Source organism: Notolepis coatsorum (assembly GCF_963971535.1).
Source record: "Notolepis coatsorum genome assembly, chromosome: 1".
NCBI lineage: Eukaryota > Metazoa > Chordata > Actinopteri > Aulopiformes > Paralepididae > Notolepis > Notolepis coatsorum.
Window position 1 is genome coordinate 99,881,698 of NC_140165.1, and position 144,179 is coordinate 100,025,876.

At 43.9% G+C, this 144,179-nt stretch overlaps 1 protein-coding gene across 2 annotated transcripts; it reads right to left on the minus strand.

Moving 5' to 3' along the window:
* Positions 1-19,424: 19,424 nt before the first annotated feature.
* On the minus strand, positions 19,425-115,248 carry ehbp1l1a (EH domain binding protein 1-like 1a). Of its 2 annotated transcripts, XM_084320774.1 has the most exons (20): positions 114,905-115,248; positions 93,022-93,079; positions 88,171-88,266; positions 84,910-84,963; positions 83,170-83,348; positions 82,476-82,627; positions 81,727-81,795; positions 63,584-63,640; positions 63,229-63,334; positions 44,795-44,954; positions 44,318-44,484; positions 43,996-44,044; positions 43,218-43,748; positions 42,107-42,158; positions 40,134-40,180; positions 39,658-39,769; positions 36,675-36,774; positions 35,979-36,052; positions 24,781-24,895; positions 19,425-21,795 (listed from the first exon to the last, which is right to left on the minus strand). In XM_084320774.1, exons 1-20 carry the CDS (start codon positions 115,006-115,008, stop codon positions 21,702-21,704), a joined length of 2,376 nt encoding a protein of 791 aa, XP_084176900.1. In that variant the 5' UTR covers positions 115,009-115,248; the 3' UTR covers positions 19,425-21,701. The 2 variants fall into 2 exon arrangements, with proteins under 2 accessions (XP_084176900.1, XP_084176901.1); XM_084320775.1 differs by lacking the exon at positions 81,727-81,795.
* Positions 115,249-144,179: the final 28,931 nt, after the last annotated feature.

Below are 144,179 nucleotides of genomic sequence, written 5' to 3' on the forward strand. Positions count from 1 at the left end.
TACCACGGAATGTAATGATTACAGGTGTTACGCACGGATATTGTGGAGTAGGTGAGGGGGTATTTTCTTGTCACCTGTGATTCGTTTATTATTGTTGTGTTACTTTTTGTAGTCATATTCTATAGGGACTATGGCTGGGGTGGCTTTTACTTTGGACTTGTTTGTGGCGGATCCTACAAGGGATCAGGTTGATGACTGCACGAAAGCTGAATTGTGTGGGGTCGCCAAGCATTATGGCATTACGGTCCAAAGTTCAAAAAGTAAAGAGGAGGTGAAAGCACTTGTGCTCGCTGGGTTGGTTGATAGGGAGATATTGAGTTCGCCCATAGCCGGGGGAAATGGCTCGGAGGACGTCACGCATGACGAGGCGTCTGGTGAGTCCAGTGAGGGAACAGGTGTTGCTATACAGGAACGGAGGGGTAGCGGTGCCATGGCTGAGGAGATTGACGGTGATAATTCTGTACACTCAGGACGTGCCTCTGTTTCAGAGGAGAGACAGGTTGGAGAGGAAGAGAGAAAGGAGGAGAGAGACAGGTTGGAGAGGAAAGAGGAGAGAAGAGAGGAGAGAGACAGAGAGGAGAGAAGGGAGGAGCGAGACAGGAGAGAGAGACAGGTTGGAGAGGAAGGAGGAGAGCAGAGGAGAGAGACAGACAGAGAGAGGAGAGAGACAGAGCTGCTATGCGTGACACGGAGGAGAGAGACAGAGAGGAGAGAAGAGAGGGGAAGGAGAAGGATAGAGAGCTCCAGATTACACTAAGGAGGATGGAACTGGAGAGTGTTGGCTCTTCTTCGCCCTCATCTGAAGGTTACCAGGGCAGTTTTAATGTTGGGCAGCATATTTCTATGGTTCCTGTTTTTCGAGAGTCTGAGGTGGAAGCATTTTTTGTTAATTTTGAGCGGATATCGTGGGCTTCGCATTGGCCGGAGGATCAGTGGGCACTATTATTGCAATATAAGCTCACGGGTAGGGCTCAGGACGCATGCCAGTTATTATCGAAGGAGGACAGCATGGTATATGAGAAAGTGAAGGGTGCTGTCTTGCGCGTATATGAACTGGTGCCGGAGGCGTATAGGCAGCGGTTTAGGGGACTAAGTAAAGCTCCCTCGCAAACACATGTGGCATTTTCCCATGAACAACGGATGATGTTCACTCGTTGGTGTGAAGCATGTAAGGTGGATGGGGTCGAGGCTTTGAGCGAGTTAATCCTCATTGAACAATTTTTAAAAAAATGTGCCCGAACACATGATAGTACATTTAGAGGAGCGAAAGGTTTCTACCCTCCAGGAAGCTGCAGTTTTGTGTGACGAGTTGGCAATGATCCACAAACATGTTTCTGCATCACATGTTTCTGTACGAAATGGTGTGTATGTAGGAGGGGGCGCGTTTTCTCCGTCGGGGCCGCCGTATCGCGGAGGTGACGAGCGACCATTCCGACCTCGCTCACCGCCGTCTCGAAATGCCTTGGGTGACGAGCGAGTGTGTCATTATTGTAAAAAAGAAGGGCATTTTGTGAAGGACTGTCATGCGCTAAGGGATCGACAGGAGACCAGGGAGTCAGCCCAGGAACCGAAAGGGGTGGGGTTGATTGGTACGGTGTCATGTCCTGACCAGCATAGCTCTTTTGAGCCCTTTTTGTTTGATGGTTGTGTGTCCCTGTCGGGTAAAGTTGGGGACTACCAACGGGTGAGAATACTCCGTGATACAGGAGCCTCTCAATCATTCATCCTGGCTGATGTATTACCATTGGATGTGGACTCCTGTCGGTCGAGCGGATTGGTGAGAGGTATTGGCATGGGGTGTGTGCGCGTGCCGTTGCATAAGGTGCATGTACAGTCTGCACTGATCACAGGTTGTTTTCCGGTCGCGGTTCACCCATGTTTTCCCGTAAAGGGCATGGATTTCGTCATGGGGAATGATATCGCTGGGGGTAAGGCAGTGGCGTCCTTTCACTAAAAGGCAAGGTATGGCGAGGATGGAGGGGGGGGGGGGGGTGGTGAAGGGGGGGGTTTCCCCCCCTTGGTGGATTTTTTTTGTCAAATCAGTTGTGCAATAGTCACTTTTGGTGAGTTGTTTCTATACAATTCAGTTATATGACATTTAGGTATGACACAGGACTACACAAGCATTTTTAGTATAGAAATGTGTCAACAGACTAAAGCAGGGAACCACAATATTTTGCATACGAATTATGCAGAATGTAATATCATAACTGTCTATTACTTTTCTTGCAATTGAGCCAATTTTCCTTAGGTACGGTTTTGAGGTGTGTGTTCAACAGAATGTAGTACCAAAAACACATTCACAAAAAGTATGGGTTACTGAATGCTGAACTGCACTATTATAATCACTAAGCCAGACCATACCTGTGTCCCTGTATCACTTGTCTCTGCTGCCCTTTGATAAAAAAATGTCCCTATGTCCATTTTCCTTTTTTTTTTTGGCATATTTCAGTTAGTCACAGCAAAAGTCACCTAGTAAAAGTGAGATAATTGACAATATCAAAACATGCTAGGGCTGTACCGAATAGTTCGAAGCTTCGTTCATAATGTTGACATTCGAATTCTAAATCAACATACAAAATTGTAAATTTTTTTTTTTTTTGTACATTTTTATTTGCCAAGGTATGGCGAGTGCCATACCTTGCCATACCAAATGGACGCCCCTGGGGTAAGGTCGTCCCTGTGTTGGAGGTTGGAGACGCTCCATTTACGAACTTATTGTGTGATGCATTGATTAATAATCACCCCAATGTCCCTTCTATTTGTGCTGTCCCTAGTGCACAGGAGCGGAAGCGAGACCAAGGTCTAGCGTTGGGTGACTCGGTCTGTGGTGAGTTTTGCAAGTTGGCGGTGACGCAGCATTTTGAGGCGGGGGATGAGGTGTTGATTGTGCTGCCCACGCCTAGTACGGTGCTCACTGCCCGGTTCTCAGGACCTTATGTGGTAAGGGGAAAGGTATCTGCCACTAAGTATATGTTGCATACGCTCGGGCGGCGGAGGAGGACACGCTGGTGTCATGTGAATAGGCTAAGGAAAAGTCCTGCCCGCGTCTCGTCGGAGGTGAGATGTGACAGGACTGTTGTTTCACATGCTGTGTTGTGTTCTAATGTGCCTTACAGGACGCACAGGGTTGATGTTGGGAGTGCGAACACCATTGAGCAATTCGCGTATGGTTGACTACAGTATACCGTCATGGCCTCGGTATGAGGAATGTGCCAGCCACGTCCGGCGGCTGATGCATCTGGTATTGGGTGAGGTGGTGGTTGACCGTGTGGGCCCAACATAGGGGCATGTGGCCTATATGGAGTGTGATTTCTATTTATTTTTGTTCTGTTGGTACTAATCGGATGTTGGTTGATAATAAGTGATAATGTTTTGCTAACCCTGCGGGTTCGCTCTTATGGGGGGAGGTGTGACGTACGTGGGTTGGTCATTATCATTATTACTGTATTTGGAAGACCATGTGAACATCAGATTAGTATCGTTTGTATGTGTGTGTGTGTGTGTGTGAACATGAGAGCTAATGATATCTCTTCTTCTCTTCCTGTCAGGTGCTGCCCGTCCCTATACTGAAGGGTGCTGATTGCCTAATGAGGGACAGCTGATGGCAATCACATCAAGAGGGGCGGGTGCACAAGTAGCTGACAGCACACACACGTCGGGGGGCGTCATGGTGTCATTTTTGCAGTAGTCTCATTGTTGGAAGTCACTTGCCTTATGGTGGAGTGAGGAGGCTGCCGTCTCGCCTGTCTATGGCCTAAAGCAACACTGTGTGACACGGTGCCATTTTATCACATGGAGTGTGGGTTAAACTCCACAGCTGTGGTGTCCTAGGATGGGCCCAAGGTTGTATTGTAACTACTAAGTGTTTGTTTGTGTACCTGTATGTATTGTTTGTCCTCCCTTACCTTTTCCCCTTCTTGCCTTATGGTGGAGGTTTGAATTCCTACCACCATAAATATATACTTTACTATTTGGAAAACGTCTTGTGTTGTGTCTTCTTTCACCTACACCTGGGACCTTGATTTTGAACATATTTACTGAGAGGGGCTGCTTTTGCTCATGTGCCGCCCTCCAGTCGTTATTATCAGACCTGCGTACATGACATGCACAATGAGATGTTCTGAGAGAATTGTTGAATTTGAATAGATACAAATGTTCTAGAATGTTCTATTATGACATCATACTGTGACATCACAAATGTTCTAAAATGTGCTATTATGACATCATACTGTGACATCACAAACGGAACATGTTTGAGTCCCATTTGAATAATATAAATAATATGTATGGTAAGGCTGTCACCAAAGCCTGTTTATGGGATTCAAACTTCGTCTGGATTTTTAGTTTTTATTTAAAAAAAATTGATACAAATAAATAAATAAATAATTATAAATGTTTTATTTTTTTTATATATCCTCAAACTAAATACTCAATTTGAATAAAGTGATTCATCTGATTAAATGGATGTTCGAACCTTCGTTTTTAATAAAATTCTTTAAATACAAATTTTTAATAAAAAAAAAGATTTTATAAAAAAAATATCTTTTTTAATATCCTCAAATAAAGTGATTCATCTGATTAAATGAGTATTTTTTCTTTCAGTATTCAATATTGTCTGATTCAATATTAAAACATTCAGTATTCAATAGTGTCTGATTCAATATTAACATTCAGTATTCAAGTATAGCTAGCCGTTTGTAAGGTTTGGTTCTTTCCCCACCACGGGCTTCTTGAAGTACTGTGATGATTGGTCCACTGCTCACCCACTCGCTCTGTTCCTTTAAGCCTACTCGCTCTGTTCCTTTAGTTTTCTGTTAATCAATTGCATTCCCCTATTCACACGCTTCTTCCCGTAGACGCCGTTTGATTGGTGCTTCCCCAACCACACGCTTGTCAATCTCATCCCGCAGCTGTCACAGCTTGTCTATTAAGCATTCCTTTGATTATATATACCCCGTTTCCCCATTCAAGTTTTGTTGGATCGTTTTGATATATCATCAGCATTCGCCGTTCCTTCCTTGCCTGCTGTTTTTCCCTGTGCTTTGCCTCCCAGGATATTCAAGAAGTATTCCGCTTGGACAACCCGTTCCCCGTGGCGACGCGCTCGCCCTGTTTGATCCTGCTCTCTTTACGCACAGCGCCTGGGTGAGTTTTGCAAGACTGTCTTTGACCCTATTCGTTTTTCGTGTGTTTTAGACACTGAAGAGTTCCTGCTTTTTGTCAGACTGTCACTCACCCAGTGTCAGCTTTTTGGATTGTTCATTTGGGATAATATTTGCTTGAACATCGCTCACTGTGTGTATTCACACCGAAGATATTATCACTTGGATTATTATTGGGACTTCGCTCACTGTGTGTATTCACACCGAAGATACTGTCACTTGGATTATTATTGGGACTTCGCTCACAGTGTTTATTTGCACCGAAGATTCTATCACGTGGATTTGTGTTGGGACATTACTCACAGTGTGTATTTACACCGAAGATTCAGTCACTTGGATTACTCTGTTTTGGGACAAGTCACTTCTCCTGTCACCTGCTCTGTTCCCAACTGTACTCTGAGCTAACCCGCTCCCTCTCTCCCTCTCGGTCCCGTTTACCACCTCGGAGAGATGCCGAGAGGAATCTGCAGAGCGGCTCTGACGTCACCGTCTGCTTCCCCAGCAGGGGCGTTTTTAGGGTTAGAAAACATTGGGGGCTTCAGCCCGGGGGGGTTGAGGGGGTGGCCACCCCCCCCCCCCCCCAATTTTTATTTTTAATTTTTTTTTAAACACAGAAACACGCGATTTTAGAGTAATTAGAGATGAATACTGAATAACTAGAATCACTAGAGGTTCTCAAAGTGAGGTCCAGGTCCATGTGAGGGATCTGGGCAGTCCCCATAGAAAATTCAAAGTTAACAGGACCAAATCATCAGTTTCTTATTTATTTAACCTTTATTTAGCCAGATAAAACATTGATCTGGTCCAAGAAGCCCCAACAGGAGTACAAATATACATATACACATATATATATATATATATATATATATATATATATATATATATATATATATATATATATATATATATATATATATATACTGTACATACATACACACATATACACCAATAACAAAATAAAAACACAGTTAAGAATCATACACATAAGCAAATAAACAAACAAACAAACATATGCACAGCCTATGTACAAAAGAAATAAACAGTTCATCTCTAGTCTTTACAGTTTTCTTCAATTGCATAAACACTCAAATCAAAAGTATTACACAATTATCAAAACCTTACACTCAAGGAGCAAAATATAGGCCCAGATTTGCACCCCTACAATGTCAGCCTCACTTTTTGCAAAACAATACACAGTGATTTGCAAAACATTAACACACTTGCATTACATTAGACACAGAATGTCAAATTACCACACATATGAGCCAATAGGTTAAACACAGCCATCAGATGCACAAACACACCATTGCTTAATTGTAGATACACCAATCAGGTTTAAGCACTATAAAAATGCAGCAGGTGAGTTCACCGGTCTTCAACCAAAATGGAAGGAGAGTGAAGTACTGTACACAGAGCATGTGAAAATATACAATACATCCACCAAACACTACACAAGACAACCAATGATGCAGACTGATGAAAATAGACATTTTCTCCCATTTTCCCAAATCAGTCAACATGGAGAATCACAACAAAAAATTATCTTGCCAGATCCAGCTAGGCAAAGAGATAATGTCTAGTATTTTCTGTTTAAATTTTTTCAAAAAAATATTGTTTTACTGTAATTTTAACCTATACTGGATACAGTATTTTATGTTTGTCTGATATTTGCTGAGCTTACAGTGTTATGCACATAGTAGCATGAAAACTGGGACATGTATTGTTGTGATTCTCCATGTTGAAATGTTGACTGATTTGGTTATATGGAGAGACCATTTATATTTTCATCAGTCTGCATCATTGATTTGAGTATATGGAGAGAAAATGTAATTTTTTTCATCAGTCTGCATCATTGATTTGGGTATATGTAGATAAATAAATTATATTTTCATCACAGCATTGGTCTTGTGTAGTGTTTGGTGAATTTATTGTATATTTGCACATTCTCTGCGTACTTCACTTACAGTACTCTAATCACTGAGAAGTAGAATTGCTAAATGGTTAAGCACAGCAGTGTGTGTAACTGGTTCAAACAGAATGAAGTCATATGAAACGTGTGTTTCATATGGTAACAAAATGTAGTTTTTTATAAATTGGTGTATGGTTTTGACAAGTGTTTAATTTAGCAAAGGATCTGATGTGTTCTGATAATTGTGTGTGTGGTTGTGCTAATTGTGTGTTTTGAAACACCGGGCCCCGTTTTCAAAATCATGCTTAGGCAATCGAAAAAAACTGTATTGTGTGTTTCATTATATACATATGTTTCAGTCTTCTCATAAAAAAAATATTCGATTTTTGGGTCTTTTCCTGCCTTTGGTCCGCTTTGCATTCACATCTCAAATGAACCGCAGCAGGGTTCACTTGCAAGAGTGAATGAGCTTTCACACCACCCCAAACCAACCGGACTATCTGAGGAAATGAACCAGGGTTCGATTAAAGCTTATTATAGGACACTGGACATGGGTATGGATGGCTCCAGGTGCTGCTGCATTAAAGTGCACATCTTCAATATCTGTACTATTTAAAAGCACAGTGCAGGACACACTCAAAGGTTATCGCACCTCAGAGATGGCAGTGGACATGTATGACAGGACAAAGGCCATATGTAATGGCCTTTGGATTGAGGAACATACTACTTACTTACTTACTTACAATACTTTTCCCTCCTGGATGATGATAATAATAATAATAATAATAATAATAATAATAATAATAATAATAATAATAATAATAATAATAATAATAATAATAATAATAATAATAATAATAATAATAATAATAATGTATTTGATTTATAAGGCGCCTTTCAGGACACTAAAAAAAATTCCACAAATCGGTGAATGAAAAAATTATAGGATCAAATGAAAACTACTTACTAAAAATGGATGTTTAAAAGTACTAAAAACCAACAAAAAATACCAAACACTAACAAACATTCAGCACAGACAATGGGAATGCTGACAAAAAAAAAAAAAAAGGTAAAAAAAAAAAAAAAAAAAGAAATGTAAATTTTTTTTTTTTTTTTTTTGGATCCGGGGCTAGGAGAAAAACATCCGGGGCTAAAGCCCCGGAAGCCCAGGGCTAACGACGCCACTGTTCCCCAGACGAACCATCCCGGGAGAAGCTGCAGAGCAGCAACATTCATCTATGCTTGTATCCCAGTCTTTGTTTGTTCTCTACCAAGTTTATGTTGCTATTTAGTGAAATAAAATAAGCCCTTGTTTTTGGCAACTCTGAAACAACTCTCTTTGTGTCGTAGCATTTGGGGTCGGTGTCAAACCATAACATTACGATCCAACCAATGACGACCCCAGCCGACACAGAGAGAGTCGTCACCTTGGGCATCGAGGGGGTGGTAAGGCGTGCCCTACGCTTCCATCGCGCTCCAGGCAATGTACCGGTTAATCGTCTCTTCGTCCCCGACTCAGTCCGGTCCCGGGTCCTCCAGTGGGGCCATACCAGCCGGTTCGCCTGCCACCCGGGCGTTCATCGCACGTTCTCCTTCCTGGCTCGTCGATTCTGGTGGCCCACCATGAGGAACGACGTCAAGAGGTTCGTACTGGCCTGCGCGGTCTGCGCCCGCAAGAGAGTCAGCACAGCCGTGGCAGTCCAGAGAGAGTCAACCAAGGAACACAGCCTACAGCTTGATGCGGCTGCAGCTGCTGTACAGGAACTCCGAGAGCAGGTCCTGCTTATTCAGGGGTCCCTGGGGGCTCTGGCTAGCCAGCAGGCAGGTATTCTCCTCCACTTACAAGCGCTGAGTGAGACCATTAACACCTTGCTTATAACCCCACTTCCTTCAGGAGCCTCGGCCGGAGCATCACCCGCAGCCCTGGCAGGCCCCGCGCTTCCCGATCCCGCACCTCGGGAACCCCGTCTCTCCGAACCACGGCTGTTCGACGGCAACCCCGAGGATTGTGCCACATTCATCATGCAATGTGAGTTGGTTTTTCGTCATCAACCCAGTCGATTCACTTCAGAAGGAGCCCGAGTGGCCTATATGACAAACTTGCTCTCGGGCCGGGCTGCCCAGTGGGTCACTTCCTCCTGGGCAATGGATGCAGATTTTGTTTTCTCCTATCCAGACTTCGTGGCTGAGCTCCGCAGGGTGTTCCACCATCCAGCCCGTGGTCTGGATCCTGGAGCCCGGTTGGGTACCTTCCGACAGGGGAGCGGCGGGGTAACAGACTACGTCCTGGAGTTTCGACTGGCAGCGGTGGAGAGTGGTTGGAACGACCCAGCACTTCGCCTAACCTTCATGAGGGGGCTCAGTGACGCAGTCAGGGACCAGCTCGCGACCCGGGAGGAGCCTGACTCCCTCGAGGACCTATTCAGCCTCACCATTCGCATCGACGGACGCCTCCAGGAGAGAAGACGTGGGAGAACCCGACGGGGACCCCCAGACGTACCCCCCGAGGACCACGACCTCGAGGAGGTTTTCAGTACCCCAGACGTACCCCCCGAGGACCACGACCTCGAGGGGGTTTTCAGTACCCCAGACGTACCCCCCGAGTACCACGACCTCGAGGAGGTCTTCGTTGAGTCCAGGGCTCAGGTCTCTCCGCCTCACCGGCCTTACGACTGTGCCATCGACCTCCGCTCTGGGGCTCCCTTTCCCGGCGGCCGCCTCTACAGTGCTGACCGTCCTGCCCCCTCCGTGACTGGTGGGTTTGTTCCCTCCCGAGCCGTGACCAAGGAGGAACCCATGCAGCTGGGACGCAACCGCCTTAGCCCGGCCGAACGGGAGTCCAGGCTCAGGTCCGGCCGTTGCCTCTACTGTGGCCGGGATGGACACCGTGTCTCCAATTGCCCTACCCGGTCAAGAGGACCAGGCTCGCCGGGACCCCGGGAGATCCTGGTGAGCCGTTTTTCCTGTTCCTCCACCCGTGCACCACCTAACCGTCTGGCGGACGTCACCCTAGCCTGGGTGGACCAGCGGGCGACGGTGGGTGCACTCATGGACTCTGGTGCTGATGTTAGTTTCATGGACGTTGGGTTTGCCACCCGGGCCAACATTCCACTTGAGGACCTCGAGAGGCCCTTGGAGGTCTTCGCGCTGGATCATCGCCGCCTGGCTGACGTCACTCAACGCACCTGTCCAGTCCTTCTCACCATTGCTGGGAACCACGTTGAGAGACTCCAGTTTTTCGTCACCAGCTCTCCTCTTGTCCCTGTGGTCCTGGGCAGGCCCTGGCTCGCGCTGCACGAGCCCCACATCGCCTGGTCCTCCGGTACCATCAAGGGGTGGAGCTCCTCCTGTCGTGCCCAGTGTCTTCAGGTGCCTTCCAGCTCCCTCGCCGGTCCTCTGTCCCCGTGCCCGGCCTCCGCTGTCGGGCCCCAGTCCCCGTGCCCGGCCTCCGCTGTCGGGTCCCAGTCCCCGTCTCCGGCCTCCCTCGCCGGTCCTCTGTCCACGTCTCCGGTCCCCCTCTCCGGGCCTCTGTCTTTGTCCCCCTCTCCAGTGCCCCTGATCGCCGGCTTCCTTCGGTCCCGTCCGGGCAGGCCGGGGCCGAGTGGGTCGCCGGGTGGCTCCCGTGGAGGGGGGGGTACTGTAAGGTTTGGTTCTTTCCCCACCACGGGCTTCTTGAAGTACTGTGATGATTGGTCCACTGCTCACCCACTCGCTCTGTTCCTTTAAGCCTACTCGCTCTGTTCCTTTAGTTTTCTGTTAATCAATTGCATTCCCCTATTCACACGCTTCTTCCCGTAGACGCCGTTTGATTGGTGCTTCCCCAACCACACGCTTGTCAATCTCATCCCGTAGCTGTCACAGCTTGTCTATTAAGCATTCCTTTGATTATATATACCCCGTTTCCCCATTCATGTTTTGTTGGATCGTTTTGATATATCATCAGCATTCGCCGTTCCTTCCTTGCCTGCTGTTTTTCCCTGTGCTTTGCCTCCCAGGATATTCAAGAAAGTATTCCGCTTGGACAACCCGTTCCCCGTGGCGACGCGCTCGCCCTGTTTGATCCTGCTCTCTTTACGCACAGCGCCTGGGTGAGTTTTGCAAGTTCAAGTTCAAGTTCTTTAATAGTTGTCATACAGAAGTACAGAATACTTTCATACAAAATGCTTCTTACTGTTACGCTCCAGAGACTGTGCTAGACAAGATAGTATCAAATAACATAATAACATAATATAGCATGAATTTAGAAGAAGAAAATGAGGTCACAGTGTTCGGTATAGACATATGTACAATGTTCTGAGTTACCATATAATATACAATACACAATACTATGCAGTGTACTAATGTACGGTACTATCTAGTGCAAAGCAGAAATGGGATGAGGTACAATTTTAGGTACAATTTACAGTAAGGTGTACGAGTTGTAGTGCAATCCTTCATCCATAAATATAAAGTGTGGGGAGTGGGTGCTACAGTGTGTTTGTTTAAAGTGGGTGTGTGCTATAAAGTGTGTGGAGTGGGTGCTACAGTGTGTTTGTTTAAAGTGAGTGTGTGCGTGTGGATGTGTGTGCTATGTGCGTTTGGTGGTTGTTGTTGTGTAGTGTTCATTCATTGTTCGTTTAGCAGCCTGATGGCCTGGGGATAGAAGCTACTTCTGAGTCTTTCTGTGCTCGCCTTGAGACTCCGGTATCGCTTGCCTGACCGCAGCAGTTCAAAGAGGCAGTTGTTCGGGTGACTGGAGTCTTTAATGATTCTCTTAGCCTTGCCCTTGCAACGCTTGTAGTAAATGTTCTGGAGGGTGGGGAGCCCCCCTCCAATTGTGCGTTCGGCTGAACGTGTCACTCTTTGTAGTCTGCTTCGGTCTTGTGCAGTGCTATTCCCAAACCAGGAGGTGATGTTGCCGGTCAAGATGCTCTCTATTGTACATGAGTAGAAGTTCTTAAGGATCTTCTGGCTGACTTGGAACTTCCTTAGGCGCCTGAGGAAGTAGAGGCGTTGTCGTGCCTTCTTCACCACACTGTTAATGTGTGTGGTCCATGTCAAGTCCTCGGATATGTAGGCTCCGAGGTACTTGAAGCTGTTGACTCTCTCAACCGGTGCCCCGTCGATGCTGAGGGGGCTGTAGTCCTTGACCCCCGACCTCCTGAAGTCCACAATCATCTCCTTTGTTTTGCTGACGTTCAGGGAGAGGCTGTTTTCCTGGCACCATCCCGCCAGGACCTTGACCTCTTCCAGGTAGGCCCTCTCGTCGTTGGCAGAGATCAGGCCCACCACCACTGTGTCGTCAGCAAATTTGACGATTGTATTGCTACTCCGCTGAGCCACACAGTCGTGTGTGTACAGGGAGTAGAGGAGGGGACTCAGAACACAGCCCTGGGGGGCCCCTATGTTGAGGGTGATGGATGAGGAGGTGCAGTTGCCTGCTCTCACCACCTGGGGTCTGCCAGTCAGGAAGTCCAAGACCCACTGGCAGAGGTCATAGCCCAAGCCCAGGTCCCTGAGCTTGGCTATGAGTATGGAGGGGACTATGGTATTGAATGCCGAGCTGTAGTCGATGAATAGCATTCTCACATAGTTCCCCTGCCTCTTGTCCAGGTGTGATGCTGCTGTGTGCAGCACATGGGATATGGCGTCCTCCGTGGACCTGTTGGGGCGGTATGCAAATTGCAGGGGGTCCATGTTGATGGGGAGGGAGGAGCAGATGTAGCCCTTTACTAGCTTCTCAAAGCACTTCATGGCTATGGAGGTGAGAGCTACAGGGCGGTAGTCGTTGAGGCAAGCAGGCTTGTATTTTTTGGGTACAGGGATAATAGTGGACTAGACTGTCTTTGACCCTATTCGTTTTTCGTGTGTTTTAGACACTGAAGAGTTCCTGCTTTTTGTCAGACTGTCACTCACCCAGTGTCAGCTTTTTGGATTGTTCATTTGGGATAATATTTGCTTGAACATCGCTCACTGTGTGTATTCACACCGAAGATATTATCACTTGGATTATTATTGGGACTTCGCTCACTGTGTGTATTCACACCGAAGATACTGTCACTTGGATTATTATTGGGACTTCGCTCACAGTGTTTATTTGCACCGAAGATTCTATCACGTGGATTTGTGTTGGGACATTACTCACAGTGTGTATTTACACCGAAGATTCAGTCACTTGGATTACTCTGTTTTGGGACAAGTCACTTCTCCTGTCACCTGCTCTGTTCCCAACTGTACTCTGAGCTAACCCGCTCCCTCTCTCCCTCTCGGTCCCGTTTACCACCTCGGAGAGCTGCCGAGAGGAATCTGCAGAGCGGCTCTGACGTCACCGTCTGCTTCCCCAGACGAACCATCCCGGGAGAAGCTGCAGAGCAGCAACATTCATCTATGCTTGTATCCCAGTCTTTGTTTGTTCTCTACCAAGTTTATGCTGCTATTTAGTGAAATAAAACAAGCCCTTGTTTTTGGCAACTCTGAAACAACTCTCTTTGTGTCGTAGCGTTTGGGGTCGGTGTCAAACCATAACACCGTTGTGGACACTCACCTTTCCATAGCTAAACCAAGGCTTCTTGTTTGAGAAATGCAGGCTTCAGTCTATGTGTTCTTTAGTCTATTAGTGAGGACTGTCCTTCAGTCCTGTTTCAAGCTGCACAATGAGATGTTCTGAGAGAATTGATGAATTTGAATAGATACAAATGTTCTAGAATGTTCTATTATGACATCATACTGTGACATCACAACGGAACATGTTTGAGTCCCATTTGAATAATATAAATAATATGTATGGTAAGGGCTTGTGTCCATAGCGGACGTTTTATGAGTTGTCAGCTCCTTCCTGTCATTCATTTCTAATAATAATAATAATGGATTGGATTTATATAGCGCTCTTCGTGACACCCCAGTGACCCCAGAGCGCTTACAGAGTCCATTATTCGTTCATACACAGTCATACCGGTGGTGGTAAGCTACAATTGCAGCCAGAGCTGCCCTGAGGCAGACTCACGGAAGCGTGGCGAATAATCATCGCCTACGGCCCCTCCGACCACCACCAATATTCATTCACATGCATACACATTCATACAAGGCAAGTAGGGTAAGTGTCTTGCTCAAGGACACAACGGCAGTGGGATGGACATGGGCTTGAGCGGGATTCGAACCACCAACCCTTCGATCATTGGACGACCCGCTCTACCCCTGAGCCACGCCGCCCCACATTTCTATTCTGGAGACGCAACAGGTGCGCTCCTTTTCCCAGCCCCGCGCCTCGCGTTTATGAGCTCTCTGCGGCAGGGTTTTTGGGCAGAGCGCTCTCAGCGCATAAAGTTGAAACTAGTTCAACTTTTGGAAAGGAGCGCGCTCATCAAGGTAATCAACATCGAGGAAGGGGCGGAGCCGCGGCAGTCGCGAGACCCAGGAAATGCTCTGAGCTTTTTTTCCCTTTTTTTCAAAGCGGTCCGCCTTGAAAAAAACATCCGCTATGGACACAAGCCCTAAGGCTGTCACTGAAGCCTGTTTTGGGGATGCAAACTACGTCAGGGTTTTTCAAAAGGACGTTCGAACCTTCGTTTTTAATTTAAAAAAATAAAAATAAAAATAATAATAATAATAATTATATATATATATATTTTTTTATATCCTCAAACTAAATCCTAAATTTGAATAGTGATTACTCTGATTAAACGGACGTTCGAACCTTCGTTTTTAATTAAACAATTTAAATAAAGAATTAAAATTAAAAAAAAGATTTTTATAATTATGTTTTCTTTTTTAATATCCTCAAAAAAAGTGATTCATCTGATTAAATTAGTCTTTTTTCTTTCAGTATTCAATATTGTCTGATTCAATATTAAAACATTCAGTATTCAATAGTGTCTGATTCAATATTAACATTCAGTATTCAAGTACAGCTAGCTAGCCGTTGTGGACACTCACCTTTCCATAGCTAAACCAAGGCTTCTTGTTTGAGAAATGCAGGCTTCAGTCTATGTGTTCTTTAGTCTATTAGTGAGGACTGTCCTTCAGTCCTGTTTCAAGCTGCACAATGAGATGTTCTGAGAGAATTGATGAATTTGAATAGATACAAATGTTCTAGAATGTTCTATTATGACATCATACTGTGACATCACAACGGAACATGTTTGAGTCCCATTTGAATAATATAAATAATATGTATGGTAAGGGCTTGTGTCCATAGCGGACGTTTTATGAGTTGTCAGCTCCTTCCTGTCATTCATTTCTATGCTGGAGACGCGACAGGTGCGCTCCTTTTCCCAGCCCCGCGCCTCGCGTTTATGAGCTCTCTGCGGCAGGGTTTTTGGGCAGAGCGCTCTCAGCGCATAAAGTTGAAACTAGTTCAACTTTTGGAAAGGAGCGCGCTCATCAAGGTAATCAACATTGAGGGAGGGGCGGAGCCGCGGCAGTCGCGAGACCCAGGAAAACGCTCTGAGCTTTTTTTCCCTTTTTTTCAAAGCGGTCCGCCTTGAAAAAAACATCCGCTATGGACACAATCCCTAAGGCTGTCACTGAAGCCTGTTTTTGGGATTCAAACTTCGTCAGGGTTTTTCGAAAGGACGTTCGAACCTTCGTTTTTAATTTAAAAAAATTAAAATAATAATAATAATAATAATATACATTTTTTTTTATATCCTCAAACTAAATCCTAAATTTGAATAAAGTGATTACTCTGATTAAACGGACGTTCGAACCTTCGTTTTTAATTAAACAATTTAAATAAAGAATTACATTTAAAAAAAAGATTTGTATAATTATGTTTTCTTTTTTAATATCCTCAAAAAAAGTTATTCATCTGATTAAATGAGTCTTTTTTCATTCAGTATTCAATATTGTCTGATTCAATATTAAAACATTCAGTATTCAATAGTGCCTGAATCTTACTATTGATAAAGAGAGAACATGGTGTTAAATAGTGCCAGAGGTGGAAATGCGCCAACTCCACGTTGGGGACGATGAGTTGTTTAATTAAGAGCTTGGCATAATTCATTAGGAATATATGTTTAAAAAACCTGCTAAACTTGCCAAATCGTTTGAAATCTATGGTCGCGCCTAGGTGGGGAACGGAAATAAGCCTGTTTTAGGGGTTCTCAAAGTTATGGCTATTGAATACTCTGAATCATATACAATTATTGAATAAAAAATTTGAATCCTAGGTTAATTGGAAGATCCCGCACTGATAAACAGGTAACGATGTACAAATTATTACTATAGGAACAAATTGGAAGATCCCGTGCTGTTAAGAAGTGGACGAAGACTATTATAAGACAAAATATATGTATTCAGAGTCCCAGAAACAATGACGTTGACGGTCTGATAAGACACATTTCCAAGCTCTGAGGAATAGAGAACGAATCCATGGAAGTCTACATATATGTACTAAAGAAAGAGACGTCTTTCTAAAACGTTTGACTATTGTCATCACAATCTCTAATAGTGTGGGATCTTCCAATTAACCTATTTAATAATAACTTGTCTTCGTCCACTTTTTAACAGCACGGGATCTTCCAATTTGTTCCTATAGTAATAATTTGTACATCGTTACCTGTTAATCAGTGCGGGATCTGCCAATTAACCTATATCTAAATCCCTACTATTTGGCAATTCGCCTGACAATGAGAGAACTTAAGATAAACTTTGACTGTGCTTTTTAACCCATTAAATACACCAACCTTTTTTCCTCCATTTTCAGATTTTTCCTGATTCACGCCAACATTTCCTGTTTAACATAATTTCTTCACTTACCCTCTCAAGTCTGTGAAGAAAAAAGTTAACCAGGATCTGCTTTCTGCGTCCCTGGAATTTCGGCACCATTTTGAAGTATCATTGATGAGGGTAGGCGCAGGTTTCAAGAAGAATTCAGACTGGAGATGGTTTTCAGAGACAATGGCTCAGTTGGTGAAGAGAGTGATTTAATGCAGCATACAAGCATGGTTTCCACAGCACAGTAACAAGACGTCCATCCATGACCCAGCCTCGGCTAGACTGAGTCCCTTACAATGGTCAAACAGGGTTTTTATCTAAATTGTTGACCCCTCTTCTCATCAAAAATGAGCTGCTCCAAATCACACGTATTACAAAGGTTTCTTTGATAAACAGGTTTTTAACAACAATGCTCTTGTGATCAGGGGTGGGTCAGGGCCCCACCCTGGGTTTCTGTCTGTGTGTGTGTGTGTGTGTGTCATTCATCAATCGGTCATGGGGTGTGTTTGATCAGATTGCTAGTGTGTGTGTGTGTGTGTAGTAACAAAAGGTCATTCAGTCACATCCTAATCAACTGGTTTTCGCCTTCAGGTGGGGGCTCTCTCTCTCTGGGGAACCTGTTTTGATGAGTAAGCGTTTGGTTCCAGCCGTTTGGGGCAGATGGCTAAATCCACATTATTGTCTGGGTTCAGACTTACCAGTATGATTATGCTATAATGTCTAATAACCAATCAAAAATATACTACAACGCTCAAACGGCTGTTTCCTGGCGTCCATTGGAGGAGATGGTGTCCCCACACAGACTTCAAGATATCGTGTATACCAACATCTCAATTAAGCAATGCAAATTACGATTTGGCCCCCTGATCACACATGTGATCCAGATTTGGCGTGACACCCAGAGAACTCGCACTAACCGCCATAAATGGCACACGTACTCCCCACTGTTTAATAACAATTTGCTCCTTATTGGACAACGACCCATTCGATTCCCCAGATGGGAGGGGAAAGGTATCCATGTATTGAGGGATGTTTTCAATTACTTTGGTATCCGGTCTTTTCAGGACCTATCCAACGAATTTGATCTCCCCGGTAGTTCCTTTTTCTTTTATTTACAAATGAGGGCAGCTCTAAAGGCTCACAGTCCCATGGGACGCTCCACTAGAACGACACCGGTTTCACAAATTCTTTTATGACAGAGAGACATCGAGAGGCTTCGTCTCTGACTTTTATCAGCACTTACTTACGGCCTCATATAGAGACCTACCCTTAGATACGATTTGGAGAAAAGATATCGAGCGAATATTCATGTATGTTGATGGTTATGGTGTTTTTGTATTTAAATTTTTGTTTTGTTTTGTTTATTATTTTTCATTCAATATTGGTCCTATGTATATTTTCGGACCCCCTTCTGATCTGGGTCTGGTGATCCTGGGCTCTGGCTGGGGGGGGCCGCGGTTCGGGGTCTCTGCGGGTCGAGGCACTAAAGAGGCGTGGTGCTTTGGCTCGCGGGGGCGCCGGGCTGTGGGTCCTCCGGGACTGTGGCTTGCGGTTGCTGGACCTGGAGGGGGCTCGGTAAGCACTTTTTATAGTAAAGATTTTATTTTGTTATCCTTTTTCTTTGTGACAACTTGTATTGACTGGTTGTGTATCCGATATATAATAGGTCTAATTTATTGTCTAGTCATTGTTGTGTTAGTTTGTGTTCTTGGATGTCTGTTATGTAATATTGTCATTATTGTGCTGTGTTGTTTCTTGTTTGAAAAAAAAAGAGATTTGGTAAAAAAAAAAAAAAAAAAAATGCCAAATGATTAGGGCCTATTACAAAAAATAAGAAAAAGTAGAAAAACTGTATTTATCAATTAACAAGTCTGAGTCTGCACCTTCCGAGTCTGAATGCAGTCAATCCTCGAGTCCAAGTCCAAGTCTGAGTCATCAGTGCTCAAGTCTAAATCGAGTCATGAGTCCTGAAAATCAGTCCAGGACTGAATGACCAGAAGGTTTGATCTCAAATCTCCATAATTTCAGTTTCCTTTTTGAAATTCAAATATTGAAAATATTTTGGTATGAGAAGGATGTCCTGTCCAACCTATTTACACATATATGAGATGGAATGTTCTGCCATCAGGACGTAAACAGCTATTTCTGTTTAAAAAATGTAATTGATTGAATAGAGGCCTTGCACAGAATATTTGTATAGCTCTCTTTCTTCCAACATGGCTGCCTTTAACCAGTGGTAACCACTTTAGAAAGAAAATACCTACTTTGCGGTGAAAGAGGTAAAACATTAGAAAAGCACCATATCGCCATTTCATTTCCACTGTGACTTGTTTACAAGATCCAGTAATAAAACACCAATTTATAAACTTTTTGTTGATATATTTCTCATATATCAATACATCACAAATGTTGTTTTACACAAAGCAAACCTTTGTTTCTTTTAACATGGATGACAAATGAGCATTCTAGACATTCTGTGCAAGGCCTCTATTTAAGGAGAATGGACCCCAACCCAGGTGGGCGGGCTCTAAGAGAGGACATGAGATGCATCCAATCAACCTTCAGATTTAGGTTTAGATTTACAGCAATCTATGAAAGACCAATAACGAATGATGGGTAAAATAAAGAACCAAGCAGACAAGAAGTTCAAAGACATCCAAAATAGCTTTGTATTTTCAAACTTTACAAATAGTGCAAATGTAACAATAAAACGACAAATAAAACTTAAAGACAACAAACCCATAACAATCTACTTTCTCAAACTCACGCTCAAATGTTGCCTCAACGAACAAAATCGCATTTACGAGGGCAGACATGGGTTAGACGGGGAAAGCAACTTTTATACCAAAAATGGCCAGAATCTATGTTCTGTGGTGGGAGACCTCTTCTCACCAAATGAGATTATTTAGAATTTCACTGACGAGGCAAAAATATTTTCAGTCGAGAAGGAAGTTGATGAGTCAACGGGTTACCAACCACTGCACTTCAGGGCTAGTCGGCCTTTAGCTTCAAAGCTTCAAATCACATCGTCATAAAGACTTGTACACATGAAGTGCTTGGAATTGGATAATTGTAAGATCTGATATTTCAACTTTGGACAATAGCAGTGTAATAACCACTATGACATGCTCATATTGTATTTAGTAAAATCTTGACATCTTGAAACAGTAATTAGTATAGTCTGTGGCGCACAATGCAAATAATATAAACAGAAAACAAGTTAACAGTAGCACTACATTCATGGGTCATACAATAATATAATAGATCATGTGTTCATTGGGAAAACATGTTTTCTATAGCAGTGAAGCTAATATTGAGGTTAGAACCCCAAATAAAACAAATAAAAGATTCCTTTGAGTGGCATTTTCTCTGATCGACTCCTCTTGAATAAATAGTAAAACCTTAAATGATTTCAATAATTTTGAAGAACTGTCTTGTTTAACAGTGAGCTGTTCCATGGCTGAGAACCTCCTTTCTCCTTTGTACCACTGTGGTACTGGCAGAATATCGTTACGTAAACATTTTCTCAATTAAAACTCCAAGACCTTGTCAACAACATCAGTTCTTCAACTTGAACTCACCTCTTCATGTCAGCTCTCAAACCTCACATACTTACAGTAGCCATACCGGACAATTCCAGTTATTTTCAACCATGACCCTATTCGTCTACGATTCGGCATTATAACCGGTCGATTCCCACCGAAGTCTTCGGACCTACCATGGAATGAGTGAATGTTGTTTTCCTGGGGGCGCTCGAGTTGCCCAAAAAGCTCCCCCCGCAATTCACGGGCAGAGCTGCTTGGGAGAACTGCAAACCAACTCAAGTGCCCCGGACGTGACATACAAACGCAAAATCCGCGGCCCGATCAACGAGATCGACGATCATTCGGTACAATCCCACACAATAGAAGAAACATGATCTGGGTTGAAAATAACCAGAATTATTCTTTAACGAACAACCAGACAACAGATAGCATGCTACCTGCAAGAGTCGAATCGCCTCCTTTGGCTTTCTCAAGTCACCCTCCCTCACACCTCTCAGCTGCATTTGGCACATAAACCATAGAGCCCTTTAAATACATTTAGCTGTATGACATGACATCCAGGATGATATCTACGATATAAAAAGAATGCCTCTCAGTAACATTCTGTTAGAAAGGTTGACATTTTAACGACACTCTTATACTGTAACGTATCCTACAGTAAGGCAACTGTTATAATTGATGAATTGTAGTGTTGTCAAATTATATCTATACCCCATTCCGATAAACATCTGCACTCACACACACACACTTTAATAACCAAACTCACATTACATTCATAACAAAGAATATGTAACAAAAGTCACAAAGAAAATTTTAAATAAAATAAAAAGTCAACACACAAACTGCAAACCAAACGATTGACAACTCATCAATGGAGTTGGTGAACATTCCTTTAAAGCCGGGTACTTCCTGCGTCACCCTGCACGACAGAAGGTATCATCCGTCTAACGAGAGAGAGAGGCTCAGTGCGGCTCTAAGCCCCTGTGTCCACCAGGCACCTGGGCTTTCAGCTGGCAGCGCTAAGCAGGTGCTAGAGGGAAGTGCTTGTGGCGACTGTTGCTAAGCTACCATTAAAAACCCATTTGAAGCGCGGCGCTCTTGGCTAAACATTGATTTTTTTTTACTTGAGCGCTAAAAACACAGCCAGCTCCCAGAGCCGCTGGGAATGCGCTTTCCATTCAAATGGAACCCATCTTAAACCCTGCCCTCTTTTCTTGATTCACCTATGTGATTGGAGGATCGAGAAAAGAGGGCGGGTTTGAGATAGGTCAAATGAAACGAGAGAAAGAAGCTGGTGCTGAAAAGAGTCTCCCGTAGGACACGGGGCATTCGTCCTCGGTTCTGTCCTGATCCACGTTCCAGTCTGAGCCGGTCCGACCTGCTGAAGGATCACTGAACCACACACTTCTCCTTGGGCTGCTTGGCGTACTTCCTCCTCCGCTGCTCCAGGCCTCTCTCCAGACGCTCGTCCTCCTCCAGTGCCCTGCGGAGAGGACAGGAGAGGAGAGGACAGGAGAGGAGAGGACAGGAGAGGAGAGGACAAGAGATCAGAGGACAGGAGAGGAGAGGAGAAGACAGGAGGGGAGAGGACAGGAGAGGGGAGGACAGAACAGGAGATCAGAGGACAGGAGAGGACAGGATATCACAGGAGAGGAGAGGAGAATTAGGGTGGATGGGCACCAGAATCAATTATTGAAGTGTGTGTGTGTGTGTGTGTGTGTGTGTGTGTGTGTCGTGCGTGTGTGTGTGTGTGTGTGTGTGTGTGTGTGTGTGTGTGTGTGTGTGTGTGTGTATGTATGTATGTATTTAATGTACTTTACTTTATGTGTGTTTGTATTTCATGTACTTTACTTTGTGTGTATGTTTGTATTTCATGTACTTTACTTTGTGTGTGTTTGTATTTAATGTACTTTACTTTATGTGTGTTTATATGTCATGTACTTTACTTTATGTGTGTTTGTATTTAATGTACTTTACTGTATGTGTGTATGTATTTAATGTACTTTACTTTATGTGTGTGTGTGTATGTATTTAATGTACTTTACTGTATGTGTGTGTTTGTATGTCATGTACTTTACCTTATGTGTGTGTTTGTATTTAATGTACTTTACTGTATGTGTGTGTATGTATTTAATGTACTTTACTTTATGTGTGTGTGTGTGTATGTATTTAATGTACTTTACTTTATGTGTGTGTGTGTGTGTGTGTGTGTGTGTGTGTGTGTGTGTGTGTGTGTGTGTGTGTGTGTGTGTGTGTGTGTGTGTGTGTGTGTGTGTGTGTGTGTATGTATTTAATGTACTTTACTTTATGTGTGTATTTGTATGTTCTGTAGAGATTGGAGCTTCTGGTGAGGAGAGGAGACCGGAAGATGAATTCCAGGTCTGTTCTGATCACAGTCATCACAGTTATCACCCTCCCCATGTAGAAAGCTTATATACTGTACTGTAATATGGCCACATCTTTACAAACTTATATAAGACACATCTATGTTTGAATTGTGTACAATCCATTTACCATTTACTTGGGTCTGTGCCCCTGTCCCCCAAAATGTTATCTCACATTGGGTGTCAATCTTGTGTGTGTGTGTGTCTCTGTATGTGCGTGTGTGTCTCTCTGTGTGTGTGTGTGTGTGTGTGTGTGCGTGCGTGCGTGTGTATATGTACGTAGGGTGCCCACCTGTCCCGTCCCGATATTGGGACGTTTGTCCCGCGTCAACATAACAATGTCCCGCAATTCAAAGATTTTTTTTTCTTTTTTTTATCTTTCAAAGATTATTATTTAAAAAATGTTTTAAATGTTGTTAATTTAATGCCTCGTTCCAATACCCTCTTATATTTAAAATAAAAAAATCGGTAGTCAGAAGAAAGACCGCCAATATTACTGATACAAGTTGTTTAGCTAGCTAAAAAAAACAAGGAAATGGAGGCAAAAAAAAGAGACTTTGCTCATATAACAGAGACTGGGACAAGAAGTATACGTGGCTGAGATCCGTTTCAGATGATCCCCAAACTGGAGGAGAGAGGGACGTCACGTATAGTTGTTCAGAGGAGCGCCTCTTCAGCAAGTCTGGCGCGACTATTATTGAGAACTGAATCAGAGGGTCGGTTTGTTATAATAACAGAATACACGGGGAGTATCGCCGGGACACTGTCCAGAGGGAAGGGGGCAATAGAATCCGGAGGCTAATATCCCCAAAACCGGAGGTGAGTTTAATAAGATTAATAACAAAATGAGCTATATATAGCCTACCGTCTGCGTCGAATATGATATAAAGGCATTTAAATAATAAATACATTTCTTTAATTTTAACACTATGATCGCCGGGAACGAGTTTTCACGTCATTCAGAGCCATGCTCATTCTGCCGAAGACGCCGTAACTCGTCTTTGATGTCAATATTTAAAAAATCTGTCATCGAAATCATATTTCCTTTCCGGCGCCCTGAGACACAGTGCTGATCTCCTCTCAACTCTCTAGCGGTTCAAGAGCACCATCTGGTGGCCGATCGGCAGATCGCCAACCGGATATTAACCTTTGAACCGGTAGTACTCATCCAAATGTGGTCCGGCCACTCTCTATAGCTCCCGCGACTCCATCTTGAAACACTGGATAATAGATCGCTCGCCCTAACTCAATAAACAACGTTATTTGGACGTATATACTATTATACAACCTGGAAATGGATCGGGCATTTCTACATCCCATAATAGAAAAAAATCTGTTCCACGCTCATCTGCCAGCGGCGCGAGGAAGCCACGGTAAGATTCAGCGTTATATTCTAACATATTCTATACTAACTGATCTGATGAACATATGACCCACTCTGGATGAATCATCTAACGCTGCCCACGGAATTATAAACGATCCCCCGCCCATCCGGTCATCATCAGATGATGCGTAGAAACGTCTAGAACCACGTCCAGTTGAAACTTTTTATCTCGCACAGATTCCTACCAAACTGTATTTCATCATCAATATAATGCATTTGGAGCTATAAATCAAGTTCTGGAGAAAGCTGCAGAAAACGATGAAAACATACTTATACTTTAGACCATATTTTAGTATGAATATGTGAATGAAAAAGTTTAACGTTGCTACACCCTGAACAATACATATAGGACATTGAATGGGCCCTAATAATGGCAATGTAGCAATAGAATTTAAAAAGTTATAGCCCTGCAAAGAAGGGGAACTTCTCCATAGACAAATAGAGCTGGCGAGGGATGGTCAATTATGAATTTAACCCATGGCGATCAAAGTGTTAATTAGCAATAAAAAAAAATGTAAAAACTTTTTTTTTTTTACCCCCCCCCCCCCCCCCCTACGTGTCCCGCATTGTCCCGCAAAAGCAGTGCTGCTGTCCTGCGACTGAACCATTTTGACCTGGTCACCCTATATGTACGTGTGTGTGTGTGTGTGTGTGTGTGCGTGCGTGCGTGCGTGCGTGTGTGTGTGTGTGTGTGTCTCACCCTCTCTCCTTGGCGTCTATGTCGTGCACCAGGTCGTCTCTCTGGTTCACCAGGACCACCAGCTCCTGCAGCAGCAGCTGCTCTCTGTGTTTGTGAGCCTGGCTCTTCTGCCACTCTGCACCAGAGGAAACAACTAGTTAAAGGGATAGTTCACAGTGTTTGTGAGCCTGGCTCTTCTGCCACTCTGCACCAGAGGAAACAACTAGTTAAAGGGATAGTTCACAGTGTTTGTGAGCCTGGCTCTTCTGCCACTCTGCACCAGAGGAAACAACTAGTTAAAGGGATAGTTCACAGTGTTTGTGAGCCTGGCTCTTCTGCCACTCTGCACCAGAGGAAACAACTAGTTAAAGGGATAGTTCACAGTGTTTGTGAGCCTGGCTCTTCTGCCACTCTGCACCAGAGGAAACAACTAGTTAAAGGGATAGTTCACAGTGTTTGTGAGCCTGGCTCTTCTGCCACTCTGCACCAGAGGAAACAACTAGTTAAAGGGATAGTTCACAGTGTTTGTGAGCCTGGCTCTTCTGCCACTCTGCACCAGAGGAAACAACTAGTTAAAGGGATAGTTCACAGTGTTTGTGAGCCTGGCTCTTCTGCCACTCTGCACCAGAGGAAACAACTAGTTAAAGGCATAGTTCACAGTGTTTGTGAGCCTGGCTCTTCTGCCACTCTGCACCAGAGGAAACAACTAGTTAAAGGGATAGTTCACAGTGTTTGTGAGCCTGGCTCTTCTGCCACTCTGCACCAGAGGAAACAACTAGTTAAAGGGACAGTTCACAGTGTTTGTGAGCCTGGCTCTTCTGCCACTCTGCACCAGAGGAAACAACTAGTTAAAGGGACAGTTCACAGTGTTTGTGAGCCTGGCTCTTCTGCCACTCTGCACCAGAGGAAACAACTAGTTAAAGGGATAGTTCACAGTGTTTGTGAGCCTGGCTCTTCTGCCACTCTGCACCAGAGGAAACAACTAGTTAAAGGGATAGTTCACAGTGTTTGTGAGCCTGGCTCTTCTGCCACTCTGCACCAGAGGAAAAAACAGACATGTTAAAGGGATAGTTCACAGTTTTGAAAACGTCCACAGTGTTTATGGGCCTGGCTCTTCTGCTACTCTGCACCAGAGGGAAAACAAGTTAAAGGCATAGTTCACAGTTTTGCAAGTTTGAGTAGTCATTTTTATATTGTACACTGCATGAAAAAATAGGGGAACAGGTCCAGACACGCACTCTTGTTTCTTTCATGACGTTTCGGTGTGAACACACCTTCTTCAGAAATAGCTTGCAATTAGGCGGCCGGGTAGCACAACGGACTAAGCATCTGTCTACCACCGCAGAGACACTGGTATCGAATCCGGCTGTCAGCGGTGCCTCCGGCTTGGCCGGTCGTCATACTGGCACAATTGGCAGTGTCAGCGGGAGGGAAGCCAGTGGGTGGTAATCTGGTCGTTGTAAACAGCGACTCCTACAGGTCGGTCAGGGCGCCTGCACAGCGAGGGAGGGAAATGGTGAAGGTAGTGTGACCTCCCACGCGTTACACTTCACCAATGAGAGTCCTCGCTGCCAGGTGAAAAGAGGCTGCTGGCTGTCTCCTATGTATCGGAGGAAGCATGTGATAGACTTCAGGGCTCCCTAAACCGGCCAGTGGGGGGCACATGCGCGCAACGACCAGTAAGGGGAGGGGGGAATTGGCATAACGAATTGGGATGGGAGGAAAAATACTAAAAAATAGGAGGAGAAAAGGTGGATAAAAAAAAAGAAATTGCTTGCAATGAAGCATGGTCAGTGACCAAATTATACAAATCAAATAGGAAGTGACAACATAGGAAGTGACAACACATTCCAACAAGACTGGGTAGAGAGAGAGGGAGAGATAGACGCGAGCGCGAGTCTGACTACGGAGCACACACTGCGTCACAAATGAGATGCAAATGAGAGGATTTTGTCACGAATGACAAAAAGTATTTCAGATTGATGCCATACCTTGCCATACCAAAACGACGCCTATGTTTCAGAAGCATGAAAAACACAAAAGCACAAAGATATATCTATATATATATATATATATATATACAGAGTAGGTCTACATCTGAAACGTTGCTCGACTATGCCTCCCACTGGTCGGCTGTAGTGAGGATAGAAGCCTTGCATCACGTGTCCCCGCCGGTACACGTGGAGGCAGCCTGTCGCATCTTTTTACCAGACAGCGCGGACTCTCAGTGGCGAGGAGTAACGCGTGGGAGGCTCATGCTGCCCCTGATACTTCCTGTCTCTGCTGTACAGGCGTCACCCAACCGACCTGTAGGAGTCGCTGTCCACAACGTCCAATCCCCACCCATCGACTTTCCACCCGCTACCTCTGCCAATTGAGATAGTATGACGACTGGTCCAAGCCACAGGCAATGCTGACTCAGGGAGTCGAGACCGGAGTCTCTTGCATTGGTGACAAGCGCAATCTCCGCTACACCAACCAGCCACCCCATCATAGCAGCAGTTTCATTAAATGATAAATATAAAGGAAAATTATAAAGATAAATGAAAATATATAAGAATTAATCATTAATAAAAAAGAACAATCAAATGAAACAGGTCAAAACATTTTCCTCATTGAGGCATCTAGGCTCTAAACAAGGGGTTCTCAAAACTTTTTATACCACAACCCCATTTTATTTATGATTTTCTTTGGCGACCCCACACTTAACACTTTGTGCGCCATTCACGTTGTACGACGTGTTTCAAGTTCATGCTAATTCTGCCAATCCACGGCGTACAACGTTATTTTGATCATATTTCATATTTTTGCCATGGTATTCATATTTCACTCACGGAGCCTTGTCTGATGCTGTGGGACTCAGCACAACTCTGCAACGCTTCAATACTGCCACCTGGTGGATGATCGGCGAGTTGCCAAACCGGAAATGCCGGTTGGATGTCGGTGCGTCTCCTAAATCCGTCCGGCCACTCGCATATCATCGCAGGACTCTAGCCACACACCGTGGATATGGATCGCTGCCATAACTCAATAATCAACATGATTTGGGCGTGTATTAGTATTATACAAACCGGAAATGGATCGCCTCATCCCCATCAAATAACTGGGATCTGTTTGCTCCAGTATCATCGCCCAATGGTAAGAGGAGGCTGCCGTGACTTTCAGCATTTTTGTTTATTATTATCGATGCAAACTGCTCTGATCTATATATCACCCATACTACATAAATCATTTAACGACGATCACGGAATTATAAACACCCCCCCCCCCCCCTCCGTTCACCCGCGCATGATCAGTCATAACGTTTAGGACCATGTACAGTTGACATTTTTAATATAGCGTCGATCGGCAACAAACGGCATTTGATAATGTATATATGCATTTATGCCTATATCTCACGTTCTAGGAATTACTGCAGAAAACGATAAAAACATATTTATATTCTAGACGGTATTTTTGTATGAATGTGTGAATGAAAAAGTAAAACGTTCCTACATCCTGAACGATAGATAATCGATGTTGAATGGGCCATAGTAATGTCAATTTAGCAATACAATTTAAAAAGTTATAGCCCTGCAAAGAAGGTGAACATCTCCATAGACTTACAGTACTGGCAGAGAATGGTATAAGATGCTGAAACTCCGTGGCAGTTAATGTGTTAATGTATCGCATAATTTCAACGTGGAATTAAGGAATATCACAATAAAAGCATACGTTGTTGAACTTGATCATGTATATTTATTAGAAAATGTAATTACAGCACTATGTTATCAATACACATTTATAAAACAAGGTATATTTAGCCAAAATATGTTGCCAGAACATAAAAAATGCGACCCGTAGTTTGAGAACCGCTGCGCTAAACAATCCAGAAAATTAATATAGAAGCTTTCCCTTTGTGGCAAGAGCCTGTCTCTGTCGCCCCCTCTTGGCGGTCTCAAGACTTGCTCCAAACGCGTCTATACTTTCCACAAGCAAGTTGTCCTTCCGCGTTGCTCTGATTGGCCACTGACCTACGCTAGTTTTTTGCCCCCACACCCCCACGCCGGTATGAGAGAAATAATAATAATGAGCAGCGTAGAAATAATAATGCAAGAGTGAGCCTCGTAGAAATAATAATAATGCGAGAGCGAGCCTCGCACACACGCACGCTGAAATGGGTATCGTAACATGACATAGTCGCATGACATCTGATTTATTAGTGCCAATACTAAAGATTAGGGACAAACGCACGCAATTGGCACAAGTGTAAATCATGGATTAGTCACTCAGTTTTAACATCGGCCCGCGTAGCTCAACTCGTTCGTCAGCTGGCTGTGGAGCCTATGGTCACAAGTTCAAATCACTCTTAGTTCAATTTTTTCAATTGAAATAACGTATTGTATTGTTTTCATCTCTCTATATTAACACATTCGGGGCCATTGGGATGCGTCTAATAAATCTCTAGAGGACCAGCAAATGTAAACAGACTTGGGGCTGTTTGTAGAGCTAAATCTATACTTTATAGTATTGCTATATGTCCATTCTCATTGTCAATTGGGACCATAAACCGTCCCTTCAAAATGGCTTAAAGGGAAAAAAAATCATCAATACGTTCTCATTTTATAGCGCCGTGAATATAAGCGTTATACGGCATTTGGTCTAGTATATTTCCTGGAAGGCTAGATAAAGGGCTAATAGCTACTAACGTTATATCCAATGGCATTTCCATTATACATAAGCTACAGTTAAAACTCAAACTGCATATGATCGGCACGATCCTCAAGCATGTATGCATGAAAGGGGGGGGGGGGGGGGCGGGGGACGTTGTTTCTTATTATTGATTACCAAGAACCGTGTTCGTCTAAGTAGCCACATACGCTAATCGCCTGGTTGAGTATCATAACAAGGCCCGATCAGCATGTAATTTACGTGAAAAAGATCTTACCATGAGCCGGTTGGATCCCCCGAGCATTTCCCCGTTATCGATCGCCATCTGGTAGATCGATATGTCCATTGGCTGATGATAAATCCCCTTATTGCAGAGTGAAATCCGCGATCCAAAACGTATTCCATGCTATCGCTTCAGGTGAGTAGAAAGCTACATTAGAGATAAAAAAAAGACAACTTCGGCCACAGGGAACACTGCATTATCGCAATAGCGCCCCTAAGAGGATCTGGCCGGTAATGCACTTTCTCGAATTCAAAGAGTAGGGTACATCTGCAGTGCAGCTCGGCGACCTTGAATAGGTTATTAAAATGGAATAAAAGCCTAAACAACTTGCCACGGATATATCCGTCCTTCCATTAAGCATGGATTCGAAAGCCGGATATATCCGTGCTTGGGCGCCATTGTGTTAACGTGATTCCATCAACACAACATAAATGTTCAAAACACGACTTCATTATTGCTTATCTCTGCACATTATTGCTTATCTCTGCTCTGTTTACGTTGGGTGGACGAGCAGTGAGTTTTAATATTGAGCACGCCATAAGTAGGTAATATGCTCTTGCGCGTGACGCGACTTTGGGCTTCATTATTCAGCCACAGGCAGGAGTTTTTAGATCACAGGCTGGTCATGCATAATCTCGCCCACCAGACTCTTGTACCGAATTGACTAGGTCGCGCAAGTCAATCAATAGATTACACTTTCTGTAGGCCTAACACTCACCTACTCATTCTGTTGTGACACAACATGACATGTTAGGGTTGTCACCTTCCGTGATCATGTTTGAACCAATGTGTAAAAAATCTGTTTTAGATTAGGCTGTAAAAATCTGTTCTATAGGCTATATTTAGTCTAGTTTATTAGACAAAGCATTTAAAAATACTTTGATGAGTCTACATCAATAGCATTAACCATACATTGTCAAGGTTGACAGAATAAAGTCTATATCAACTTATTGCCATCATGGACCAATAACAGAACAGAATGAAGTCGTGTTTTGAACATTTATGTTGTGTTGATGGAATCACGTTAATATAGAGAGATGAAAACAATACAATACGTTATTTCAATTGAAAAAATTGAACTAAGAGTGATTTGAACTTGTGACCATAGGCTCCACAGCCAGCTGACGAACGAGTTGAGCTACGCGGGCCGATGTTAAAACTGAGTGACTAATCCATGATTTACACTTGTGCCAATTGCGTGCGTTTGTCCCTAATCTTTAGTATTGGCAGTTTTGGCACTAATAAATCAGATGTCATGCGACTATGTCATGTTCTACGATACCCATTTCAGCGTGCGTGTGTGCGAGGCTCGCTCTCGCATTATTATTATTTCTACGAGGCTCGCTCTTGCATTATTATTATTTCTACGCTGCTCATTATTATTATTTCTCTCATACCGGCGTGGGGGCAAAAAACTAGCGTAGGTCAGTGGCCAATCAGAGCAACGCGGAAGGACAACTTGCTTGTGGAAAGTATAGACGCGCTCCAAACCCATGTATTTTAAGCCAGAAATATCATGTTCTAACTTGTATGTTGTACACTGACCCATTGCAACTGTATGTATGTATGTATGTGGGCTGGGCACCTTGGGTGCATGACACTTGAAAAAAAACATTCAATCAGTATTATCAATCCAGCACAGTGGTTGAACAAACATGTGATAATAACCCAGTTGGCATATCTTGCTGATTGCTTGCAAAATCACCCTGAGGAGAGATTAAAATGCATGAAGAGAAGGAGACCACTTTCGACCACCGACTGACCGGCGACAGCCTTTCCTTGAAACCATTCTTAGTTCTGTATTCGTGAGAATTCCTATTGGTTGAACATCCTTGACCCCGAGAGCTTTCGCAATATCAGTCAAAGATCCACTGAAAATGGAGAAGTTATCTTTCTTCAGAGAAGAAACAGCGTTGAGACAATACCGTAACTCACACAGTTGTGTGTCATGTGTACAAAAATTAATAAAAAAAAGACACTTCCCTCGCATACTTATGAGCAGTGGTGGAAAGTAACTAAGTACTTTTACTCAAGTGCTTTACTTAAGTACAATTTCGAGCTACTTGTACTTTAGGTGAGTATTCTCATTTTAGGGAACTTTATACTTTTACTGCACTACATTTCAATGGAAATATTGTACTTTTGACTCCACTACATTTATCTGAACCCATCAGTTACTAGTTACTGGATTTTGCATAGAAACAAGATTAAGTACTTTAACATTTGAAGCGTGTCAACTTCAAGAGGACGAAATCAGAGCAGCATAACCGGACCACATACCACTTTAACATAACTTTTAAAGGCTTGAACGCTCCCAAGCACTAGAATACACAACCGTTATTTAGAATGCATACTTTTACTTTAGATACATAGTACATTCAATAGCAAATACTTCTCTACTTTTACTTAAGTAGAATTTGAATGGAGGACTTTTACTTTTACAAGAATACTCGTTTATCTGGGTATTTCTACTTTTACTTAAGTAAAGGAACTGTGTACTTCTTCCACCACTACTTATGAGAAATCGACTGAATTCGGCCATCATTTACCAAAGCAGCAGAACAAGCACTGCTGGACAGCTCAGGCCAAAAATAGACCATGCGCTGGGCTTTGCGCATTCTCTAAGGTCCCCCGCTTTAAACATTTCACGACTTTATCACAAGCACCACACCCTGGGTCGGCCGGGTGGGGTAGAGGGTGGTAGTGTGTGTGATGGATCAGGGTGGCCGATCCCTAAGGCACAATGCCATTTAATTGCAATGTCCTGGGTTGGAATTCGTCCTGTGACCTCTGTTGCACGCAGTGTTGTAGTACTTGAGTCCTGGACTGATTTTCAGGACTCGTGACTCGACTTGGACTTGAGCACTGATGACTCGGACTTGGACTCGAGCATTGACTGCATTCGGACTCGGAAGGTGCAGACAAGGACTGAACATTTTGTTTGTGATAGGCCCTAATCATTTGGCATAATATATTGATGGCTAGTGCTTTTGTTTGGCTATTGTGTCACAAAGTAAATAAACTCCCTTTGAAACCGGTGACCGCTGTGTCATTTATGTTTAACTCATTCTGTGCCATCGCTTAATCCACGAGATGGCGCTAGTACGCCACCGCTGTAAGTCTATGGGGGGACTGCGAGATTTGCGAGTCCTTAAAATATATCTTAAATTATAGCTATGGGTCTAATACACCCGTCATTTATCAGTGAGTTGCTTCCAGTCAACATGTATGAAACGGATAGTTTTTTCATTGGTACATTTCCGTTTTATAGCCTTTTGAATATGAGTATAACTTTGGGTGCTTCTGAGTAATTCCAGAGAAAGACGCGATAATAGCGTTTTAGTGGAATACACTAAACACGTTGAAATTTTTCGCCTGATTATCGAAGCCTCCTGAAATCAATGCTAGATCATCATTATTATTCTTCCTCATGCAAAAATGAAAAGAGCATTGGACCGCGGGGCTCCGCCGCCGCCTCCTCCCACTTAACGGCACACAGCCACACACACACACAGCCATGATCGCGGTAGAAAGACATATCAGATCAACGATCAAATTTATATATAGTGCTCTTACCTTGTATCTGATGTAATGCAAAAGAAATAATCCAATTATCTGATCGCCATTTGAAGTACTGGGCGCGGAAGTCCGTGCCACGTTCAACAGCATTGCATATTGAGGGAGGGGGGGGCAGCCTCGCAGATGTATCGTCGAAACAGGTTACCTCGCCTGAGTATTTAAACCACGCCCGCACGGCTTGGATCATCCCAGAAAAGAAACTACACCATTCTCAGTGGAGTGCAATACCAGCCGGAAGGCGTAGGCGGCGGTATTTGCCCTTTTGCGAGCTCAGACCCATTCCCAACGATAACATCAGGCTGGATGGATGAAAATGAATGGATATCGCTAATAAAATAAATAACGATTAAAACCTGACTATACTCGTGATTGGCGCTCAAGCGACGGTGAGTTAACCCGACTATCATCGTGACTGGCGCTGAATGAGTTAATGTAGATTTTTTTTTTTTTTTTTTTTTGTATGTCAGCTCTTTGACTGCCAGAGTGGAGTGGACTCAACCTTGATGACTTGGACTCAGACTCGGACTCAACTCTGGCTCTTCTTTGGTGACTCAGACTTGGACTCCGACTCGAACACTGGGGACTCGAGACTCGACTTGGGCTCGAGATTTAGTGACTCGACTACAACACTGCTTTGTTGCACGTCAACCCTCCCTCTCTCTCTCCCCTGTGTTTTCGATCACTCTATACCAGTGTCTCTCGGCCGTTTTAGTGTCAAGGACCCCCGCGTTGATGTAGGCTGTGAACCCCAACTCAGAGGATTGTTGTTGTTGTTGGATAGAATTTCATAACTGAGGAGATAACGGTGGAGGAAGTGAAACCAATCAAAATAGTCACTCTTATACGTAGGGCTGGGCGATATGGCCTAAATATGATATCACGATATTTTCTGACCTTTCGGCGATACACGATACACATCACGATGTTTTTCTTTTTTACCCCAAACGATTCATTATGAGGCTTACCAAGACAGTATTTGAGTTTGCAAGCTAACATTAAAGACAAAATAAAATACCCATGCATTTAGCATTTTTATATTATATATTAGATTTAGATTATTGGATTATTAGATTATAATATATTGCATATATTTAGCAATGAGATATTATATGATTTAGATATGAAATATGATGAATTGAAAATGGGGGACCCTGATGTAAACAAGACAAAAGTCTTTCTCTGGTCTGCATCCCCTTAACAATTGTATGTATTGAGCTGTACTGTACCCATTCTGCAATATGTTAATAAAGTTTTAAATCAATCAATCAATCAATAAATAGCATTTTTATGAAACTACTGTATATTTGTATGTCTCTAAATGTTTTGATGAATTGAAAATGGAGGACCCTTATGTAAAAAAGCCGAAAGTCTTTTTCTGGTCTTCATCCTCCTGTACTGTATTGTACCCATTCTGCAATATGTTTTTTTTTTTATCCACTTTTTCTCCCATTTTTCCATATTTTCTCCCATCCCAATTTCGTATCATCCAATTCAACCCTCCCCTGTCACGAACGCTGTTTCTTGCCTCCCACAAGCCGGCTGCAATGTGGACTAAGTCATACATAGCACAAGTCCCCTCCGGTACTTGAGGTAACAGCAGTCGCATCTTTTCACCTGCGCAGCTCGATCTCTCAGTGTCGAGGAGTAACGCGTGGGAGGCTCACGCTGCCCCCGACACTTCCTGATTCTACTGCGCAGGCGCACCAACCGACTTGTAGGAGTCGCTTGTTCACAACGTTCGATCCCCACCCTTCAGTTTTCCCTCCCCGTAATACGGCCAATGTGTATTACTGCGGACGACCAGCCAAACTGAAAAACAATGTGGAGAGCTGGATTCGAACACGCGAATCCTAGCGTCTCCACACTGGTGGCGAGTGCCTTGCCCACTACACCACCTAGCCGCCCTCCCATTCTGCAATATGTTAATAAAGTTTTCATTCATTCATTCTGACGGACAACAGAATAATTTTTATTGACAGTCGAGTCTGCCAATTACGTCACACCGCTTGCACCCGCCCTGCTGTTCTTAGCACCAATCGGCAAGCGCCATTAGTTTTTGACTTCCTGAATGTCCGGTGTGCTGACATCAACAAAGCTACTTACATTAGCTCCCCGCAACCGACTAGTAGGAGACCAGTGCACCACAGGATGACTAAATGAGCCATAATGATTTTACCTCAACGAATGTTATAATAAAAGCCTTTCCATACATCTGTCTGATTGAAAACTTTATTAACAGACCGCGGAATGGGCATATCTCAACACAGGCTGAGATATGAACGAGTAACGTGTGGACCAGATTGACGGAACACAATCCTATTGGGCAAAACATCACGATATCCACGATACGTTGAAAAAGTGTATGTTAATGAACTGTACCCGATATTTATATAATATCGTCATATCGCCCAGCCCTACTTATACGGTATGTTCAAAACAGCCAGGCTTAACCTCTAAGTGAAGGAAATGGTGAAATTGAACTTTAATAGTGAAATTGAACTATAATGGTGAAATTGAAGTATACTAGTGAAATTGAACTATAATGGTGAAATTGAACTATAATAGTGAAATTGATCTGTGTGTGTGTGTGTGTGTGTGTGTGTGTGTGTGTGTGTGTGTGTGTGTGTGTGTGTGTGTGTGTGTGTGTGTGTGTGTGTGTGTGTGTGTGTGTGTGTGTGTGTGTGCTGTGTGTGTGTGTGTCTCTTACCCTCAACAGCCATCAGGTCTCTCAGCTCCTTGTTCAGCAGCTCAAACCTGCTCTCCAAGTCCTGCTCCTCCAGCCTGTCAATCAAAAGAGACGCATTATAAAGGACAACAGGATTTCTGTTACAATTCTATTGAATAACTGGGCTAAAACAAATCACATTCATGTCATCACAAAGATCTTATTATCTCTTGACCGATCAAACGCTAAAGAAGACACAACCCTTGAAAATCATTATTCGCTTGTGTCTTTGGATCCGGATGTTCATTATCCAGCATTAGTCAATTGGCCAGAAGCTTATATTTCATTTATATTTGATCTTCTCTTGTATGATAATGCTGTACATCATTGTTCAGGGGACTATTTCCAATAATCTCAGGACCCTGGTGAGGCCCACAATGCCCACGAGGCCACTCTGTGTGGCTTGAATGGAAAAATAATGGTGAATGTTTGTTTTTGTTTGTTACAATTATAATAATCTTACAACCCAAAGCCCAAGGAGAACAAATATCACCTGCTTCTAGACGGCTAAACTACAGTCCTACACTGTGTTCCTTCATCTATTCTTCAAAAGGGCTTTGGCTTTATATGATACATTTCCAGAGGGAAAAAAAACTGTGGGGCCCATTTTAATCTCTCCGAGACCCACGCGTGGGCCCCCGAGCCACACGTTGAGAAGCGCGGCTGTGTGTTCCTTACAGCAGCTGCAGGTGGTCCTGCCTCCTGATCAGGGCGTTCTTCTTGTTCACCAGCGTGAACCACTCCTGGATCTGCTTTTCCTCCTCCACCCTGTCGCTGCCTGGGGACAACAACAACAGAGGGACCAAAAACAAAACCGTCATCCGGGGAATGCAGGTCAGGGTTCCTGCACATTATGAAATCAAATGAGGACATACAGTGTCATAGGTTTTATTGCCATATTATTGTATTGTAATAAAAAAAAATATTTGTATTGCACCGTAGTACTGCATCATTTCACTGTCTCTATTCTATTTTATTAACTACTTTTTTACTCTGTCTATTCTATTTTTATTATTTTTATTACTGCCTATTTTAAAACAGAATCAAACTGTAAACAGAGAGGCCTATTGGACAACAACAGAGTCTGAGTCACTAAATCTCGAGTCCGAGTCAAGTCTCGAGTCCTCAGTGTTTGAGTCCGAGTCCAAGTCCGAGTCACCAAAGAGCCCGAGTCGAGTCCCTGTTACCCTAGTCCGAGTCCGAGTCATCAAGGTTGAGTCCACTCCACTCTGGCAGTCAAAGAGCTGACATACAAATAAAAAAAAAAAGGTCTACATCAAACATAAATGACACAGCGGTCACCGTTTCAAAAGGGAGTTTATTTACTTTGTGACACAATAGCCAAACAAATGCACTAGCCATCAATATCGTATGCCAAATGATTAGGGCCTATTATAAAAATAAATACAAATAAATAAGTCTGAGTCCTCGTCTGCACCTTCCGAGTCCGAATGCAGTCAATGCTCGAGTCCAAGTCCGAGTCATCAGTGCTCAAGTCCAAGTCGAGTCACAAGTCCTGAAAATCAGTCCTGAACAGAGGTACCGAAAACAAAACCCTCATCCAGAGAATGGAGGTCAGGGTTCCTGTACATTTTCAAACAAAACAAGGACATACAGTGTCATAGGTTTTATTGCCAGATTATTGTATTGTAAATTAGGGCTATTTTATTTTAATTTTATTGAACTATTTTATTGCACTGCAGTACTGCATCATTTTACTGTCTATTCTATTTTATTAACCATTTTTATAGCACTTTTTTTTTACTCTTTACTCGAATCAAACTGTTAACAGAGAGGCCTATTGGGATGTTAGATCCTAATGTGGAAAACTGTGATTTGCCTTACTTTGCTGCTATCTTTTTCATGACTTGCTTTATCGGGGGGGGGGGGGGGGTCTTGGATGGGGATGTCGTGGGGATTGATGTGTGGGGTGTTTGGGGGACTGGCTGTTCTGGGGGGGTTCACATGCCTTCAAGCAACACTGTACTTATTGTACTTATTTTATGCCTATTCTTATGTCTGCATGTTTTACGTTGCACTACTTTTATTGTCTTTTATACCTATTCTTATGTCTGCACTTTATGCATTGCTTTTATTCTGTCAACTGTATACTAATTTTATGCCTATGTTTATTTTGTGCTACTTGCTGTGCGGCACTTTGGGCTGTGGTCCATGTGTGAAGGGTGCTATAGATAGAGTTATTACTATTATTATTATATTGTAAAAAACTATGCATTGAAATGTCTGTAAGTCTCGACGACATTGAAAATTAGGGTGACCTCAATTGTCCCTTTCGAGAATAAATAAAGGTTTGAATGAATAATGCAATGTGATTTTTTGTTTCCATGACAACAACGGGACAACAACGTAACTGTCCTACTGCACAGTACAGTAGGTTCTAGAAGCACAGTGTAGCTAGTAGGGTTAGTAGTTTCTGTCTGATTGTGTAGAACTGAGGGATTTCTGAACCTGTGACCCTGTGGCATTCCAGTGACAGGACGGTCCCTCTAATCACCACGGCTAGACTGCCCCCTACTGGCCAAGCCTGGCAGTGCTGTGTATGTCTGCATTGCTATGAATTAATTCAGTGTTTTAATCTTTCCAACATTGTATAATATGGAACAAAATTATGAATTAATTAATTAATTAGATTTTGTGGTTCCTCTCATTCCCTCATCCTTCCATCTCTTACATTCCCTCATCCCTCTATTTCTTCCCCTCCTCTCATCTCTCTATTTCTTCCCCTCCTCTCATCTCTCTATATCTTCCCCTCCTCTCATCCCTCTATGTCTTCCCCTCCTCTCATCCCTCTATCTCTTCCCCTCCTCTCATCCCTCTATCTCGTCCCCTCCTCTCATCCCTCTATCTCTTCCCCTCCTCTCATCCCTCTATCTCTTCCCTTCCTCTCATCCCTCTATCTCTTCCCCTCCATCTCTTCCCCTCCTCTCAACCCTCCATCTCATCCTCTCATCCCCCCATCGCTTCCCCTCCTCTTATCCCTCTATCTCTTCCCCTCCTCTCATCTGTCCATCTCATCCCTCCATCTCTTCCCTCCATCTCTTCCCCTCCTCTCATCCCTCTATCTCTTCCCATCCTTTCATCCCTCTATCTCTTCCCCTCATCTCGCTCTCTATCTCATCCTCTCAATCTCTATATCTTCCTCTCATCTCGTCCCCTCCTCTCATCCCTCCATCTCTTCCCCTCATCTTTCTATCTCTTCTCATCCTCTCATCCCTCTATCTCTTCCCCTCCTCTCATCCCTCCATCTCTTCACCTCCTCTCATCCCTCTATCTCTTCCCCTCCTCCCACTCTCTATCTCCCCCTCCTCTCATCCCTCTATCTCTTCCCCTCCTCTCATTCCTCTATCTCTTCCCCTCCTATCATCCCTCTATCTCATCCCTCTCTCTCTTCCCCTCCTCTCATCCCTATCTCTCTTCCCCTCCTCTCATCCCTCTCTCTCTTCCCCTCCTCTCTTCCCCTCCTCTCATCCCTCTCTCTCTTCCCCTCCTCTCATCCCTCTCTCTCTTCCCCTCCTCTCATCCCTCTCTCTCGTCCCCTCCTCTCTTCCCCTCCTCTCATCCCTCTCTCTCTTCCCCTCCTCTCATCCCTCTCTCTCTTCCCCTCTCTCTCTTCCCCTCCTCTCATCCCTCTCTCTCTCACCTGTCTCCATCAGTCTCCTGAGTTTCTTCTCCACCACATCAGCTCTGTTGTCGATGTGTTTCTGCTCCGCCTCCAGCGCCTCCATCTCACTCAGCACGTACTGGCTGGAGTCCTGGACACAGACACACAGACACACAGACACACACACACACACACACACACACACACACACACACACACAGACACACACAGACACACAGACACACAGACACACAGACACACAGACACACACACAGACACACAGACACACAGACACACACACACACACACACACACACACACACACACACAAGAATGACACACAATGTGAGACAACATTTTTGGGGACAGGGGCACAGACCCAAGTAAATGGTAAATGGATTGTACACAATTCAAACATAGATGTGTCTTATATAAGCTTGTAAAGATGTGACCATATTATATAAGCTTTCTACATGGGGAGGGTGATAACTGTGATGACTGTGATCAGAACAGACCTGGAATTCATCTTCCGGTCTCCTCTCCTCACCAGAAGCTCCAATCTCTACAGAACATACAAATAAACACATAAAGTAAAGTACATGAAATACACACACACACACACACACACACACACACACACACACACACACACACACACACACACACACACACAGTAAAGTACATTAAATACATACACACACAAGTAAAGTACATTAAATGCACACACACATACAGTAAAGTACAATAAATACAAACACACATACAGTAAAGTATATGAAATATAAACACAGTAACACACAAAGTAAAGTACGTGAAATATAAACACCCATACAGTAAAGTACATTAAATACACACACATAAAGTAAAGTACACAAAATATAAACACACATAAAGTAAAGTACACAAAATATAAACACACATGAAGTAAAGTACATTAAATACAAACACACACATACAGTAAAGTACATTAAATACAAACACACACATACAGTAAAGTACATTAAATATAAACACACACATAAAGTAAAGTACATTAAATACAAACATACACACAAAGTAAAGTAGGCCTACATGAAACATAAACACGACATTAACATCTTAACCCTGAGCGGCTATGGAAGCAGCAGTCAACGTGTATATTTTCAGCACTACGTTTGTTTACCAATGATTTTAAGTGTTATTAGCTAAATATGAGCTTATAAAAATCTGGGCGCATTGCATCGGAAAGAGGACAGGAAAGCTGTCGTGAAATCGTTGTAGTAGAAGAACGAGGAGACCCAGGGCTTTCGATGGATGTCTAAATTTCATAAAACTAGACTACCCAGCTCACACTAGCCGCTTACAAACTTAGGCCAACCATTTTTCTCTTGACATGGAAATCGTGATTATATCTCACGTCACGGGTCAAACAAACCTCAACATTATTGCCATAATTTTTTTCTGTGAACGTCTAGGGAAAAAAACTTCACGATCCGGTAAAAAATGGCGGAGCTATGGACATTATACAAAAGTAACTGTACTTACAGTAGATTTCCATCACTGTCTTTGCTGCCCTGTAACGGGTGCCTGGTGGTACTAAATCTAGATCTAACTCTGCCATTGGAATGTATGCCATAAGGTAATTTATAGGCCTGATATTCTATATTCTATATTCATATTTCAAAATGTGTCCAGATGTTGTAGTGGTTAACACTGTCGCCTCACAGCTAGAAGGTCCTGGGTTCGATTCCCATTTGGGGACCAGGTTGCCGTGTTGCCAGGTACCCAGGTGGGGTATCTCCCGGGCCTTTCACCACTCTCAGCACTGTCACTTTTTTTTAATCATTATTATGCTGGTTTTTATTGTGTTTTCTTTCGTATGTATTCTATTGTGTATTTTATTGACTGCTGTAGGTCGAGGGGGCAAGACCTAAGAATTTAGCGCTTTTTGTATGTAAATGTGACAAGATACAACAATAAAACTGAATCTGAACTGAATCTGAATCTTTCTGTGTGGAGTTTGCATGTTCTCCCCGTGCTCGCAAGGGTTTCCCCTCCAAATAAGATAAACCCAATGAAAAAACATGCAGAACAGATCGCTAACGCTGTCGCGTCCCTGACGAAGATGGAAAGGAGCACTTGGATTGGTCCCTCCCCGGGCATGGCATGCAGAGAGACATTTCGGTGCATGTGTGTGTGTGTTCCTGTGTGTTGCCCATCTCACATGTGTGTGTTAATCTGCATGACAAATAAAGACTTCTTCTTATGCCTCAATTTGGTGAATGAGTGTAATGTTGCCTTGTGGTGGAATTTCCCTTATAAGTATTATTTGAATTGTTAAAACACAATAGTTATGGGGGCATGACAAGCTCATGACTTCAGTTAAAATAGGAGGGAAACACTGTCATCAAAGAGGATGATGTCATTGCCCATGGGGGCGGGCACAGATAATAAACAAGCTGTGACCAGCAGAACAATAAGTTCTTGACCGCTGCCAGTGCCAACCAACCTGTTTCTGATGCCCTTCTGGCTGCTCCTCTCTCATCCTGGCCCGCAGCTGCCTGGAGACACAGAGAGAGAGAGACACAGAGAGAGAGAGAGAGAGAGAGAGAGAGAGAGAGAGAGAGAGAGAGAGAGAGAGAGAGAGAGAGAGAGAGAGAGAGAGAGAGCGAGAGAGAGAGGCAGACAGAAATTATTTATACATCACACAGAGAGAGAGAAAGAGAGCGAGAGAGAAAAGAAAGGCAGATAGAAATTATTTATACATCACATACATAGAGAAAAGAAAGAAGGGAAAGATGGAAAAGAGCTGGTGGTTCAGTGGTAAAAAATAGATAAATATAAAAAAAAAGATTAGCGAATTAGATAATATATACACATCTACAGTGGGTGCTGCTGGGTTAAGTGCAGTAGGTGCTGGGTTAAGTACAGTAGGTTAAGTGCAGTGGGTGCTGGGTTAAGTACAGTAGGTTAAGTGCAGTGGGTGCTGGGTTAAGTGCAGAACATGACTAAAGGCCAATTTCCTACATGTCTCGCGCCAGTTTACAAAATGTTTCCCACGCTGTTCAACTTCTGTCATGTCGTCGTCATCCGATGTCAAAATAAAGAGTATGTTATCTCCGTTTCCAATATTTTGAAATAAAACTGGCAGTTTTACACACTTCATTTAGAAAAACCATTCAAACATCTCAAGCCCTACTCTCACTTGGCACGGAGCGAGTGGTCAGAGTAAAATGCAGATCGGCGTCACATTAAAATATGCAGGTCGATGTCAACCAAAACGCAGAGCAGCCTTTTATGTGACACCAAGTGAGCGGCGCGGACGTCCGCGCATTAGAAAATTGGAGCTTCGCACTTTGAGTTCGCTTTGGGTCTGCTTTGAGTTCGCTTTGGGTCTGCTTTGAGTCCGCTTTGGGTCTGCTTTGAGTCCGCTTTGGGTCTGCTTTGAGTCCGCGCGAGTCCGCTCTGTGTACGGTCCGCTCGACTATGGGAGCACCTTTAGAAGTAGAACCTGCACACTGTGCTATAATTTACACTTCTTTATTGATCAAATATGACCTGTGGAAGATCCACTATGGATGGTTGTCATGGTTTCAAGGTAAGGTCAATAGGCCACTTACAGCTAATATTCCAGCCTCCTCTATTGAGCCGCTCCTCCTCTGTGACCTCCGCTTCTTCACCAGATCTGCGTCTTTGACCCCTTTGAACCCAGCCTTGGACAAGAAGTGGGTCCTAGGCGGCGCTACCGGCGCCTGAGCCCCGCCTGCCCCTGCACCCTGCGACCGCTTGGTCCTGGGAGGGGGGGCCACGTCCCCGCTGGCTGTCGCGTCCCTATCGCCCTCCTTCTCCGCCGTAGCCGCGCTCCCATTGGTCTCGAGAGTGATGCCCTCTTCCTGGAGCCGCTGGGCGCAGTAGCGGGCGGCCGCCTCGGGGTCTGCGCTCTCGCGGCTCTCCCGCTCCCCGGCCACGGCGTAGCTGGACTCGCTGCTGTTCTTCTCGATCTGTAGAACGCTGAGGTCCTGGCCCGTGAAGTGGGTTCGGATCTGGTTGAGGTAGGTCATGACGATGAGGCGGTCGGGCACGGCGAGCAGGACCATGTCCGCGGGCTCCATCAGCCTCAAGACGCCCAGCTCTGCGAAGGAGTCGAAGGCCTGGTTGGTGGAGAGAAAATAGAGATGTTGTTTTGTTTTATTTGAGCAGATCTCATCATACATACAAAAATGTTTATTTAACAATTCTTTCCATAAAAAGTGTAACTCTAAATAATGTCACTACAACATCAACATCAAAGAAAAAGGCTACAAAACGGGTACGAGAAATAATACAATTATATATTTTCTTAATATCTTTTTAATATTCAAGGCAGCCTGTAATGTTAATAACCATGATGGCAATTACCTTTCTGTTGTTGCGTTTGATGTCATAAGGGTCCAGCATCTCATAATCACTATATAGAGGGAGAAAAGACGACATAATCAATACACAACAAATACAATATAGCATAAGTGTTGGAAAATAACATTTCAGTCTATGGGACAAATAATAAACAAACATATTTGGTAATATATTCATCCAGTCTATTCATAGTATTCCATCGCATAATATCTTGGTTGGCAAACAGCAGATGATTGTAATGATTATCACTAAATGACAACCGTGGCCAATGAGCAGTGGCATGGCACCATATTAGTTGGTGAGAATACTATGAATATGTTCTTACATCTTTTCTGGGTAGAAGTGATGGAGGATAGCGCAAAAGGCCAGGCCGTTCCTCCAGGAGGTGCTGAAGTTGGTGATCTTGAGCCCCTTGTGACCTTGTGTGACCTCCTGACACCAGTCCAGTAAAGACAGACTGGATGTTACCAGGTCTGGGCTCGCCAACAGGTTCTGAGATACAAGAGAGAGAGAGAGAGAGAGAGAGAGAGAGAGAGAGAGAGAGAGAGAGAGAGAGAGAGAGAGAGAGAGAGAGAGAGAGAGAGAGAGAGAGAGAGAGAGAGAGAGAGAGAGAGATAGTATTATATATAATCTTTTCTACAGTCTATGGTCATGGTACTTTTATGCCACACCTTTCTAAAGCTTCTTTTTTTAATGTTTACTCTACATAAAAATCGTATCTATAGGACCTTTACCATATAGGACCATGACTCAGAGCTTGTATTCAGTGACTCATCAACTAAACAGACTATAAATAGCATACCTCTGGGGACACAGCACTATCTTGACCCATTTCCTGGGCATCTGCGGGTATTTTCTGAGGCGTTGTTTGCTCACTGGCTGACTGGACACCGGCAGCTTGTGATTGGCTGTTGTCAGGGTAACACGTCTTACCACGAGCCACTGAACCAGGCCCCTGTTGACTGAAGAAGAGAAAACACAACAAACTGATTAGTAAATCTTCTAAATGTCTTTGACGAAATGCATAAGTACAGTATGTAAGGAACTGTGTGTAATGTGTATACTTATGAGAGTTATGCGGAAAGACAAATTGTAATCGCATTGTATTAATTGACAATAAAGTAAATATTCTTCATCATCTTTTTCAGTTGCTTGGGAAAATAATAGAATGTCAAATCATTCATTATGTATGAAAGGTTTTCCATCCGAGAAATGGATACACAGACTTCATATATAACTAGCAATTTAATGGAAACAAGAAATACTAGGGCATGTATGCAGGTATGTTATCCCCTTGTAAGGCATGTGTACCAACAACTGAACTTACCTCTCCACCTCTAAACCACCACCAGCTAACATTACATCTACTGACACAAAGCCGAAATCCACTTCTTCAACAGCCATCTCTTTATTTAAGTTGATCTCCATGAACTCTGTGTCTTTGGTGCCCTCTACATGGAGCCAGTCGTCCTGAGTAGGTGTGTCAATGGAAGTAGAGATATTTTCAGGCTCCGCTTCCGACGCCATTTCAGAGTCCGTCTGGTCAGGTACTGCTTCTGTAGCTTTCTCAACATAATCTGTAACCATAGCTTCATCTGTAAAGGTCCAGCCTTCGATGATCTCCTCAACAGCCTTCTCGCAGACACTAGCTTCAACAGAAACTGATTGTGAAAGACCTGCGTCATCTGCCAGCGCTGTGAGGACTTCTTCCAAATCAGATATGACATCATCAGCTCCATGGATTGTGACAAAGCCTCCTTCAGAGATCATACTCGATTCGAGTGAAGTTGAGCCTTCCTCTGCTTCCTGACTGGTGGGAGGTGTAACCTCTCGAGTCGGTGACTGGCTAGCCTCAGATAATTCCATCTCCATGGGGAATAAAATCTCTACTGGTGGGGTGCTATCTGGGAAGCTGGCACTGAGGCGTTTTTTGGGGCGCGGCATTGGAACAGGCACACTTGCCTGTTCACTCTGTTGCCCTGTTTCATGAACAATGACGTCCACTGCCATTCCTGGTGGACACAGAGACAGTGGGCCAGGGGCTGTGAGGTCATCAAGGAATGATCCACTCAGACGTTTCTTCGCCCTTGGTCTTGGAACAGGCAAGCCTGCAGGCCCGGCCGTTTGATCTGAAGCATCACCGCCCTCTCCTTTATCTTTGCTCTCAATGTTAAGCTTGCTTCTCCTTCTACGCAGAGGGGCCACCCTCTCTGCAGATGTGGCAGGTTGATCATCGGGAGGCGGGGGCGGCAGGCTACAGCTCCTCGTGCCACGCGGAGGTGCCACCGGATCTCCGGAGGAGGCGATGGGTGATCGTCCTCTCTGCCTGGCGGGCGAGGCCTCCTTCCCCTGGGAGTCCCTGAGGACATCCGACTGTGGAAGAGAGGTTCCTTCTGGAGTTGTAGAGTCATCTGGGCAGGAGCCACTGAGACTTTTCCTTCCACGAGGCATTGGGACAGGTATGGACACCTCTGTCTCTAGTGTTGAGTCGTCCGCCTTCCGAGAAGATTCAATTTCAACCACTTCAACAGATATTTCAGTGACTATTTTTGCCTGCTCCTCTCCACCCTTCTCAACTAAATCCTTCAATATGTTATCCGTCTGGGAAACTGGAGCTGCAGACCCCTTGTTTGCGGCATTCAAATCCTCTATTGTAGCTGCTTCATTGTTGGTTCTACCAGACTTTCTTGAAAGCACTTTCTTGCTGTGTCTTGGTGCGGCTATCTTTCTGATGATCGAGAGAGGGGCAGTCTTCCCAATACCAAAGTCAGTGAATGATTCAGATTTTGACTCTGGGTGGAAGGTGTCCTTGTCTTCTGTCTTCAGGAGAGGTATCACCTCAGTAGGGGCCTGGAGAGACATATTTTCATCAGAGTCTTTCTGTGGACGTTCAGGGGTACAAGAGGTTCTTCTTGTGCGCTTTGGCGGGACCAGTTCTGAGGTCAATTGAGCAGGTCCACTCTCAGTGACATCAGATTTCGTCAGAGGGGTGAGTTCAGTGGCTCGACTGGGTTCATCACTTATTTGTGGAGGTTCAAGAGTGCTGGAGACATTGGAGCTCCTCCTAGAACGTGGAGGAGGGACAGCAGTTACTGAGGCAGCCTGGGTAATGTAGTCATCCGTTGTTGAAACAGATGTCTCTTGCATGAGGCTGTCCTTCTTCCTGAGAGGCCTGTGTGGACAGAGGTCAGAGGTCAGCAGGGAAACATCATCTGTTTTCTGTGGAGCTTCTGGTGGTTGACTACCATCTCTTCTTTTCACACGGCGAGGAGGGACAAGGTCTGTGGGTGTCTGCACAGATTCAATGTCACCTTTCTGTATATTTTCAGATGTCTGTGTCTGTTCAGAGGGGAGACTACTGTCTCTTTTCCTTGTAGGGCGTGTGGGAACCAGCTGTATGGATACATTGGCAGGCAAAGTTATTTGGGAATCGATCTCCCGAGGAGTGCCTGAGGGAAGGCTACCCTCTCTTTTCTTCACTCTACGTGGAGGGACTATTTCAGTGGATGGTTGTGTCAGGAGAGTCTCATCGGTGGCATCAGCTTTGACATCAACTTCCTGTGGACTTTCAGGAGAGAGGCTGCTGTCCCTCTTTTTGCCACGTCGGGGTGGGATAACTTCAGTGAGGTCCTTGACGGATACTTCCTCTGCTGTGTTTTTGCGGTCTGGGGTTAGACTATCCTTCCTCCTCAGTGGTCGTAGTGGAACAACCTGTGCAGTGTCTTTCTTTTGATCACTGGTGTTCTGCGGAGGTTCTAGAGGAGCTTCTCGCTTGGGCTTTCTGCCTCGCTTAGGGCGGACCACTTCTAATTGCAGCTCAAGTGAGATGATGTTCTGACCATCTGATGGTCTATCCAGGACGGCCTCTCTATGTTCTTGCGATTCCACCACAATCTTGTCAGAGGTCGGCTGTGTAGCGGTAGCAGAGGTTTCTTCTGTGCTTGTGTGTTGGGGGCTTAAGGGCAAGAAAAGGGACACACCTCAGAATTGCTATTCTTCATTGTGACATACAGTGAATTCACACTGCTTTTTCAAATGATAATATTAAGCAATGCATCACTCGTGAAAGCACATTCCACATGCTGTCAAGCATCACAATTTAAATGTTGTTACACGTCATAGACACTACAGAGGACCCTGGCGAACTGTTGTCGACGGCCTATGCTCCCCCAAAAGGAGCGATAGGCGTAAGTAAGTAAGTACACGTCATAGAGATGTAAAGTGTGCGCACTTCTGAAATATCCTGTATCCGATACCATTTGAGTCAGATTATCTTCTTCTACAAGATGTGCAGGGAGGATTTACTGTTCTCATGTGTATACTGCCACCTACAGACTCTTATTTGTTCTGTAATGAGGTTACTGATTTCCATCACTCTTTCCACTAAGTGGCAGTAATGTGGAAAAGTCCACCTTACCACCACTGAATCTCAAATGAGGCAGTGTTGTCAGTGTTGTCTTCTAGATAGTCAAGTCAAGTCAAGAGTTTTATTTGTCACGGCATACAAGTATACAGTGAAATGTGGGAGATAGAAAACAAGTGGACAAATGCCTCTAATGGCGCAGTAGCAGTAGGAAGGCGTTGACTGTACTGTGTAGATAGGAAGTGCACACTCTAGCTTAACCTGTTTGATACGGGTACATACCCAATTGCACTGAAGAGAAATAGCCCAGCAAGAGACCAACACATTTTTGGAACCAATCATAACTCACCAAATTCGTCCATGGTTTTCAAGTCGCTGCTTCACTTTACCAGCATGCTCTTTGTTATAACAACAACAACAACAACAACACAGCAGAAAAAACACAAAGACACTTAGTTGACAACACCTGTGCCACAAACACCACAAAGCATATTTTACTATTACTGTATATATTTTTAGGGCCATTACACATTACATGGACTTTTCCAACAAAGCTTTCCGAGAAGCAGACATTGATACGCAGAACAGGAGACGCTGTTATGACTGCAAATCCAACACGTTTTTATTTTCACACCGTGCAACTACACACTAACAAATGGCGTGCGGTCCCCCCAACACTCACCCTTTATCCAGTAGTACAGAAGTCGACACGGTTGTTTTAACCTCCTGGCCCCATGCTAACAAACCTCCAACATAACCTGATGTCTGGGCTGAATCCCGCTCCCTCATCGAGCTATCCTCTATATGCCATGAATCAAGGGAGGTCCTCTCTTCCTCTGCTCCCCTGAGATCTCCCTTCGAGATTTCAGTGATGTCTGCCTTGGTTAACGGAGGCCATTTCTTCATAATGCTTGGGCCCACAACTCCCAAATACCCATCGTCGCTGTCTGTAGTAGTCGGTGATGAAGACACCGATCGTTCGTCTCCCATGCTCCACATGTAGGGCTCAGCACTCGTTGGGAGTCCAATGTCGTGTTTGCTTTGAACTTTGAACTCAAATGTAGGCTGTTCTATGGGAAATTCTTTCTTGGCAAGGGCAGTGTCATCTGGGAGGAGTGCAAGGGATCCATCTGAAGGGACCACAGTGTTGTACTCTGGGTCCACTGAGGAGGAGGGAGCCACGGTCCGGTGAACAACCTCAGCTGGGGTGGAGCCAGATGGACCCAAAATGGATGTCACTGTTTCATAACTGTAAGAGAGGAATACTTTTAGTGAGAGATTGAAACCTGGGGCCATGCTAAAGCATGCTAAGCCAGAAATTGGTTTCAATACACATGGAGGCAATTATACAAACCATTAGCCAATAGAGATACTCCAATACATATGGAGGCAATCAAACAAACCATTAGCCAATTAGAGATACTGAAATGTATTTGTGTTACTTTGTCCATTTATTAACAGCTCAGTAAATAAATTTTTAAAAAAACTGCCTCAATCCGTCTGTGGCAATATAATTCTATTTTATTTTATATTCTGTTTTTATTATTTTATTATTTCTATTTATTGTCATTATTATTGCTGTTATTGTCCTGTGAAGTCTTGTTATTATTATTATTATTATTATTATTATTATTATTATTATTATTACTGTATTGTGTTTTGTCTTGTTTCATGTGAAGAAAAAATATAAAATTATTATTTGATCACACAAAATAAAAACTGCCTCAATCCAAAGAAATATATCTTAAAATATAGAAAAACAGATATAAACAGAGCAAGTAGTGGAGTCGCCACAGCAAGCCTTACACTCCAGACAAGGCCTATAAAACAGATGCATGTAAAATTATATTTCCTTCAATTAGTTACCAGTAAATCACTGCACACTATAGACAACACCATGCTATCTAGTAGCTTCACAGCAATCTCCCACTTACCCTCTGTGGAAAACACCCACAAGAGCCTGTACTATTCCTGAGGGCTCTTGTGCCTTTGCTGACAAAGAGAACTCAGCCTCCTTCTCTGACACTGCCTCCAAGACTTCCCAGCCTAGGACTAGCTCTGGCTCTGGAGGGTCCAAACGCTTCTCTGGCGTTTTGACCATCTCCACTGCTGGCCCCTGTGTCTGTGGGTCACTGAGGACCCAGACATAATGGGGTTTAGGACATCATCCCCACAGAACTCACACCACAACACCACAAAGAATAGGCTTCACAAAGAAGTACTGAGATACCATGCATTCGTTTTAAGATATGTTAGCAGAGCTCATTTAGATTAGCCACTGCAAACCTTGGGAGACAACCCATATTTCACTTTCACAGCAAACCATGCACAGAGCACTAGGCTCGTACTCTTACCCAACATCTCGGGTGAGCTCTGCTCTTTGTTGTACAGCCCCTTTCAGTTTATCCTCTGTTATAACAATTATAACATGTATACTGTTATAACATGTATATAATTGAACAAGTATGTTGAATTACAAAAAGAGTATGGCACCACTGACTGTAATTAGGACACTGAATGCTTACCATGTACAAGTGCAGTGGCTGGATTGCCAGAGGGGAAACTTGCAGGAACGCTTGCTTCCTTGGGATGTGATGGCACCAGCGACAACTCTTCACCTAGATACGGAGCTGAATGGGTTGACTCTCCATAGGATAATTCTTTTGGTTTAGATCCCTTAGGAGTAGATGATGTAGCAGTCATCATTTGTTCCTTCACTGGCTTGGGTTGTAGAATGGACGGGAACCCAGGAATTCGAGTTACATGTGGACAGGATGGAGCCATCGCCGACATATCTTTCATTTTCGCTCTGTCCTCTGCTGACCTTTCTTCAATGACAGTTTTCTTCTCATTCCGTGGCTTCTTAAAGATGGGCTTTGTGTGTGTTGTCCCATCCAGTATATCTGTAGCCGCGGAACTAAGCATCCTTAATGATGGGAAACCAGGGACTCTTGAAATGCATGGGGAAGACGCACATAAACTGACCATGTTTGGTGTTCTGTTCCCAGCATGAGCAGAGGGGAAGCCGGGGGTGCGAGCCTCTTTCGGGCAGGATGTCACTAATGACAACATACTTCTCACGTTGTAACTGTATGGCCGGTCCTTCCCGGCAAGTGGAATGATCATCTCTAACCTTTTCTTCTGTGGTTTGACCCACAGGGGCTTTGGTTCGATTAGCCAACCGGTGCTTGGGACCTCAGTCATGGATGGGAAACCATTAAAAATGGAAGCTTTGGGGCAGTAAGGCACAAGACTCATCATGTCCACCTTGGGTTTGGGTCGAGGTGCAGAGGGTAACCCGAGAATCTTTGATGCTTCTGGGCAAGATGGCGCCATGGCATACATTTCTTTGATTATTTCTCTGTCATGTTTTGGACTTTCTATTGCAAAAACTGTCTTATGTTGGAGTCTATCCCAAAAAGGCTTGGGATCAACAAGCCACTCTAGCTTTGTAGCCTCCTCAGTGGACGCACAACCAGGGAAACTGGACACTTTGGGAGAAACAGGTACTAGACTAAGCATATTGCATCGAGGGGTAGATGGGAAGCCTGGAATCCTTGTAGATCCTGGGCAAAATGGAGCCAAGGCAAACATGTTCTCTGTTCCGTCTCTGTCAACAGATGATCTGCTAATCATAACCTCACTCTTCTTCTGTGGTCTTTTCATCAACGGTTCCTGTTTGGCAACCCACTGTGCTGACTTCTTCACGTCAACTGATGGGAATCCAGGTACATTTGACATTTGTGGACACAAAGGGAGAAGGTTGACTATGTTGAACCCATGATACACATCTTTGGGATTTGAAAGATCTACCATATTTGGTTCATGACAAACTACACTGGGCTGTGACACAGATGGGAACCCGGGAATACTGGCCACTTTAGGACAGGATGGTACTTGGGGACACAGTGGGAGGAGCTTGACCATATCTGGTGCATAACACAAAGCTTCTGGACTTTGAACAGATGGGAAGCCTGGGATACGAGCCTGTTTTGGACAAGTTGGGACAAGAGCTGTCATTGCTTTCATTTCATCTCTATCAAGTGTATCTTCAATCATGACTCTCGTATTTTTTCTCTGCTTTTCCCATAAGGGCTTGTAATCTATTGTCCAGTTTTTGCTACAAGGCTCCACTGACGATGGAAAACCTAAGATACAGGAGTCTTTTGGACAAGAAGGTAAAAGGCTCACCATACTTTGCCAACACACTACTTTAGTTTGTGGAGCTGAAGGGAAGCCTGGTATGCGAGAGTCTTTTGGGCAAGATGGGACCAAAGCTACCATTTGCTTCATTTCATCTTTTTCTTTTTGTGACAAGTCTGTCATGAGAGCTGGTTTCGTCTTCATGCTCTTCTCCCATAGCGGCTCCTGATCTAACGCCCATGATCTATAACTGGCTTCATCACTAGATGGTAAACCAGGAATATTGGACACCCTCGGGAATGAGGGTGAAAGATCTACCATATTTGGTTCATGACAAACTACACTGGGCTGTGACACAGATGGGAACCCGGGAATACTGGCCACTTTAGGACAGGATGGTACCAGGGGAACCATATTCCTTATGCTCTTCTTATTGACTTTTGATCTGTCGATTACAATATCTTTCTTTTTCAATGGTTTCTCCATTAGTGACCCCTTCTCAGCAGTCCACTCTACTCCTGTATGCCCGTTGAGCGATGGGAACCCAGGTATACTGGAGGCTTGGGGACACAGTGGGAGGAGCTTGACCATATCTGGTGCATAACACAAAGCTTCTGGACTTTGAACAGATGGGAAGCCTGGGATGCCTGCCTGTTTTGGACAGGATAGAACCAGAGAAACTATTGGTTCCATCGTCTTCTTATCCTTTTCAGAGCTGTCAACCAAAGAGACTTGCTTCTCTGTAGTTTTGCCCTCCCAAAATGGCTCCTTGTTTATCCCCCACTCTTTGCTCTTAGCATCATGCAACAAGCTTGAAACATTCACCATACTTGGCATATTTCCAAAATAAACCACTCTGGGTAGTGGTACTGTGGGGAACCCGGGGGTCCAGGTTTCTTTTGGACAACTTGGGACCATGGAAGCCATTCCTTTAATCTCTTTCATGTCTATTTCAAGGCTGTCAACTAATAACACATACTTCTTCTGCCTCTCCCATAAAGGCTGAGTATCTATGTTCCAGTCTTTGCTATCAGCTTTTTGAATTGATGGCAAACCAGCCATGAAGGAGATTTTAGGGCAAGATGGAAGAAGGTTGAGTATATTTGGGTCATGATAGATTAATTTAGGTTGAGACACAGAGGGCAATCCTGGGATACCAGCCTCTTTTGGACAAGTTGGGGCAAGAGCTGCCATTGCTTTCATTTCATCTCTATCAAGTCTATCTTCAATCATGACTCTCGTATTTTTTCTCTGCTTTTCCCATAAGGGCTTGTAATCTATTGTCCAGTTTTTGCTACAAGGCTCCACTGATGATGGAAAACCTAAGATACGGGAGTCTTTTGGACAAGAAGGTAAAAGGCTCACCATACTTTGCCAACAGACTACTTTAGTTTGTGGAGCTGAAGGGAAGCCTGGTATGCGAGAGTCTTTTGGGCAAGATGGGACCAAAGCTACCATTTGCTTCATTTCATCTTTTTCTTTTTGTGACAAGTCTGTCATGAGAGCTGGTTTCGTCTTCATGCTCTTCTCCCATAGCGGCTCCTGATCTAATGCCCATGATCTATAACTGGCTTCATCACTAGATGGTAAACCAGGAATATTGGACACCCTCGGGAATGAGGGTGAAAGATCTACCATATTTGGTTCATGACAAACTACACTGGGCTGTGACACAGATGGGAACCCGGGAATACTGGCCACTTTAGGACAGGATGGTACCAGGGGAACCATATTCCTCATGCTCTTCTTATTGACTTTTGATCCGTCGATTACAATATCTTTCTTTTTCAATGGTTTCTCCATTAGTGACCCCTTCTCAGCAGTCCACTCTACTCCTGTATGCCCCTTGACCGATGGGAACCCAGGTATACTGGAGGCTTGGGGACACAGTGGGAGGAGCTTGACCATATCTGGTGCATAACACAAAGCTTCTGGACTTTGAACAGATGGGAAGCCTGGGATACGAGCCTGTTTTGGACAAGTTGGGACAAGAGCTGTCATTGCTTTCATTTCATCTCTATCAAGTGTATCTTCAATCATGACTCTCGTATTTTTTCTCTGCTTTTCCCATAAGGGCTTGTAATCTATTGTCCAGTTTTTGCTACAAGGCTCCACTGACGATGGAAAACCTAAGATACGGGAGTCTTTTGGACAAGAAGGTAAAAGGCTCACCATACTTTGCCAACACACTACTTTAGTTTGTGGAGCTGAAGGGAAGCCTGGTATGCGAGAGTCTTTTGGGCAAGATGGGACCAAAGCTACCATTTGCTTCATTTCATCTTTTTCTTTTTGTGACAAGTCTGTCATGAGAGCTGGTTTCGTCTTCATGCTCTTCTCCCATAGCGGCTCCTGATCTAATGCCCATGATCTATAACTGGCTTCATCACTAGATGGTAAACCAGGAATATTGGACACCCTCGGGAATGAGGGTGAAAGATCTACCATATTTGGTTCATGACAAACTACACTGGGCTGTGACACAGATGGGAACCCGGGAATACTGGCCACTTTAGGACAGGATGGTACCAGGGGAACCATATTCCTCATGCTCTTCTTATTGACTTTTGATCTGTCGATTACAATATCTTTCTTTTTCAATGGTTTCTCCATTAGTGACCCCTTCTCAGCAGTCCACTCTACTCCTGTATGCCCGTTGAGCGATGGGAACCCAGGTATACTGGAGGCTTGGGGACACAGTGGGAGTAGCTTGACCATATCTGATGCATAATGCAAAGCTTCTGGACTTTGAATGGATGGGAAGCCTGGGATGCCTGCCTGTTTTGGACAGGATGGCAACAACAACATCATTTTTTTCCTTTCCTTTTTGTTTGTCTTTGGTCCGTCCGTTAGTAATTCTTTCCTCTCTTTTGTTGGTTTCTCCCACAGAGGCAGCTGATCCATGGGCCAATATTTCCCTGCTTTGATGGACAGTCTTGAGGGCATGCCAGCAATGTTTGATACATCAGGACAAGTGTGTAACATCATGGTCTCTCTCAGCTCTATTTCAGGTCTCTTTAACGGTGGAACACCTGGTGCCGCCGCCACCGTAGGACGGGATGGCTCCATAGTCACCACATCTTTCCTTAGATCTATATCCCCTTTTAGTCTGTCCGAGTGAGTAGTGGACTCAGTGGTTACCATCTCTTTCTCTTTTCGTGGCTTCTGCCAGATTGCTTCAGTGGTGACGAGAGATTCTTCTGTCAGTTTTTCAACAGAAGGGAATTCAAGTGTCCCAGCAACCCCTGGGCAGGTTGTCTTTAGATCTCCCACAGCCGGTTCCGTCTCCACCTTCATTGCCTCCACTGCCATGCCTGGGGTGGTGGCAGCACTGCGACATGATGGGGCCCTATTAGCCACTCCTCTCATCCGCTCCCTTTCTTCTTCTGAAGTGTACATGGACAGATCTGTGGTCTCCTTCGGTGGCTTCTTCCATAGAACGCTCTTGTCTGTGGAACATTCTTGTAACTGTTGCTCTGCGGTAAGCATCTGAGTTGATGGGAGCCCTGGGGCACTGGCAATAACTGGGCACGACGGTAGCAGTGAAACCATGTCCGCATGTCTAAGGAAAGGGTAAATTACAGTCTCAGTGAAAGGTGACTGGGAGCAGACACCAAATAACTAGGAACAGACATTAGAGCAATAACAGCTATAATACAGTGCAATTGCAGTGCAATGCAGTCTAGTAGCAAGTAATCTAATAAATACTTCACTTAGAGTAGACTAGATTCATTGCCTCATTTCCCAATTGGGAGTTGTTATTTGACCAGCAATTGCAATTGCTCCAAGCTATTCTAGAACACCACAACAACCATCAATGTTTTGATAACAGCATTATATTGCTGTCATAAGAACATTGATGGATGTCTAGGCAAAAGCCATTTTGGTTAGATCAACTGAACAGAAACGTCATCTCGAGCCCATGTGTAATAGCCATTAGTACAGCGATTACCCTGAGAAGCTCAATATAAAATGCAACGTAAACAATAGTACATATTTTTAAAGGAATAAATTGCATTTAACTATCCAAACAGATCCTTTAAATATATCCTATGAGCTGCGATAAAGATGCAACGCCATGCAAGTCAACACAACTAACTATACCTAAATCACACTGACAAGCGGTGGGGGCAAGTGCGGCATTCTCTCACACTTACCCACTCTCAGAGTGTCTCATAACACTCTCTGGGTCCACTGTGTCGGTATACATCTCCGTCTGTCTAGCTGCAGTAACCTCAGCCATTCTGGTGTCTAATTCTATGACTCTCTCTACTCCGACTTCTTCATGTGACTTCTTTAAGGGTGCTAAATCATAATCTGTGGCAATAGTTATGACTTTATTACTCTCTGCTTCTTTTTCAACAGCTGCCTCCGTGTCAAATAGTGATGCCTGTGTTTCCTGGGTGGGGGACTGGCACGAGGTCCTGAAAGACAGGGATATGACAAAGGACAAAATGGGACAGGAGAAAATAAACTGCGAAAAAAACGTGATGAACCACAAAACAGGCATCAAGCCACACAAGGAATACAGAAATAACCACTACAGTCAGTGAGATGATGGTGAGATGATGCAAAAGCATTACTACATGGAGCAAACCGGCCCAATGACTTCATTCTATGTGCAAACCAACACAACCCACCTCTGTCTGACACTCAAGAGCAATGGCAAATCAGGAATGCAGTGCCACATTCTGCAATGCAAGTGTCTGGAAACAGAATTGAAAGGGGGGGGTGTTTCAAGCAGTATCCCACTGACCTCAGAGAGTGAAATGCAACTAGGGTCAGGCACTAATTCAGCATTCCTTCAATTCTCCCACTCACTCACTCACCCTTTTCCTAGAATGGCCACTTCTTGAGCCTCATTTTGTGTCCAACAGCCTCCAGATTCTTCCTCTTTCTTATCAAGGATTAATTTGATTTGACCGGCACTGGTCTCTGCCTCTTTGTCTCCACTGGACTGACGATTCACTTGGACTTTTGGACATGATGAGGAAACGCCGGGGACAATGGCCTCTTTAGGACAAGTTGGCGACAACATCATCATTCTTTCTCTTTCATTCACCGGTACATCTCTGGTCTTAGTTGGACAATTTGGTTCTAGAGCCATCATATGCCTATCAATATCTTCATCATCTACTGATGTGGACACAATTGCAGTCATTCTCTCCTTTGGTGACTTCACCAACAGTGGGTCTTTATCAGTTGGCCAGTCATGCTCGGAATGATGCACATTTGTGGATGGAACCCCTAGAACAGATGATTTATTTGAAAAAGATGGCACAATATTCACCATGCTAGGACGACTCTCTACTTTATTCTGTGGGGCCGAAGGAAATCCTGGACTAAGAGCAATACGTGGACAAGATGGTACAAGAGAAACCATTGCCTTTATCACAACTTTGTCTATGGAACTATAATTCCCCTGGATTGGACTGCATTCTACAGTCTTGGTGCCTGTGTTTAGTGGCTTATCCCATATCACAGTCTCTACCATTGGCCAGCTCGATACTTTGATATCAGAAACAACGGACTGCCTTGAGGGGAAACCAATAATTCTAGTCTCTCTTGGACAAGATGGCAGCAGATGTGACATGCTTGCCTCTTTTCCTACCTTAACATTAATCGCTTGGGGTCGCGGTGCAGATGGAAAGCCCAGAATGGTGGCTTGTCTAGGACACGATGGCAGCATACTGAGCATTATCTCCCTGTCTCTCAATGTCATCTCCTTAACTGTAGAATCTTGGTGAGCAACTTCCTGCCTTCTAATCAATGGTTTCTCCCAAATTGGTTTCCTGTCAACATGCCAGCTATGACATCCTGTCATGGGATGTATTGCTGGTAGACCTGGAACTTGTGTGTGCTTTGGGAAAGTAGGAAATGTCTTGAGCATGCTCGGGGCAATAGCTTTCACTGGTCTGCTTCGTATTTTGGAGGGAAATCCAGGAATAGTTGCTTTTTGGGGACAGGGTGGCAACATAGATACCATAATTCTAACCATTGCTTTTTCTTTAAAGGACATTCTTTGGCCATGTAGAATGGGAAGTCTTTCTCTGTTTGTTGATGGCTTCTCCCACAGAGGCCTTTTATCCACATTCCATTTAATCTTCTTTGACTCAATGGGAATTCTAGAGGGTATTCCAGAAACGCTAGAATGTCTTGGACAAGTGTGTAGAAGACTGGTCATGCATGATGAATCTGTCAATATCTCATGTGCTGCAGATGCAAAGCCTGGTAGACTAGCCTTCCTAGGGCAAGATGGTAATATGGATACCATATTTGCAGCTGTTTCATAATCAAGGTAGACTGAGTCGACATCCTTTATGTGTAGCATAACTCCAGACCTCTCTCTGGGCAGCATCAGTGACTCTCTATCCAGTGGCCACTTGGCTGCTTTGGTATGGTTTATGACTGGCATTCCAGGAATTCTAGATACCCTTGAACAGGTAGGCAATAAATTGACCATACTTGGCCCTTCGTCTATCTGCCTGGAAGCAGAGGGGAAGCCTGGTATAGTGCCATTCTCTGGGCAAGATGGCAACATTGATACCATATTTTCAGCAGTGCTCCTATCAAGAGAATAAGGCACATTCAATATCTGCACCTTCCTATTCTTAATTGGCCTCTCCCAAAGTGAACATTTACCTACAAACCATGCTTTGTCTTGGGATAATTCAAGCATTTTGGAAGGTAGCCCAGGCACCCTGCTATGTGTAGGGCATGACGGCGTAACATTAACCATACTGGGGTATTGTCTCAGAGCAGAGGGGAGGCCACAAATACTAGCTTGTTGTGGGCAAGATGGCAACATGTCCACCATATCTTTCAGGATTTCTATGCCTTCTTTTGGAATCCACTGCCTTATATAAGCTGTTCTTTTCCTCATTGGTATTACTTGAATTGGTCTCCTCAGTGCATGCCACTCTTGATTCTCTGATGTAACTGGACTTCTAGATGGCATGCCACAAGCCTTGGCCTGTTTGGGGCATGCAGGTATGAGGCTGATCATACTCGGTGCTAGCTTCTGGGGTGCAGTGGGGGAACCTGGAACCCTGTCTTTACCCTCAACACCACCTGGGAAAGCATCTTGAATCGCCATTTCACCTTTCTTTGGGGGCTTTTTCAATAAAAGATGAGTGCAAATGAGTTCTTTGGACGGTTTATCAAATACTCCGGTTTGTTTTGGGTAAATAGGCAAAACATTGACCATAATTGGATCATGCCTTGGTGCAGAGGGGAAACCTGGAATACTGGCCTTTCTGGGGCACGATGGCATCATGGTTGCCATGACTTTCATCATACCAGGATCCTTGCAGACAATGTCCACATGATCAGCAATGTGTGAATACAGTCCCTCTCTATTGTTCAATGGCTTCTGCCACAAAGGACCTCTATTAATATGCCAGTCCTCTTCTCTAAATGGGACAGACTCTCTTGAGGGTAAACCGGAAATGCTTGATGCTTTGGGGCATGTTGGCAGAAGGTTAGCCATACTGGGCTCCAGTCTTGGTGCAGAGGGGAAACCAGGAATGGCTGCCTCCCTTGGACAAGATGGCAACATATCAACCATATGTTCTTTGTCTTCATATGACCTTTCCTGAACAAGAAGGGGTGTTATTTCCAATGGTCTATCTATAAGTCGTTTCCTATCTGCATTCCAGTTGTCATTATCTATCTTCAGTACTTGTGTAGATGGTATACCCGTGGCCTTGGACTGTTTCGGGCATGTTGGGAGAAGACTGGTCATATATGGATAATCGACCGCATGCCGAGGTGCAGAAGGAAACCCTGGTATGGTGGCCTTTCTAGGACAAGTTGGTAACATGGCCACCATGATTTTCATCATTTCAGTATCAGCGCCAGCATGTTCCTCAACACTAGACACATGTGAAACAAATCCCCCTCTTATCTGCAATGGTTTCTCCCATAGAGAACATCTGTCCACAATCCAGCTCTTGTATGGAGTACCTGACCCTCCAGAAGGTAAGCCTGGAACTCTGGCAACTCTGGGACATGTCGGTCGCAGGTTAGCCATGTTGGGCTCCGGTCGAGGGACAGAAGGAAATCCAGGAATAGTAGCAGATCTGGGGCATGATGGTGACATGTCCATCGACTTTACAATCACTGCACTCTTGACATTAAGTGTGTTATAATTTTCTGAATGTAGGATTAATTTCTTCAATCTTTCACTGGGTGACTTTTCCAACACCAGACTCCAATCAACAGGCCAGTCAACCTCTTGTGATTGATCTAAAGATGCCAACCCAGGGATGTTGGAAAGTTGTGGGCAAGTTGATAGTAGCTTTGTCATACTTGGTTCTCTCACTATCACATCAACCTCAGCCTTATGGGTTGGAGCAGATGGGAAAACAGGAATAGACCTCTCACTTGGACATGATGGGACATGTTCCGCCTTAGTTTCATATCCATGCTTGTCTTCTACATTAATTGTGGAGCCTGGTTTCAAAACTGCCAGGTTGTTCTTCTTATCTGGTCTTTGAATATTCACAGTCAAAGTCACAGTTTCAATTACTTCTAGCTCCACAAAATCTGATGAGGTCAGTCCAGGTGCACTGTATGTTCTTGTGCCAGAGGGTGCAAGGCTTATTATAGATTGTTCCCTTTTTATGTCCAGTGTGTCTGTTTTGGGCTGTGGTACTGAAGGAGGCCCAAGATCAGCGGCCATTATTGGAAAGCTTGGTACAGTGGGGGCCATCATTTCTGTGGGCTTTTCATCCTCAACTGATCTCTGAGTAGCAGAGGCCATTTCTAGGTCCTGTCTTTTAGGCTTGTGGCCCAGTGAGTTCTTATCAATGGACCATTCTTCAGATTGAGCTTCAGATGTTTTGCTCATCAATGATGACTGGAAACCAGAATTGACCTCTCTGGGACAAGAGGATACCATCGTAGCCACTCTTTCATTTCTAAAGGGACAAAGGACATCAAGATATGATGTCAGAGCAAAATTACCAAGATGCTCTAAAATGTGTATTGTTTGTAACAATCAAAATCATCTATGATTACAATTCTCGGGTCTTCAGCAGTTAGAACCCATCAAGGCCATGCGATAATAGACTTTCACAGTAGAGGGTTTCAGTTATCGAGCACCATGCCATACTTACCCCAAATCCTTAGGTACCGCCTCAGACCCCTGTTTGACCCTTTGAGCATCTTTCTTGCGATTCCCTCTCTTCTTCTGCTTTGAGTCATTTTTAACTGCCTGAGCTCTTTGCGGCACATGTGGCAAGGTGGTCTGGAGTGACGTGGAAGTCAGTTGGGTGTCTGTGAGAGAAAGGGGCTGTCGCTTGCCGTCTGTCACGGTACTCTGACCATGCTCCGGTTGGGCTAGCGGAGTCCCTAATTGAATGGACATCTTGGTCGAGTGACTCTTTGGTCTGACCAAAGGCTCCTTGACTGAGGAGAAAACAGGCTCCGGGAACACAGGCCTTTTCTCAGACGCAGAGGGGAGAGGAGGGGATGTCGGCTGGCCTTTTGGGAGAGCCCTTGTTGGCCTCGCCTCTGGCATCTCAAAATATTGGAGCCCCGGGACTGAAGGTGCCAGGCTGAGAGAGGTCACGCTCTCAGGTCTGAGAGACAAACAAGTGTAGGTCAGAGTTCAGAGATCAGCGAGGAGACTGTATCTCCATTGAATGCAGTCAAACAACGGCCATGTCCCTCATCTCTCAAGCCTTAGCAATGAGGCCATTTCACGTGACTCCACAGTATGACCCACGTGCAAATATGTGGCGTAGCCAAAGATCTCACATAAACTATGTAACTATAGTTCTATGACTATGACTAACTACTGCAAGAAGCTCATTCCAAACAAAGTTGCCAACCAAACAAGCATTACGTCATGTAACACATCACCCGGCCTAAGCAGCAGCAGTCCTTTAATAGGCTACATTGCAACAGCATTGCAATGTGAGGCACTTTGCCATTATCAACAATCAGACCACAACATTCATTCAGTCATGTCCCTTACATTTTGAACATACACGGTTTCTACTGTAGAAATGCGATATTCCCAAACAAGCAAAGGCTGCTTATAAAGAAACCATGCAAGCAAGTGTTACCACATCTTTACCCATAGTCGCAAATTAATACTACTATGAATAGCCTGTCATGCTCCCAATAGAATACAAGAAATAGAGATGCATTGTTAATATAAACAGCTTTGCCAAAGCAACAGCCTTGCCAACATAAGCTATGCAATTAAATATTTATATTTTCAAAGTGTTAAAACAAATAGACCTGCCATCTCTCAACAAACCTACTAATCGATCAGGGTATTGCCTGTCTAGCCTATAATGATATTACAGCACACAGGCCTTCCTCTTTTTAGATCACTAACAAAAATGATGGAAGAAACTACACATATTAATAAACAATGCATCATGTTGTATGTAATAATAAACGAGTTTCTTAGGCAACTTGCAAATACTTGATTCATTTATTTACTACCACGTTAACGATATTGCGCTTCAGATCAACATACATACATGTAGAAGCACTCAGACTGAGACATTTATTCACAAAAGCTTTTAATGATATCATGAATCTTTGACCGTGATTAAATGCACCGAACATCGACAATGTAAGTGATTAATATGTAATGGAGACGATCAGGTTAAAACACGGCAACCACTCCAAGCATCAATCATGACCACCCCCCCCCCCCCCCCCCCCCATGCCCCCCGCCGCTGGTAGCCATGCACCCTTTTAAATTCACTCACCCTGTCGTTGCCCTGGCAGCCTCCGTGAAGGTTGTCTCTGTCTCCCGCCTCCTTTGATTGGTCAGGCTGACCGTTCCAACTCCATGAGGGAATGTAGGGTCAGTAGCTGGTCAATGGGACACAAACAGACACACACTGTCCAACTGTCTTGAACACACAGTGTAAGCCTCTGTGATTATAGTGCTGGGAGAGGACATTTTGTTTTATGCTTATTCCAGGGTTAAGGCTAATTCACATTTAGTTTCACTCAATTCAAAATACAAATACAACATTTACTTCGAGCACTTATTCTCAATGATTTCTTCATAGAACCTTTTTGTAAAGCGAATCAAATCGTTCCCTGACCAGTACTCACATGTAGGTGCAGTACCGGGACCCTCCTCCGCCAGTGTGCTCAATTGTCTCTGGAGTTCTGGGAAGAGGGGAAAGTGTAATTAGACACAGCAGACTGAGAACCCCACAGGCAACGCAGGAAACTGCAATCCTGCGTGTCCACTGTCAACAGCATGTTCCGCCGTCAAACTGCTTTAATGAGACCGGCCAGCTGGGGGAGCCATTTAGTTTGCAGTGGAGAAGCAGCATAATGTCTGGATTCAACCATCCATTCTCCCGTCCAAACTGAAACCAAGGTTTGGAGACTGAGGAGTGAGGATTGTGGGTAATGATGACACGTGCGCAATCAAACAGTAACTGCCGGTGAAGTGTGGTGGTGGTGGTGCCAGATCAAATGGGTAAGATAAGACTTGATTTTCTTTGGTTTGTTTTCTAGATATTTCCTTATGTCTGCCTAATCCGACGGGACAGTGAATTGCAGGGAAACCAGGGGGAGAGAGAGAAAGGGGACGACATGCAACAAAGGTCCGAGGCCCATCCTGAACCAAGGACGCCTCGGGCTGTGTTCTATCCTGTTGTATCCTCCAAGCCCTCACAGGATATGATGACTTTCACTTCTCCTCCATCCTCTATACAGGACCGCACGGTCCCGTACCTCAATGGGTTGAGTATGGCACTAACTATAGCAGGTCCTGTACATCAATGGGTTGAGTATGGCACTAACTCTAGCACGGTCCTGTACATCAATGGGTTGAGTATGGCACTAACTCTAGCACGGTCCTGTACATCAATGGGGTGAGTATGGCACTAACTCTAGCACGGTCCTGTACCTTAATGGGGTGAGTATGGCACTAACTCTAGCACGGTCCTGTACCTCAATGGGTGAGTATGGCACTAACTCTAGCACGGTCCTGTACATCAATGGGGTGAGTATGGCACTAACTCTAGCACGGTCCTGTACCTTAATGGGGTGAGTATGGCACTAACTCTAGCACGGTCCTGTACCTCAATGGGTGAGTATGGCACTAACTCTAGCACGGTCCTGTACCTCAATGGGTGAGTATGGCACTAACTCTAGCAGGTCCTGTACATCAATGGGGTGAGTATGGCACTAACTCTAGCACGGTCCTGTACATCAATGGGTTGAGTATGGCACTAACTCTAGCACGGTCCTGTACATCAATGGGGTGAGTTAGCTCTAGCAGGTCCTGTACATCAATGGGTTGAGTATGGCACTAACTCTAGCACGGTCCTGTACATCAATGGGTTGAGTATGGCACTAACTATAGCAGGTCCTGTACATCAATGGGTTGAGTATGGCACTAACTATAGCACGGTCCTGTACATCAATGGGGTGAGTATGGCACTAACTCTAGCAGGTCCTGTACATCAATGGGGTGAGTATGGCACTAACTGTAGCACGGTCCTGTACATCAATGGGTTGAGTATGGCACTAACTCTAGCACGGTCCTGTACATCAATGGGTTGAGTATGGCACTAACTCTAGCACGGTCCTGTACATCAATGGGGTGAGTATGGCACTAACTCTAGCACGGTCCTGTACCTTAATGGGGTGAGTATGGCACTAACTCTAGCACGGTCCTGTACCTCAATGGGTGAGTATGGCACTAACTCTAGCACGGTCCTGTACATCAATGGGGTGAGTATGGCACTAACTCTAGCACGGTCCTGTACCTTAATGGGGTGAGTATGGCACTAACTCTAGCACGGTCCTGTACCTCAATGGGTGAGTATGGCACTAACTCTAGCACGGTCCTGTACCTCAATGGGTGAGTATGGCACTAACTCTAGCAGGTCCTGTACATCAATGGGGTGAGTATGGCACTAACTCTAGCACGGTCCTGTACATCAATGGGTTGAGTATGGCACTAACTCTAGCACGGTCCTGTACATCAATGGGGTGAGTTAGCTCTAGCAGGTCCTGTACATCAATGGGTTGAGTATGGCACTAACTCTAGCACGGTCCTGTACATCAATGGGTTGAGTATGGCACTAACTATAGCAGGTCCTGTACATCAATGGGTTGAGTATGGCACTAACTATAGCACGGTCCTGTACATCAATGGGGTGAGTATGGCACTAACTCTAGCACGGTCCTGTACATCAATGGGTTGAGTATGGCACTAACTATAGCACGGTCCTGTACATCAATGGGTTGAGTATGGCACTAACTATAGCACGGTCCTGTACATCAATGGGGTGAGTATGGCACTAACTCTAGCACGGTCCTGTACATCAATGGGGTGAGTATGGCACTAACTCTAGCACGGTCCTGTACATCAATGGGGTGAGTATGGCACTAACTCTAGCACGGTCCTGTACATCAATGGGGTGAGTATGGCACTAACTCTAGCACGGTCCTGTACATCAATGGGGTGAGTATGGCACTAACTCTAGCACGGTCCTGTACATCAATGGGGTGAGTATGGCACTAACTCTAGCACGGTCCCGTACCTTAATGGGGTGAGTATGGCACTAACTCTAGCACGGTCCCGTACCTTAATGGGGTGAGTATGGCACTAACTATAGCACGGTCCTGTACATCAATGGGGTGAGTATGGCACTAACTCTAGCACGGTCCTGTACATCAATGGGGTGAGTATGGCACTAACTCTAGCACGGTCCTGTACATCAATGGGGTGAGTATGGCACTAACTCTAGCAGGTCCTGTACATCAATGGGGTGAGTATGGCACTAACTCTAGCACGGTCCCGTACCTCAATGGGGTGAGTATGGCACTAACTCTAGCACGGTCCCGTACCTTAATGGGGTGAGTATGGCACTAACTCTAGCAGGTCCTGTACATCAATGGGGTGAGTATGGCACTAACTCTAGCACGGTCCCGTACCTCAATGGGGTGAGTATGGCACTAACTCTAGCACGGTCCCGTACCTTAATGGGGTGAGTATGGCAGCTCTCTAGCAGGTCCTGTACATCAATGGGGTGAGTATGGCACTAACTCTAGCACGGTCCCATACCTTAATGGGTTGAGTATGGCACTAACTCTAGCAGGTCCTGTACATCAATGGGTGAGTATGGCACTAACTCTAGCACGGTCCTGTACATCAATGGGTTGAGTATGGCACTAACTCTAGCACGGTCCCGTACCTCAATGGGTTGAGTATGGCACTAACTCTAGCAGGTCCTGTACATCAATGGGGTGAGTATGGCAGCTCTAGCAGGTCCTGTACATCAATGGGTTGAGTATGGCACTAACTCTAGCACGGTCCCGTACCTTAATGGGGTGAGTATGGCACTAACTCTAGCACGGTCCTGTACATCAATGGGTGAGTATGGCACTAACTCTAGCAGGTCCTGTACATCAATGGGGTGAGTATGGCACTAACTCTAGCACGGTCCCGTACCTTAATGGGGTGAGTATGGCACTAACTCTAGCACGGTCCTGTACATCAATGGGTGAGTATGGCACTAACTCTAGCACGGTCCTGTACATCAATGGGTTGAGTATGGCACTAACTCTAGCACGGTCCTGTACATCAATGGGGTGAGTATGGCACTAACTCTAGCACGGTCCTGTACCTTAATGGGGTGAGTATGGCACTAACTCTAGCACGGTCCTGTACATCAATGGGGTGAGTATGGCACTAACTCTAGCACGGTCCTGTACCTCAATGGGGTGAGTATGGCACTAACTCTAGCACGGTCCTGTACATCAATGGGGTGAGTATGGCACTAACTCTAGCACGGTCCTGTACCTTAATGGGGTGAGTATGGCACTAACTCTAGCACGGTCCTGTACCTCAATGGGTGAGTATGGCACTAACTCTAGCACGGTCCTGTACCTCAATGGGTGAGTATGGCACTAACCTAGCAGGTCCTGTACATCAATGGGGTGAGTATGGCACTAACTCTAGCACGGTCCTGTACATCAATGGGTTGAGTATGGCACTAACTCTAGCACGGTCCTGTACATCAATGGGGTGAGTATGGCACTAACTCTAGCAGGTCCTGTACATCAATGGGTTGAGTATGGCACTAACTCTAGCACGGTCCTGTACATCAATGGGTTGAGTATGGCACTAACTATAGCAGGTCCTGTACATCAATGGGTTGAGTATGGCACTAACTATAGCACGGTCCTGTACATCAATGGGGTGAGTATGGCACTAACTCTAGCACGGTCCTGTACATCAATGGGTTGAGTATGGCACTAACTATAGCACGGTCCTGTACATCAATGGGTTGAGTATGGCACTAATTATAGCACGGTCCTGTACATCAATGGGGTGAGTATGGCACTAACTATAGCAGGTCCTGTACATCAATGGGTTGAGTATGGCACTAACTATAGCAGGTCCCGTACCTCAATGGGGTGAGTATGGCACTAACTATAGCAGGTCCTGTACATCAATGGGGTGAGTATGGCACTAACTCTAGCACGGTCCCGTACCTCAATGGGTTGAGTATGGCACTAACTCTAGCACGGTCCCGTACCTCAATGGGGTGAGTATGGCATTAACTATAGCAGGTCCTGTACATCAATGGGTTGAGTATGGCACTAACTCTAGCACGGTCCCGTACCTCAATGGGGTGAGTATGGCACTAACTCTAGCACGGTCCCGTACCTTAATGGGGTGAGTATGGCAGCTCTCTAGCAGGTCCTGTACATCAATGGGGTGAGTATGGCACTAACTCTAGCACGGTCCCATACCTTAATGGGTTGAGTATGGCACTAACTCTAGCAGGTCCTGTACATCAATGGGTGAGTATGGCACTAACTCTAGCACGGTCCTGTACATCAATGGGTTGAGTATGGCACTAACTCTAGCACGGTCCCGTACCTCAATGGGTTGAGTATGGCACTAACTCTAGCAGGTCCTGTACATCAATGGGGTGAGTATGGCACTAACTCTAGCACGGTCCCATACCTTAATGGGTTGAGTATGGCACTAACTCTAGCAGGTCCTGTACATCAATGGGTGAGTATGGCACTAACTCTAGCACGGTCCTGTACATCAATGGGTTGAGTATGGCACTAACTCTAGCACGGTCCCGTACCTCAATGGGTTGAGTATGGCACTAACTCTAGCAGGTCCTGTACATCAATGGGGTGAGTATGGCAGCTCTAGCAGGTCCTGTACATCAATGGGTTGAGTATGGCACTAACTCTAGCACGGTCCCGTACCTTAATGGGGTGAGTATGGCACTAACTCTAGCACGGTCCTGTACATCAATGGGTGAGTATGGCACTAACTCTAGCAGGTCCTGTACATCAATGGGGTGAGTATGGCACTAACTCTAGCACGGTCCCGTACCTTAATGGGGTGAGTATGGCACTAACTCTAGCACGGTCCTGTACATCAATGGGTGAGTATGGCACTAACTCTAGCACGGTCCTGTACATCAATGGGTTGAGTATGGCACTAACTCTAGCACGGTCCTGTACATCAATGGGGTGAGTATGGCACTAACTCTAGCACGGTCCTGTACCTTAATGGGGTGAGTATGGCACTAACTCTAGCACGGTCCTGTACATCAATGGGGTGAGTATGGCACTAACTCTAGCACGGTCCTGTACCTCAATGGGGTGAGTATGGCACTAACTCTAGCACGGTCCTGTACATCAATGGGGTGAGTATGGCACTAACTCTAGCACGGTCCTGTACCTTAATGGGGTGAGTATGGCACTAACTCTAGCACGGTCCTGTACCTCAATGGGTGAGTATGGCACTAACTCTAGCACGGTCCTGTACCTCAATGGGTGAGTATGGCACTAACCTAGCAGGTCCTGTACATCAATGGGGTGAGTATGGCACTAACTCTAGCACGGTCCTGTACATCAATGGGTTGAGTATGGCACTAACTCTAGCACGGTCCTGTACATCAATGGGGTGAGTATGGCACTAACTCTAGCAGGTCCTGTACATCAATGGGTTGAGTATGGCACTAACTCTAGCACGGTCCTGTACATCAATGGGTTGAGTATGGCACTAACTATAGCAGGTCCTGTACATCAATGGGTTGAGTATGGCACTAACTATAGCACGGTCCTGTACATCAATGGGGTGAGTATGGCACTAACTCTAGCACGGTCCTGTACATCAATGGGTTGAGTATGGCACTAACTATAGCACGGTCCTGTACATCAATGGGTTGAGTATGGCACTAATTATAGCACGGTCCTGTACATCAATGGGGTGAGTATGGCACTAACTATAGCAGGTCCTGTACATCAATGGGTTGAGTATGGCACTAACTATAGCAGGTCCCGTACCTCAATGGGGTGAGTATGGCACTAACTATAGCAGGTCCTGTACATCAATGGGGTGAGTATGGCACTAACTCTAGCACGGTCCCGTACCTCAATGGGTTGAGTATGGCACTAACTCTAGCACGGTCCCGTACCTCAATGGGGTGAGTATGGCATTAACTATAGCAGGTCCTGTACATCAATGGGTTGAGTATGGCACTAACTCTAGCACGGTCCTGTACATCAATGGGGTGAGTATGGCACTAACTCTAGCACGGTCCCGTACCTCAATGGGGTGAGTATGGCACTAACTATAGCACGGTCCTGTACATCAATGGGGTGAGTATGGCACTAACTCTAGCACGGTCCTGTACATCAATGGGGTGAGTATGGCACTAACTCTAGCACGGTCCTGTACATCAATGGGGTGAGTATGGCACTAACTCTAGCACGGTCCTGTACATCAATGGGGTGAGTATGGCACTAACTCTAGCACGGTCCTGTACATCAATGGGGTGAGTATGGCACTAACTCTAGCACGGTCCTGTACATCAATGGGGTGAGTATGGCACTAACTCTAGCACGGTCCCGTACCTTAATGGGGTGAGTATGGCACTAACTCTAGCACGGTCCCGTACCTTAATGGGGTGAGTATGGCACTAACTATAGCACGGTCCTGTACATCAATGGGGTGAGTATGGCACTAACTCTAGCACGGTCCTGTACATCAATGGGGTGAGTATGGCACTAACTCTAGCACGGTCCTGTACATCAATGGGGTGAGTATGGCACTCTAGCAGGTCCTGTACATCAATGGGGTGAGTATGGCACTAACTCTAGCACGGTCCCGTACCTCAATGGGGTGAGTATGGCACTAACTCTAGCACGGTCCCGTACCTTAATGGGGTGAGTATGGCAGGTCCTGTACATCAATGGGGTGAGTATGGCACTAACTCTAGCACGGTCCCGTACCTCAATGGGGTGAGTATGGCACTAACTCTAGCACGGTCCCGTACCTTAATGGGGTGAGTATGGCATTAGTGCCATACTCACCCATTGATGTACAGGACCGTGCTAGAGTTAGTGCCATACTCACCCCATTAAGGTACGGGACCGTGCTAGAGTTAGTGCCATACTCAACCCATTGATGTACAGGACCTGCTACTCACCCATTGAGGTACGGGACCGTGCTAGAGTTAGTGCCATACTCAACCCATTGATGTACAGGACCGTGCTAGAGTTAGTGCCATACTCACCCATTGATGTACAGGACCTGCTAGAGTTAGTGCCATACTCAACCCATTAAGGTATGGGACCGTGCTAGAGTTAGTGCCATACTCACCCCATTGATGTACAGGACCTGCTAGAGCTAACTCTAGCAGGTCCTGTACATCAATGGGGTGAGTATGGCACTAACTCTAGCACGGTCCCGTACCTTAATGGGGTGAGTATGGCACTAACTCTAGCACGGTCCTGTACATCAATGGGTGAGTATGGCACTAACTCTAGCACGGTCCTGTACATCAATGGGTTGAGTATGGCACTAACTCTAGCACGGTCCCGTACCTCAATGGGTTGAGTATGGCACTAACTATAGCAGGTCCTGTACATCAATGGGTTGAGTATGGCACTAACTCTAGCAGGTCCTGTACATCAATGGGGTGAGTATGGCACTAACTCTAGCAGGTCCTGTACATCAATGGGTTGAGTATGGCACTAACTATAGCAGGTCCTGTACATCAATGGGGTGAGTATGGCACTAACTATAGCAGGGTTAGGGGTTAACTTCCCATCTAACCCCCTTGACTTAAACAAGGAACGAGACAGATGTCGTTCCCTTCCAACATTATTCTGGTACCTGTGTCTTGGTCATTGGGGGAAGCAATGGCGGACGCTTGGAGGGAAACCCGGGGGGGGATTGGGGCTTTCTTTTTTTTTTGAGGCTGAGCGGGGGAGGGAGTAGAGCAGGGGGCGAGAGAAGCAGCTGGGGGGGTCTCCGCTGGAGAGGTGGCCGTGGGCCTCCGGGAGGGGAGAAATCCAGAGACCCCCTTTCTGCTGTCCAGATCCAGAGACGGGTCAGTGGGAAGAGAGGCTGAGGCAGACCGGAAGAGACGTTGGACAAAGGAAGGGAAAGACACAAAAAAAGAGAAGAGAAGAGGAGAGAAGGAAGATGGAGGAGGGAGGGATTGAGATGATGAGGATGATGACGAACACATTAAACCGAGGCTAAAGTATCATTTAAAAATCAGTTCAGCAAAGCATGTTCTCCAATTTAAAAAATGCTTGAGATCACTCTGTACCTGACTGGGAGACAGCAGGGAGGAGAGCGGGGAGTTCAGTGCAGGGAGTTGGACCAGTAGCAGCAGTGGAGGTGGTGGCAGAAGAGAAGTCAGAGACAGAGGCAGAACACAGGATAGGAGCGGTGGAGGAGGCAGGCGGAGGAGAGGATGGGGTGAGGTCCGAGGGAGGAGAGCAAGACAATGATGATGGAGGAGCAGTGGTGGGCAGCGGAGCGAGGGCTGGGTCATGGCTAGTGAGGGCTGGGTCATGGCTAGTGAGAGGTGGGTCATGGCTGGGGAGAGGTGGGTCATGGCTGGGGAGAGGTGGGTCATGGCTGGGGAGAGGTGGATCATGGCTGGGGAGAGGTGGGTCATGGCTGGGGAGAGGTGCTGTTGACACGGTGGACGGGACAAAATCAGGGGTGACAGATGTTAGTATATCAGACATGGGAGCGAAAGCAGGAGCATCAGGTGAAAAGGAATGAAGGGAAGGAGACAAGAGAGCACAGTAAGGAGGCTCAGACGCGTCAGAGGGCTGGAAGGCCATGCTTGGGTTGGACTGAGGCAAAGCAGCATTGCACGGTGCGTCCACACTTCGCTTTGTCTGCAGGGCCGCGGGCTGCCCCCTATCAGTGGGAGAGGGTTGCCATGGTTCAGTGGGGAAGGGGCACCATGGGTCAGTGGGAGAGGGGTGCAGGAATTTAGGGGAGAGGCCTGGGTGGTTTAGAGGGGCCTGGAATTTAGGAGGCCTCCATTCACTCTGCCAGGAAGCTGGGATAGAGTGAGGAGAGGAGAGGAGAGGAGAGGAGAGGAGAGGAGAGGAGAGGAGAGGAGAGGAGAGGAGAGGAGAGGAGAGGAGAGGAGAGGAGAGGAGAGGAGAGGAGAGGAGAGGAGAGGATATGAGAGAATATGGGGAGGAAAGGATAGGAGAGATGAAAGGAGAGTAGAGGAGATAAATTGGAGAAGAGAGGGGAGATTAAAGGAGAGAAGCAGAGATTAAAGGAGAAAAGTAGAGATTAAAGGAGAGAAATGGAGATTAAAGGAGAGAAATTGAGAGGATAGGAGAGAAGAAGAGATTAAAGTAGAGAAGTGAAGAGGAAAGGAGAGAAACGGAAATTAAAGGACAGGAGACGAAAGGGCGAAGAGGAGTAGGAAGAGAAGAGATAGAATGGAAGGATAGAGGAAGAGAGAATAAATAGAATATAAGTATATAAAAGGGACGAGGGCAAGATGGGCAAGATAGAGAGGGTAAATATTGAGGGAAAGGGGTCAAATGCATAGGGGATTAGAACAGACCATAGTTAGTATGTTAGTAAGGGACAAACAGAGGATAGGAGAGGAGAAAAAGGAAAGATAATGTCAACATAACAGTTCCAGAGAAGAATAAACATCAAGAGGTAAAGTAGAAAAACAAATAATTACCTCTTTAATGGAAAAGAAGAACACGATTGTGTTCCAAGTTGCTATGATTTAACGTCATTCCTTCAGAACTAAATTCTTATCTCAATGTTATTAGAATATCTTGATAAATCTCTATCTTGTCCTGCTAAACACATCCTGGGTCCCATTAGTGCTGGACAATATAAAGTGCCTGAGGTAACCAGTCTAGCTGGACCATGTGGACGATGACACACACGAGCAGGCATCTCCTTCCTCACATGCCATGGTCATAACAGAGAATAGTTCCTTTAGTCATTTCCGCAAAACAAAAATCAAGAGTAATATATTTTCCTTATATAGCCTGATATGTTTGAAACAACGGCTGTTGATTACTGATTTTTTTTAATTTATACTTCAACATAATATTTCCAGGGTCCAATCAGGTTGGGTTTTAGTACCTGTGCCCTGTGCTGTAGTACCTGTGTCTGGGGCAGAGGGCAGGCTGGTGGGCCTAGTGAGGGCAGTGCCCGCCTCTGCCAGAGAGGTGACGTAAGGTTTGGGCCGGCGGGGGACGGGCGGGGGCTGGGATGAGGGGGGAGGGGAGGTGCTGAGCGAGGAGGAGGAGGTGGAGGAGGAGAGGGCAGAGAAGGAGGGAACACTTTGGGGTCTCCGGGCGCTGGAGCGGGAGGCCGTGAAAGTAGCTGAGAGGAGGAATAAGAGGAGATGAGAGAGGAGGAGTGAGAGGAAAGAGGAGGAATAAGAGGAGATGAGAGAGGAGGAGTGAGAGGAGAGGAAAGAGGAGGAATAAGAGGAGAGGAAAGAGGAGTGAGAGGAAAGGAAAGAGGAGGAGTAAGAGATGAGAGAGGTGTAAGAGGAGAGAAAAGAGGAGGAATAAGAGGAGGGGAAAGAGGAGTGAGAGGAAAGGAAAGAGGAGGAGTAAGAGGAGATGAGAGAGGAGTAAGAGAGGAAAGAGGAGGAATAAGAGGAGATGAGAGAGGAGTAAGAGGAGAGGAAAGAGGAGGAATAAGAGAGGAAAGATGAGTGAGAGGAAAGGAAAGAGGAGCAGTAAGAGATGAGAGAGGAGGGGTAAGAGGAGAGGAAATATGAGGAATAAGAGAGGAGGAGTGAGAGAAGAGGAAAGAGGAGGAATAAGAGGAAAGGAAAGAGGAGGAGTGAGGAGAGGAAAGAGGAATAAGAGAGGAAAGAGGAGGAGTGAGAGGAGAGAAAAGAGGAATACGAGGAGAGGAAAGAGGAGGAATAAGAGGAGATGAGAGAGGAATACGAGGAGAGGAAAGAGGAGGAATAAGAGGAGATGAGAGAGGAATACGAGGAGAGGAAAGAGGAGGAATAAGAGGAGATGAGAGAGGAATACGAGGAGAGGAAAGAGGAATAAGAGGAGATGAGAGAGGAATACGAGGAGAGGAAAGAGAAGGAATAAGAGGAGATGAGAGAGGAATACGAGGAGATGAGAGAGGACAGGGAGGAAAGATGAGTAACGAGGTGAAGACTGGAGGGATATACTATGAAAACAACTTAAATCCACTTCATAATAGGCATAATTACTTATTCCAGGTTCTATGGATTTTAGTTTTTGTTCGTTTTGTGAAGCACTTGACAAACTAGATAATTGCTACTGTATATAACGGTCTTATCGTTATTGTTGTTATTATTATCATTATTATCATCATCATTGTTATTATCAATATCATCATCATTATAATCATCATTGCTATCATTATCCTTATCTTTATAAATTATGTTGTTGTTGTTGTTGTTGTTAGACACAGGCAAAGCTTCCACCTGAGTAAGGCACAAAAACGTTTCAAATGGACCCCCAAGTACCTGTTTGTGGGACATCAGAGAGATTGCGAGGAGGGACAGGAGGGGCAAAGGATGAGGAGGAGAGGGGAGTGAAGGAGCTGGGGAGGCCCTTAGGAGGGAGGAAGGAGGGGAGAGCAGGGGCCTCCATGCCCTCGGCCGGAGAGGAGAGCCCAGCGAAGGAGCTGGGGAGGCCCTTAGGAGGGAGGAAGAAGGGGAGAGCAGGGGCTTCCAGGCCCTCGGCCAGAGAGGAGAGCCCAGCGAAGGAGCTGGAGAGGCCCTTAGGAGGGAGGAAGGAGGGGAGAGCAGGGGCTTCCAGGCCCTCGGCCAGAGAGGAGAGCCCAGCGAAGGAGCTGGAGAGGCCCTTAGGAGGGAGGAAGGAGGGGAGAGCAGGGGCTTCCAGGACCTCGGCCGGAGAAGAGCCACTGTGGTAGCTGTGGGGTCTCCGAGAGCCAGAGCCGCACACTGGGGAGGCAGAGGAAAGGGCAGAAAGAGAGGGGGAAGAGAGAGGAGGACAGAGAGGTGACCGAGGAGAAGAGGAAGGAAGAGGGAGAGGCAGGCGCTCGTGGCTCGGAGGAGGTATTTGCTTTGAGGATCACGCATGAAAATAAATGGTCATCTCTATTTTAGGTGGAACGTGATGTCTCCAGTGAGGTCAAGGTTAGGGTTAAGGTAAGGGATAGGTTTATAAACTACTTTTAAGGTGAACAATCAACGAAATGTGGATACTTTCCTGCCATGACCGATGCAGACAGAGGAAGGACACTACATATCTAAAGTGTTGATACTCAACCAAACGCACACATATACCGGTATATACAGGAAATGACTCACTATCGCTACATAGGCTAGGCATTGTCCAACTACTGTAACACCTCTCCCGAAGGCTAACCGGCACTGTCCACTTCCATTCATTGTGCTAAGCTAGGCTAACGTGCAGCCAGATAGCTTTCTACTGAACGCACAGAGAGGAAACTGGTATCTATCTTCTTGTCTCTCTCTGGAAAAGATAGTAAGCTAATTTCCCCAAATGTTGGTGTGTTCCTTTACAAATCACTTAAACTGCTTCAAACACAGCATCTTGCCAACAGCCCAGTGCCCTGCGTGTGCACCTCCACTCTCTCAGTACAGTCTGCTCAGTATGACCTCACTTCCCTAGCAACGGCTCCACACAGGATGTGGATGGACAAAAGCCAGAAGCCATGAAATACGTCACTGCGCTGATGAACGAATTCACCCGGGAGGTCGGGCCGCTGCTATGGAAACGTGGCAATTTCTCCCAGAAACTTGGCAATAAATGTCGACTGGATATGGCGTTTCAGCCAGTGGAGAAAACGATTATTCTGGGCCACTATTAAGGCTCAAGAGAGTTCATTCCTCTCTGCACTCATGTGCATATTTCTCTTTCTCTTCACGTGGATATTCTTATCCCAAGAGCTTCAGACCCATAAAAGATGCATATGGTATATTACATAACTGAATAATTAGTTTTCAGGGCGTGAGCCTTGCTCTGTTCACACAGTCTGAGACAGCACATTTCTTTTATAATTACATTGGGCCTCATTCAACAATACTCTCTTATTATTTTTCTTATATTCTTGCTTACCTGTCTGTTAAGAGAACAATAAGAAAAGCCACCGCCACATTCATCAAGCTGTTCTTAACGTCCAAATCTGTTCTTAACCAGGTCGGTTGCATCATGCATCCCACTCATTCTTAAACTCAAATGCGCATTCACGCTCACTTCATTTGCATAGAGTCACGCCCGCATAAGGCAGGTGAGGTGTATGCAAAACAGCTTGAGAGTTTCTGGTATTGCATGCTGATCCATTCAACAGGAAGCGGTTTGCGAGTTGCGACTGATCTCAAAATGAGATTAGATTAAAATTAGGGATGCTCGATATTGGCTTTTTTACCGATACCGATATACCGATATTGTCCAACTCTTAATTTCCGATACCGATATCAACCGATACTGATATATGCAGGGTTTCCCCCCCCAAAAAATGGAATAATTTCAGGTAATTAACATTACATATCTCTTGTTGTGGAATTAACACAACATTATGCATACTTTTGACAATAAATAAAATCAGAATGTGTTCCTACTTGCTTGCCTGGGTAAATAAAGGTTATAGAAATGTTAAAAAAAAAATCAAAAAAAAATCCGATATCACATTTTAACACTTTAATCGCCGGAAACGCCGAAACTCGTCATTGCCCGCCATGCTCATTCTGCCGAAGACGCCGTAACACGTCTTTGATATCAATATTTCAAAAATCTGTGATCGAAATCATATTTCTCTCCCGGGGACCTGAGATATACTGCTGAGTTCCACTCAACTCTCTAACGGTTCAAGAGCGCCATCTGGTGGCCGATCGGCAGATCGGCCAACAGGAAGTCATGTGGATGAAGTGGTGCTCACCCATATTTCGTCCGGGCACTCGCTATCATTAGCAGGACTCCATCTTGACACAGTGAACACCGATCGGTGCACATAACTCGATAAACAACATGATTTGGACGTATATACTATTATACAACCTGGAAATGGATCGGATATTTCGACATCCCATAATAGAAAAAATTCTATTCCACGCTCATGCCCCAACGGCGCGAGGAAGATACGGTGAGTTTCAGCGTTATTTTCTAATGTCTGCTATACTAACTGCTCTGATGATCATATGACCCACACTAGATGAATGATATAACGTTGCCCACGGAATTATAAACGACCCCCCGCCCATCCGGTCAACATCAGATCATACGTAGTAACTTCTAGAAGTACCTCCAGTTGAAATTTTTTATCTGGCACCGATCGCTACCAAACTCTATTTGATCATCAATATAATGCATTTGGGGCTATAAATCAAGTTCTGGAGAAAGCTGCAGAAAACGATAAAAACATACTTATACTTTAGACCGTATTTTAGTATGAATATGTGAATGAAAAAGTATAACGTTGCTACACCCTGAACAATAGATATAGGACATTGAATGGGCCATAATAATGTCAATTTAGCAATACAATTTAAAAAGTTATAGCCCTGCAAAGAAGGGGAACTTCTCCATAGACAAATAGAGCTGGCTAGGGATGGTAAATTATGAATTTAACCATGGCGATCAAAGTGTTAATGCCGATATCGGCCGATAATATCGGTAGGCCGATAATATCGGACATCCCTAATTAAAATGTATTGTTATTATACAGCACAATATAAGTACAATACACCATCCAACAGAGAGGATAAATGCATTAATGCTCCAGAAATAAATAAATAAATAAATAAATAAATAAATAAATAAATAAATAAATAAATAAATAAATAAATAAATAAATAAATAAATAAATAAATAAATAAATAAATAAATAAATAAATAAATAAATAAATAAATAAATAAATAAATAAATAAATAAATAAATAAATAAATAAATAAATACGGCTTAGCGAGGCAGCCTTAGCGCACGTCCGAGCACACACACACGAACACACATTTGAATAATTTATTTGGTTCCACAAATTATATTACATAAACAGGGAATCAAATATCAGGGCGGGATCGATTGCCTTTGATTTGCGGTGTTGCCAGAGGTATGCCAGACGTGCGTTTCGTTGCATCGCGGAGAATATTCCATTATTGAAAAAACGCTGATCAGAATTGACACTCAGTGTGTCCCCCTGTACGCTCTATCATGTCTCTGGAAAGTAATCCACTCGCAATCTGACATTGGTTGCACACACACACACGCGCGCGCGCATCTCACGACTCACGACTCAGTGCATGTGTGATGTGTGTGTGTGCGACCAATGTCAGATTGCGAGTGGATTACTTTCCAGAGACATGATAGAGCGTACAGGGGGACACACTGAACACAAAACTGCTCCAGGTAAGACCTAACTTTGCTGTTACTCCCGGAGGCGCAGAGAAGTGGGGCAGACTGGTGTCAATTCTGATCAGCGTTTTTTCAATAATGGAATATTCTCCGCGAAGACTTATACTTATTGTATATGTGTGAAATGAATCGTTCCAGCAATAGGCTTTGTCAATACTGAACGAACGACTGCGGCATGTGTTGTGTCTGAGTTGATGCTCCAGAGTATTGCATACATCTCAATCAGAAACGGTTAAGCAGCCACTCGTCTGGCTCTGCAAATAGATCTAGAAGATATGCGTTCTATGCGTACGGCCTGGGCGGCCAGAGCATCTAACTGTTCTAACAGCAATATATAATCCATTTCAGAAGCATAACACACGCAATAAGTTATAATAATTATTATTATTATTATTTTTGACAAGTTCTGGGATTTTAAAGTCGTATTTGGAAGCAATTGACCAATGGTAGGCTTTTTTTTTCTTTTTTTTTGGGGGTAAGAATTTCTTATTTTGGTAAGAGTGCTCTCGACCACTCTTATAATTTGTTCTTGCCTGAGAAAAAAAGCAACAATAAGAAAACTTTGCTGAATCCCAGGTAAGAACAAAGTAAGAGGAAATGCTAGTTAAGAACGAAATCTGTTCTTATATCGCTTCATGCATGAGGCCCATTGACCTTTTTGGAAAAATGTCAACTCTTCAAAAGAACCAAATCAGCAACTGATCTCGCATTATGAGATCAGAACGAAACATTCTAATTAAATCACTGGAAGCTACGGAGTGGTAGAACTCGGGAGATAGAATTTACCTATCTCAAGAACCCGCCCTCTTTTCTTGATCCTCCTATCACAACTAGTCTGAAGGAAGTAACAGTTGTGATTGGAGGATCAATGAAAAGAGGGAGGGGCTTGAGACAGGTAAATTGTGAGATTTCCAAAAAGACAAAAATCTGATCAGGAAGTGTGCCGAGTAAGACGGATCATCATAACGTACCTAAACCCTAAGCCACATACAGTACAATATTTCAAACAAGGCTTGTAGAAGCACAGAGCACATCCCTCACAGGCAGTACTAGGATTGGCTAATACCTGAGCAGTACTGGGAGCACATTGGCTAATACCTGAGCAGTACTAGGAGCACATTGGCTAATACCTGAGCAGTACTAGGAGCACATTGGCTAATACCTGAGCAGTACTAGGAGCACATTGGCTAATACCTGAGCCAGCGCCAGGCTGGAAGATTTTGGGCAGAGCAGGTGGGTGAGCGCGGGTAAAGGCCGGCACCGAGTAGGCATAGGGAGAGGGCCGCGTCTGTTGGGTGCCGCCCGTGAGTCGGGAATGGGAGAGGGAGGTGGATGGGGCCGAGGGGTCTGGGGGTACGGGCAGAGGAGGGCGGGACATGAAGGAGATGGCGGAGGCAGTGCCCCCGGAGCTACTGCATTCCATCTCCGTGGCGACTGAGTGACAGATTTTAGAGAGGGGGATGGGATGACGGGGTGAGGACGGCAGAGAAAGGATAGAGCAGAAGCGAGTCCCGGGGAAAGGAGAGAGAGAGAGAGAGAGAGAGAGAGAGAGAGAGAGAGAGAGAGAGAGAGAGAGAGAGAGAGAGAGAGAGAGAGAGAGAGAGAGAGAGAGAGAGAGAGAAGAGAGGAGAGGAGAAAGGAGAGAAGAGAGAGAAAAAGAGGAGAGGGGTGAGGAGAGAAGGTGAGAGAGAGAAAGCGGGAGGAAAGTAAAAGTGATAGAAATGTAAAGGGATAGAGACAAAGTATTAGAGATGTAGATGAAAGTGAAATGAAAAGTTGTGTAGTTGAGTTCCAGAGAGGAGAGAGGAGAGAAGAGAGAGGAGAAGAGAGAGGAGAGAAGAGAGGAGAGGAGAAAGGAGAGAAGAGAGAGAAGAGAGAGAAGAGAGAAAAAGAGGAGAGGAGAGGAGAGGGGAGGGGAGAGGAGGTGAAAAAAGAAAGGAAAGGGAATGAAAATATGTTGGAATGGAAGTAACAGAACTCAGATACTCATCCAAAACAATAAAACTATGAATCTTATTTTATAAATTAAAAGAGAAAGTGATAAAGGAGAAGACAACACCCTGAGTCATCTTTCTCTCTCTGTTTAAATATAGCCTAGTTTAACCCATAGCCTACTGTACATAGGAAGAATCTACAAGTTAGCATTTACATGTTATTAATACTCCCGATAGCTTGTATATATATCTGATTCCCCACTTCAGGTGGTAATTAATACAACTGTTTAAATAGTTTATTCTATTTGGCTCAAAGGAGAGTATCTGATACAATATGGAAGATGTAAACAACTTGATTTGAAACCACAAAGATTAATATTCACTATGTTTAACCAAATATTTTTCATCAAACTATACCTCTTTTCATTGTCAGGGTGCAAAGAGTGGTAGTTGAGTTTGATGATCTATATTTAGAAAACGTATTGTAGATGAATATAATCGTTTCAAATTAATGACATGACTGAATGAATGGTGCAGATGGAATGCTATGCAGCGCGGCAGGTCTTTGGGTAAGGACCAATCACGGTTCAGAAGAAAGGAGTGTGGGACAGGAAACAGGAAGTTACCTGTGGGGCCCGGGTCAACTATAGGCCTCCAAGCTATGTCGTATATCCTTTTGGCGAGGGAGACAGGAGCTTTCAGAAGATACAGAGAGGGAATGAGAACGAGGAAAATGAAACAAGAGGGAGTAGTTCTATTCAAAATAGCAACCGATAGACAGTAGAAAAGAGGAATGGACAGTTTGGAAACACTGCAGCTTAATAAAGGAGAAAGGAGAAGGTGAAAGGCGACACCCTTTCCTCTGGCTCCATAGCTGAGAACAGGGTAAGACAAGCAAGAGGGCAGCAACACAACCTGCCACATGGCTGTGTTGCACAACCTCTTCCTCAATCAAACACTTTAAATAAACTGGCACGCATTGGGGTAAGTTGAAATCATATATATATATATATATATATATATATATATGTGTATGTGTGTGTGTGTGTGTGAGTGTGTGTGTGTGCGTGTGTGTGTGTGTGTGTGTGTGCGTGTGTGTGTGTGTGCGTGCGTGTGTGTGTGTGTGAGTGTGTGCGTGTGTGTGTGTGCGTGTGTGTGTGTGCGTGTGTGTGTGTGTGTGTGTGTGTGTCCCATATATGCAGCTGTCACCACATCACATGACACATGATTTATACCTTTATGAACTGTGTCACTCTTGAGTTTCAGTATGTTGTGTTGCGCCTGTGTTCCGCTTATGGTCGTTTACTAAGGTGGTATTTTCTGTGCGTGTGTGAAATGTGACACGACGCCGGACGACGTGTCTTCAGATGTTTACCGGTGAAAGCAGCAGCAGCCTGACCCGCTCCCACGCTGGTCCTCCTGCCCCCCTCGCCACTCTCGTCGTCGCTGTCGTTGAAGTCGTCCAGGTTGCCGATGTCACGCGACGTCAAGCTCATCAGACTGGCCAGACTCTGCATGTCCTCGTCTCTGAGGAGGACGATTAGGAAAGAATAAAAAAGGGAAGATATGTTGCCGGTTAAACTACTGTCAACCCTGGCCATGTATGTACAGCACTATAGTGTGATCACAGCTACCTTGCTGAGTTTAAAAGAACACGGCAACATGATGGGAAATGGGCTTACTGTCTTCTCCAGAGCCAGACAAGAAGATAAATAACAAATGTCCTCTCTGTGTGTTCAGTAGAAAGCTATCCGGCTGCAAGCTAGCCTACTGTAGCTTAGCACAAATTAATGGAAGCGGATACGGACCAGCTAGCCTAGCTGTTGGCCAAAAACACCTCTCTGTATGGTCCGTATCCGCTTCCATTAATTTGTGCTAAGCTGGGCTAGCTTGCGGTAGCTTTCTTGTCCGACTCTGGAGACGGTGAGTATGTTTCCCGTAACGTTGGCATGTTCCTAGATACATTTGCGACGTTTCACCCACAGATGACCACTGCTCAGCTACCGCACTACTATGACTTGAACACATTGCGTTTGTTAATCTGGTGTGGTGGTGGGATTATAACTTACGTGGCCTTGCCCTCTTTGAGGAAGACACAAGATAGGCTCAGTCTGAGTGTGGCCTCCACCACCTTCACCGACAGGGGTTTGAGTTTCAAAATGAGGTCGTATTGGGCCGGCGTGCCACTAGCGTACTTCTTCATATTTACGTCGACCGATGCCAGTACCTTCCTATGGCCCTTTGACTCCTGCAAAGAACAGTGGTTGAATCAGCTGATGTTCCCTTCAAACCTTGTAACAGTCACAAATGTGCCCATTGTATTTCTGTGTTGTTATAGTTGCAGTGGCGCTCCATTGTTTGTACCTGGTTTAATTTGATTTGACCTGAGCCCACCTGAGCCAGTGACTTCTTCACTTCCTGTTCCACCTGACGTTCGACAGCAGCGTCAACCTGTTATCTTAGTTCTCTAGTAACGATGTGGGTTCGAACCAAATCCCAAAGGGACAAAGTCTGTTAACACTTTCAGTGCCCAGCAGGGGGCGCACATTTAGTGCTTGAATGCCCACCATCCACTGCAATGTTAGCATTAATATCGCCTAATCTATGTTTTAAATTATGGCTATGTGTCTAATCTGCCCGTTGCATTATCAATGACCCATTTCCAGTCAACATTGTCGAAGCGGATTGTTTTTTTATCGGTTCATTTCCGTTTTATAGCATTTTGAAAACCCCTTGTTTTCACGGAAAAAAGAAGAGATTCCATGATAATCGCCCTGTACTGTAATATTCTAGAACGTTGTCATTTTTCGGCCTATTTATGAATCGCTTTCAAATAAACGCTAGATTATCGATAGTATATGTGTACGTGTGCACGCTGGTGCCGCGCGCTGAAAATCGATTCTCTCAGTTCCTGATCGCTCTTACAGTCAAACAGCCATATCACATTATAGGGGAAAAGCTTATATCTCCGTGAAAACGGGTCTGATTATCCTAAGACTGGTAAAATAGATTCCTTACCTGAGATCAGATGGTATCCAAATGGATTATTCCAATTCCTGATAGCCATTCCAAAAATCGATCCTTTTATTGATCCCACGCGTATACTGTAAAACACAGTAACCACGCTGTGCTGAGGGTCCAGCATGAAGCTGATCGGCTCCGGTTACATGCGTGAGAAGTAAAATGTGGAGTCCGGGTTTTTTTTTCTCATGCATTTTCATTGAGTCCAATCCAAAAGGGTGAATTACCATCTGGGAGACGATAGGGGGCGCTTTTTTCACATATGAGCGCCTGGGGTGGCTGATTTACCAACGGTAGACTCGGTTGATGAAATATGAATTCAGATCGCTAATAAAAAAAAAGAGAGAGAAAAAACGAATATTCTCGTTATGGGCATTCAACCCGCGGAGGGTAAACCCGAAATATCTCGGTTTGGGCATTCAAAGTGTTAAGCTATTTTGCTAAGCTATCCCGGTGCTGTTACTTTCATGCTGATAAGTTGACGTCACACAGCCAGACACGCTAATACCTCCTTGATGCACACGAGAAGGAAGTGGATGTTTCTGTACTGAATATCACTTCCTCCGTGACAGTTTACTGATAACAACTATTGAGGTCACATGATCAAGAGATCGAGATTCACTTTTGTCAATTTACACCAGACAATTTGAACTGTCTTTCTGCACGTCCCTCCTTGTTACACGTGCACACAGTCCTCCATACACAATACTGTATGCATTTCAGAAGGTTCTAGAACAAAATCCTAACTAGAATGGAGACCGTTGACAATTACAAAACAGAAAACTCACATTTTCTATGACAAATGTCCAGTCCTTGTCTTCAAACTCCTCGGCTGTTGGGTCCTGTTGTAGGGTGTATAATAAAAAAGGAGGATTAATTAAACTCATGGCCAACTCAGATCACTCCATCGTCGAATGTATAGTTTTGTTGTTGTCATCATTTTGACATCCGAACAACAATAAACATACTTGAAGGCACTTCACAAAAAAACAACACTGATTTATTTTGAACATGTCACACACATCCAAAAACTCTAAACATTTTGTACACGTTAATTTAGTTTGACAGTTATGAGTCAATTGGTTTGAATATGGCCATCAGTGATGTCATCTGTGAGGTCATCAGTGAGGTCATCTGGGACATCCTTGTGTTGTGTTAACCCTTTCACTACCACACCATCTGTAGTGTGACCGTAAAGGGTTAACCTCCTGTGTAGTGTGGTAGTGAAAGGGTTAACCCTTTGTCGTGTGGCAGTGAAAGGGTTAACCTTCTGTGTTTTCACATGTAGTGTGGCAGTGAAAGGGTTAATTACAGCTCAATGCAATGATAAGCAGTCCCTATAAGACGAGGCATTGCTATGTATTCATTCATTGACATCATGATCAACATCATTTAGCATTTCATTTAGCATTTCATGCTAAAGTATTGTATTGTTTTTTGGTGAAATGCCCCTTTAACTCATTGACTGCTATTAGACTGGGCCTGTCGTAGCAATGCCACGCTTTAAAAAATAGGACTGAGTCACCTTGTTTGTAGAGCTATAACTGTATTCTATATTATAGCTATGGATACAATACTATGGCCCATTTGACATCAACTATCTATCGTTCAGTATGTGAAAAAGAATAAATGTTTTCATCCATACGTTCCCGTGTTATACCGTGGTGAATATAAGTATGGTTTTAGAGTGGTCTGGGGTAATTCCCGAAAGGCTGTGTTATAGCCTCATACATGAATCATACTATAACCTTTGCCGTTTCTTGCCTGGACACGCTATTATTCCCAAATCAAATCTATATCATAGGTATTATGTTCCATCATGAATGCATGAAAGGGGGGGTCGTTTCTGATTATTTGATTGCCAGTAACGGCATTCGTACACTAAAAACACTTATCAGCCCGATCGGTATAAAAGCATTGCACGATCAAGCTAAAATTGACGTCAGATAGTCCTTACCTGTCATCGGGAGTATTCCAAAAATAATATTCCAATTGTTTGATCGCCATCTGGTACATCCGATGTCCATTTGGTCCACGGCATAACCCACCACAACATATGGATCGGGGATATTTGACACGCGTCAATGGAACCGGGAGAACCGCTCGACTGGCCCGACCGAGAAAACTGCACCCGGAGACATTTGACCGTTGCACAGGCCAAGATATAAGGTTTCAAAGGGTGCTCGATACCGCCGTCTAGCTGGATGCGGCCGGTATTGCACTTTGGCGATCTCAGACTCATTCCCTATGGTAACACCAAGGTCCCTGGATGAATAATGAATAAAAATATAGAATAAAAGAATAAACAACCAAAACCCGAGATGTCTCGGGTCTGGCAGCCAACACATGTCGAGTTAACCCGACTTATCTCGGGTTTGGCAATTAAAGAGTTAAGCAACGAGAGGGGGTGTGTTCAAGTAAATAACATCATGTCTGCGGTCACTGTCATCGGTCATCTAAGCCCCTAATGTTATTCACTGTAACACATGACCTCAATCTTTAATACAACTTATCTCATATTGTGAATAAAACACTGAGATATCACGTCTTGACAAACAGTTAATTCAGCTCTGTATGAAATGTTAAAAAAATCCTAGCTGTGATGTTATAGCAAATAACACCCAGCTCTCAGCCAATCAGACTGCTTGATTAGATCCAACTGTTGGATTGAGGATAACCTCGTTCCTAGTTTTATCTCCTCCGTGAGATAAAGCCTGGTAAAGAACTACGGACGAAAGTGTGTAGGCTATGGGGTAGAATTTCCGGTGTATGTACTTCCCCTGGAAGCCGCCTCCGAACGGACCAAACTTTTCCCGAATCCTGTCGGCAAACAAGCTAGAACGTCCCGTCATGTAGTAAATTCTTCAGGCAAAGCCGTTGCAGTGGCTTGCCTTAAACGAGGAAATATTGTGCACTTCACACGATTCTATAATTGTTTTTTGTCGAAACTGGAAAGCCTGTAGCCTGTACTTCCTGTACTTCCGTTTAGACATTTTAGGAGGCATATCTTTACCAGCCTAGATTGAGGACCTCAGACAAAGAATCATATAACTCTGTTTGACGTTTTCAGAGGAACAATGTTTTCAAACGTTATTATCTAACGATGTTAAACACAAGCCTATAAACAGTATAGGCTGAGTACTTTCTGGTAATATATCACATTCACACTCTCCATCCTCTCCATTCTCCTATCCAAGACATTTCAAAACGGATTTATATGGTTCTTCAATGCAAGGGTTCAATTGGCCAAACACAACTGTTGTGTCCCTCGGAAGCAACAGTTGTGATTGGAGGATCTAGAAAAAAGGGCAGGGTTTGAGCTAGAAACCCAATTAATTTCACTGACATTGTGTAACTGTTTACAATTGAATGTTAGTGAAGAGATTGGTAGGTTATGCTTCTGAATAACCAGTTTAATCTGACACTCTTATTCATGATGACATCGCCATGACGATGACATGATGTCATGCCTTGTGCTTAAATGAGGCATTGGAACCCCAAATGGCACAGGTCTTTGGAAATTGTTGTGGCTAGTCAGCTAGCTTGGAGCTAAACTGTTTCTTTATAGAGTTTCTATGCTAAAATATCGCCAAACCGCATGACAACCCTGTGTTTACCAACATTTTAAAGTACTCAGCCTATACTGTCTATAGGCTTGTGTTCAACTATGATTGAACACAATACTCTAACTTATTATCGTTTGAAAACATTGTTCCTCTGAAAACGTCAAACAGACTTATATGATTCTTTGTCTGAGGTACTCAAGTATAACAGTTGGATCTGATCAAGCAGTCTGATTGGCTGAGAGATGTGTGTTATTTACTATAACATCACAGCTAGGAGTTCTTTAACATTGCATACAGAGCTAAATTAACTGTTTGTCAAAACGTGATATCTCAGTGTTTTATTCACAATACGAGATAAGTATTAAAGACTTGAGGTCATGTGTTACAGTGAATAACATTAGGAGCTTAGATGACATACTGTATGGCAGTGACCACAGACAACATGTTTGTCCTATAGGCATAACAAAGCAGAAGATATCATACCTTGAAGAGTGTGACAGAGATGTCCACGGTCTCCGGCACCTGCCACATCACCAGGCCCCGGTAGGGGTTCTTAATGCCCGGCTGCCAGCCATGGAGCTGGAGGACGAGATGGTAAAAACAGGGGTTGAGGGGGTGGGGGGCGATTTCAAAACTCTTTCCTAAATGAACGCATTGTTGTCTTTAAACTCCCCAGAACAGATCTCAGGACAGCTTTCTCCTCCCAAAATAAACATTAAATCACAATGTGAGTGAAAGAATGTCAAAAATCTCGGGAATATTAGATAGTGTTTTGAATTGACCTAATAATAAGTCAGTTAAAACGATAACGATAACTATTGCGATAAATTATTTCCTCGAAATAAACATGAAACGTGGTCGCAAAGTTTCGATATATCGATTTTCCAAGCTTGGATATGAGCACACGCACTAACAACCAATCAGTGAAGGAGATGGCCGATAGCGGAAGGAGACCCGCGCTGCACCTCTGGGTAGAGAGGTAGCACTCAAGTAGTAAACAAGGCTGGCTAGGATAATTAGCTTGCACGGCGCTATTTTATAGTTTACGTGCCGAGTGGGTGTGTGGCGTGAATTCTGAGGGCACGGTTATAGTAGTGTGGAGTATACGGTGGACGTCGTTGCAATGTATTGGGGCGGAACAGAGTATTTTAGGGTTATATTGAGTGCATTGGAAACAAGGCTGGCTAGGATAATTAGCTTGCACGGCGCTATTTTATAGTTTACGTGCCGAGTGGGTGTGTGGCGTGAATTCTGAGGCCACGGTTATAGTAGTGTGGGGTATACGGTGGACATCGTTCCAATGTATTGGGGCGAAACGGAGTATTTTAGGGTCATATTTAGTACATTGTCATGGGATACACGGCTTGCTCTGGCTAACTGCTAACGTGCGTGGACTGATGACGACATCAACTCGAGACATTCGCAGCAGCAAAACAAGTCTATTAATAGCCCGTCCATCGGCGCCGGGCATAATAAGTTAATTAAACTTGACAGACATTATATCGACGATAATTATCGATATCGAGTTATATGAAAATAATTTTATAATTTTATCGCAATAACGTCTTTGGCCATATCGCCCAGCCCTAAGTCAGTCTTTAGCTATGCCTCATATCCTGACATGTCAGAGATGATCACACGTCAGCTTGACATGTTCCAACCTGGATACATTTGGAAATAATTCACAATGTTTGTTTTAGCCTGCTTGGAGCCAGATGGGTGGGGATTACAGCATTCTTGGACAGTATTGTTATTCTGATCACTAAATACCACATATATTTACACAAATAACACATATCTCTTTGATAACAGGTGTAGTCTCCAATGGCTGGAAAATGGCCCATATAACCCCCTTGCATAAAGATGTAGATAAAAGTGACCTAAATAACTATCAACCCAATCTCAAAGGTATCCTGCCTAGCAAGAATCCTGGAATCATTGATAACCAATTTAAAGCATTTCTCTCAAAGTATTCTATATTAAGCCCACACCAATCAGGCTTTAGAGAAAAGCACAGCGCGATTTCAACCACTTGGCTTTGATACAAATGCTTGCAGTTGGTTCAAAAGCCACTTATCTGAGAGACTTCAATGTGTGAAAACGGGAATTGTTTCTACCTATTACGAAAGGTGTCCCGTAAGGATCAATCCTGGGCCCTGTCTTATTACCATCTATATCAATAATATTGTCTCATCTCTGTGCGGTTGTCAAGTTCATCTCTATGCGAATGACACTATTGTCTATTGTATCGCTGATTCTGTGAAACTGGCCACTGAGAATCTGCAACTCTCTTAACACATTGGTTGCCAACAACGGGATTTCTCGTTATTGGCCGCCATGCGTTGGTTGCTAATAACGAGATTTCTCGTTATTTAATCGTTATTTCTTTCATTAGCGATATCCATACATTTTTCATCTGTCCAGCCTGACGTTATCATTGGGAATGGCTCTGAGCTCGAAAAGGGCAAATACCGCCCCCTATCATCTCCCGGATGGTAATGCACATCATTGGATTGGATTGAGTGAAAAAGTGCATCAGAGAAAAACTCCGGTCCAGGGTTTTACCATCTCTGGCAAGCAGTGTCTGTTACCAGATTCACTGGCGAGGCTCGGAGCAGCTTTTGATTATGCGTTTCGGACTATAACGTTGGATCAATAAACGCGATCAATATTTGGAATGGCGATCAGGAATTGGATTCATCTTTTTGCAGAACATCTGATCTGAGGTAAGGAATCTATGTTACCAGTTTTGGGTTAATCAGAGTTGTTTTTCACAGCGTTTACAACGTGTGTGTGTGTGTGTGTGTGTGTGTGTGTGTGTGTGTGTGTGTGTGTGTGTGTGTGTGTGTATGTGTATGTGTGTGTGTGTGTGTGTGTGTGGCGTTAGGCGCTGAGTCCGGCACGAATAAATTATTTTTCAGCCTGCTTTTGTATCGTGCATAAGAACACAAATACTCTCGATAATCTAGCGTTTATTTGAAAACGATTCATAAATCAGCCGGAAAATGACAACGTGTTTTGTGTATTCCAGTAAATGGCTATTTTCGTGGAATTTCTCTGAAATTACTAGAACTCTCCGAAACTATACTCATATTCAAAACGGTATAAAACGGAAATGTACAGATGAAAAAACAATCCGTTTCATACATGTTGACTGCAAGCAAGTCATTGATAAGCGACGGGTGTATTAGACACATAGCCATAATTTAAGATATAGTTTAATCGCTCGCAAATGTGCTCGTCCTCCCATTGATTAATGTGCTGGCATCCAAGCGATAAATCGTCATATCCGGCTGGCAACCAATGTGTTAATGCTTTGCAAGATGTACTACTTAATGCTAGTAAGACTAAATGTATGTTGTTTTCTAAAGCCAAAGATGTTGTTCACAATGGTTTGCACATATCTACTGTGAATGGGTCTGACATTGGGAGAGTCTCAGGACCATGGTATCTGGCTTGATGAAAGATTTACATTTAAATATCATGTGGGCATTCTTGCCAGTAAACTGTGGCAAAAGATTGGCTTCTTGTATAGGAATAGAGCCATTGTTAGCAGAAAAAGAGTTGTTGAAGCAGTATTCCTGTCTGTGTTGGACTACAGAGATGTAATTTACAGATGCGGTGGCTTCCACTCTTAAGCTTTTAGACTCCATATATCATTCAGCCATTAGATTTATCAACGGTGATGGTTATGGTGCTCACCATTCTGTCCTGAATAGGGTTGAAAGGTCCTCCATAGCAGCGAACATAGAGGCGAAAGACGCATTGGCATCTGTTTCTATATAAAGCCATAATTGGAGATTGCCCAATTTATCTTGCTTCTCTGTTGGAGTGGACGTCGTTAGGACCTAGAGTTTGTACTGAACTTGGGAAGTCTGCTTTTAGCTTCTGTGCTCCTGACACATGGAACATCATACAACAAACTCTAAAACTCAACACTTTGGTATCCTTTGGTCAATTTAAATCCTTAATCACCAACCATTCCACCATAATCTGAGGTTGTTTTAATTGATTGTACAAATGATTGCCATTTTCTATTGTATATTTATTTAATTCATCATGTATTTATTATGTCTGTATGCTTGACGTCATTGAAAAGGAGGGCCTGCCCTCGATGCATCTTTAAGTTAAAATAAAGATTGAATGAATTAATGACTGTATTGTCCCCACCTAACCCCACCCACCTGGTACTCCAAGCAGGTTAAAATAAAAAATACCCACTGCTTTAAAATACTGATGCATGTGACCCATGCCTGGGTGCGTGAATACTTTCGGCAGCCAACATGCCCTTCCGCGTTGCTCTGATTGACCGAGCGCGCGCATGCGCATGAGCCGCGACAAGCTCCTCAGCCGCTTAACGCAATTTATACAAATGGAAGTATTGATTACGCCGTAACGAATCATTAAAAAAAAGATACCGTTAACTGGAATATGTTGTTTCTTTAAGCATATGTTGGATTATGTAATTGGTTTGTCATGACAAACCAATAACAAAATCGCGAATTAACCGGTGGCTACAACAACAGCCCCACCGTTCATTGTAAACAATGATGCATGTAGTTACTGTGTGTTGTTGTAGCCACCGGTTAATTCGCGATTTTCTTATTGGTTTGTCATGACAAACCAATTACATAATCCAACATATGTGTAAAGAAACAACATATTCCAGTTAACAGTATATTTTTTTAAAGGGGAACTATTTTACTATTTCTTTCACTATTTGGGCACTTTTACACAATTCCTGTGAGTTTATGGAACACCTCTGTAATTAAAAAAAAATTAATTCATTGTTTTGTATTTCTAATCAAGTACTCAAAAACAGCATTTTTCTACCTCAAGATCTTAAGCCGTTTTGAGCTGATGTGGCATGGGGTGCATGGGCCTGGTGCCACACAGCCACATTATCATGCAGCTGAGTCTCTCTGACATCACAGATCAGCACATTTTCAGATGACTCAGTTCAGTGAGGGTGAATATTGTGAGAGGAGAATTGGAAGAATGCGCCAATATGAGAATTAGAGACATAGATCATATTAATATAAGTCCACATAGCTAGGAAACAATGCTAAACACTGAAAAAGGCCATTTATAAGATAGTTCCCCTTTAATGATTCGTTACGGCGTAATCAATACTTCCATTTGTATAAATTGCGTTAAGCGGCTGAGGAGGCTGAGGAGCTTGTCGCGGCTCATGCGCATGCGCGCGCTCGGCCAATCAGAGCAACGCGGAAGGGCATGTTGGCTGCCGAAAGTATTCATGCTGCCTGGGTCCATTATATACCATTTCCATTCTACCGTGATCTTATCAGCCAGCATTTTCCTTTAACACGGTACCTTTGAGCAGTGCCGCCTGTTCCTCCGGATCCACACCACCCTCAGTTTGTCTGGCTGCCTGGAATCAGAGAAGAGAACAACAATCACACTAAGTTAAATGGATAAAAAAAAAAATCTGGGTGGCGTAGCGGAGATTGCGCTCGTCACCAATGCAAGAGACTCCGGTCTCAACTCCCGGAGTCAGCATTGCCTGCGGCTTGGGCCAGTCGTCATACTATCTCAATTGGCAGGATTGGACGTTGTGGACAGCGACTCCTACAGGTCGGTTGGGTGACGCCTGTACAGCAGAGTCAGGAAGTATCGGGGGCAGCGTGAGCCTCCCACGCGTTACTCCTCGCCACTGAGAGACCGTGCTGTCTGGTGAAAAGATGCGACAGGCTGGCAGGCTGCCTCCTCGTGTACCGGAGGGGACACTTGATGCAAGGCTTCTATCCTCACTACAGCCGACCAGTGGGAGGCATAGTCTAGCAACGTTCAAGACAGGGGAGGGGAGAATTGAAAGGAAGAATTGGCAATGTGAAATTGGGATGGGAGAAAAAATAGAAAATAAGGAGAAAAAGTGGATACAAATTATTATTTATATTTTTTAAACAATCACACTAAGTTCATAGAAATGGCACATTTATATGGCAGCTTTTATCCAAAGCGCTTTACAATTTGCTCCTCACATTCTACCCATTCACACACTCACACATTCACACACCGACGGCAGAGGTGCAAGGTGCCGACCTGCTCATCGGGAGCAGTTAGGGGTTTAGTGTCTTGCTCAAGGACACTTCATCACGCTGCCCGGGAGGAGGGGGAATCGAACCGGGAACCTCCGGATTACCAGATGACTGCTCTACCTCCCGAGCCACTGTCGCCGCATAATAGCCCCCTCATATCTAACCTCACAGTAGCCCAGTGTTGTACCACTCGAGTCCTGGACTGATTTTCAGGACTCGTGACTCGACTTGGACTTGAGCGCTGATGACTCGGGACTTGGACTTGGACTTGGACTTGGACTCAAGCATTGACTGCATTCAGACTCAGAAAGGTGCAGACGAAGACTTTTGAATTTTGTGCAAGGGCAGACACGTGTGTTCCACCTAGGGATGGGTACCTTTCACATTTTAACCGATACCGGTACCGGTACCTGTGAATCGATACCGGTACCAAACTGTACCTTTTTTCTGTACTTTAGTCTTAAGATTTTTTTTTTACCTACCTCAGTCGTGAAAAAAAAATCCAAACTTCAAATAACTACAATTTCGACAGTTTTCGGCTTGCCATTGCCCCGACTGCTTTGTTGTTGAATCAAGTCAAATCCTAGGTAAGCATATATTGCGCGTGTGAACGTTGACATGAAAAGAAAAAAGTAAAAAAAAAAATCTGTATCTCACTTGATTCGATACTCGGTAGTACCGACGTGTTTCGCTTCGGTACCTCAAAAGTACCGAATTCTGTACCCATCCCTAGTTCCACCTACATGCGGATTCACGCCGATACCCTCATCTTTAGTACTTAAGATGCCTAAAGAGACGCCCCAAATCGTGCGCTTTGCTTACACGGATTTTACATCAAATTCCAGCAAGAGCACTGCAAGATGTTCCATAATAAACACAAACTGTTGAAGAGAGGACCGGGACTAGAACTAAGGTAAATGGGGACTCGACTCGGACTCGACTCAGGCTCTTCTTTGGTGACTCGGACTTGGACTCAGACTCAAACACTGGGGACTCGAGGTTTAGTGACTCGACCACAACACTGCAGTAGCCTATGATTATCTCATAACAAAACACAGCGGGTTGCAAGGAAGGTTGGGGATTGTTGCGTCTCCTGCCGGAAGACCAGAGCAAAGATGTGCCAGCAGGTTATGGCTGACCTTCCCTCTGAGCGGACTGAGCCGGCTGCCCCATTTGAGTTTACAACTCTGGATCTGTTTGACCCATACATGGTCAGGGACGTATGGACTACCCCATGAGAAAGTTGATCCGAAGATTCCACCGCCAAAGAAGAGCGGTTATTTGTTTGTGGTCTCCTTGGGTCTAGAGTCCAGGATACCAAGTGGGAGGTGTGCAGCTTTCTATTGTGGTGGTGGAGTTTAGGTGCACTTTAGTTCTGTGTGTTGTAAATAACTAAGTAATGTTAAGTGTTGTTTTTATGCTGTGCGTTTATGTGAATGTTGATTAGTGGTAGTTGAGCTATGGTTATATTATGTTTTCATTTCGGATGTATGGAGGCACTGTATGCTTGGTTGAAGTTGTGAATGGAGGTGTATTTTTAATTCACATGTGATCCAGGGACGTAGCGGAGAGTGGGCTGTAATTGGTCGAGATACGTCACGTGGTGTCAGGGAAAGTAGTAAACAGGAAGTTGCGGGGAATTTGACAGGAGAGAAGGGAGACGAGTGGGAACTGGTGAGTGGATGTGTGTAAGCGATTTGTTTTAAGAATGATGGTAGTGGTTATTGATTGAATGTATGTTTTGTTTCAAGGTTTGTAACCTGTTGGAGAAGGAATTAAAAGCTTTTTACAACTGAGTGGCATCCTGTCCATCCCTTCACCCCAGCAGCGGGAGTAAAGCTGCACACTCATGAAGGGGATTATTACATCAGTGTCAATCGAGAGGGAAAGCATGGCGATAGTGCACTCTCCCAAAACCTTTATCAGCTCACAGTAGAGCTGCCGCGATAACCGCATTACCGCGGTATCGCTGTTGCATCACGCTCACCGCAGAGTTAGGCTGAATACCGCGTCACCGCTGTTTTTTATCATAATAATAAAGTTGGCTTGCGGCTCTGCAGATATACCCTACTCGGTTCCAAGCGACCCTATTGGTCCAGCCTGGCTCTGCGGCTCTGCAGATACCCCCTACTCGACGCCTCTGAACGAAAACAGAACGCCGCCATCTTTACTGCCTCGCTAAGGATGCATTTCATTCAGGATTTGTTTGCGACAGAACCAAGTGCAATAAACAAAAAAGAATGGATTCACTGTGTATTCTGCCTTATTTATTTATGAAACAAAACCGACATCAACCCAATTTACCACCGAGCGGAGAGTTTAGTGTCACAACAAGATCGCTGATGTGTTAAGTTTGTTGTTGTTATCCGATATACACGAGAGGTAACGTTAAACCCGGGTTTGCTTGGTAGAATACACAATGAGAGGTAACGTTAGCTTTGGCAGAATAGACGCAACGAGAGTCTGGTTAATGTTGTTATTGATTGATTGATTGAAACTGTGTTAAACTCTGGCTTGCTGCAAGCCCTCGGACATCTATGCCCACGGAGCTTTCAGTGTACACAAGCGAGCGGCGGCGGCCCCGCCTGCATCCCCATTCCCCAAACGGAGTAGTACCTGGCTGCAGTGGAAAAGGAACGAAGTACCAGGTGCCTAAAGCGGGTCGAGTCGAGTAGGTAATATGCAGTGGAAAAGCGCCATTAGACTAGAGGCAGGCTATAAGAGTAGACTACTAAAAAAAAAAAAATGCATTCAAACTTTTTTTTTTTTTTTGTGCGCACTGTGCGGTAATTACCGCGGCGGTAGGAAATATTGCGCAAATTCGTGCGGTAAGGAAAATATCAATACCGCGGCAGCTCTAGCTCACAGTGTAACTATGTAACCAGAGCCTGGGCCATTGGAACAGCTCGGAAAAAAGCCACATTACAAGATGCCTGGTGGTGGTGAGGCATGACTGACAGCGTCCTGTTCCCTCCGGCTACACCTTGTCATGGAAACACAATAAGACTGTGAATATTATCCATGCATGACAGTCTACCGTGGTTCTCAATGCGTGGTCCAAGGACCCCCAGGAATCCTTCAGAGGGTTCCAGGGGGTCCCCGGAAGAATTGGGAAGTTTCCTTTCACAATAAGATAAGATAAGATAAGATATTCCTTTATTGATCCCCTTGGGGAAATTCAGGTATCATAGCAGCCTGGGGGGGGGGGGGGGAGGTACAGGTAGTAGAAGACATACAGGTACAGGTCATAGAATTATAGTACAGTGGAGAAGTAAACATTTAAATAGAATAAAAAGGCAGTGTAAACAATATAACAATATAATTAACTCTGGACATGCGCATAATGAACAACAAGGTGCAAGATGAGGGTATGTACAGTATGCCCTCTCAGACACACTCAGTGATGGAGATTCCTAGTAGTTGGATGTCTGGCAGCAGTCCCTGCCCACTGTTGTGGAGCCTGATGGCCGCTGGTATGAAGGAATAACAATGAGAGAATATATCAGAGTGGCTACTCTAATCATACAGTAGGGTTCACTCTCTCTCTCACTGATATCTCTTCAACTACATCATAGAACTCTCATGACTCAGGCCACAGCTCATTAGCCACGTTTATCATCGAATGATAATCACCTGCTATTTGATTACAATCACCTGTTGTTTGCTAACAAGATGTCTGTGATCGAAATACCATGAATAGATCATCTGATACTCGATACAGAGTTTCCAGTGAGAGCATAACTGGGTTTCTCAGAGTGCTATAGTATAGTTATGGAATTTTGGACTTAATCGTATATGGAACGACAAAAACACTTCTCAGTTGGGGGTGTCCCTGAGACAGAATCTTATCAAGTGGGGGTCTGCGGCTTTAAGTGCATCAGCTTGAGGGCGGCTTGGTGGCGCAGCGGACTAAGCGCTCGTCACCAACGCAAGAGACACTGGTATCGAATCCGGCTGTCAGCGTTGCCTCCGGCTTGGCCGGCCGTCATACTGGCTCGATTGGCAGAGTCAGCGGGAGAGAAGCCGGTGGGTGGGTCCGGGTCGTTGTAAACAGCGACTCCTACAGTTCGGTCGGGGCGCCTGCACAGCGAGGGAAGGATCTGGAGGGAGGTAGTGTGACCTTCCACACGTTACACTCCCCCAGTGAGAGTCCGCGCTGCCAGGTGAAAAGAAGCGGTGGGCTGGGTACACATGTGTTGGAGGAAGCATGTGATAGTCTCCGCCCTCCCAGACCGACGGTAGGGGGTAGAGTGCGCAACAACCAGGAAGGGGATTGGGAATTGGCATAACGACTAACATTGGGAGGGGAGAAAACCGGAAAAAGAAGGGGGGAAAAAGATAATAAAAAAAAAAGCTTGAAGGTTCTTGACACGAAAATCTTCCATGTTTTCACTATAGTGTCTGCCTTATGTCTCTGATCTTGTTTTGAGTTTATTTTCTAGACCATGTTTACATGTATTTCGTTCATATATGTTTATGGACAATGGGATGGGAGTGGAACTTTGTACTTTGGGCTTCGTTCCCTCCTAGCACTGTTTTTTCTTTTTAAATAATGTGCTAAATAAATAAACTAAACTAAAAGGGCTGAGAACCACTGGTCTGGATAGAAACACAGCATGAGAACCACTGGTCTAAATAGAAACACAGCATGAGAACCACTGGTCTAAATAGAAACACAGCATGAGAACCACTGGTCTAAATAGAAACACAGCATGAGAACCACTGGTCTAAATAGAAACACAGCATGAGAACCACTGGTCTAAATAGAAACACAGCATGAGAACCACTGGTCTAAATAGAAACACAGCATGAGAACCACTGGTCTAAATAGAAACACAGCATGAGAACCACTGGTCTAAATAGAAACACAGCATGAGAACCACTGGTATAAATAGAAACACAGCATGAGAACCACTGGTCTAAATAGAAACACAGCATGAGAACCACTGGTCTGGATAGAAACACAGCATGAGAACCACTGGTCTCGATAGAAACACAGCATGAGAACCACTGGTCTGGATAGAAACACAGCATGAGAACCACTGGTCTAGATAGAAACACAGCATGAGAACCACTGGTCTAAATAGAAACACAGCATGAGAACCACTGGTCTAGATAGAAACACAGCATGAGAACCACTGGTCTAAATAGAAACACAGCATGAGAACCACTGGTCTAAATAGAAACACAGCATGAGAACCACTGGTCTAAATAGAAACACAGCATGAGAACCACTGGTCTAAATAGAAACACAGCATGAGAACCACTGGTCTGGATAGAAACACAGCATGAGAACCACTGGTCTAAATAGAAACACAGCATGAGAACCACTGGTCTAAATAGAAACACAGCATGAGAACCACTGGTCTGGATAGAAACACAGCATGAGAACCACTGGTCTAAATAGAAACACAGCATGAGAACCACTGGTCTAAATAGAAACACAGCATGAGAACCACTGGTCTAAATAGAAACACAGCATGAGAACCACTGGTCTAAATAGAAACACAGCATGAGAACCACTGGTCTAAATAGAAACACAGCATGAGAACCACTGGTATAAATAGAAACACAGCATGAGAACCACTGGTCTGGATAGAAACACATAGTCAGTGCAGCAGCATGAGAGCTGAACAAAGGATACTCTGTCAAATATAAGCTGAAAAACAAGCAGACACGCAAACATCTGTCTGCTGTCAAAACACCCCAGAGAGACTGGGAGCAGGAGGTGAGGCCTGGGAGGAGAAGGGGAGGAGGGGAGGCCTGGAGGCAGGAAGAGAGGAAGAGAGAGAGACTGTGAGCAGGAGGGGAGGCCTGGGAGGAGAAGGGGAGGAGGGGAGGCCTGGGAGCAGGAGGGGCGGAGGGGAGGCCTGGGAGGAGAAGGGGAGATGGGGAGGCCTGGAGGCAGGAGGGGAGGAAGAGAGAGAGACTGGGAGCAGGAGGGGAGGCCTGGGAGGAGAAGGGGAGAAGGGGAGGGGAGGCTTGGGAGGAGAAGGGGAGGAGGGGAGTGTGAGTGTGTGTGTGTGTGTGTGTGTGTGTGTGTGTGTGTGTGTGTGTGTGTGTGTGTGTGTGTGTGTGTGTGTGTGTGCGTGCGTGCGTGCGTGCGTGCGTGCGTGCGTGCGTGCATGCGTGCGTGCGTGTGTTATGAACATCAACATTGAACTAGTGCATTCACTGCCCGCAGGGCCTCGTCATTGGAGGGCATGGCTCCCTTAGCAACCGACAACAATCACACAACGATCACACCTCGCTCTAGTCACAACCTGTACCTGTGATGTCACACTACAGAGGAAGGGGGGGGGGGGGGGGGGGGGGGGCGGGACCTATCCCTTATCCTGTCAATCTGTCCGACGTGCTGCTGCTCAGCAGGTTGGCTCGGTGAATAATCTCATCGCCGTTTCAAGATCTCCAGGAATGGAGTCATCGTCCTACTTTGCTTAACATTTCCAAACACTTCCACTCAACAGCATGAAAGCCTAAGAGCTTTGCATGAACATTTTTTGAGACAAAAGGAATCCAAAGGTTCTGATCCAAAGGCCACTGGGCCCGAACGTTAGCATGTTTTTTATACAAAATAAGTGTAGGCTTGTATTATCACACTAGCGCTCGTCTCCATATGCTTTCTCTCTTGTTGTTGCTGTTCTTAGCTCTATATTCTAAAAATCTTTCAAAATGTTCTTATGCACCCCAGTTGCTATTGCATGTACATATTTGTGTTTTATTACACGTATATGTACATACATACCAACTATTTCGCCTGTTTTATTCTCCACCCATCATCCTTAGCAACACTACTATCACCGACATCCAAGAAGCGTCTATACTTTCCGCAGCCGCATTTCTGGCAAGACGCTCTCTGATTGGTCGACACCTGTTTCTACACTGGTTAAGCTTAGGCACTCTTTCGAAGTTGGTTAAGGTTAGAGTTTGTCTTAGAGCGTGACGGCAAGTTCTTTCGACGGTTAGGCTTAGGCACTCTTTCGAAGTTGGTTAAGGTTAGAGTTTGTCTTAGAGCATGGCGATAGAACGCCAGGTAGTTTGCAAGCTGTTCGACGCGAAAATGGGCAAAGACACAGCTCGTCACGCGATTGGGCAACAGTGGCCAATCAGAGAGCGTCTGCCAGAAATGCGGCTACGGAAAGTATAGACGCATCCAAGAAGGCCCTTCTAAGGTTTCTCTCCTCCACATTGCCTGTGGTGCTTTTTTCCTATTGCTAGGTTTTTTGTGAGTTTTTCCTTACGCTGGGTATGTCTGGGAGTGTTGTTTTGGATTTCATGATGGGTTTATTTTGTTCTTGATTTATTGTGATGTTTCTTCTTGACTTGTTTAAAGAAGCCTTGTCTGGCCCATGGGGACATTAACCTGTGATTGTGGGCTTTACAAATACATTTGATTTGATTTGATTACCTTTGGGCACTCGGCTGACCTCAAGAATTCAACTGGATTTGATTACTTCCTTTGAAAGTTGGCAGGTTTGAGTTTTTAAAGTGCATCAATTTCATCAACTTATCTTAGGGTTCAAACTAAATAGGGTTCAGATAAATGTGTGAAAAGTAGACTATTTTTTTTTTTTGATTTGAAGTCTTTATTTCGAACATGCAATGAATACAACAAACAATAACAAAAAGCAAAACAACTCAATCTGCATGTTCGAAAAGGAGTAGGAAGAAGTATACACTTATTTAATCCTACCCCTTTTCCACTACTCAAATGAGTGTACTATTTTAAACATAAAAAAGAAAAGAAAAATATATATATATATATGCAAAACAAAAAACAAAAACTATATATGTATAAAATAAAATAAAATAGAAAACAAAATAAAAATGTAAACACCCGTGAATATCAAGTCCCTTCCTCATCCCTGTACCTTGTGAACATAATTTCCTTATACATCAGTTTGAATTGTCTCATGTTTGGACATTGCTTTAGCACCACATTTAGACTGTTCCACAGTTTCACTCCACATATCGAGATGCAGTGTTTTCTCATGGTAGTGCGTACGTTTAGCACCTTTAAATTGTGTTCTCCCCTCAGATTATAACCCCCCTCCCTATCAAAGAACAATTCTTGAATGTTTCTTGGAAGTGCATGACTTTTTGCTTTATACATTAATTGTGCCGTTTTAAATTCCACAAGATCATTTAACTTCAATGTCTTTGACTCCAAAAACAATATGTTAGTGTGATCACGATAACCTGCAATGTGAACTATCCTTATGGCCCTTTTTTGGAGTATAAAAAGTGGTTGTAGTGTAGACTTATAATTGTTTCCCCAGACTTCAGCACAGTAATTTAAATATGGTAAAACTAGTGAATAGTAGAGAATGTAGAGTGATTTTCTATCCAGAATGTGCTTTACTTTACTCATGACTGGTCTGAAATGCTTCGTGAGAGTTTAGATTGGACATGTTTTATGTGAGGTTTCCAACAGATTTTATGGTCTATTATTACACCTCTAGGAATTTATTTTCATAAACTCTTTCAATAATCACATAATTTATTTTAACTTGTACCTGAGTATCCAATCTACAGTTTCCAAACAACATAATTTTAGTTTTGCTCAAGTTCAATGATAATTTGTTTCTATCAAACCATTCCTTCAATTTCTTCATTTCAGATGTGATGACCTCTAAAAGCTGCTGGACATTCTCACCAGAAAAAAAAAGATTAGTGTCATCCGCAAATAAAATACATTTAAATATATTGGATACTTTACATATCTCGTTAATGTACAAGATGAACAGTTTTGGACCCAACACTGACCCCTGGGGGACACCACAAGCAATGTCCAAACATTCAGATTTATAATCTCTCATTGTCACAAATTGTTGTCTTTTATTTAGATAGCTTCTCACCCAGTCCAATACTACCCCCCTGATCCCATATCTCTCCAATTTCTTGATTAATATATCATGATTAATAGTATCAAATGCTTTTTTTAGGTCAATGAATACTCCAGCTACATGTTTTTTTTTATCTATGGAATTTGTGATTTTTTCAATGAGTTCTATTAACGCTAGTGATGTTGACCGGTGTGTTCTGAATCCATACTGGCTATCGGTGAGTAAATTATGTTTATCAATGAATTTATCTAATCTGTTGTTGAAGAGTTTTTCTAATATTTTTGAAAACTGAGGAAGTAGAGAAACAGGCCTATAATTTGTGAAGTGGTGTTTATCTCCAGTCTTGAACAGAGGTATGACTTTTGCTATTTTCATTTTATTCGGAAATCGACCAGTTTTGAATGATAAATTGCAGATGTGCGTGAGTGGTTTTGAAATCCCACTAATGACATTTTTTACTATTTTCATATCTATTTCATTACTGTCTGTAGATGTCTTGTTTTTACATTTATTAGTAGTTTCTATAATTTCATTTTCATCTACCGCTTCCAGAAACATTGAACTAGGATTTCTTTCAATGTAATTGTCTTTTATGTCTTCAGGAGTCACTGGATCTGGGATTTTTCCCGCTAATTCTGGTCCAATATTTACAAAAGATTTATTAAAGTTGTTAACCACATCATCCATATTGCTAATAGTTTGATCCTTTTCCATAAAATACTGAGGATAGTTTATTTGTCTTGATCCATTCCTGATAATACCATTTAATATCTTCCAAACACCTTTAATATTATATTTGTTGTTATCTAATATTCTACTATAATGATCCTTCTTACATCTTCTCATAATATTAGTCAACTTATTTTTATATTTCTTATATTTATTTTCTGCCTCTTTAGTTCTATGTTTTATAAATTCTCTATATAGTGTATTTTTCTTTTTACATGCATTCTGTAATCCCCTTGTGATCCATGGGCTGTCTGAGTGTTTATGTTTACTGCTATATTCTTTTATTGGACATTGTTTGTGATATAGTAAGTTAAATATAGATAAGAATGTTTCATATGCTTTATCAGTGTCATCCTCTTTATATACTATCTCCCAATTTTGTAGTAGCAAATCATTTTTGAAAGCGTTCATTGATTCTTCAGTCCTTACTCGTTTAAATTGTAGTTTATTGTCCTGCTTGTTTTCTATTGAGATGTAGTGGAGTAAAAGTAAAAGTCCTCCAAGAAATGAAATACCGAAGTAAACGACGAGTACCCTACATCAAAATGTATTTAGGTACAGTACTTGAGAGAAGGCACTGAAGTTGCTTTGCAAAACCGTGGCAGCGGATCGTAAAATCGGATTGTAAATAGAATTTATTTTTTCTGCGGGACAGTGGAGAGAGACTAAGGGCCGGGTGTTAACAGTGTGACTGGCCAGCGTGCACTTTCTCATGTTGCATGGTGCTTATAGCAGCTGTGTGGATCAGGGAGAAAGGGCAGAGAGAGAGAGAGAGAAACTGAGAGACAGAGAGAGAGAGAGAGAGAGAGAGAGAGAGAGAGAGAGAGAGAGAGAGAGAGAGAGAGAGAGAGAGAGAGAGAGAGAGAGAGAGAGAGGGGGGGGGGGGGGAAGGGGAGAGAGAGTAACTGAGAGGGAAAGAGAGAGTCAGAGTGAGAGGAGAGATAGAGAGAGAGAAAGAGAGAGAGAGATAGATAGATAGATAGATAGATAGATAGATAGATAGATAGATAGATAGATAGATAGATAGATAGATAGATAGATAGATAGATAGATAGATAGATAGATAGATAGATAGATAGATAGATAGATAGATAGATAGATAGATAGATAGATAGATAGATAGATAGATAGATAGATAGATAGAACGAGAGAAAGAAACAGAGAGGGAGAATCAGAGAGAGAGAGAGGGGGGGGGGATGACGATGACACAGAAATAGACATGGCCAATGGAAGACTCAGGGAACCATTAGCCCACCATTCACCAGGAGCTTAATGCTGGTCCCGCACCTGCCCCACGATCAGTCATAAAGACATTATGTCACAGAGATGTTATTTACATTATGAAGTCGTGGTACATGCCAGCAGTAAGTTGGCCTACAGTTGGGATCTTGTTGTTCAGTCCCAGTAATCGACTTTGTATGTGTATAACCTATTGCACACAAGTTTCAAGTTTCAAGTTTGTTTTTATTCGTCAGGTATAAAGTACATGTACATTACAGTGAAATGCTTGGTTCTGTATGAGCCCCTGAGAATGTGCTTCATACAGTAAAAAGAAAGTAAGTAAAAGAGGAATAAAGAACCCAACACTATACACATATACAAGATACAATATACAAACTAAAGTACAACCTAAGTACAATGAAAGTACAATGTAGAGATGCAGACAATGAGGTACAAAAATGCAAATGCTTTTTATAAAAAAAATGCTGAATGCAAAAATGAGGTATGGATGTAGTGCAAATCTCTTTTAATAAATATATTTAGTGTTAAAGTGATTAAAGGGTCTAAAGTGAGTGTTAAGGTGAGTGTTTGTCTGGCCATCCGTGTCGGTGGGGGGATCTCTCAATCAATTGCCTTTCTGAAGTTTCTTCTCTTTTTTTCCTTGAGGTTTTGTGGACGTTTTTCCTCATCTTCGTTGAGGGTTAAAGGTCAGGGAGCTGTTGTTACATTGTGGGTTTGTAGGGCTGACCTTTGAATTTTTTTTTTGGAATTCGAAGCTTCGGGGCCGAGATTCAATTTTAATTCGAAGCTTCAAGATAAAAAATAAATAAAATTATAATATATATATTTTTTATTATTATAAAAAAAATATTATGTTGTGGGACTTGTACAGCACTTTGTTCAACTTTGTCAGTGCTGTAAAGTTTAAACCTTTTTAAATCTTAGACAAACAAAACACTTTGCTTTCATGAAATATTGTAAGCCGTCATTTGAGGCTTTATAAAAGCAGCACAATGAACACAAATCTGTCAGTGCCGAGTCCGACCTCATCTTAAATAACAAACAGCATTGCTTGTTGTAGTTAACAAAGAGAGGCAGAGTTGATTTCTCACACACACAAAAAAAAATAATAATAATAATAATCATATATATTATATATATATATATATATATATATATATATTATTATTTTTATCAATTTTTTTTTCATATTCGAATCCCATGCCCATCGAACGAAGCTTCGAAGCTTCGAAGTATTTAAGACAGCCCTATGGGTTTGTGAACCCTGTTGAAACAGACATGTAATGTGATTTGGGGCAATACACATGAACCTGACTTGACATGACTTGTGAAGACTAGGGCTGACGACCTCTCCATCGCTTAATCGGTTGGTTTGGTCTTGGTCAGCCAAGTATTTATCGGGGGGTTGTCTTGGATGTGGATGTGGTGGGGATTGATGTGTGGGATGTGTGGGGTGTTTGGGGAACTGGCTGTTTCGGGGGGGTTCACATGCCTTCGAGCAACATTGTACTTATTGTAGGCTACTTGTTTTATGCCCATTCTTATGTCTGCATGTTTACGTTGCACTACTTTTATTGTCTTTTATACCTATTCTTATGTCTGCCATTTATGCATTGTTTTTTATTCTGTCAACTATATGCTGATTTTATGCCTATGTTCACTTTATACTAAATGCTGTGGGGCACTCTGGACTGTGCTCCATGTGTGAAAAGTGCTATATAGATAGTTATTAATATTTATTATTATTATATTGTAGAAAATGTATGCATTTATTTGAAATGTCTGTAAGTCTCGATGACATTGAAAATGAGGGTGACCTCAATTGTCCTTTCGAGAATAAATAAAGGTTTGAATTTAATTTAATTTGTTAGTCAGTTATGTAACTTTTTTGGTTTTCCATGCTGAATGGGTTTTTTTATCCTGGGAAATGAGAGCACTAGATTCATAGAGGTCTTTCTGCATGACTGCATGCTGGGAAATACAGTTTCTACAAATGTGTAATGACAGTGCCACAGGTTTACCGAATATGAAGGTATACCGTCATGGAAAGATATGGATTTTTCAATATACCGTTGCGCATGATATACACAAATTGTAATAAATATACCATACCGTATATTTTTAAGTTAATAAAAATAATCTTTGCAGCAGTACAATTGTTTTTTGGAAAATAGACCATTTTGAAGGAAATAGCACCATGACAACTGTATTACATGATAATAACAAAATGTCATATCACATTGTAATTGCTACTGGAAAACGAATCAAAATATTGAGATGTGATATTTTGACTATATCACCCAGCCTTTACAGTCATACATGAGGATAATTATGAAGGCCTCTATGACATACAATGCAGAACAAACTGCTTTCAACTTTCAACCATCTCTGGCATATAGTGGTAGTATTTGTACAGGCATACCAGTGGTAGTATTTGTACAGGAATACCAGTGGTAGTATGTGTACAGGCATACCAGTAGTAGTATTTGTACAGGGATATCAGTACTATTTGTACAGACATACCAGTGGTAGTATGTGTACAGGGATATCAGTAGTAGTATTTGTACAGGCATACCAGTAGTAGTATTTGTACAGGCATACCAGTAGTATTTGTACAGGCATACCAGTACTATTTGTACAGACATATCAGTGGTAGTATGTGTACAGGGATATCAGTAGTAGTATTTGTACAGGCATACCAGTAGTAGTATTTGAGGCATACCAGTAGTATTTGTACAGGCATACCAGTAGTATGTGTACAGACATACCAGTGGTAGTATGTGTACAGGCATACCAGTAGTAGTATTTGTACAGGCATACCAGTAGTATTTACAGGCATACCAGTAGTATTTACAGGCATACCAGTAGTAGTATTTGTACAGGCATACCAGTAGTATTTGTACAGGCATACCAGTAGTATTTGTACAGACATACCAGTGGTAGTATGTGTACAGGGATATCAGTAGTATTTGTACAGGCATACCAGTATTGTATTGGTACAGACCAGTGGTAGTATTTATCAGTGGTAAGTCCAGGGGAGATATCCTAACAACCTACCTGATCGCCATAAAGCTGCAGAAAGTGTTTCAAACACTGTTAACGGAACGCGGTCGGATGGCGTAGTGGAGATTGCGCTCGTCACCAATGGAAGAGGCTGCGGTCTCAACTCCCGGAGTCAGCATTGCCTGCGGCTTGGGCCGGTCGTCATACTAACTCGTTTGGCTGAGTTAGCGGGAGGGAAGTCGAGGGTGGTAATCTGGCGTTGTGGACAGTGACGCCTACAGGTCAGGTCTGGGCGCCTGCTCAGCGAAAGGCAGGAAATGGTGAAGGCAGCGTGACCTCCCACGCGTTACGCTTCACCAAGGAGAGTCCTCGCTGCCAGGTAAAAAGAGAGCCACTGGCTGTCTCCACATGTGTTGGAGGAAGCGTGTGGTAGACTTCAGGGTTCCCTTGTACCGACCAGTAGGAGGAACATGCGCACAACAACCAGGTAGGGGAGGGGAGGAATTGGCATAACGACTAAATTGGGATGGGGAGAAAAAATTGAAAAATCAGGCGGAGAAAAAGAGGATTAAAAAAATAAACACTGTTAACGGGAATTGCAAACTTAAAGTAAAACTAGACTTTATAAAACTATCTTATAGGGGCTGCTGGGTGGCATAGCGGAGATTGCGCTCGTCACCAATGCAAGAGGCTGCGGTCTCGACTCCCGGAGTCAGCATTGCCTGCGGCTTGGGCCAGTCGTCATACTATCTCAATTGGCAGAGGTAGCGGGTGGAAAGTCGATGGGTGGGGATTGGACGTTGTGGACAGCGCCTCCTACAGGTCGGTTGGGTGACGCCTGTACAGCAGAGTCAGGAAGTATCGGGGGCAGCGTGAGCCTCCCACGCGTTACTCCTCGCCACTGAGAGACCGCGCTGTCTGGTGAAAAAATGCGACAGGCTGCCTCGTGTACCGGAGGGGACACGTGATGCAAGGCTTCTATCCTCACTACAGCCGACCAGTGGGAGGCATAGTCTAGCAACGTTCAAGACAGGGGAGGGGAGGATTGAAAGGGAGAATTGGCGATACGAAATTGGGATGGGAGAAAAATTGAAAAATAAGGAGAAAAAGTGGATTAAAAAAGAAAACTATCTTATATACATAGTTTTACATATTGTTAAATATGAGCTATAGCACTACGTATGGTATATGGTCCATATGGTCTACCATCTGACCATTAGGTGCAGTTCTAGCTGATCCACATTTCATACATTCTTCTAGGCTGGAAACAAAAACAAGCGCACCCAAACACTGTGCACGATGACATGAAACATGAGTGACTGAAACGTTGTGGACAGTTTCAGTGGATTTCCTGTTGCTACGTGTTTGCAAATATCAATAATTGACAGGAATTCAAATGTACTGTAGTCTGTTCTGAAACGTTTTTGTTGTCAAGTTGAAACTGTCTCTATAGGAATGCTTATAGTCTCTACTCTATAGCCACAAAACTAGGCCATAGTCTAACTATTCCATAACTGGTCTACATGTACAGCTGTTTTTTTGGACAGGGTTGACGCTGTGTCGGTCTGTGCAAGGTTTGTGTCCATTTGTGATGGACAGAAAAGTTGAAAGGGGGAACTTTAGGAACTGACAGATCACGTTAGGTTCTAGTTTTAAAATAAACTTAACTGACAGTAATACCTTCCGTCAATTTTATATTTGCTCATCGACGGATCAATGTAGCTGCAGCCTAATACACATTTAGAATCTTTATTCATGTTCACATAAATACAATGTCTAAAGGACACAAATAGTATCAGTGCAAATGGACATTGTGGGTTATTCTGTTACAGTCGTGCCCAAATTGGCAATGGCAACCAAAGTTACACACACACATAGGATGATGAACCAGACAAGTAGCATACAGCTCATGGGTACAGATAGCAGCGTCTTCTCCAAATTGCGCGGCTGCCAATAATAGCTGACACTGAGCAATATCTTGCTAACTGTTTGGCTCTTCCCTTCGGAAGACCGGCCATCTGAAGGCCTCTAACAATACAAAATGTCATATCACATTGTAATTGAACATGACCCAGGCTTCCAAATATGAAAACTAAAAGTTTACAGTTGTAGCCCAGTTGTAATATGGTATGCGCTCCAACAGTTGATACTTCAACATTTAGGTTGTAAACAGATTGAACATACATGGCTTCACACTGGTGTGCTTATACAGCACTGTTGCAGGTGACCTGAATGTGGAAATGACACTGTCTGCAATCAGATCCACGATCCACGTCACACACACACACACACACACACACACACACACACACACACACACACACACACACACACACACACACACACACCAGGGTTTCCGTTAGAATTTTTTTTTGCAGGTCTGAGTGTCCGGTAGATTTCAATCTACCGGACAAATGGGATAAATTCCGGTCAGAGTTTATTGAGCTTAAAAACAATTGATATGCCTATATAAAGAATGACATCATCAAGGCATTTATAATATTTTAACTTAAAACTAGGCTACTTTTGCGTATATACAGTCATTAATATATTCCAAATAAAATAAGTCCCTCGAGACTTCGTGCTGCTGCCGACTTGAGGTGTCGGTGGGCAGTCTGCCCGACCTTAATAAACAGCAGTCTGTTATAATCACATTTTTATGAGCTAACGAATTCCGTTATATTGGACATTTATATTAATTATATCAAGCGAAGAACTGAACATTATCGTGGGTTTGCGTGATTTATATCTCCACCTCCCAACGACTTGGTGCTGGTCATAATGTCCGGTGAAAATAATTCCCTCTAAACACAATTTGATTATTTGAATTGTATTAAAATAGGCTAAAATTAAATAGCCTATGCATGAACGAAACAATCATTTGTTTCATCGTTGCTTCACCAAGCAGCCGGTCTAATAATGACATTCTGTTGTCAGCGCGAGCTGGCTGCTGATATATTTACGTGAAGCATGGAGCAGCAGTGTTTTTAGGTCCGGTCTGGAAACCGCTCAGCAGCGCCCCCACCCAACAGCTGAATTTCCAATGGCTGAATTGGAGTACTGCACCCTGCCGGCCGGCAGATGGATGCTTCTCGCAAATATATCAGCAGCCAGCTCGCGCTGACAAGACAATGTCATTATTAGACCGGCTGCTTAATGATTGTTTGTTTCGTTCATCGCATAGGCTATTTAATTTTAGCCTATTTTAATACAATTCAAATAATCTAATTGTGTTTAGAGGGAATTATTTTCACCGGACATTATGACCGGAGAGATTAAATATGTCGGACTTCAACAGATTTTGCCGGTCAAAAACCGGTAATTACCGGCTAACGGAAACGCTGACACACACACACACACACACACACACGCACACACACACGGCCCACTTCCTTCACAGTCTTGAGCTCAGCTGTGCGAGGCAGATGTGTGTGTTCAGTGGTTTCAGTGCGTCATGTATTATTATTATGTAATAAAAAGATATTAGAATAAATGTGAACATGCACAGGCCTAGAACTAGACCTACAAGCAAGTCACTGTAAGGTTTGGCTCTTTCCCCACCACGGGCTTCTTGAAGTACTGTGATGATTGGTCCGCTGCTCTCCCACTCGCTCTGTCCCTTTAAGTTTTCTGTTAATCATTTCATTCCCCTATTCACACGCTTCTTCCCAGAGACGTCGTTGATTGGTTCTCTCCCGTCCACACGCTTTTCAATCACATTCCCCAGCTGTCACTGCTTGTCAATCAATCAATCCCGTATTATTTATACCCCGTTTCCCCACTCAAGTTTGTTGGATCGTTTTGATATTTCTCTGTTTGCATTCTCCGTTCCTGCTGCTGCTGCTGTTGCTCTCTGTGCTTTACCTCCAGGATATTCCAAGAAGCCTTCCTCTTGGACACCTTTCCCCCGTGGCGACGCGCTCGCTCCGCTGCTGTTCCAGCACTCATTACGCACTACGTCTGGGTGAGTTTTTTACTGACTGTCTTGATCAAATTCCGTTTTCGTGTGTTTCTATAACACTGAAGATTACCACCTTTTTTATCAGACAGTCACTCACCCAGCGATCGCCTTTTTGTGTTTTCACTGGGATAATATTTTTGGACTTTACATCTCCCACTGTGTGTTTGTTCACACCGAAGATATTATTCACATTTGATTGTTTTTTGGACTTCATTCTCAGTGTCTATTTTTTGCACCGAAGATATTTCACTTGGGATTGTGTTTTGGAACTTTGCTCACTGTGTGTATTTACACGAAGATTAGTTCACTTGGATAACTTTTGTATTTGGGTACAAGTCACCTCTCCCGTTCTCCTGCTCGTTCTACCTGCACCCTGTGTTGACTCGCTCCCTCTCTCTCTCTCTCGGTCCCGCATCACCTCGGAGATTCTGCCGAGAGAAGTCTGCAGAGCGGCTCAGACGTCAGCATCTGCTACCCCCTACTACCACCACGGGAGAAGCTGCAGAGCAGCAGAACATTTTCACCCTTGCTTGTGTTCCTGTCTTGTTAGACTTGCCTATTCTGTGCTCATTAATTAGTCTCAATAAACAAGCCCTTGTTTTTGGCAACTCTGAATTCCTACTCTCTTGTGTCGTGCGTTTGGGGTCGGTGTCAAACCATAACAGTCACTCTGCCAAAGACTGATAAGCAGAAGTGCACACACTACGCCTGGCAGAGCAAGTATCAGAGATAGAGGGGACAGCCTACACAAATGTGCCATGTAAGGAATGCTGGAAATGTCAAAACACACTGTAATAAATTATCCAAAATAATATGCTACTAATGTAACCTACTACCTACTTATGATCCAACTTTCCCAGAGATTGCACACAGAGCTCTCTTTTTAATGTATTCGCTGTACTCATAGGCGGCGGGTGAGCTGGACATTAGGGTAGGCTATAGATGGGTTAGGACTCGCACGGAGCGCGCACATTTTTTCCTTTTTCTTTTTTGCTTGCAAACAGTGCATGCAAACGGTGCTGTCCAGGTTCTGATTTCATACAATACACACACCCACTAGGCTACTACAGCGAGCCCCACTCATTTCATATAGTGCAAATTAATTGTTCAAATGAAGGCATCCAATATGATTAACCATTGTCTTACCTTAACACTTTCAGAGCCCAAGCTTAATTCATTTTTACCTCCTTGAATGCCCAGCACCACTTCAATGTTAACGTTAATATCGCCTAATCTATGTTTTAAATTATGGCTATGTGTCTAATCTGCCCGTCGCTTATCAAAGACTCATTTTTCACATCTGAACGCCTGGAGTGGCTGAATTTCCAACGGTAGACTCGGTTGATGAAATTATGATTTCAGATCGCTAATAAAAAAAAATACGAGAAAATACGAGAATTCTCGTGAGTGGGCATTCAAACCGCGGGGGGGTAAACCCGAGAAAACTCGGGTTGGGCAATCAAAGTGTTAATGCAACAAAATAAAAATGCGACGTTTCGCGCATCAATGATCTTTTCTGCTTTAAGTTTGTCTGTGAGATCACTTTCAATGTGAAGCGGACTCAGAGTTGACTGTCTCTCTGTCCTGGCGCATATTGTTGTTCTTCTTAGCCAGTTTCGGATGCGCGCGCCCCATTGGGAAAGACCGTTCACAATGACGGAATGAAGGAAACGTTTTCCGTAATTTGGATCTCATCATGCTTTGAAAACAATGTACATAGTAGCTCTAAAAAGTTTCCACGGTTTGATTAACTCAGTCTCTCATCATGCCCTCGTAGAGCAAGCCCTTGGCCTCAGGTGATCCAGTGTTATGCTGCCCAGGCGGCGTGTAACTTGGAATGGAGTTCCAGGTCTTGGCAGCTCTCACGGAGAGAGGGCTGATTTGCTAAATGTACTTGTCCTTAATGGAACAGCCAAGTCACCCGGTACAACAGTTCTGGTGAACCTGGAGGTGAAAAAAATCGGAAAGTGGGGGTGGGGCTGCTAGACCATGGAGGATTTAGAAGACCTGGCGTCGGTTAGTTTGATGATGCGGCGTGATTGGTTACTGCCTGCAGTCTGGAATGTTAAACGGCCACCACACCTACTGCCATTGACACCTTGGTTGGCCGATCCTTGCATATTGTCACCACCGGGCTGCAGCAGCCCACACACACACACACACACAATATCGTCGCACTAGGCTGCCTATAATAATGCGCAGACTGGGGCTGCTGGTTTGGGTCGGCATAGCCTAGCCTGCAGGCCTTACATACCCGCCGCCTATGGCTGTACTTTGAGTCTGTGGAAGGTTTGTTTAAAAGTCTACATTCTGCATTGTGACTGGATAATAAACATAGTTTAACTTCCCATCTACAGATCAACTTCTTCAAGAACACTAAAATCCCCCACATGGTAAAATAAAAAATTACGGATTGTGGCTTTAACTTAACCACACACACACAAAAAAATAAACATTGGTACTGGTTGGTTTATAATACATCACAGAGCGTAGATAAACAGAATGGCAGGTAAGTGGCTCTGGCTCAGAGTGGAAATATGGCCCTAGCGGAACTCCTGCCGTGCCAAAGCGGGCCAAACAAGTGGGCCAAAACAATAGCTGAAAGAGCCGAGTTACATACAATATAGGCTACATAGTATACCATAAGTGCATGGGGGTTGACGTCATGTGATGACATTATGTCAAGTGTGTGTGTGTGTGTCCTTGTTTTCCTTGTTTTGTGGGGACCAACTGTCGCCATGAGTGATGAAATGTACAAATGAATCTCAATATTACGCAATGCACATAAAGAGCAAACCTCTGCTCACATGTGGTCAGATTTACTGTCTTATACTAATGACGTGCATAATGAGCAGATGTTGGCTATAGATGATGCTGCTGATGATGATGATGGTGGTGATGATGATGATGATGATGACATATAACACCTGTTGCTGCAGAGAGTTATTATTAATCGGGCTATAAATCCGCCCTGGGTCCATTCTCTGAGTCTTACCCCCCCGGCCAAAGCCATTCCCTTGAGTTGTTATTAGCATGGATGCCTCATGACAATAATTACATCGGAGAAAGCAGGAGACAGGCATAGCCGGAAGTGTTGTTGTGGAATAATAAAGCTATAGTATACGACTCTTGTTAAAATTGTGGAACTACAGTTGCATCACGAAGATCTTCATAACGTGAAGACGGACTATTCTTCGACTGTTGATGCAACAAGCGTGCAGCATATAGCTCTGTGCTGTCGACCAGAAAGACAGTTGCCCTGTCACTTCGAAAGAGGACAGGGAGGGACGGGTATCATTACTGTCTAAAGATAAACATTCACCTCTACTCTAAAGATCAACACTGTGTGTTCAGGGCTGTGTTGTTCATCTACTTACCATTTATTAGTGCATTCTACCAGGAGCTCTTGATAGGACGCTGCGAACTGAAACTTCGACGCTTTCTTGCCGACCCGCTGGAGTCTTTTCCAAACCGAAGTCATGTTTGAGGCTGTCAAGTTATATTCTCAAGGATATAGGACAGACATTGATACAAAAAAATATATATATATATATTACACACTAAAAAAGTTAAATCCTTGCCGCTGTGCGTTTCCCCGCTGGCCCTGTATCACTTGCAGCAGGGGGTAGAAGAGAAGACGAGACTCCCCTCCGGTAGTTAGTGACACTGTGGGACAGCCGTCACCGCGCCGCGCCACACTCGATATGTCTGCGCTGCTGCCGCGTCCACATGTCCCAGAGGGGCGCGGTGAGCAGCGAGGAAGAGGAGAGGCGGTCTGTCTGAGCAGCGAGGAAGAGGAGAGACGCACCTCCTCAACTGACATCACCGTGAAGTCACTATAGGCGTGTTGGCCGCCCTCAGCCCTCAGGCGCACGACGAGCCCCAAAGCGGTGTCATCAACATCATCTTCAACAACAGTGTGTAATCATTTGGATGGTGTTCCTACACAGGGCTATTGGGTTCAAGTACAGATTTGAAGATGTTATGGATTATTATAGGCTTATCAACACTGAATCAGAAAGAAGTTGGTATTGGTTTGTTAGGTGTCAACGAACGGGGTAGAACACTTACATAATTGATATTTTAATATTAAGCTAACACAAACAACACTCACTTAAACGTAAGGTTATCCTATAACCCTAGTTATATCAATACTGGCTGAGCATCTCGCTCTGCCTACTGAGATATATCATTATCTCCAGCACCTAGTGTGCTCTGGGAAACAAAACAAATGCACCCACTTGCACGTGACCACACCACTCCCCGGCGTGTCTCTATATTACGCCGGAAGTGGTCACGCCTCACCCTTCCCAGTTTGAATTCCATATGCGGAAAACATCCAAGGGACCTCAGGGCGCTGAAGAGTGAGACGCTCAGCCAGTATTCATATAACTAGGGTTATAGGATAACCTTACGTTATATTATCATACTGGCAATCGCGTCTCGCTCTGCCTACTGAGATAAAGGGCAGAGCGGACGCGTGGCCACGTCAAATGCACCCCCTGAGGGCCCTTAAGCCCCAGCCAGGGAGAAGGGGAGTCCCGTCCACCCGCCCGTCCTAACGAAGGGGGGGAGGCAGTCAACCCCAGTCATGTCGATGAGGTAAAACCTAACAAAAGGACTCGGCTGGACCAGGAGGCCGCAGCACAGATGTCCTCCACCGAGGCCCCCCCTAACAGGGCAGCAGAGGCCGCCACACCACGAGTGGAGTGCGCCCTGATGCCCCCAGGGGGAACCTGTCCAGCCAACGTGTAGCAAAGGGCAATGCCCTCGCACAACCAATGTGACAGGCACTGCTTGGACAGCGCCTCACCCGCGCGAGGGCCACCGTAACAAACAAACAGTTGATCGGAAGCCCTGAGATCCTGTGTCCGACTAAGGTAAACCCCCAGTGCACGGACAGGACACGACAGGTGAAGGCTCGACTCCAACCCACTAGCGTGAGGAGGAGGATGAAACGCCTGAATCACAATATCCCTGGAGCGAAAAGAGCTCCGGATATTCTTTGGCACGAAGACCGGATTAGGCCTCAGAGTCACACCGCTATTGGCCCGAATAGACAGGCACTCAGGCCGCACCGAGAGAGCACACAGCTCACCCACGCGCTTAGCGGAGGTGATGGCCAAAAGGAACGCAGTCTTAAAAGACAGCCGATCCAACGGCGCCTGCTCAAGAGGCTCAAACGGGGCCTCCGACAACCGACCCAGGACCAGTTGGCGGTCCCAACTCGGAGACAGAGAACGCTCCACAGGCTTGAGACGCCGAGCGCCAAGCAGGAAACGTTTCATGAGAGAGTGGCTGAACAGCGTACCGCCCTCAAAGCCCATGTGACAAGAGGATATAGCCGCGGCGTATACCCTCACCGTCGAGGCCGACAGCCTATCCAGGATAGACTGGAGGAAGGAAAGAACCGAGTCCAGGGGGCAAGACACTGGGTCCAGGCCCCCAACCTCACACCACTCCTGAAAAATATGCCACTTCCCAGCGTAAACCGCAGTAGTGGACGGAGCGTGCGCGTTCTGGATGGTGTTAACCACAGTAGGGTTCAGACACATCTCCTCCAGATTCACCCTTTCAGCAGCCAAACCATCAATGGCTGCCTCAGAACATGACGCAGAAACAGCATCCCGTGTGCCTGAGAGAGGGCCCGTGACGACCTCGGAACAGGCCACGGCGGGGCCACCAAGAGCTGAATCAGGGCTGGGAACCACACAGCCGTGCCCCGGTCCGGCGCGACCAGGATCAAAGTCCTGCGCTCCCGACGTACCCGCTCCAACAGCTGAGCTATCAGGTGTATGGGGGGGAACGCGTACAGAATCCCGGGCGGCCACGGATACATCGAGAAGGCATCCACCCCCAGAGAGGAGTTGTCCTTCCGACTGACCGAGAACGACAAGGGGCACTGGTGGGACTGTCTGCTCGCAAACAGGTCCACCACGGCCTCCCCGAATCGGTCCCAGACCCGTCTGACTATGTCTGGACGTAGTCCCCACTCGTCGGGTGAGGACCGCCCCACGACATCACACCTGCACCCACATTCTCCCTGCCGGGGATGTGGAGAGCCCTCAGGCTGCGCAGATTGAGAGACGCCCATAGCAAGAGCTCGACCGCCGCCCGGTGCAGACGGGGGGAGCGTACTCCCCCCTGTCTGTTGATATACGACACTGACGTTGTGTTGTCCGTCCTGATCAAAACATGCTCGCCCACCACAAGTGGCCGAGCCGCTTGAGGACCAGAAGGACTGCCTTCAATTCCAACACATTGATATGTAGTGCAGACCGGGCAGCATGGTCCTGCCAGCTGCCCCCTACTGCGTTGGCCGACACGTACCCCCCCCATCCCGTGAGGGAGGCGTCGGTGCCTGCTGCCCATGGGGACCCCGCTGGTGAGGGCCCCAGGCCCCCCCCAGTGGTTGAGATCCCCCAGTACTGACACGGGAACCTTCAGCCGCTTCCACTTGTCTCTCACCGGGTCTATTTTCATACTGGAAAACCACCTCTGTATCCTCCTCATGAAGAGGAGGCCAAGAGGGACCACAGAGTGAGCAGATTCCATCCAGGACGGAACCTCCTGAGCACGCAGAGAATATCCTCCCGCCGCTGCTCTGAGAGGGTTGCCCTCATGGGCCTTGAGCTTAGAACCAAGCCCAAGTACTCGACCTGTTGACTGGGAAGAGGAGTACTCTTCTGCCAGTTCACAGCAAAACCCAGACTGGCGAGGAATTCCACCACCAGCCTGGTATGAAACCTGGCGATCTCCTCTGACCAGCTGAGGACCAGAATGTCGTCGAGGTAGAATAAAATTCGTATCCCCTGACGACGCAGATGGTCCAGCGCGGTCTCCACGCACTTGGTGAATGTGCGAGGAGCCAGAGAGTAGCCGAACGGCAGCCTCTGGTACTCGTACGCTATGCCCTGAAACAGGAAGCGTAGGAATTTCCTGTGAGGAGGGAAGATCGGGATGTGAAAATACGCATCCTTCAGGTCTATGGAGGTGAACCAGTCTCCCACTCTGACAGCGCTTAACAGGTGTTTGACGGTCAACATTCTGAACCTTCTCGCCACAATCAGTCGATTGAACGCAGACAGGTCCAGTATGAGTCTATTCGAAAGGCAACCGGTTTATGCTTCCACGTTCGCGTTTTGCGCTCTGATTGGCCACTGCTGTTTCTGGTCGCACCAATCGTGTGACGGCAAGTTCTTTCACTGGTTAAGCTTAGGCACTCTTTCGAAGTGTTAGAGTTTGTCTTAGAGCATGGCGATAGAACGCCAGCCCTGATTCCAAACTCTAACCGTAACCAACTTTGAAAGAGTCGCCTAAGCTTAACCAGTGATAAACTAGGCGTTAGGTAGTTTGCTGCTGGTCGAGGCGGAAATGGGCGCGTCACGCGATTGGGCGCACATGTCACATGACCAGAAACGTCAGTGGCCAATCAGATTAGCAAAACGCATAAACCGGTTGCCTTTCGAATAGACGCGTCCAGTATAGGTCTGACACCTCCCGATTTCTTGGGCACCAGAAAATACCTCCCTTGGGACTACAACGATGGCCTGCTTCGCCAACAGAGATTGGATCTCGTCGGCCAGAGCTGTCACTGCTGCGGACCCTGACAAAAGTGTCTGTACCAAACCCAAAAACGGAGGGTGTGGTTGTGCCTAAACTGTAACACAAGCCCCTCCCTCAGCGTTCTCTCCATCCACCTCGACATATTGCACTCCTGTAACCATACGTGATGATAATCCCAAAGCGCACCCGCAGCCAACTGGCGCTGGTCCGCCAGGAACCGTGGATAGGTGGCCCAGTCCCTCCCGCTGTGTGTTGCCAACCCTGGACTCGCCAACCGCGCTAGCAGGGTGTCTCGCGGAGCCGGGATATCGCACCCTGACTCTACCAACGAGGCAATCGCACCCAAGGGGGGACCCCAACAGAAAGGGCCGGCCTGATACGGGGGAGCGGCCATCACCCCTGGTGACATAGGCTCCCCCGCTGAGCATCTTCCTGGCATAGACTGCTGAGGACAGCCTGCTCTGCAGCTGGACATGCAAGGTGTGTGGTCCCCACGCTGCCCGATAGGGTGAGTCCCTACACACCGTAGCCCTGTAGTGATATTACTACCACCCAAATCACACATGCCTGACTGACCACCGCCGGTCTTCTGGTCGGGGGAGGCACTAACGTAATACCCGGCCTGGCGAGGGCGGGGCTGGGGGAACCCACGCTGCGACCTCCTGGACCTAGAGTTCCTCATCTGACAAAACATTTTTGATACAGGGAACCCTGCTCCGTCGACAGACACAACACCAGGCTCACCAAACACAGACGCAGGACGTGTGGTGTGGGAGCCGCTTGACAGCACAGCATTCTCATAGACAGACCCAGGCCTAGCTAGCAACTGGGTGTCAGCCCCTGTCTCCATGAGAAGCGAAATGTGGGGCCGCTTGCGCTTCACTGGAAGAACGCGGCCCGCAGCCAAAGGGGACAAATCCAAATAGCAACCGGAGAGCGTGCTAGACACAGCTAGATGGCAACGTTTTTTTAGGGCGTGCCCATCTAATGTAGCCGATCCCTCGGCCGCCCAGGGTATCTCAGGCGGGGGAAACATGGCCGGGGGCCTCGCCGCAGCCACTGGTGAGGCCGTGCTCTCACCTCTGGCTGCGCGGTGTGGGGCGGTGTGGAGCCCAGGTCAAATACCGCCCGCGCCCCTGCGGACAGACCAAAAAGTCCATCTGCGGAGAGGGGAGCCCTGAGGAGGGGAAGTCTCCTCTCCTCAATGGGCGATTGCTCAAACCAAAGATGCCTGTGAACAAGCGTTGACAGCATCCTAGCCCTCCCTGCGGTTATAGCTTGCGGCTGGGTCAAAAGCTGTATAACCTCAAAAATCCATATCAAAAACGCAAGCTGAATATTCGTATAGTCGGTCTGGACGAGTCAGTGAGATGTGCTCACCCTGAAGAGTTTGCCACAGAATTACAGAAAATCTTGGGAACAGAGATCCTTCCTAAAGTACCAGAGGTGGAACAGTGCTACAGATTGGGGACCCGTTCCATTGGCAATAACGCTAAGCCCAGAGTGATATTGGTTATCCTGCGCCAAGTCAGAATAAAAGAAATGATTATTCGTGAAACTCGCAGGATGAAAGGCAATCTGAAATACATGGATGTACCAATATACTGCTTTGAAGATTATTGTCGTGATGTAGTGGACCTGCGTGCCAAGTTCAAGACGGTGATGTCTCAACTATATCTGGAGAAATACAGACCCCTATTAACATACCCTGCAATACTTCGCATTGTCGATAAAAAAGGAGCAAGGGTTTTCCTCAACTCGCCTGAAGATGCAGCCAAATACTTGTCTGCACAACACGCAGAATAGTGTATAAATGGCCTTTTAATCTCTGTTATGCAAGGTCACCATATAGTACAATCTTTAATGAACCGAGGATTTGGGACAGAGAGACCTACGTGCTCAGAGTTATTGAATGCTTTCCCCGTCGGGTTTCTATTATTGCGGACATATTGGATTCAAGATTGGAACACTCCAGAACATACTGGAACATTCAAACAATGTAAAAACGACATATTGGAATAATCTAGAACATCTAAAGCATTCTTTGATATAGGGAACATTCTGGAATAACAGCAATACGTGGTCAGTCACTCTACCAGAAGCCCCTCGGGGGAATAATCAACAGCATCTAGATGCAGAACCACAGAACCATCATAGCAGCGGCCGGCTGAAAGATCATTCTACACAACGGATCATCGCCCACCCCGGTCAGGGGAAATGCTGCATATACGTATTTAAAAACTGTTTTTTATTAATTGGAAATATTTCCACTACTTCTCCAATTTATACTTTAGATGTTTAAGCATAGCAATGCTCTTTTAAGATCTAAGTTAATGTTCTCTTCCTTTTACTTGTTTTTTTTCATCCGTTTTCTCTGATTTATTGAGGCTCTCTCTTCAGTTCAATACCTCCATATTATTCATGGGTTACTATAAATTACACAAGTTCATATAAAATGTAAGTGATTAGGGCATGACAATTGAAGCTTATTTTTGGTCTTTATTTTTATTTTTATCTTATTTAAATTTTTATTTTACGGGAAAGTGGCCAAGCCACAGTCGACATTCTACTTATGGTAGAATTTAGAGTGTTAGATCCTATGGTATACATAGGAATGTTAAGGATAATTGGATCATTCTGGGATATCCGGTGGTGCAAGGGAGGGAGTCATACGCAAAGGTTGTGTTCATGGAACACAATCCTGTACGACTCTCGGTGGGAGGGAAGGGTAGGGGATTTGTATTTGTTTTTAAGCTCGGCTCTCAACGGGACCTCACTAGTGGGATGTATATCTATTATTGCCTCGCACTCTAGAGGCATTACCAAAAATTACAATACAACATGTATAGATTATGGCTAGTTTGAATATAATGATATGGAACACCGGGGGAATAAATAACCAACTCAAACGCAAAAGCGTGCTCACACTGATGAAAAAAGAACATGTGGACATTGCTCTGCTAAGCGAAACGCACATTCTAGAGAAAGACATAGATAAATTAGCGGACAACACATACCATAATATTAGTCACTCTTCTATTGGTACGAGAACTCGGGGTGTAGCCATATCGTTAAACGTAAGTTGAATATTGTACTAAAGGGAGTATGGTCTGATGTAGAAGGTCGGATAACTATAGCTAAGATTGAACATAAGAACAGGAAAATAGCGTTGGTAGCGGTATACGCCCCAAATTTGTACGAAGAAGATTTCTTCACTACACTAACCAATGCAATGTTAGACATTCCCGATTACTCATTTATGATAGGTGCGGATTTTAATGCCATCTGGAACCCAAGGATGGACAAATCTTACCTCGCCTTTTCCAGCGAACAAAAGAATTCATCGAAGGCATTAAAGGATTGGTCGAAGATTACAGGTGTAAATGACTTATGGCGGTTACTTAATCCCACGACCCGAAAGTACTCTTGTCGATCTGCGAGACATAATACACTATCCAGAATAGATTATGTCTTTGCATCACAGAGACTATTTGATAATTATGAAGTGGAAATGATACCCATCGCACTATCAGATCACTGTTATTTACTCCTTAAAGGTACATTTGGTATACTATCCTCCCGAGCCCCAAGATGGCGATTTAACTCGTTGCTGCTTAATAACAAGGAATTCATTACACAACTCAAAGAAGCTCTTATAGTATTCCAACGGGAGAATGCAAACTCAGTGCAAGACCCCAGAATAATATGGATGTCGGTAAAGGGAATGATCAAAGATTTCACGGATAGCTTTTCCTCCAAAATGCGTAAGAATCAATGCACAAAACTGGCTGAGCTGGAAACGCTTTACTCAACGTTATTTAATTCTCTAAAATACAACAACTCAACTCGACTAGAGAATCAAGTTAACGTACTAAAAATAGAGATCAATGCCATATACAGACAACAATCGGAAATACAAATACGCAGCACAAGACAACAGCAGTACTCCCATGGTTCCAAACCCAGCCACCTATTAGCCATGCGATTAAGAATTAATGCAAAATTTGCAGATATAACTACCATTAGAGCACAACAAGTACTTGTAACAGATCCTGTAAAAATAAACGATACATTCAAAGAATTCTACTCCGACTTATATAAATCAGAAACGACCTTCGATCAAAACAAAATGGACACATTTCTTAATCAAATTATTCTCCCTAAACTTTCAGAGGATGACGCTAAACAGTTAGAAACACCGATCACACTAGAGGAACTCAAGAAGGCCATAACCGCAATGCAAAGTGGTAAGGCTCCTGGAAGAGACGGTTTCCCATCAGAAATGTACCTTTCTTGTTGGGACATAATTGGCCCCTTATTACTAAATATGATCTTATACTCAGTCAAGGAGGGGAACTTCCATAAGAATGACAATATTGCACTCATAACAGTCCTCCTTAAAAAAGACAAAGACCCCAACGAGTGCGGTAGTTATAGACCTTTAAGCCTCCTCGGAACCGATATCAAACTGTACTCTAAGGTATTAGCCATCAGATTACAAAAGCATATGACGTCTTTAGTTCACCCGGACCAAACTGGCTTCATAGGAGGCCGCCTGATCACTGAAAACATAAGACGAATACTGCACGTACTTGATGCCGACAAGGAGGACACCATACCTAAGGCGATGCTGTCCCTGGATGCTATGAAAGCCTTTGACAGGCTGGAATGGTCGTATCTATGGGCAGTACTAGAAAGGATGGGGTTAGGAAAAGGATTCATCGATATGATTAAAGTATTATACAAAGACCCATCGGCCATGATTACAACAGGCACAATCATCTCCAAAATCTTTCCGGTATCACGCTCTGCCAGACAGGGTTGTCCTCTTAGTCCCGGACTGTTCAATCTATCATTAGAGCCTTTAGCACAATATATAAGACAATCCCAATCCATAGAACCAATCGTAATCAAGGGCACACAACAAAAAATTCGTTTATATGCGGACGACGTAATATTGTTCATGCAAAACCCCAACACCACATTGCCTCATCTGATCAAGTTGATTGAGGACTTTGGTGATTTATCGGGATTTAAGATAAATTGGCCGAAGTCGGCTTTCCTTCCACTTAACACCCCTGCAAAAAAAGATACAACCCTCCCAGGAGAGATACCGATGGTAAAACATTTCAGATGCTTGGGAGTGGAAATATTCCCCACCATAAGACAAACGGTGAAGCACAACTACACAAAAATCCAAAACAAAATCAAAGACGACCTTGATAGATGGGCAAAACTTAAAAACACAGTACAAGCACGGATATCAATAGTTAAGATGGATGTACTACCTAGAATCAACTTCTTCAGTTCAATGCTACCGTTACCCCCTCCAGAGGGTTACTGGAAAAGATTACACTCCTCCACATACAAATTTATTTGGAATAACAAACCACCACGTATAAAAAGATCCACCGCACAGAGAAATAAAGCAGATGGTGGCATGGCATTTCCAGATTTTTTCCTATATTTTAAGGCGTACACATTAAGTCCATTGACAACATGGTTTGACCCCCAAGCATTAGTATCCTGGAGAAAATTAGAAGAAAACATAGTAGCCCCACATAGACTGAAGGACATAGCATACACTAAACTACCAATCAAGCACTGTGAACGAAAATTTGGCCCCATAATTACTCATGCGATCCGGATATGGCGTGAATCACAAAAAAAAATCCTAACCCACAAAAATGACACAATCATACTCCCTTATTCAATAACAATGCACTCTTAATTGGAAAACGACCTATAAGATTCCCTATATGGGAAGAGCAAGGCATACACTCATTAGGGGATGTTTTTAACAAACAGGGTTTTTGTAGTGATAAAGAAATACGCAAAAAATTTAATCTCACCAAGTCCACATGGCTTTTTTACAAACAGTTACAGCTATGTTTGAAGTCTCACGGTGTTCCATTAGACAGACCAATTGAACACCACAGATACCACAAATTCTTCTACGAAAGAGAGACATCGAGAGGTTTTGTTTCAGAATTGTATCATCAATTACTAACGTCCTCGTATGAAACCCTCCAACTAGACTCTGTCTGGAGGAGGGATATACCAGACCTGGAAAATGACTTTGATTGGCAAGGAGCCTGGGCAAATGTCCGACTTACATCAAGGAACCCGGATCATCAACAAATCAATCTTAACTATATTCACAGGACATACTTGACTCCTATAAGACTGTGCCGAATGGGGCTTAAACAAGACTCCAAATGCTCCCAATGTACAAATGGGGACGAAGGGACATTTATGCACATGTATTGGGACTGCTCACCAGTTAAGGCATTCTGGAAAGATGTGACCCAACAAATATCAAAACTCGTATCTTGGAATATACCTGTACACCCCTCGGTATTACTATTGAATGATGTTTTTGAGTTTGCAGTGAATCCACAGCTAAAGAGATTGGTTTTATCGGGTATCACAGTAGCTAAAAAGCTGATCGCATCACGCTGGTTTCAACCGGAAAAAATGTGCCGTAAAGTTTGGTTTCTTACATATCTCGATGTAATTTACCAAGAAATATCTACAGCAAGAATTCTGGGTCTCAATGAATCCAAAATGTCAATGTGGTTAGAAGTGGTGGAGAGAATAAAAGCTACAGATACAGCACTCAAAACTCAAACCTCTCATGCCTCTCTACCACTCTCTACCACTCCTCTATTGTTCTTGACCGGGCCAGATTTCACACCTCCACTTCCTCCCACAGGCTGGGCAGATTTTCATCTTAAATTTTTATTCGTCCCAAATGTCCCAGCCCCATCAGATTTCTTAGCTTTTTTCACTGTTTACTTATCATGCATTGCAACACTAATATATGGTCAGTACCCCAAGTCAGACTGCCCATATAAAAATTATTTTGGGGGTCTGAGGGCAGTAGCCCCCGACCCCCTCCCTGGGGAAGCACTTAAGTTAACTACCCTCCCTTTGTTCCCCCAGCCAACACCCCCGGAAAATTAACACCTGAGTAGACTTAAGTGGCACACAAGCAGCAACAAGCAGCAGACAAGCAGCAGAATTGGTTTGATTTTTGAGCGCTGCGTCTGTAGCTTATAATGGTAGTGTCTGGTTAGGTGCGAGGGATAGTGGAGGTACTATCCAAGGAGGGGTCCGGGAGGGGGGGGTTCGAGCTGGAGCATATGTGTGTAGGTTTTTAGATAACAGGTATTAGGGGTATATCTTATATAAGACAACTAACTAAAATGTGATCTCATTGGATGTGCCCTGACAATTAATGCTTGTATATCTTATTGTGTGTTGTCATGTTTGTTTATATGTTTGTTTAAAAAATAATAAAAAAATAAAATACAAAAAAAAATCCATGCAATGTTTTTGACGTCGGCTGGTCCTAAGGCCCCACCACCCGTCACCATTTTGGACAGAAAAGCAGCCAATTGAGCAATGTTATTGGTTGCTGCTAAATTCCGTCCCGCGGCGGTATAAGCTTCATCAGCCCACTCAGCCACCTGTCGGGCCGATTCGCCCTCCGGCGTCGGCTTCCGGGTGGGATACTGTTCAACCATGCCAGGGCAAAGGACCGAAGCTACCTGCTCCTCTAAGCACGGCACACCTGTCCTGAGCCCTGTCGTCAGCCCATCCACCCGTGTAAAGGGTAAAAAAGCCTCAGCAAAACCCTCAACATTAGACACCGATTGACCTTCAGCAATGAAAACGGTTAAGAGGAGGGAAGAGTGGTGACCACCCCCGGCGGGGCACATGGGAACGGCGCCCCCAAACATCTTAGCATTAGCATTAGCTGTGCGCTAGGATACTTGGAAAAACATCCAAAAGTGAGTCATGATGACCACATTTATCCAAATATCCCGCCCCCGTGCCAATACATCACTCTGTCGTCTCACGAGACAACGAGCAGTATTACACATGCCAGTACCAATGCCTGCTAGCGCAGGTCCTACCTGGGCGCGACGTGGCTCGACTGCCAACCGTCGCGCGAAGTCCCTCGGTCCACTGTCATGCGACAAGGAAAAAACAGGACAGGACCGCCGCGCTGTTAGGACGTGCCGAGAAGGTTCCGGGGGCTGGCGAACTTCTGGCGAATTCCCAACATTGTGTAATTTCTCCTTACGCGCTTCATAACAATTTCCAGTTCAAGAAGTGCATCTGAGCTGCTTCCGCGTCTGGAAACGAATGAGGAAGGGTGAGGCGTGACCACTTCCGGCGTAATATAGAGGCACGCATGGGAGTGGCATGGTCACGTGCAAGTGGGTGCATTTGTTTTGTTTCCCAGAGCACACTAGGTGCTGGAGATAATGATATATCTCTGTAGGCAGAGCGAGACGCGATTGCCAGTATGATAATATAACCAGAGGATTAAAGACTTTGAACCTATGTGACATCATCAAGATGTAAACTGCTTCATATACGCAATGAAGTACCTTGTGGGCCCATAGACGGTTTGAGCTTTAATACCCAGAGGAGCTTCACACCTGTTATCAGTCCGTTGCCACTAACTGTAAACTACGATTATCTCCAGAAAATCCCCTTGGATGCTTGTTCAGTGACACAACAGGTTCAAGCCTTCATTCATTGATTTCTGGCAAAGATAAAGAGTTGTCACAATCACAGATATTTGGACTGTCATATACCCCAGAAATATTAATTATTAAATTGAGTGGCATTGTCCTTTTTAAAGAAAGACGTTTAATCTTACTCCTTTATTGCACAATGCCAATACAGTGGGATGGCAGGCTATTGGCGAGGATGTACTATTAGGCCTATATGCAAATAATCAACAGACCAGGTAAATAATGATTATTGCAGGTGAGAGGCCTTCATTTAAGGGCTAATTTAACAGGCAAATACAAAATAGACATTACCAACAGGGGAAATATACCACATCTCTAGGGAACAGAGTTCATTTTACACCTTAACAAACCCTTAAAATATTATTATTATTATTATTATTATTATTATTATTATTATTATTATTATTATTATTATTATTATTATTATTATTATTATTATTATTATTATTATTATTATATAATTATTGTTATTATTATATTATTATTATTATTATTATTATTATTATTATTAATAGTAATAAATAAGAAAGTAAGTTGAATTGTACATGGACTAAAAGTAAGGGTTAAAATTGTACCCTTAAAAACCAATTACAACCCCTTCATTTAAATGAAACTCCTTCATTGACCCGGACATTACTGATGGTGTTTAACCCCTAACTGAAATAGTCATGTTTAAGGGGTCTTCGATTAAGTACCCCTTGATTTTTTATTAAGAGGTGTGTGCATAGATCAAGGCATTTATAAGCATTTTGCAAGTGACCTTTAAGGCATTTCAAGGGACAATTGTTCCCTATAGTGCACCGTCCTCGTCTCTGGTTATCAACATGCCCCTTCTTTTCAAGACAACACAGTGCATCGTTGCAGGGGCTTTTTCAGTCTATTTATACCGGTTATTTAGAGTTCAGAACTGGCAGCTGAGGAGTGAGCCGGCTCTCGAGAACACAGAAATAAATACCAGTTCATATCTTTGTGGTGGGTCAGATTTTGTTCAACATTACTAGTTGCATTAGAGGTGGAAGTAAACACAAATCATGTTTCATGCATTTAAGAACTGACGATGGTGTAAACTGCAGGCCTGTCTGCTCTGTAATGCTATCACGTTCTAGATCATTGCTCAAAACCTTTCTCCTGTCAAGGATCCCCAATTTGATACACATTAGGCAGTGGACTCGCATTTGAGCAAAGAGTTTGTCCCACGGTCCCATAGCTATAGTCAGAGAGATAACTGTGGAAGGGTTGAAACCCCTTGATTATAATTAAGCACATAATCTCATAGAATACATTATATAATCTCTCATTGGGCAAATTTCTAGTGAATGAAATGGTGAAATAAAATTATTCCCCATTTTTCTCAGGACCCCATGGAAGCCTAATAAGAGAGGCCCTGGGGGTGCCCCGGACCACACGTTGACAACCACCGCTCTAGATGTTGTTGTGATGGGTTCAGTTACTAGGGGTCAGAGAGTGCAGGGCAATGGGTCGGGGTACAGACATTTGGAGAATCTTCAGGATAAGGCCTGTAACCTGTTTGCCACTTCAAAAACATAACTGTATGTTACTATAGGATAGTTTAGTATACATAGTACAACTGTATATTGTATAGGATATTGTATAGTAGTGTACATAGGACCCATTACCTTTTAATTAGTAAGTTTAGCATTGTATTGTATTTTATCTTACTACTTTTTATCATGTCTATTTTATTATCTATTCTATTTTATTCTATTATCATATTGTATTTTTTGCACAATCGAAGGCGGGCATGGCCACCTTCATTTCACTATTATGTCTTGTGTATGCGAGGATTAAACCTCTTGAATCTTGAAATGAGGGTGAATGGATTTCGGTCAATGTTTTTGTTAACATATTTTTATTACATCGTTACTGTACTTAAACAATATAAGAACAACATAATGTCAACACAAAAACTCATCAATAGGGATGTGTGTGTGTGTGTGTGTGTGTGTGTGTGTGTGTGTGTGTGTGTGTGTGTGTGTGTGTGTGTGTGTGTGTGTGTGTGTGTGTGTGTGTGTGTGTGTGTGTGTGTGTGTGTGTGTGTGTGTGTGTGTGTGTGTGTGTGTGTGTGTGTGTGTGTGTGTGTGTGTGTGTGTGTGTGTGTGTGTGTGTGTGTGTGTGTGTGTGTGTGTGTGTGTGTGTGTGTGTGTGTGTGTGTGTGTGTGTGTGTGTGTGTGTGTGTGTGTGTGTGTGTGTGTGTGTGTGTGTGTGTGCGTGTGTGTGTGTGTGTGTCTCAGTGTGTCTATGGAGGGACTAGGGCTGCCAGTACTGCACAGTAATTTTATATGTTGAGATATTTGTGTTTCTTTTGGGACTTTTGGCAGCAAAACTCGACTCAAGCTGGTAGGAATGCATTCCATACCTCAACATATGACCCAGGGAGTGTATAAAGTACTCAATGTGCCGGAGTCTTTAGTGAATGATGCGTCCGACTCCAGCTCCCAGCCCATTCCTCAGAGTCCCCCGTCCGTGTGGACATAACCTCCCGTGTCTATATGGACGTCCTCCCTCTCCGTCCAGGCAGTCCGCTCAGCGGGCACTTTGGGAAGCAGCTGGATTTGGGTGGACAAAATATAAGTCAGGAATAAGTGAGGAATGGAAGGGGAGGGAGGGGGGGGCAGTACACATGGGGGGGGGGGGGTCAGTACACATGGGGATAATGGACCCTTTTTTAGCCTTTTTAGGTCTATTATGATGAGGTTGTGTTTATCTGGGAAACTATTCTGGGAATTGCATTTCCTGGTCCCCTGCAGGCCGTACCCACTCGTCCATGGATGCAGTGGATCATATCAGAGTGAGGATCTGGTAGGGAAATGACCAGCGCACGATAAAAAAAAAATTTGGACTACTTACTTACATCTTAAACTTAAAACATTCATTTATTTGTCACACGTTGCCATATTTCGGCACTTTACAAGGCTATAACATGTTTTGTGTGAACTCTTGTTAGTTTGAGCCTAAAATAGTTTCCTTCTTCAGACCATCTATAGCAATATTAGAATATAAACCTCATTTGGGTGTAAAGAGCTCACACAAACAGTTTAGAGCCTCATGAAGTCAGAGCTCCATTCATTGTCTGTGGAGCAGCCCCAGATTTTACATAATAATAATAATAATAATAATAATAATAATAATAATAATAATAATAATAATAATAATAATAATAATAATAATAATAATAATAATAATAATAATAATAATAATAATAATAATAATAATAATAATAATAATAATAATAATAATAATAATAATAATAATAATAATAATAATAATAATAATAACTTTATTTATATAGCACCTTTCATGGATTGCAGCTCAAATTGCTTCACAGCAAATAACATAAAATTAGTACAGTTGACAGAATAAAAGCAATGCATAAAGTGCAGGTGTAACCCAGGGTCCAGATTCATAACTAGCATAGGAACATAAATAGTTAATGTTAGTAGGTAAGAACTTTCTAGAAAGTAAAACATTCTAGGACCAGACTCCCCAGAACCCCATAGGATTGTGATAATGTAGTCCTGGGATAATATGCACAGGGACGTGCATTAGGATAGAAGGGGAGAATGTAACCCAGGGTTCAGATTCATAATGATCAAAGGAACATAAATAGTTCCTGTTTATCTCTGAGCTACCACTTCCTGTATATAGAATGTAAACCAGCGTATGATGTCATGATAGAAGGTTCTGGAACCTTTGTGATGTCATCCTATGATGTCATATGCTGGTTTACATTCTGTATATTTATAGAAAACCAAGATGTTCCGGAACGTTCTATATGACATCATAGGATGACATCACAAAGGTTCCAGAACCTTCTATCATGACATCATATGCTGGTTTACATTCTATATACAGGAAGTGGTAGCTCAGAGATAAACAGGAACTATTTATGTTCCTTTGATAATTATGAATCTGAACCCTGGGTTACATTCTCCCCTTCTATCCTAATGCACGTCCCTGTGCATATATCATCCCAGGACTACATTATCACAATCCTATGGGGTTCTGGGGAGTCTGGTCCTAGAATGTTTTACTTTCTAGAAAGTTCTTACCTACTAACATTAACTATTTATGTTCCTATGCTAGTTATGAATCTGGACCCTGGGTTACACAGGCATAAAACATAAGAGGTATAAAAGACCATAAAAGTAGTGCAATGTAGAAAGTGCAGACATAAGAATAGGCATAAAATAAGTAGTGTAAATCCTAGTTATTGCAAATTGGTGGTTCTCTCTATAATATGTTTAGGAGAGAGCGGTGTGTGTTCACAAATACAGACTGAACTGTCCCAGGGCACAACATATGGGAATTCTTCAAATAAATTTTTGATACTTGAATCGATTTAACGTTTGTTACTTTAATGCTTTTATTTTTGTAAAAATTCAATTAAGCACTTTTACATTTTTACGAGAGTACTGTTTGATCACAGCCACTAACGAGGACTCAGACTTTTTAATTGATAAATACCGGGTTTTTGTTTTATATTTATTTTGTAATAGACCCTAATTGGCATTTGTTTGGCTATTGTGTCACAAAGTAAATAAACTCCCTTTGAAATGGTGACCGCTGTGTGTGTAGACCTTTTTTTTTTGGTAGGTTAGCTCAGACTCAACCTTGATGACTTGGACTCGGACTCGGGTAATGGGGACTCGACTCAGGCTCTTCTTTGGTGACTCGGACTTGGACTCAGACTCGAACACTGGGGACTCGAGACTCGAGATTTAGTGACTCGACTACAACACTGATCCCAGCGGTCATACTTTCACTTCAGGAGGAACATCAGCCCATGATAAGAATTCAAATATGTTATTAAACTGTTAAGCTGTAGCCCTATTTTCAGAAATCTCGCCTAAAGGTACATGCCTAAGTAAATGGAAGTTTGCTCCACTTCTACAAGGCAATTTGCATGTTCTTGGTATCTAGGAACATCTAGGGACCTGGGGGCAGTGTTCGAATTATGAGGGGACCAATGGGGGCTCAGCCCCCATAGCTATAGTCTGAGCCCCCATAGTCAAGACCCCCTGTGGGGGTCTCTCAAAAAAATTATATAATCTTCTTTTTTTTTTTTTTTTTTTTATGTACGAATTAATATTATTTATGCTACCTAAATAAATTGTTAATAGATCATATTTTTCTTTTCAGTTTTTAAAAGAAGAGTAATTAATGTTGTGGAATAGGCTGCATTTCACCTCCAAGCCGCTATGTGTCGCCCCATAAGTTTAACGCTACTCCAACCTAGTGAAGAAGAAGCAGCTGATGTAAACAGAAGGCTGCCGGTCCGTCTGTGTCCTGCAGGCTGCAACTGAAAACATAAACACTAAACAGTACGCCACATGCCGCCAAAAAAAAGGCTCAACCCGCCGCAAGGCTGTACAAAGCTGGACAGCTTTGTTTTTATAAAAAGGCCAAAGTCTGACGCTGTTAGTGCAGCAGCTAGCAGCGCTACTGTCACTGAAGTTGACACTGCTAGTGCTAGTATTAGTGTTAGCTCTGCTGCTCCTGTGCGCAGTGCACCTGTTATTGTTACCGCGCTGTTTGCCACTGCCAGACCCGAGTCTCCACCACTAGACCTGGACTGCGCTGCTACTCAACCACCACAATGCTGGGGTCCGAGTCAGTGGATCTTTTGGAAAAATAAATATAGCTGGTTATTTGCCAAGGAGGGATGCATTGGCTGCCTTCCATGTAAAAACGCCAAGATATTGTTAAATAAATCATTTGGAGCCCATTTGGCAGAGCAGTGGATGAATGGGACTGTGACTAGCTCTCAGAGCAAGAAGTTGAGGAAGAAAATATACTTGCACAGTGATAGCGTTGCTCATAAGCAAGCTATAGAATGTCAAACCCAGAAGGAAGTGCTTCCAAGAAAAGTGAGCGAAATCACATCTGCTTTGCTCAAGGAGACAGCCAGTTCATTCAGGGCAGCATATACTGTCGCTAAAGAAAGGTTGCCTTATACCAAATTGAACCCCCTTATGACACTTAATGAGTTGAACGGTGCGACAGTCGGGCCAGCTCACCAATCCGATCATTCTTGTGCACAGATCATAGAGCACATTGCCACACAAAAAAATTGTTTCTCATGTCAAATCGCAGGATTCACATATCAGTATAACACTGGATGAAAGCACAATTCATGGAAAAGCTTACATGATAATTTATGTCAGATGTGATGTCACTGGGGATTGAGATGTGGACAATGTTTTTCTTGACCTTGTTGAACTTGATAAGGGCACAGATGCAGAGTTGCTTGATTACCTGTGCAAATTTTTTATAACATTATTTATTTGTATGAAGAGTTTATCACCGGCCACTAGAGGGCAGCTTTTATGTTCATTTTATTATCAGATGATAATGTTACTTACTGTATCCTGATGAATGCTGCTGTTTTTTACCATTCGATTATTTTGTTAGTTTTTGATTTAGTGCAGAGACAAATACATGTTAATTCAAGTTCATACATTTTGTCTCATTTTTCAAATTAAATTGTTGTATTTTATCAGATGCAAAATGCAAATAAGTAAATATGGCATTATATATCAGAGGTGAGTAAGAAAATGAACAAATATTGATGGTTAAGAATGAGACTGAATAATGACATCACACAATAGTCTAATGATTAGACTGTTGTGTGATGTCATTATTACTTAGTATTAGACAAATTCTAATGAGATATTCCTCTAAATATGACTTCGAAAACAGCCACAATTTCAGGAAAATAATAGTAAAAAAAAAAGAAATTCAGGGGGCCCCCATAGCTCTCAGATGATAATTCGAACCCTGCCTGGGGGTATGTATTTCCAGTGTCAGAAATATTGTGTCTGTTACTAGGCTTGAGTAAATTGTAATGACAAAAGGGAGAATATAAATTATGATTTATTTTTGCATCTGTGCCAGTGAATAACACCATGTTACAATTGTGAGCAAACCGAGCTTGCTCACTGAGCTCATTCACCACCTTATTGAGATCAAGTGTAAAAAAAATCTAAGCAAATGAATAAAGGGAAGATGATTATTGTAGATACAGTAATAAATGATAATCGATTTTAATTATAAATTCATATTTGACCTTGAACTTGACCTTATTATGGCCAAATCATACATCTATGGATAGGGGAAAGGCTCCTCTTTCCAATGGCAGGGTTGAATCTGGATTTAGTCATTTCCTTGCGGTTTTACAATAAAAGAGATATAATTAGCATTTTTCCGATAAATTTGTATTTTTGGTAAATCGTATAAAACATCGGTAAAAATGAAAATATACACTTTGACTACTGTTTTGATAGGGTTATAGTCTTTACTATAGCCAAGAGTCTTTACTTTTGGCTACAAAAAAAACTATAAAAAAAACATTAAACCTCTTGATTGATTGATTGAAAACTTTATTAACAGATTGCAGAATGGGTACAGTACAGAACAGCTCAATACATACAATTGTTAAGGGGATGCAGACCTGAGAAAGACTTTCGTCTTGTTTACACCAGGGTCCCCCATTTTCAATTCATCGTAACATATATGACATATGACATACAGATAGACAGTAGGCTACTGCTACATCTATACATTTATGACATACCAGATTTTGCAAATACAGTACTGTTTGTGATACGAAAAGAGTCCAGAAAAAGTATATACATTTGACGTAGAAACTGTACATTGGAGGAGGTTGGGTAGGTGGGGGGGGGTACTGTACATTGGAGGTGCCCACATGTGGGCCCTCATGAGGACGATTCGCGATGCCACTTTGCCGACCTCTAGCGGCTCGGGTGTGCATTTCTTTTAATACAATATAGATAGAATTAAAGCCCTATTTGTTGCCTGTCGATTGCCCTTTCAGGTGACAAAGTCTGTTCAGCGGTTCTCGAGTTACATGCTGATATGTGAGGCGTGCGCCAAAGTACACATTACCACCCGACCTCCGGGGGCTCTAGCTCCGTCAATCATTTGGCGATCTCGAAAATCTTTCGACAGGGCCAATGAGTGTGGCTTTCCAATGATACCCCATGATATGACAATATTGGCAATCTAATACGTCTCTATTGATCGATTTATGATAAAGAAAAGCAGGGTCTTAAGGACCTACAGGCTTAACAGGTTTTTAAATAATAAAAATCTAATCTAATCTAATTCCTATGATCTAGGAAAGTTCAATCAATATCTGTACCATCTTTCCCAATTCACCGTCTACAGAGCAGCACCAGACATTATACCTGACAGCATTACGAGTTTGGGGTTCAGAGACTTCTTTAATTGAGTGGCGTCCCCCTTTAAGTAAAGAACTGGGTGTACCCTGTCCACCACTGTCTTCTTCCTCCGACGAGTCAGCGGCACTCTGGGAAATCTTGAGGTCAGGAAGTTTGTTTATTGTTATTCGCACTTACAAACATACATTCTGGGATAAAATAAGTAAATAGCAGAACAGTTAAAATGTACAGGAAAGGTAAAAAAAACCCAAGGGCTTATAAGCGACCTCCCCTCTTAAACCTATATAACTACACAAAAAAATTAATGCACAAACACATGCGCATATCCCTCTCACATACACACAGATACATACAATAATACAGCATTATACAACTATTATAATGTTGGGAATAAAAATTAAAAAAATACTTTACACAAATACACATGGATACTAGACTACAGGATCTGTAGTTCTTTTTTAAGCTTACCTTTAAATATATTTAAAGTGGAACATGTTTCTATTAGATTTCATCATCAATCATTTCACTATCATTCCACATCACTGCACCTTGATAAACAAATGAGAATTTGGCAACAGAGGTCCTACAGAAAGGAATGCGTAAGTCTTTATTTCTTCTTGTGAGATGTGCATGATAATGAGAATTAAACTCAAAATAAGTTTGAAAAAAATTAGGCAAAGATAAAGGAAGAACAATTACTTTGTACATAAGAATCCCTGTTTGATACTTGTTGACCTCATAAATTGTGAGTAGTTGCAGTTGTTTAAATAATGGTTTGGTTGGGGCTAAATAAGAAGAGTTGGTTGCAATTCTTACAAAGGATTTCTGAGCTCTATGGAGTTTGTAAGTAAGATGGGTAAGTGCTGGCCCAAATTATATTGCAGTAAAAGATGTGAGGATAAATTAAACTGTAATACAAAGTTAGTAATGTACTATTTTTTAATTGTTTTTTAACCCTTTTTATAATGCCCAACGATTTTGAAACCTTCTTGCAAACAATTTCACAATGATTCTTAAAGCAGAGTTTCTCATCGATATTGACACCTAAGAATTTCACTGATGAAACTTGTGCAAGTTCATTGTTATTGATACAAATCTTGGTTCCGTCCAAAATGTTTTTGTTCTTATTTCTAAAAATAATGAAGTTAGATTTTTTTGACATTGAGTGCTAGCTTGTTTAACTGAAACCAATAGGAAAAATGGATGAGTCCAGAATTTGCTTTATGAATAAGGGAATCAAAATTCTTGTCAGTGACGAAGAGATTTGTGTCATCAGCAAATAATATAGGTGACAATAAACTGGAAGCATTCACAAGATCATTCACATAAATCAAAAACAACAAGGGTCCTAGGATGGACCCTTGTGGAACACCACATTTTAGTACAGCCAGCTGTGATCGATTACCATTGAAAACTACAAATTGCTCTCTGTTGTTTAAGTAATTCTCAACCCATTGTATAACCTGTTTTTTAAGACCATAACATGCCATTTTTTATAGTAAAATTTCGTGATTCACTGTGTCGAAAGCCTTTGATAAATCTAAGAAAATGCCTAAAGTATATTCATTTTTCTCCAGTGCAGCTGTAATCTTTTCTCTAAGGTGCAAAAGAGCCATAATGTAGTGTTATGGTTTGAAACCGACCCCAACAGCACGGCACAGACAGGTAGTTCAGAGTTAGCCAAAGACTAGGGCGTATTTATTTCTGAAACAGGAATGAGCGAAATAACAATAAGAACAACAAAGGGGAGAATGTTCTTGGCAGAGTTGTCTGCGGCTCTGCAGATCGTCCCGGTATTGAGATGGTGAAGCGGCGTAGCGCCACTGCCTCTGCGGCTCTGCAGCTACTCCAGGATCCAACTCGGGGAGGAACGGAGAGAGAGAGAGTGGTCAATAAACAAGCCAACGGAATACAGAGGCAGTCCAGTCCTCCTTAGCTGAGTCCAGTATAATCACACGTGACTTAATCTTCAGTGTTACCAACACACAAGTTTAGCTGAGTCCAGTACAATCACACGTGACTTAATCTTCAGTGTTACCAACACACAAGTTTAGCTGAGTCCAGTACAAAACAAAAACGGCAAATCTTCAGTGTTATCCAAACACACAGAAAACAGAGAATCCAAAAGGTTCGTTCCAAAAACTCACCAAAGCGCAAATGCGCAAAGCGGGCAACGAGGCACAGCTCCAACGGATGATAGAGAAACACAACAGCGGCGACTTCCATAGACGTCCTGAGGAAAAACAGACGAGGTACAACAACGGGGGGAACAGGCAGTAGCAGTGGTAATCCAAAACGACCCGACAACGATTGACAGAAAGCCCCGAGTATATGAAGGGCTCTGGAGCGCTGATTACAAACAAACGACAGGTGCGTGACGGCAATTGGTAATTGACCTAGAAGCGTGTGGCGGCAATGAGCCAATCCTCCTCACAGTACCTTGAAGCGTGTGGCGGGAATGGGCCAATCCTCACATGTAGAGTATTTTTTGGCATTGTGACCCGCTGTGGCGTCAGAAGATCAAGACAGATAAGATGAACTGGATGGAAGGTCGGAAGGGATGACCTGCCAGATATCAACACACAACAAATATGTGCCCAGAGATGGTGTGGTGGCTGGGACCTCTGGCTCTGGGACAACAAGAAAACATAAATAAATAAATATGTGACAGATAAATATGTACATGACAGATAAATATGTACAGTACATGGCAGATAAATATGTACAGTACATGTGATAAATATGTACAGTACATGACAGATAAATATGTACATGACAGATAAATATGTACAGTATAGATAAATATGTACATGACAGATAAATATGTACAGTACATGACAGATAAATATGTACAGTACATGACAGATAAATATGTACATGACAGATAAATATGTACAGTACAGATAAATATGTACATGACAGATAAATATGTACATGACAGATAAATATGTACAGTACAGATACATATGTACATGACAGATAAATATGTACAGTACAGATAAATATGTACATGACAGATAAATATGTACAGTACAGATAAATATGTACATGACAGATAAATATGTACAGTACATGACAGATAAATATGTACCTGGCAGATAAATATGTACATGACAGATAAATATGTACAGTACATGACAGATAAATATGTACATGACAGATAAATATGTACATCACAGATAAATATGTACAGTACATGACAGATACATATGTACATGACAGATAAATATGTACATGACAGATAAATATGTACAGTACATGACAGATAAACATGTACAGTACATGACAGATAAATATGTACAGTACATGATAGATAAATATGTACATGACAGATAAATATGTACATGACAGATAAATATGTACAGTACATGACAGATAAATATGTACAGTACAGATAAATATGTACATGACAGATAAATATGTACAGTACAGATAAACATAGGCGCCTGGCCAATAGAGCATGCAGAGCATCTGCTCCACCAGTATTGAACTTGGGGGTGCAAACGTGTGCTTTTGCACCCCCACTTTTTGATCATATGAAAAATATGATATACCCCCCCCCCCCCAATATATAAATCTAACCATAACTACGTAATTTCAATCAAATTAATAATACGCAATGACACTTAATAGCACGTCAGTTTCCAAAGATTGTGTGACCCCCCACATTTAATGGTTTGATCCAGTGCCTCCCACGGTCCCTCGGCATGAGCGTATTCGACGTGTTGGAATGGGGGAGGCGGCTGTTTTGAATGCCTCGTTTCAATGAAGAAAAGTTCACCTGGATATTGGATAACATTCACTTTGTGAGGATTATTCTTCGGCGTTTTACACCAAAATGGAGCAAATCATTACGTAAGTCGAACACTGTGACTGTATACTAAATGCGCAAACAGATTGAAACTGAATATTCATCGTATGGTGATGCGAGCCGCCGTGCTCTACTGGGGCTATTGATAGCGTCAATATTGCAGCTATCGCGTTAGCGTTACCTAACCATTAGCTAGTGCTGGCTTTAAAGTCCATGTTAGCTAGCTTGGTATCCAACGCTAGCTCGGCAGACAGTGAAGTGATGCTACTGTAATGTATAGCTACGTGCCTAGCTAGCGTTAGCCAAAAGAGCCCTCGCAGTGAATCTTTCATGTTGACGTGGTCATGATTTAAGAATGGTTGTTGTTGCTACTGCTGCTGGGGATGTGAACGGAGGGGCTTCGGGAGGATCGGGAAAGTTATTATTATTATTATTATTATTATTATTATTATTATTATTATTATTATTATTATTATTATTATTATTATTATTATTATTATTATAGTAATTGGCTATCATACTGCAATATAAACTGAGTTTTATAGTGAAAAGAGCAGCTTTATTGGTCAAGATTGAAGGCTCTATATTGCAGGAAATTGCACATACAGGTGTTCATTAAATAAAATTGCACCCCCACTTTCAACTATAACTAGGCGGCCATGCAGATAAATATGTACATGACAGATAAATATGTACCTGCAAAGGACATGCGCCTCAAACAATGACCAGTAATTCCTATCAGGGGAACTGATTCGTTCCAGTTCCCCAACATGGCTATAACTCAGTGTTTCCCCTCGAGGACAACAACTACTTCATTAACTACTTTGTGGGGGGTTACTGCGAGGTAAACGACTTCCTAAACAATCTACTTCCTGTCGGTGGCCACCCACAAATTGGTATGCATCCTGTTTTTCAGTCGCAGGGCCCCTCTCTCTGGATGACAGAGCACCACCTGCGTAGAAAGATACGCAGGAGGAAATCACACTTAGGGCAACCGTGTGCTTTAGACAGCTGGGCCCATATTATACCCACCCTGCCAACCCCCCCGTTCTCCCCTTGGTTGAGAAAACGTACTTAAGGAGGCATTTTGATGATTTCTTACTTGAATCCTATTGTTCTTTTGTGAGGAGGACATGTGATAATTACTTAAACATTTTCTTCACAAACATAGCCACAACACTGGTAAATAAACTACCCACCCACTCAGGGCATTTTGGGGTAGAACACATCATAGCCTACTACAATAACCTAGGGTCCGCAAAGACGATTTCAAACTAGTAATGGTAACAAGAGCTGAGGTACTCAAAAAACTGAGCGCCCTCCAACCTAACAAGGCCACTGGCCATGACAATATCCCCTCCAAATTCCTCAGAGACTCAGCAGCCGCCATCACCCCAGTCATCACACACATAATAAACCTCTCCATAAAACAGGGACATGTACCCAAAGACTTCAAAATTGCGAGTAACCGGGCGGCCAAGTGGCGCAGTGGGCAAGGCGCTTGCCACTAATGCAGGAGATGCTGGGTTCGAGCCCAGCTCTCGGCATTGCTACCAGCTTGGCTGGTCGTTCATACTAACACAATTGGCAGTGTTAGGGGTGGGAAGCTGGTGGGTGGGGATCGGACATTGTGGACAGCGACTCCTACAGGTCGGTTGGTGCACCTGCGCAGCAGAATCAGGAAGCAACGGGGGCGGCGTGTCCCTCCCACGCAGACCCTCGCCGCTGAGAGATCACGCTGTGCAGGTGAAAAGATGCGATGGCTGCCTCCTCGTGTACCGGAGGGGACACGTGATGCAAGGCTTCGTCCACATTGCAGCCGGCCAGTGGGAGGCATGGCCTAACAGCGTTCGAGACAGGGGAGGGGAGAATTGGACAATACGAAATTGGGATGGGAGAAAAATTGAAAATGGGTAGATCAAGTAGATAAAAAAAGTTTAATTGCGAGTAACCCCCCTGCACAAAAAGGGCAGCAAATTAGACCCAGGCAACTACCACCCTGTTTCTATACTTACCTCCATCTCGAAAGTCATGGAAAAAATAGTATAAGAACAGGTCGAAAAGTACCTTGCGGAAAAAAATCGAATCTTCGAATTCCAATCTGGCTTCAGAACATCCCACTCCACTGACACATGCCTTCTCTATTTGAACCACCACATCAAACAAGAGGTGGACGCGGGCAAGTACTGCGGCATGGTGGTCATGCTGGACCTACAAAAGGCCTTCGACACTGTCAATCACTCCATTCTGATTGACAAGCTAAAAGCAATTGGTTTTGATAGTCTATCAGTGAGCTGGATGCAATCCAGGGGACAGAACAGATGGTGGAGGTAAACGGCAGTACCCTACCCCCCCCCCCCCCCCCAGTGAGCTGTGGTGTTCCACAAGGAAGCATACTAGGACAGCTACTGTTCCTAATTTATGCAAATGACATGTCGTCAGCTTGTGACTGCAACTTGTTCCTGTTCACAAACGACTCAGCCCTGCTGGTCTCTGACAAAAACAAGTTACAGGTTGAAAAAACCCTCAGCTCGGAACTAAGCAAAATCTGCACCTGGCTCGCTGACAACAAACTATCATTACACCTGGGTAAAACAGAGTCCATTCTCTTTGGTTCAAATAACAAACTCAGCAAGGCCGACGGCTTCTCAGTTACAGTGGGTGACAATATTGTCACAAGGAAAGATGAAATTACATACCTAGGTTCCATCCTAGAGGCTAATCTTTCCTGTGACAAAATGGCATCCAATGTAATAAAAAAAAGTCAACCAACGAACTAGATTCTTGTACCGGATCTCCTCTCTGGTAAACAAGAATACCCTGAAGACTCTGGCAGGAGCACTCATTCAAGGGTACTACGACTATGCTTGCACCTCATGGTACCAAAGCACCTCAAAGGCGCTAAAAACAAAATTACAAACATCACAAAACAAACTGGTCAGACTACTGCTTGACCTTACTCCTAGAACCCACCTCACCCCTGCCCACTTTGACAACCTAGGATGGCTTAGAGTAGACGACAGAGTACAGCAACTTGCAATGGGCCTGGTCTACAAGATACACTACACGACTAAGATACCCATGTACATGTCAAAACACTTCCCAAAGGTCAGTGAATACCACGACCACAACACCAGAGGGAGCTCCACAAATCATGTTAAACCCAGATTCGGCTCAAACAAGGGACTAAACACGTTTCGCAATTATGCCACATCAATGTGGAACGCCCTACCCACAGCTGTAAAGGAATGTGAATCACTACCCACTTTTAAAACCACTCTCAAGGAGCACCTTCGGGAGACTGAAATTCGAAACTAGCCCCTGTAAATATCCTAACCCAACCCCCTCCAATGTACAGTAAATGTCCTAACCCAATAATACACGAGACCCTCTTCTTGGGACCAAGTAAGGTTGTCGATAATCCAATGTACAGTTACCCCCCCCCCCCCTCATCCAATGTACAGTTTCTTCGTCAAATGTATATACTCTATTTTTAAACTCTTTTGGTATCACAAACAGTACTGTATTTGTAAATCTGGTATTTCATAAATGTATAGATGTAGCAGTACTGTCTATCTGTATGTCATATATATGTTATGATGAATTGAAAATGGGGGACCCTGATGTAAACAAGATGAAAGTCTTTCTCTGGTCTGCATCTCCTTAACAATTGTGTGTATTGAGCTGTACTGTATTGTACCCATTCTGCAATCTGTTAATAAAGTTTTCAATCAATCAATCAATCAATCAATCAATAATCTGACATAAAATGTACCAATGTGTTCTACAGCAAACCTCTAGTGAACTGCAGATGCTATTTCTTTGAGTTTGGGCTCTACTACTACAGTTGACAATAGTTGAGGAAATAGTGTCTGTAGTTCACTAGAGGTCTGCTCTCCTCTGGGTGACATCAGTTCACTAGAGGTCTGCTCTCCTCTGGGTGACATCAGTTCTCTAGAGCAGGGGTTCCCAAACTTTTCAGGCCGGGGCCCAGAAAATAAGGCGTCAGAGAGCCGCGGCCCAATGCACATCGTCTGGCTTTTTTTTTTTTTTTTTTTGCCAGGCGACCGATTTTTTAAGCCAAATATCACTTCAATCCTATTAAGTTAGTTCAAGTTAGTTATTCATTTATATGTGCTATTTATGAGAGGGCTAACTTGTTGCAAAATAATAATGATAATAATAATAGCCTCATTAAAATACTATTGTTGCTTCGGTTGTTTTCAGGGTTTTATGTGCATAATCTGTTATTTAGTTTGAAATGTTCGTTGAAATAAGTCGATTTTTCGTTTTTGTTTATGTATTAAGTTAATATAAAACCATATAGTCACATTTTAGAATACAATATAATAGAATTTTAGAATACAACTAGAAACACTGTCCTGGCCTGCTTCTAAGTTCAGTGACCTGACAAAAAAAATTAAAATAAAAAAATAAAAAATAAAAAAATAAAAAATAAAAAAAATATTTATTTTTTATTTTTTTTAAATCATCTCGCGGC

Excerpts from the sequence above, each read along its gene's own strand:
- ehbp1l1a (XM_084320774.1), bottom strand. The coding sequence starts at position 115,008 with ATGACTTCGGTTTGGAAAAGACTCCAGCGGGTCGGCAAGAAAGCGTCG. Across the intron at positions 82,628-83,169 it reads CTCAAAGAGGGCAAGGCCAC|AGACGAGGACATGCAGAGTC; the intron begins GTAAGTTATAAT and ends CGTCCTCCTCAG. Across the intron at positions 44,955-63,228 it reads GCTGCCAGGGCAACGACAGG|TCAACAGGGGCCTGGTTCAG; the intron begins GTGAGTGAATTT and ends TCTCTTCTTCAG.